The sequence below is a fragment of the Chiloscyllium plagiosum genome, unplaced genomic scaffold (assembly GCF_037043375.1).
Source record: "Chiloscyllium plagiosum isolate Xiang-an unplaced genomic scaffold, Cpla_swu_hap1 HiC_scaffold_15, whole genome shotgun sequence".
Lineage (NCBI taxonomy): Eukaryota > Metazoa > Chordata > Chondrichthyes > Orectolobiformes > Hemiscylliidae > Chiloscyllium > Chiloscyllium plagiosum.
The window spans coordinates 43,790,152-43,906,319 of record NW_028270153.1 but is presented as its reverse complement, the minus strand read 5'-3'; the positions used below and the strand labels follow the sequence as shown (position 1 = coordinate 43,906,319).

Genomic DNA, 116,168 nt, shown 5'->3' with positions numbered 1-116,168 from the left:
ATCAGTTAATAAAAAGTAAACTACAAGTGGAATTACTAAATATTACATCATTATCTAGTAAACAGGATATTTAGGCCTATATAAAGCACTAAAAGCAAAGATCTACGGTTGCTGAAAATCTGAAACAAACTCAAAAATTGCTGGAGAAACTCAGCAGGTCTGGCAGCATCAGTAGTGATAAAGCAGGATCAATGTTTTGGGTCCAGTAGATGTTGCCAGGGTTTGAGGATTTGAGCTATAGGGAGAGGCTGAACAAGCTGCGGCTTTTTTCCATAGAGCGTCGGAGGCTGAGGGGTGACCTTAGAGAGGTTTACAAAATTATGAGGGACATGGATAGGATAAGTAGACAAAGTCTTTTCCCTGGGGTTGGGGAGTCCAGAACTAGAGGGCATAGGTATAGGGTGAGAGGGGAAAAATATAAGAGACCTAAGGGGCAACTTTTTCACACAGAGGGTGGTACGTGTATGGAATGAGCTGCCAAACGAAGTGGTGGAGGCTGGTACAATTGCACCATTTAAAAGGCATTTGGATGGGTATATGAATAGGAAGGATTTGGAGGGATATGGGCTGGGTGCTGGCAAGTGGGACTAGATTGGGTGGGATATCTGGTCGGCATGGACGGGTTAGACCGAAGGGTCTGTTTCCATGCTGTACATCTCTATGATGCTGGCTCTATAAGTGTGACTGGATCCGAAAGTTTGAATCTGCTTTCTCTCTCTCCATGCTGCCAGACCTGCTGAGCTTCTCCAGCAATTTCTGTTTTTGTTCAGCCCACATATTCAGTTCAACAGTTTATATTACCTTGGCAATCTGCTGCAAAGGCAAACATTAATTAATATTTTGAGAAGCTGAGAGAGCATTAAGATTCACTGCATCTGTGAAAAGAAAACTTTTCACGTACTTTTCTATGGATTAGGCATACAAGATTGAGTTGTTATTGTCAACAGGTTGTCCAGCTGCCTTTATGAACCCATTTTTGTTTTTATCACTATGATTATGAGAAAACAAAGCTGCAAAGTTGTCAGGAAGCAGGGAGTAGCAAGCTGATTGGTGTACAAGTCAAACACATCCACACTGAAAATTCTGGCAAAATGCAAGTTCATAATTTCAGAAGGTTCAACTTGAACCTAACATCGGACTTCGTGCAGAGCTTGTCGTACATCCTTTCCAACATTGTTCTGTGCTCATAAGGCTACAGCTTTACCCGTACCATCTCTTTATTAAAGTACTTGTAAGATGGCTCCTATAGAGAGAGAGAGTGTGTGTGTGCGTGCATGTGCGCACATGCGCACGCTTTATGAGATAGGTCACATAACTTTGCAGAACATGAAGGACATTTACGTGATTGAATTACAATTAAAAATCTCCCTTTTCACATCAAACAAAAGAAAGCAACTTTACACGCATTATTTATAACTGTGAGTTCACCAAATTACATACGAAACAAACAATGGTTTGTAGTGTCCATCTTTAAACATAATATATTCAAACCAGTTCATGCATAACCTGTCGCCAGTTTTAAAAGTTATCACATGTATTATTAACTTGTTACTATTGAGCAATATGTACAATCTTCTGTTTCGAAGATATCAAGGGTTAGAGTGTAGTGTAAGGCTCAAAAATTTCTATCTTTAAACCACACCATTAAGGGTTAATCATGAAGATGTAATTGGACATGACAATGAACAATTGAAGTAAAGTGGAAACGTACATGTGAAACAGGCCTAATTAAAAAAAAAAAAAATCGGGAGAACTACCTGACCGTGAGGGCTGGTGGGAACTGTCCACTTGTGTGGTTTACATGGGACCATGGACATTCCCCATTTGGCCAGGTTCATGAGATCAGTGCCGTGGAACCTGAGGTAGAACTATGAGTGCCAGCTGTTACCCAGGACTCCAGGATGGGCAGAAGGCAGTGACATTTGCTTGTTGAACATGTCTGAAGTAGTTTAAACTAATAGATTCACTCATTAGTTTGTATATATCTAAATTGATTGAGCTGATGCACACATGTCTCCATGAATTCATTTTGTTCAGACATTAAAGAACCCATTAGGCACTTTCAACTGAACAATACACGGTTCTCATGCACTAACTGTCTGTACTACCTAGACCCACTTTGGTCTGCTTTTTACACACATGATCTTGAAAGTGTTTGGGGCTTGTGATGGTACGGGTGGGAGTTGTCAGCTTTTTCTCCAGTGAATGAAATGCATTTTAGTTCATATCTTCTCAGCTGACACAGCTAATTTATGCCTTTGCCCGAGATACCGCTTTCCTTCAGTTGCCCTCACTGTGTGCAACAAGACAATCTTTTCACTCTTTTGATTTCAGTGTTAAATATCTTTTGGATTTCTACATTTTGACGCATTTCATCCTTGTGCTGTTTGTGCCGACATGACCTGCTGAACAGTCTTCATGGCTATTAGTTCAAGTTTTTGACTTACTTCTCCTGAGACAAGTGGCTTCAGCAATATGATTTAGGCTTGGAATTCCAGATCTTCGGTCTTGCCATTGAATTGGGTTCTCAGACTAACTTACCCTCTCAGACTGGGCATTGTTCCATCACAGGGCCTCAATTTTGCCTTTGAGAATTCAACCTTTGGATCTAGTGTAACTTTATGCATGTCTGTAAAGCTCATAATATTGGAAGAAATCTACCTTGCATTTCATATTCATTGATCATTTTCTGCTCTTTTCATCACAATGGTTAGAAATCATTTCTCTCCTTTAGCCTTAACATTGCCAATGTATTCTAATGTGTAAATTGCATTGTCCAAATTATTGTCCAATGTTTTTCTGGCACCAATGCTTGAGATTTTAGAATAGATATCCAACACCTCTTTAACATTCATCTCGAGAGGCCTTGTTGGCTTACTTATCTGCTTCTTGGCTAAAAACTTGAATGCAAAGCAGTTTAGCTTCTTGCAGTTAAGACTTTTTTTCTCTCAGACTGGATGTGCTTTCTTTTACATGATGACTTTAGCAATAATTGCAACATGTTCTACAGCCTTGATTGTCTAGCTGTACTTCTGTGGATACCCTTTGCTTTTCTCAATGTGCTGCACTTGAAAGATCTAGTCCACATTACAACACAGTGGACACAGCTATTTATCAAATCAATGTACAGGTATGGGCTGCTTCTCTCCATTGTGGATAAACTCCTCTGTTCTCCTGTGTGTGATTGCTTGTTAATATGCAAGCTCTGAGATTCTGCTCATGCTTATAACTTCTTTGAGAGTCAAATTCTCTTCCCTTAGTAGTTGCACTAACATGTAGAATATCTTATGCATAAGTTAATTCTATCTTCAATGGTCTTACTGATGCCTGAAATCACAGGCTCATTTTTACTTTCAGCTTTAACAATGAACATCTACTATTCATAGGTTACATTCACTTAGGTTTCCAAAACTGCCTCAAAGCTTTCAAAGTCTTTGAAGTTAGTCTTGTTTTCATTCTTCAGAAAGATTTAGGGTGGAATATACTTTGGAACAGTCTCTCTCCAACAGTGATAAGATCATAGCTACTCTGGTCTCTTAATTAACACTGACACACAATCTTGCAGTTATGCTTGGCTTGCTTCTATGTTCCTTTCTTGTTTATTTCAGTGATTTTTAGCAGCTTTCACAATTCTGAACTTTCATTCCTGTCTCAGAAGCTGTGTTTCTATGCAGCTCTTCAATAGTCAATCGCACCTTCCACTCCTAACACCATGCCATGTTCTCATGGAATTCCAGCCTTGTGACTATGATGTCCTTGCTAAAAAGATCAACAGACCAGGAAAGACATTTTCATTGATTGCATTTTAATCCAAATGCATACAGACATTTCAATCAGCATACCTGTAGAATCCACTATGTTATAGCATTTGATGACCATTGTCTCAGCTTCCATTATAGGACAAGGATCTGTCTGTGACACTGGAATTGCAGACTGCTGCCTTGTAAGTTCTGCTGATATCACCATGGCTCCAGATAGCAATGTTCAAAGGGAATTTTAGGGTGTCGAAACAATCCATCTATCTGTTCTCTAGCAAATGAGTAGAATGCTGAAGCCTAGGCGAATGGCTCCTTGAACTAGAAGTCTGCACTGTGGTTCAGTCTTTAACACTGCTGCCCCACAATGCCAGGGACCTGGTTCAATTCTGTCCATGTGGAGTTTGCACATTCTCCCTGTGTCTAGTTTGGCTTTTCTTCGCATGTTCTGATTCCCTCCCACAGTCCAACGATGTGCAGGTTAGATGGATTAGCCATGCTAAGCTGCCTGTAGTGTTCAGGGATGTGCAGGCTAAGTGGATTAGCCATGGTAAATGCAGCATTACAGGGATGGGTCGATCTGGGCTCTTCAGAAAATTGGGGTGGACTTGATGGGCCGAAAGGCCTATTTTCACACTGTAGGGATTGTATAATTTTGCCTGATGATTACAGCATTTCTGGTCCTACACTGCCAGTATTTGGGTTCTGAAGAAGAGTCATATTGAACTCAAAATATTAACTCTGTTTCTCTCTGCACAGATGCTTACAAACCTATTAAGTTTCTCAAGCACTTTGTGCTTTTATTTCGGATGTCTATCATCTGCCCTACTTTGCATTCATTTGAAAGGTTACTTCACTGCAACTTCTCTTTTAGATATGCCTTTGAAGAAGTTCTGCTGTTCCATTGAGATCTACAATTGAATATTTCAGCTCGTTCATCCTCATTGGTTTTGATTTCCCTCTTAAAGCTTGCTAAAGCATTGATCAAAACTGTTCACAATCACATTTCCTTATTTAGTGACTGTCTTTTGCTGCAACTTAACTCTACATGGATTTCAACTGAAATTCCATTCTCCATATTCTGAATCCATTCAGAATATAAGAATCTATGAGACATCTGTTCTCACTTCACCCTGAGATCAACGCATGGTGCCATTGTCCACCACATGCACACTCTTGACCTCTCTTTCTCTGTCTCACTCTCTCTCCATCAGTACCATGCCATACTATCTCTAAGCTATCCTGGTACTCAGTTTCATGTCATTCTTTGTTTACTTCAGAAGAAACTTTTTCTCTTCCTTTCAGATGTTAAGGAACTCAAGTTCCTTTAACTCAGATATTGGCACCCTTCCGACCCCATCCCTTCTAATCACACCTCTCATTGTGCAGTCATTATATTCTTTGATGTTCTGCTGCAATGCTAAATCATTTGTGCTTAACAAAGGACTCAGATACATCTCTTTGCATACACACCTCAATGAATTACAAGCAAAATATAAAGTTGAATTATTTTTCTATTGCCTTCACTCTGTGAACCACTTCACCTGTCTTCAATACTCTCCCTTCATCAAGACCCTTCCTTCTGGTGTCTCATCTGTCCTTTATCTTGTAGTCCTAAACTGCTGATGTGATGCTGGGATCCATAATTTCGCTGCTCCCTTTTCCTCCTTTAACTTATCAACTTCTGAATTTGCTGCACTCAATCTCTTCTGTTTAACCTATCTTTGTTATGAAATGAATTCAGAAGAAGAGTCTTTGTGAATTTGAAACATTAGCGTCTCTGCATAAATGCAGTCAGAACCCCTGAGTTTCTCCTGCGTTTCTTGTGTTTGCTTCACTTTGCCAATGTTCTAGCTGCTGCTGGTCAGCGCAGATAACTGAAACTGAGCCCTCCCAGCTCAGAAGCTACTTACATGGCTCTCCAAGGCCTTCTGCAATCTCCTCACTGGAAAACAATCAGCTACCCATCTCCTCGATTGTTACACCCAGTGGGAAACACTCACAGCAGCATGACATTCCAAAAAAATGTGGATGAAGAAGCAACTCAAAATTGCACAATGATGACCATTTTCAACATTTGCCATTATTTAATAAGTACTGTTATAAATTTGATTTGGTTTGATTTGATTTACTATTGTCAAATTTACCAAGATACCATGAAAAATATTGTTTGTGTGCTAACTAGACAGATCATATCTTTCAGAAATACATCAGGGTAATAGAAAAGAATGCAGAATATAATGGTACAGCTATATAGACAAGGTGCAGAGAAAGATCCACTCCAATATATAAGAGATCTGTTCATAAGTCTGATAACAGTGGACAAGAAACAGTTCTTCACTGTATTGGTAAATGTTTTCAAACTTTTGTATCTTCTGCTGAATGATTCTGAAAGAGTTAGGGCAGCATTTCCCATTTTCCCTTCAAGTATTTTCTTTTGTGAGATTCATAGCACCCATCTGTCATGGCTCAGAGTGATATTTTTAACATAGCCTTTTGTTTTTCACCTCATTAATGATGAATCTGGTCTCTTCAATGGATTCTCACGGATTTATGCAGTAGGAGAAGTGAAAGTGCTTACAACTGCTGGCACTTCGAGATTTTTATAGCGCTTAAGCATATTTAAAGATCAATTGCACACCACATTAGACATTGCAAGCCAAAAACTACCTGTCACATTGTGGTGTTCTTACCAGAGACATGACTCAAAAAGGGAAGTTTCATGGACAGGCACCTGGGGTGCTGGTCTATGAGGTGGTGGAAAAGTCCTTTATCCAGCTAACCACTGCAGGAGATCATATTACTGGAAAACCCAGACTGGACAGTACTATGTCTCTGGTTAAAAATAACACCCTGCAGGCAGGAAGAAGGTCAATGATTTCTTTTACTCTGCAGGGCAACTGCCACTATCTGCTCTCACAGCACAATTACCCTTAACTGCATAGGCCTCTCATCAAGTAATATGATCTCCTGCAGTGGTTAGCTGGATAAAGGACTTTTCCACCACTTCTTAGACCAGCACCCCAGGTGCCTAGCCTGAAACCTCCCTTTTTGAGTCATGCCTCTGGTAAGAACACCACAATGTGTGAGGTAGTTGTTGGCTAGCAATGTCTAATGTGGTGTTCAGTTGATCTTTAAATATGGCCTCCAGCACTATAAAAATCTCAAAGTGCTAGCAGTGGTAAGCTCTTCCACTTCTCCTACTGCATGAATCATGGACTACAACTCTCACTAGTTTGAATGCATCATGGCTACTTAACTCACCCATCTCATCCTGCTACACCACTGACTTTTACAAACTTCTGCTTTTCCACTCAACGGGGCCACATAACCACCTCACTTGGTCCAGCATTACCTTTAGCCACTCTCCCATTGACTTGCATCATATTCAAACCCTTCCTTACTTTCCCTTCAAAGCAGAAAACATGGACTTACAACTGCTCTGAGGAGGCCAAGATCATGAGTGGAATTGGTGGTGGATGTTAGGATCCTTACCCGTTTTAAGGAGAAAATTTTAAAATTGGCTGGAGATGAGCACAGCTCCTATGTGGGGATAGGAAGACTGTAATGTGCAACTAACCTCATTAACTTCATTGTGTGTACTGCTCTTCTTTGCCATTACTGTCAGTGCAAGCTTGTTCTTAACCCACATAAGCTTTCATCCTTCCTGCACGGGATCCCTCTCTTCCCTTATGCAGGCATGAGCAGCATCTAACAAACCTTCTCCTGGAGATGGCCTGAGTCAGAGATCCTCAGCTCCACCTCCACCTCTGGGGAGCACACAACTGACTGTCAGGGGCTGAACCAGCAAGGTTTCTGCCTGTAGCCTCTATCGGCTCAGTGATTGTCAACTCACTGATTTCTCTGCCTAGATTAGTTTTGGGAGCACAGTCTGGTGAGTACATCACTGACATATCACTGCACTTGATCAAAGAAGAAATATCTCGAGTGTCTGAATTTCAAATGACTGTCAGAGAACAGGCCCCTCCTTAGCCATAGGCAGAGTGGCTGTGATATCAGCCACTAATGATTTTGTCAAAATACACTGACAGACTTTAAGAACATCTGGTGCATCCTGTGTATTGTGTGTGTGTCCTAGTGCGCAAAGCTATCTGCCAAAAGCATACAATCTGAGGTGTTGCTGAACTCCAAAGTAAAATTCTGAAGGGCTGATGTGGTGCAAACATTGATCTGATGTGGTGCAAGCATTCTGCCAGTAGCAGCCGCCACATACAAGCTTTGACTTACCTGTCTGAAATTTGCTCCACCCACTTTCTCAGTGAAGGAGAGGAGAATTGAAAGTGGTGCATAAATAAGGTGAGCTGTGGTGTGATTAAGATGAAGTGCATGAAAATAAGGCAGTTGCAGTTCAATAGCAAGATTCCAAAATTGTAGTTTAATGCTCAAGGGCAAAATTGAACATTTTGTTTGACATTGAGACAAGATTATTAAACATTAGATTCAGTACAAAATTGAGACTGTAGACTAACAACATGCCTTTAAAGTCAATGAGTAGAATGGGAAATAAATAGATGCACAGAAATTCTGCCATCAGTAGCAGTCAGCAGTGAATGCTTTGGTTGTAATTTTCTAAAACTCATTGGATTTTGAAGAAGTAACAGAGGATTGGAAAACTGTTAATTTGACAACCCTATACTGAAAGGGAGAAAAGCAAAAACAGGTTATAGGCCAATTAGCCTAACATCTAGTGTTGGAAAAGTATCAGATTCAATTATGAAGGACATAATGAAAGAAAAATCAAAATCTAACTAAGCAGAGTCAGCATGGCATTAGGAAAGGGAAATCAAGCCTGATTAATTTATGAGAGCTTTTTTGAAGAAGTCTGAATGAAAGTGGATAGAGGGAAGCCAGATGTGATTTTGAGATTCCAGAAGGCACTCAACAAGACAGCTCGCAAAGGATTACATCAAAAAGAGAAGCACCCATGATATTGGAAATTGTATATGGATTTAGATAGAGAATTGGCTCATGGCAAGAAACAGTGAATTGGGATAAGGAATTCTCTTTCAGATTGACGACACATAACCAGTAGGGGTCCACATGGATCAGTGCTGAGACACCACTGTTTTCAATAATGGCAATTTCAATGATGACTTTGAAATGAATTTACTGAAGACAAATTTGCAAACGATACAAAGACAGGTGTAAAGGCAGGTTGTGAGAGGGATACAGTTTACAGAGAGGTATTGTAATGTTAAATAAGTGAGCAAAAAAGTTGGCAAATAGAGTATAATATGGGAAAATGCAAAGTTGTTCATGTTGGAAGGGAGAGAAAAAGAACAGAGAATTATTTAAATAAAGAAAATCTGCAGAAAGCTGACACACAAAGGGACTTGTATACTTGTGCATAAAATCCAGAAAGATAGCTCACAAGTGCAGCAGGTAATCAGGAAGGCTAATGGAACGTTGGTCTTTATTTCAAGGAGGTTAGAGTCTAAGAGTAAGATAGTTTTACTGCAACTCTACAAAATGCTGGTGAGATTACATCTGGAGTACTGGCAGAAATTTTTGCCCCCTTATTTAAGGAAAGATAGCATTTCATTGAAGGCAATTCAAAGATGGTTCACTTGGATGATCCCTGGTATGGAGGGATTGTCTAATGGCCAAAGACTAAACAGGTTGGGACTCTACTCACTGAAGTTTAGAAGAATGAGAGGCGATCTCATTGAAGCATAGAGGATTCATCAGGGGCTTGACAGGGTAAATGCTGAGAGGATGTTTTACTTCATGGGAAAATCTAAGAGTGGAGGGCATGGTCTCAGCACAAAGGGGTGCCAATTTAAGAGTGAGGTGAGGAGAAATTTCTTCTCGGAGATGGTTGAGAGTTCTTGGAATTCCTTGTCATTAGAAAAATGTGGGGCAGAGTCCTTGTGTGTATTTAAGGCTGAGGTAGTTGGATTCTTGATCAGTGAGGGAGTCAAGGTCTTGATCAGTAGGGGCAAGGGCAGGAAAGTGGACGTAAAAGTGAGGAATGTTGTATCAACCACAATTTTATTGAATGGCAGAAGAGGCTTGGGGGTCAGTTTAATCCTGTTCCTATTTCTCGTGGTTTTATATGGAAAGAAACACAGAAAACAGTAGTCTGCCGTTTTTATAATCTTACAGGACAGAAAGACCGGGATTAATTCCTCTTTGTACATTTAGCATTTACTCTCAACAATTATTGGTGCTCAGATGTAACAGAATCACATGGCAAATCGTGTGGCATTCGAATCTTGAGCCACAGATGTTCACAATCAATGATTTGGAGTTGAGGATCAAATATGATATTTCCAAATTTGCAGATAATATAAAGTTAAGTGGGAATATGTGTTGTGAGTATAGTGTGGAAAAATATGAGTCATAATTATAGTCACACAGCACAGAAACAGGCTGTTAGGTCCAACCAGTCCATGCTGACCATAACCCCAAACTAAACTAGTCCCACTTGCCTGCACGTTACCCATATCCCTCCAAATCTTTCTTATTCATACACTTATCCACATGTCTTTTAAATATTGTAACTGTACCACATCCATCACTCCACACACAAGCGTCTCTCTGTAAAGAAAAATTGCCTCTCATCATTTTAAAATCTTTTTCCTGTCACTTTAAAAATATGCCTCCTAATTTTGAAATCCCACACTCTAGGGAGGTGACACCTGCCATTCACCTTATCTGTACCCCTCATGATTTTATAAACCTCGAGAAGGTCATCCCTCAACCTTTATGCTCCAGTGAAAAAAGTCCCAGCCTATCCAGCCTCTCCTTATAATTGATAAGGTTATCTACTTTGGTAGGAGGAACAGGTATGCACAATATTCCTTAAATGATAAGAGCTTGGAAATTGTTGATATATCAAGGGACCTAGTTGTTCTTGACGATACGTCACCGAGGACGAACATGAAGTGCAGCAAGCTACAACAAAGGTTTGTGTAATGTTAGCCTTTATCACAAGGGGACCTGAATACAACAGTGGTGAAGTCTTCCTTCAATTGTGTAGGAGTTTGGTTAGATCATACCAGAGTACTGTGAGTAGTTTTGGTCTCCTTACCCTGGTAAAGATATTATTGCTCCTGAGCTGGTGTTTCAAAATGGCGAGATGAAGTGAGATTGGGTGGGTGAACTGGTCTTGTATTCTCCAGAATTTCCGAGAATGAGAGGTGATCTCACTGAAACTTAGACAGTGTAGATGCAGGTTAGATATTTCCCTTGGTTGGAGCCTCGGGAACCTGGGCACAAATGAAAAATAAGGTGAATACGTCTTAGTTCCAGATTGTTTTTAATCATTCTGTTCAGATATGTTATGACACATCTTTGACGTTGATGGAACTTGAACCTCCATTTCGTGGCTTAGAGGTAGGGACACTACCACTAGAAGTGCTACTTAGATCCAAGTTTAGGAGAAATTATTACTCTGAGGATTGTGAACCATTGAATTCTATACCCTAGAGAACTGTGAAGGCTCAGCCTTTGAGTAAGATAAAGATTAATAGAATTTTGATACCAGTGGAGTACAGGGTAATCAAGATGGCATGATGTGTTCAATCAGCCATGATTGGAAAGAATGCAGGGCAGACTCAGCAGGCTGAATGGCCCACTCCTGTTCCTATGCTCTTACCATAGGTTTCAGTTTTTGTTGTCTTGCTATTCAAAACACATATCAACAACTTCAATGATAGAATTAAATGTCATATTTCCAGGTTTGCTGATAACAAAACTCAGAGGAATTGTAAGTGGTGAAAATGAATTAAAGAGGCTTTAAGCAATTTAGATAAGTAGAGTGCTTAGAAAAATGCATGGAAGCTGTCGTGTAAAATGGAAAGGTATGATGTTATCCAATTGGTAGGAAAAAAAAGACCATCATTTAAATGGTCATAAAAATGGGAAATGATGTTGTACAGAGGGAGTTATCTCAGTGTCCTTGAACACCAGTCATTGAGAATAAGTATGCTTGTGCAGTTAAGAAGGAAATTGTAAGTTAGCCTTTATTGTGAATGGATTTGAGTACAAGATCAAGGATGTCTTGTTGCAAGAGAACAGGGTTTTCGTGAGATCACACTTGGAATGTAGTATGCAGTTTTTGTCTCCTTACCCAAGAAAAGATATCCTTACTACAGAGTTTCACCCAGCTGATTCCTGATTCCTGGGATTGCAGTTTGTTGTCTGAGTAGAGATTGCATTAACTAGACCTATATTCACATAGGAACTTCATTGAAATGCTTAAAATTCTGATGGGTTGGACAGACTGGATGCAGGGTTTATGCTCCCTTTGGCTGTGAGTGATCTAGAACATTTTGGAGTAGGCCATTTTTGATTTGAGATGAAGTCAAATTTCTTCACAAAGCAGGTGTGTAAGATTGAGCAAAAATCCCCAATATTTAAAACAAGGGACAAAACCCTGGACTTTTTGAAACTTTTAAAAGGCAAAGGGGACAACTGGACTGAATTATGTGTAAAATAAATAAATACAACTCACAGAACGGAGATGCATGTCTGGAAGCATTGTTCAACCTGGAATTCCAATTTACACCTCCTCTGTAAAAGGACAATCAACCAAAGCCACACACTCTAGCCAAGATAACCTTTACACCTCAGGCTACCCAACGCAGACAGTATGGGGTCTACAGAGATATAGAACAGAAACGAGTTGAAAATGTGTTGCTGGAAAAGCACAGCAGGTCAGGCAGCATCCAAGGAACAGGAGAATCGACGTTTCGGGCATAAGCCCTTCTTCAGGAATGAGAAAAGTGTGTCCAGCAGGCTAAGATAAAAGGTAGGGAGGAGGGACTTGGGGGAGGGGCGTTGGAAATGCGATAGGTGGAAGGAGGTCAAGGTGAGGGTGATAGGCCGGAGTGGGGTGGGGGCGGAGAGGTCAGGAAGAAGATTGCAGGTTAGGAAGGCGGTGCTGAGTTCGAGAGTTTTGACTGAGACAAGGTGGGGGGAGGGGAAATGAGGAAACTGGAGAAATCTGAGTTCATCCCTTGTGGTTGGAGGGTTCCTAGGCGGAAGATGAGGCGCTCTTCCTCCAACCGTCGTGTTGCTATGGTGTGGCGATGGAGGAGTCCAAGGACCTGCATGTCCTTGGTGGAGTGGGAGGGGGAGTTGAAGTGTTGAGCCACAGGGTGGTTGGGTTGGTTGGTCCGGGTGTCCCAGAGATGTTCTCTGAAACGTTCCGCAAGTAGGCGACCTGTCTCCCCAATATAGAGGAGGCCACATCGGGTGCAGCGGATGCAATAGATGATGTGTGTGGAGGTGCAGGTGAATTTGTGGCGGATATGGAAGGATCCCTTGGGGCCTTGGAGGGAAGTGATGGGGGAGGTGTGGCCACAAGTTTTGCGTTTCTTGTGGTTGCAGGGAAGGTGCCGGGAGTGGAGATTGGGTTGGTGGGGGGGTGTGGACCTGACGAGGGAGTCACGGAGGGAGTGGTCTTTTTGGAACGCTGATAGGGGAGGGGAGGGAAATATATCCCTGGTGGTGGGGTCCGTTTGGAGGTGGCGGAAATGACGGCGGATGATACGCTGTACATGGAGGTTGGTGGGGTGGTAGGTGAGGACCAGTGGGGTCTGTCCTGGTGGCGGTTGGAGGGGCGGGGCTCAAGGCCGGAGGAGCGGGAAGTGGAAGAGATGCGGTGGAGGGCATCATCGACCACGTCTGGGGGGATATTGCGGTCCTTGAAGAAGGAGGCCATCTGGGTTGTACGGATTTGGAACTGGTTCTCCTGGGAGCAGATGCGGCAGAGATGAAGGAATTGGGAATATGGGATGGCGTTTTTACAGGGGGCAGGGTGGGAGGAGGTGTAGTCTAGGTAGCTGTGGGAGTCGGTCGGTTTATAGTAAATGTCCGTGTTGATTCGGTCACCCGAGATAGAAATGGAAAGGTCTAGGAAGGGGAGGGAGGAGTCTGAGACGGTCCAGGTGAACTTGAGGTCGGGGTGGAAGGTGTTGGTAAAGTGGATGAACTGTTCAACCTCCTCGTGGGAGCACGAGGTAGCGCCGATACAGTCATCGATGTAGCGGAGGAAAAGGTGGGGGCTGGGGCCAGTGTAGTTGAAGAAGATGGACTGTTCCACATATCCTAAGAAGAGGCAGGCATAGCTAAGGCCCATGCGGGTGCCCATGGCTACTCCTTTGGTTTGGAGGAAGTGAGAGGATTGGAAAGAGAAGTTGTTCAGGGTGAGGACCAGTTCAGTCAGTCGAAGGAGGATGTCAGTGGAAGGGGTACTGGTTGGTACGGCGGGAAAGGAAGAAGTGGAGGGCTTTGAGTCCTTCGTGATGGGGGATGGAGGTGTACAGGGATTGGATGTCCATGGTGAAGATAAGGCGTTGGGGACCGGGGAAGCGAAAATCATGGAGGAGGTGGAGGCCGTGGGTAGTGTCCCGAATGTAGGTGGGGAGTTCTTGGACTAAGGGGGACAGGACCGTGTCGAGGTATGCAGAGATGAGTTCGGTGGGGCAGGAGCAGGCTGAGACAATGGGTCGGCCGGGGCAGTCAGGTTTGTGGATTTTGGGCCGGAGGTAGAAACGGGCGGTGCGGGGTTGTGGGACTATGAGGTTGGAGGCGGTGGATGGGAGATCCCCTGAGGTGATGAGGTTATGGATGGTCTGCGAGATGATGGTTTGGTGGTGGGAGGTGGGGTCATGGTCAAGGGGGCAGTAGGAGGAAGTGTCCGTGAGCTAAGAGATATAGAACATTCAAGCTCAATCAAAATCCATTCACACATACTCTAACAATCGGAAAATCAATTAAGTCAAGAAGGAAACTCCAGATATGCACAGAAAATCACAAATTTGACATGGAGATAAGGGGCCCGATCTCACCTGGAAGACCAATCCCAAAACTTCCCAAATGAGAGCTACCAGACGTCGGCCTGTTCTGAAGCAAGGGAGCCAACTGCAACCGATAATGACCAAAGACCAACAACTCTGCAAACCAACTAACTTGACTGACACCACAGATCCCTAGACACATCCTGAGGTAAACACTGAGCCTGCAAAACCAGCAGAAAGTAAAGAAAACCAGGCCCTTACCCGATAGATCCAATATGCACCTTATTCCATCAGCGGACTCACCCCAAATTGAAAAACTTGCGCAGTCTAAAATCTTGATCCAGGCTCAAGATACAGCAAACCCAAACATCCAGCAACACTTCAAAACCATATTTTCTCAGTGATAAGCTTATGAGACTGTGGGAAAAGATTTGCTAACCCACGATAGGCCCACAAAAGCAAAATTGGCCAAACTGTACCAGAACACTCGTCCTATCTATCCCAGAACCCAAGAGGCCAGGAAAGTGGCACTTTATCCAAGATCTCAGAGCCATAAATGCAATTGTGATTCCCTGCTTCCCAGTGGTCCCGGAGACTAACGCCATCCTCACCAGTATCCCTGTTTCCGCCACCTGTTTCTGTGTAATCGACTTCTACTCAATCTTTTTCTCCATCAAATTGTCCCCTGAGAGCCAGTACCTTTTTGCTTTTACGTACTGCAGCTGCCAGTACACATGGACCAGGCTTCCCCAGGATTACACGGACAGCCCCACAGTCTATGCCGTTGCAGTACACCGTACCCTCTCTACTTTACATCTGCCATGCAACAGCACTCTCCTGCAACATGCGGATGAATTGTTACTGGCCTCCACCTCCGCGGAATCATGCATGGAGGACACTGTCACATTGCTCTGCTGTCTGGTAGTGGACAGACACAGTGTCTCCATAGAAATGAGGTAACTCTGCCAGCACACAGTACAGTACATGGGGTACGAACTCTCACATGGCCTCAGGGCACTATCCAAAGAAAGAGTCGCAGCTATCACTCAGTTCCCCTCCTCCAGCCACAAGAACTCGGCTACAGGCTTTCCTGGAGATGGTGAATTATTGCTGGCACTGGATCCCAGACCACCGTGCCAATGACCAGCCCCTATGGGAGGCAGCCTCACCAAAGAAGCCCGCAAAAGTAACCTGGACACAACAGATGCAACGGGCATTCACTGAATTAAAACAGCGACTCTTGTCTGTTCCTGCCCTGGGGGTCCCAGACTACACTCAGCCCTTCTACCTATATGTTAATGAATCTGAGGGGTTTGCACCCGGCATCCTAACACAGCTCCATGGGGATCTCCGGCGCCCTGTTGCCTTTTACTCTGTACACTTACCGCCTGCTGTAAGGGGAACACTGGTGTGTTTGAGAGCTGTGGCAGCAGCCGCAGTAACAGTAGAAAAGGCCACCCCCACTGTGCTGGATCATCCATGCACTGTTTTGGTTCCCCATTTGGTCTCCTTGCTGCTAAATTCAGCAGCAACTCAACATTTCACTGCCATCTGGAGAACTGGCTATGAGGTAGCTTTACTGTCCAAAGCCATCCTGTCTCTACAACATGCCCCTGCACCAAACCCCGCCACTCTGCTTCCACTCACTCAGAACGCCATTGCGGACGACCATGACTGTTTAGACCTTGTTCAGCAGGTTGTCACCCCATGCCCTGACCTCTCTGAAACACCTCTAGACAACTCTGACCTCATACTCCATACAGATGACTCATCCTTCAGGCTCTCAGACCACTGCACACTGGCAAGGTATGCCATCTGCTCCCTTTTCACAGTGCTGCACTGCCAGTTGGCACATCTGCACAGGCTGAGGAGCTGTTTGCGCTCACTAGGGCTTGTATCATTGCTAAAGGACTCACAACAAACATTTATACAGACTCCAGATATGTCTTTGGAGTCGTCCATGATTTCGGCACATTCTGGGAACAGAGAGGCTTCATCACGTCAGCAAGGAGGCCACTACAACACGCTGTGCTGATTTCTAATCTCCTGGAAGCAGTCCTGTTACTCTCGGTCCTAGCAGTTATCAAATGTGCAGCCCACATCTCTGCCACTGACCCGGTCACCCTCAGGAATGTCTCAGCTGACACAGCAGCCTGGGAAGCCGCAATGCACCCCACCACCTAGGTCCTGTAAGCCCATAGAATAGCGAAGGCCCCAGTATTCCCTGACCCCATGCAGACAGTGCAAACTGCCCAAGAAACTGCTCCACAGCAGGAAAAAGACAGTTGGGCCCACATCGTGGCCACACAATCTCCTTCCCTCAACCTGCTGGTGCACCCTGATGGCCGCATCATTTGCCCAAGAGCCCAGCTAAACACACTGGCCCTAGCAGCCCATGGCATTGGCCACACTAGCAAGAGAGGCTTGATGCAAGCTGTGAATCAGTCCTGGTATGTACCGGGATTCGCTGCTACTGTCACAGTGCCTCATCTGCCTGCAGAACAAAGCAGGAAAGCCTGTTGCCAAATATGACCACCTGCCAGTTCCTGAGGGGCCTTTTAGCCACTTACAGATTGACTTCACACACATGCCCCAAAAACAGGGTTACAAGTACATCCTGGTCATCATAGACATGTTCTCCAAATGGGTAGAGGCATTTCCCATGAGGAAGGATGACGCACATATGGTGGCTAAATGTCTCCTAAAGGATGTCATCCCCAGATTTGGGGTCTCCGGTGGCATTGACATGGACAGGGGGACTCATTTCATGGCTAGGCTTATGACTGGCATTTGCGAGGCTCTAGGGATATCATGGTGACACTACATACCTACCAACCCCAGTCGTCAGGCATGGTAGAGCAGATGAAAGTCACCCTGAATACCACACTGACCAAGATCACCTAGGAAACAGGACTGACCTGGCCAGACACCTTGCCACTTGCTCTCTATACTATGCATGCACAGGCACACCACACGACTGGGGTCAACCATTTTGAAATACTTATGGGGCGACCTATGCCCACTGCGACCAGACCCCCGAAACTCACCACAGACACCGCCCTTCTTGTGACACAAGAGGCCCTACTAGAGTATATACAGGCCCTTAGCAGGAGCATTAGTGCTACACACAACCAGGCCAGGGCCGCTATGCCCACACCCCAAGCAGTGCCCATTCATCCGTTCCGACCCAGGGACTGTGTCATGATCAAATCACTAGAAAAAGATTCTCTCTCCCCTAGGTGGAAAGGCCCGTATCTGATCCTAATGACGACCTAGACTGCTGTGAAACTGGAAGGACGGCCCGAATGGACACATGTCACTCGCTGCAAGAGGGCGCCACAACCTATGAACAAGGACCACACAGAGGAAGACACCACTTCAACCATCGAGGATGGATCCAACTGCTCGCGACAGCCATCACCATTAGCACCCTCAGCCTGATCTGTCTGACCAACACACTGTGGCTTGCTGGTAAACAGGGACAAGGGGCAGCACATTTCATTACCCGCCGTGACTTACCGACCAACACCTTCCTCAAAATGGCCCATAGGTATGCCCAGCGATTTAATCAGACCCACTGCTGGGTCTGCACTGGGTCCCTATCCATTCTCATGGGGCATTCCCTTAGTCTCAATCCCCTTAAACACCTCTGACATGGCGGAGTGGTGGCTAGACCCAGACAAGTCCCCTGAAGTTACCACACCGGCCACGCCCAACTACAGGGACAACAGCCCAGGCCACTGGAGATCGGTGGGTTACCGCCTGGGCAAATTCAAAGGGTGGTTTTACCCGGCCTACAACCTTTCGCGTGAGCCCCCAGCCCTGACCATTGCGGACACTGACACACACGGGCCACCTGAGGGATCCATCTGTTTAAAAAGCACACAGCCATCTGGATGGGAGGCTGGCTGGAGCTGGTGCACTGCCTCCCTGCTCCTAACACCTGCAGCACGTTGATCCGCTGCAGAAGGCAGCATTTAAACCTACAGGTCCTCAACAGGACCAGCAAAAACAACACCTTCCTCACCATCTGGACAGGGACCCAGACCCGTCATCTCCGGACCTACAACAACACCTATTTTATCTGTGGCTGCAAAGCCTACCCCTGGTTGCCAGTATTCTGGGCTCGGAGCTGTTATGTCGGGTACACCGTACCATTCATGTATCACTCCCAGTCCCCTCCCTTCCCAAAGCCCATGAACCGCAGCAGACGAGTCCTCGCTACCATTGAAGCAGCTCTCTACCTGATGTCACCCCACTCTGCAACCCTACGGTTACAGGCTGCCCACAAACTCGCAGCCACACTAGAGGAGGTGGCAAACTCCACAGCAGACGTGCTCGCCCAGCTAAATGCCATCTGAACTGTGGCTCTGCAGAACAGGATGGCCCTGGACTACCTGCTCGCTGTGAAAGGGGGCATATGCACCCTCATTGCTGCTGACTGCTGCACTTACATTCCTGACCCCAGTGAAAACATCATAGACCTGGCCCAACATATCCGGCAGGCAGCTTCTGTCCTGCATGATCATATCACTGGTTGGGACTTATGGGACTGGGCAGCGTCCTGGCTGGGGTCATGGGGCACAGCCCTATTGCAGGGACTGATAGCCCTCATTGCTATCATTGCCGGCCTTATAGTGCTAGCCTTGGCCATCTGACTGTGCTGCTCACGCCTATGTGCAATCCTGTTACCCTCTGCCCCCCTCACCACTCAGCTAGCACAGATCCACTAGGAGAACATCCCTGCTCCTGGGATAGCCTCTGTTGGGCCTGACTTGGACACTGGGAGCTACCTGTCCGATACGGAGCCCCCCCCCCACCTGAAAATCCCACTGGCTCTGGCTATATTGCCCCCTTCTCGTCCCTCCCCTAAGCAAAACAAAAAAAAGGGGGAATTAAGGGAAAAGATTTGCTAAGCCATGATAGGCCCACAAAAGCAAAATTGGCCAAACTGTACCAGAATATCCAGAATTCCAGAGCTGGATCAGACAGCATGCAGACAAGGGAATACACTGTCAGCTCCCATAGACATGACAGAGTTCCACAGATATGTCAAAGCCCTAAGGGCAGTTTCACAACCCAGCAATACCAAGTTAAAAATCACACAATACCAGGTTATAGTCCAACAGGTTTAATTGGAAGCACACTAGCTTTCGGAGCGACGCTCCTTCACCAGGTAATCACCTGATGAAGGAGCATCGCTCTGAAAGCTAGTGTGCTTCCAATTAAACCTGTTGGACTATAACCTGGTGTTGTGTGATTTTTAACTTTGTACACCCCAGTCCAACACCGGCATCTTCGAGTCAGCAATACCAAAGCCACATAAAGAGCAAGACAGACAGACAGGCACCAGCAAAGGACATGCTCCAGGAACAGGACAATGGAAGCACCTCACCACTTTAGAAGAGACTTTAACACCAACCTGTGGAGATGAATGGAACCGTGATACTGTCAGGATGTTGCATTGTGTGAAAGAACAGGACATTCATCCGATTAAACTGGTTTCCAATTAGCATCCTTGTAACCAAATTACTCCATTTCCACAAACATTGCAGTTTCCCATTTCTTAATCAGTGTAACTATAAAACTGGTCTCATCCTCAGCTCTGGAAGGAGAAATATGATCTACCTGTGCAGACTGTCAGTTCTGTGTCAGCCTAGTCAATTTCTCATCCAGCGATATCGCTTGCAATAAACTGTTTGTCAATTTTACTTCGAGCTGTGTTTTGTGATCTCTAACCTATTGGGCAAATTTCTCCAACAGAGACCCCAAAGTTAGCAGAGAGGGGAAGACGGGTAGTGACAATGCATTGGGACCCAGGAGTAGCAATTCTGATTAAAGACTCTATAATTAAAACCATTGTTTTCTGTGTTTCAGTAGGATAGGATTCTAATAGTACTAATCTAGTTAATATGCATTTAATAATATTACTGTTCTCTGTGTACTTAATTATGTGAATTTCCCTTTTTATTGCATTTACCTATTTTTCATGTTTTATACTTACCTTTTGTATTTAAATAAACACAGAGATTATTTTGCCCTGAAACAGCTGTCTACTGCCTCTTTGTTTCACATTCCCTAAATAAGTCCAATGTCCAGAATCAGGGATGTGGCAGTGATCTGAACCATTTAAACATCAGGAAATAACTGATTGTGAATCAGAAGCCCACAGGTGATGACCTTGTCTCTAGGACATAAGGCAGTTGAGGCCAAATCTCTGAATATTTTTAAGAAATAAGAAGAAAGATTTATTGACATCAGAATATCAAGGGGTATGGAGAGAATGGAAATGAGGTCATAGAATCATTGAATCATAGAGATGTAAAGCATGGAAGCAGACCCTTCAGTCCATGCGAACCAAACATCCCAAATTAACCTAATCCCATTTGCCAGCACTTGGCCATATCCCTCTAAACCCTTCCTATTCATACACCCATCCAGATGACTTTTAAATGTTGTGATTGTACCAGCCTCCACCACTTTCTCTAACAGCTCATTCCATACACTCACCATCTTCTGCGTGAAGAAGTTGCCCCTTAAGACCCTTTTATATCTTTCCCCTCTCACCTTGAACCTATGCCTTCTAGTTCTGGACTCGCCTAACCCATTGGAAAAAACCTTGTTTATTTACCATATCCATGTCCCTCATGATTTTATAAACCTCTATAAGATCATCCCTCAACTTCCATTGTCCAGGGAAAGCAGCCCCAGCCTATTCAACCTCTCCCTATATTTCAATCCTGGCAACATCTTTGTAAAGCTTTTTTGAACTCTTTCAAGTTTCACAACATCCGTTCTGTAGAGGTAGAGGATCCCATGACTGTATTGAATAGTGGAGCAGGCTTGGAGAGTTAAGCATTGTACTCTTGTTCTTATTCTCTGTTTTTATGTTTATGAAGGAAGAATTTGCCTGGCTTAACTCCAAGATACCATTAAAAAGAGACTACCTCCTACAATTAGTAACAGATTGCCTGATACAGAAATCTAGAATCCTATATGGTAGAAAATATTCATTTCAGCAACGCAACTGTCTTTCATGATGGACATTAAAGGTCCTCCATATAAGATAACGGACCAACAAGAACATCAAATTACTGTTGGAAATCTGAAATAAAAGCAGAAATTGCAGCAAAACACTCAGCATTGACAAAGAATGATGACTACTGTGAAGGACATCTGCAAGATAAAGAATCCTACAGCAGAAAATGACATAATCAAGGTCAAGAGCTCACAAGGCAAAAATTTGCCATTTTCCAAATTCAAAACAAACACATTCTGGGAGAACTGTCCAACATTCAGACAGCTTGCATTTGTGAAGTTAGAGACTTAGAAGTGGATGGTAGAGTGACACATTCACTGTAGTTCTAGAATGATTGTACAATGTGTTGAGTAAGGGAGAACACAGCAAGGTGAAAGTGAGGACTGCAGATGCTGGAGATCAGAGCTGAAAATGTGTTGCTGGAAAAGCGTAGCAGCTCAGACAGCATCCAAGGAACAGGAGAATCGACGTTTCGGGCATAAGGCCTTCTTCAGGACAAATTGCAAAATTGTTAAGATGGAAAAGTAGCCCATTTAGAGCATCATGTCTGCACTTGCTATCTGAGATTTTTGAATTCATGTCAAACCCATGTCTTTTCCTTATAACCAGGCAAATTGTCTCTATTTAAATCATTATCTAATGTTCCTTGAATGCTTCTACTGAACCTTCCACCATCACACTTCCAGGCTGTGCAATCCAGACTTGAACCACTTGATGTATGAAAACGTTTTCTCACCTCATACTTGCTTCTTTTGTGAAATCCATTAAAAGTGTCCCCTCTGGTTCTTGATCCTTTTATGAGGGAGAATAGTTTCTCCCTGTCAATGCTACAGACTCCCAATGATTTTGAAAACTATGAAACTTTCCAAAAGCCTTCTCCGCTCCAAGCGAAACTGTCTCAACTGTCCAAACTATCCTCCTAACTGAAGTTTCTCTCCTCTGGAAACATTTTCATAAACTTCTTCTATATTTTCTTCAGTTCAGTTACGTCTTTCTAAAAGTATGCGATGAAGAACAGTCAACAATATTCCAACTGACATCTAATCAGTGTCCTTTATAAGGCAACATAAACCCCCTGCTCTTGTACTTTATGCACTTATTAGTCATGCCCAGAAAACTGTATACATTATTAACAGTGCTCTCTACCCATCCTGCCACCATTAATGACTTAGGCACATATATTGCTGGGTCTCTCTGTGCACTTGCACAGCTTTTAGAAAAGCACGCTATTGTTTATACTGTTGCTCTATGTTATAGGGTCTGAACAATGTGCATTATGGTAAGATTTCTGACAGAATCACGTGAGAAACTTGATAAGGCCTATTGTGATGTCGAGAGCAACTTACTGCATCTTTCGTGCATTTGCTGAGCAGCGAGGTGAATTTTCCACTGGGCTGCAGCAAGTTGCCAGTTAATGGAGATTGTAGCTTGATAAATGCCATATTAATGCCACAAATTGCCCAATTAGCATCTGCCTTCCCAACTTACCAAGCTTGGCAAGCATGCTAGATGTTGAAAATTTTTAACAGAGAGGTCACAGTGAGTGTTGGGTGACTGCAAACAGTCTCCATGTTGATCAGCACCAAACAACATCCCGGGGTACGATCTATAGGATTCCGTCGCATGCACTCATTGTCCATTGTCATTGGTATCTGACACTTGCTAATACCTTTCAATCCTCATGGCACCTCTTAGGACCACTTTCATAATATCTAGGATACACAGACCTGTATTTCAGCACACACTGGCAAACAGAATTGAATGGTTCCTGCAAGAGGTCTTTGCTTGCGGTGACAGGGGCCCAGCTCAAAATGGACCAGGCTGCATCTCAGTGCTATTTGCTTGTTTTCTTTGCACTTGCTCATTTACAGCTTAACTGCAAACTCTCAGCAACCACGTCTTATCTTGCCATGCTATTCTGTGCAATGCATGCCGGTGCAGACACACACCTAGACAGCTTGTCTGGTCAGCAGTTCTCAGTCAAGGAGATGGGCATCTTGCTGTATGGCACTGTACTATGTCAATCTCACACATGCATCAGTCAGGGGTTCTAGCACAGGATGTCAGGGCAACCTCTCATACCACTTGCTTGGATTGCCCACGGCAGGCATCCTGTTCAGGTATTCTTGTTCAGGAGGGTCATTGCTTCTGCAGTCCAGGAAGTGGCTCACAGTCAGTGTCGGTCCAGTGTTAAGGTCAATGAGTTTGAGGATATGTACTGTCATCAGTCAGAGATCTGGGAACGTCTTGTCCAGGGCTGTCCAGTTACGTCGCTCATGGAGGTGGGCTACAGTCAGTCTATTCACACAAACTAAAGGGTTTTGTTGGTGAGCAGGACCAAGGGGATGTTTCCTGTGGGAAGGGGACTTAGAAATCTATTCAGGAGACTGGAGGCTGCAGGCTCAGGCAAAGTGGATTAACAATTGTGAAGGGGAGGAGCTGTTTTTGTAAGGTGGGGGTGATACAGTAAACATGGATGATAATTATACACATGGATGAGGGTTAGGAACACCAGGCTTCAAGGGACATGCATGATCACATCTCAAGCCCATTGATCCATGTTACATCCTATATGGATATAGATTTAGGTATCACGCTGGCACAGTTACAGCTGGAGCTACACTGGGAGCTGAACAAACATCGTCCAAAACAATCAAATTTATACAAACGTAATACTTCATACACTGTGGATGTTACCTACACCACCGAAGTACCGGCAGTAGGTATTTTTCTTTCTCTACCTTCCACAGTGTCTCACAGCAGTTCCTGGTTTCATTGTTGGGCTGCAGAGAGCCTGCTCAGCAGTGGAGCCGGTAGGACCTGGCAAATTTTTTTGGCTGATCTTTGTCAGCAAGTTGACCCTCCATGGCCTGAACTTCTGAGGTTTGGAGGGTGCAGGCAGGGTAGAGGTGGAGGGCCTGTCTACCTCTGGAGTGTCCTGAGAAGAGACTTCTGAGGGGCCAGACTGTAGTTCACCATGCCTGTGGCCCATTGGCTGGGGAGATAAAGTGCCGGTGTGTATGGTTCTCGAGCAGACCCTGAGGATGCTGAGCCTGGCTCTCCATGCCAGCTTGTCTCTGGAGGTAGCTGGACAGTTTGTATACTTGAGCAGAGGGGTCTGTATAGTGTAGCTGCACTCCCGCAATCTCGGAACAAAGCCTGTTGTCTCTCCCATTGCTATCTGCCTCTCCTGTTCCTTTGTGGATGAAGTTTGTGATTGCTGACAACACTGGGTTCTCTCCTGTCTGGGGCTGATAAAATGCTCGGTCTCCTGCAGTCCTCTGAGTGCCAGTTGCTTGGAGCATTCCATCTTTGGCCAGCACATGGCAATGAGGTGCTCACCACCTACTCCCAGCTGACATTCCTGTGGGGAGTCAGTATCTGAGCTGGTGTTGGGAGCAGGAAACAAAGTTATCAATGTTTCCCCTGAGGCCTCTATACTCATGTCCTCAGAGTTTCAGGAGGTGGCTTCTCATGGAGCAGGTTGTTTCACTGCAGAGATAATGGGCATCCCACTTAAACCTGCAAGATTGAGTTTAAGGCATCATGACATGAGTTTAGAAGTGGTGTAGAATGAATGAGAATGACAGTAGGGTGACTGTGAGAGTAGTACTGGAATGAACAGTGATACCTATTTCTTTGACAGGTTATGGATATCTCAATATCCTTATAGGTGTGGCCCTGGATTTCTTCAGTGACAGCCAAGATTCTGTCCTTGAAGGGGGTTGGGGAGTTTGAGGTTGGGCTCCTCTGATCCCCTTTTGCCAGATTGTCATCTGATATCTCTTGGAAAGCTGATTTGTAGTCAGACAGCCGTTCAAAATGATGGATTTACAAAGAATGGACAATAAATGAGGCATGCTGGGAAACTGAGACAAACTTTGACCAAGTGACTATGACCAAAATGGCCAATAAACATGCTGCAGAATCCAGACAGCTGCAGCTATAGACAGACAGTATGTACTTGACCCAGCAGCTGCAGTCAATACTATACACACCCGAATTTGGGATTGAATAGAATCAACCGGAAAGCCATCCCCAGGACAATCAGAAACTGGAGTTGTTTACCAGACACTCTTGTTTGGAGGAGGCTACATGGGCCAAACACCTTCAGGAATGGAGGCCTAAGGACAACCCTGCCATCAACATGCCCACGCTTGGTTGGGGCTGATCAATCCGGGTGATTGAGCCTGATGGATCCATTGGTGAATGGTGAAGACCCTCCCAGAAGGGTGCCGACTTTCAGGTATACAAATTGCCACAACAGCACACTCAGGGTGGTAACCTGAGACCAACGATTGTGAAGTGAAGACACCCATGAGATCATCGGGAGAAGAAGAAAGTGAGGACTGCAGATGCTGGAGATCAGAGTCAAAAAATGTGGTGCTGGAAAAGCACAGCAAGTCAGGCAGCATCCAAGGAGCAGGAGATTCAACATTTTGGGCACAATGTCTTCTTCCTAATAGGTAATTCAACAGGTTCTAGCATCTTCAGTGTTATAGAGTCACACAGCACTGAACAGACTCTTTGAATCCACTGGTGCACGCTACCATGCTATGCTTTTCCAGACCACACTTTTTAACTCTGATCTATTCATCAGGATGAAGGGCTTATGCCTGAAATGTTGACTCTCCTACTCCTTGGATGCTACCTGACTTACTGTGTTTTTCCAGCACCACACCTTTTGAGCCCCACCGTCGGGAGAAGACCAGATGACCATCACCACGTGGATGAAGGCCAAGACCTAGTGCAGTAATGTATGATCATCCAGAGTTAGGTTAAAGCACAACCTGGACCTGTAGTGTAAATTGCTAGTTGATAGTGTATTTTGTTGTTATAGTATTAATTATGTCAAACAAATAAATATTATTGTTTATTATTGAGTCAACTCATGGTCCTTTTGCTGGATACAAGAATTAAAACACACTGTGTGGCAGGCACAATGGACTAAGTGATCTGAAGTGGGGGAGCATGGCTATTAATGCTGATGCAGCTACTAATGATATTACAGCTTTTCTGGTGATTGTCAGGAGAGTGAGGCAGAGGATTTGGAAGTATGGACAGGCCAATTCCCTACCCTAGGTGTCTCAGCTTTGCACAAATTTGTACATATCAAGGAAACCCCATCACCAGCTGACAGCCTGCTTGCATTAGTTACCAATCAGATATTTTCTAATGGGCCTGTTCAGAGAGGGAGCTGGTGGGGTTTGAACTCAGGTCTCCTGACAGAGAGATAGGGGTACTCCTACTGAAAGCCCAGACTAGTGATGGTTCAGGGATGCTGGGTTTTTTCTTGTTTCACCTGCAGCTGACAGAATTACAGCCCACATGGGATGATATCTTTGAAAGGTTGGTAATTGACCACTGAAAGGCCTTAACTTGTGACCATGGGACTTCACGATTAGAATTTAATTTGGTAATTCAATGATTCGAGCATATTCAGAGTTATAGAGTCACACAGCACTCAACAGACTCTTTGGATCAGGTGGTGCATGCCTACAATGTTCCCAAAATAAACTAGTCCCACCTGTCTTTGCCTGCCCCATATCCCTACACACCTTTCCTTTTCATGTACTGATCCAAATGTCTTTTAAATGTTGTAACTGTAACTGTACCCACACTTTCTCTGGTAGTTCATTCTTTTATAAAAAGGTTGCCCCTCTTGTCCTTTTTAAATCTTTCTCCTCTCACCTTAAAAGCCCCCTAGTTTTGAAACCCCCTCTTACAGATCCTTGTCATTCACCTTATCTATACCTGTCATGATTTTATAAACCTCAATCAGATCACCCCTCAACCTTCAAGCTCCAGTGAAAAAAGTTCCAATCTTTCCAATATATTTTTATAACTCATACCTGTGGAGATCAATTGCTTAAAGACTTCAGGTAAGCAGGCATTGATATTGACCTGTTGCCAAACAGATAACACCACTCCCTTTTCTTCTGATTTGCATATAAGCATGGATTATGTGTGAAAGAACTGTGTTGTAACCTGCTATAATTATTATAACCTGCAATATTAGCTTCAATTGAAAGATTATGTTGTTTACATACTCCTCTTTCACGTAATTTTATTTTTATGCCAATCCCAGCATGCAACTGCTAGAAGGCCATCAAGCTGTGCAAGCTACATTAAAGGATTTTCACAGATTTCCCCAAACAGGATTGCAGAAAAAAAGCAGCGGACAGAGCAAATCAAAGGTTGAGCCAGACGTAGAAATTAAAATCTTCTGAAATAACTTTGAAAAAAAATTGAGATGTTTCATTAAAATTAATTAAAACAAATGGAATAGCACAGATAAAATTTATTTTTCAGGATGAGTTGTGTTGTTCAGCAAATCATATTTTATTTATTTATTCATTTGCAGGATGTGGGTGTCATTGGCTGGTCAGCATTTATTCCTGTCCCCAGTTGCCCTTGAGAAGGTGGTGGAGCTGCCTTCTTGAACTGCGCTGTAATGTTCTGTTCTATGTTCTGAATTTCCCAGAGGGCAGATAAGAGTGAACCACATTGCTATGGCCCTGGAATCACATGTAGGCCAGACCAGGTAATGATGACAGTTTCCTTCCTTAAATGACATTAGTGAGCCAGAAGGTGTTTTCTGACAATCAACAGTGGATTCATTGTCAGCTTTAGACTATTACTTGCAGATTATTTTAACTGAATTCAAATTCCACCATCTGTCATAGCAGGATTTTAACTCAGGTCCCTAGAACATTACCTGAGTCTCTGGATTAACAGTCCAGCAATAATACTACTAGGCCGTTGCTTCAAACCTTTCTGATTTCAGGGTAATGGATAGGGGGATATAGAAATCTGAATTGAAAGGAGACGGTGGCTCCGTCCTGAGCCTGGTTCCATCCTTGGGTTTTGTACAAATAATGATAAGGAAACCTGTCTCTGCATTCCAAGTAATCCTCCTCCCTCTAAACTGGCTGGCTGCCTGCACTAGTTAACCAGTTGAGTAAACAGACTCTTTCTTGCCCTGCCTAGAGACGATGTAATTGTAGCCTGGACAGAATGAAACATTTAAGTGATGATTAATTAGCCATATCAGGGCCTCACCTGGCAGCAGGGCAGAATGGTTCTGGCCCCTTAATCTATAGTTAGAAATCAAATATAGTCAGAGATGTACAGCACAGAAACAGGCCCTTCGGTCCAACTCGTCCATGCCGACCAGATATCCCAACCCAATCTAGTCCCACCTGCCAGCACCTGACTCATATCCCTCCAACTCCTTCCTATTCATATACCCATTCAGATGCCTTTTAAATGTTGCATTTGTACCAGCCTCCACCACTTCCTCTGGCAGCTCATTCTATGCACGTACCACCCTCTGTGAGAAAAAGTTGCCCCTTAGGTCACTTTTATATCTTTCCCCTCACCCTAAACCTATGCCGTCCAGTTCTGGACTCTCCCACCCCAGGGAAAAGACTTTGTCCATTTACCTTATCCATGCCCCTCATGATTTTATAAACCTCTATGAGGTGACCCCTCAGCCTCCGACGCTCCAGGGAAAACAGCCCTGGCCATACAAATACATTTATTTGTATGTTAAATTACATTTACTAAATCAGAATTCTTGATCAATGTGTACTTTGGAATTCAAATTCTAGGTAACTTGATAAAAGCTTTAGCTTTAATTATCTTTGGGGATAAGTATAAAATGTAAATAATGTCATGCTGTTAAGCGCAATGTGCCTGGAGCATGTTTTTCCATTTGCACCATCCATTTCTTCTTATTATAAAGTTTAAAAAAACAGATCAAATTGATCATAAGTAATCCCTTATTGACAACAAGAATTTCAAGCCTCACCATCCTACTTTCTTTATGTATAGACAGATTGGAACATACGTCACTTGTTTGTGATTTGAAAAACAAAATCCAGTCTTTCACTTTTGTTGCAGTGCTTCATGAAACATGGAGCTGGCAATATATGCCTTAGTGCTTTCCTTCTCAGCAGTAAGTACTAATTTAATTTACTCATCATTCATTTTTAGTGATGTTTGATGCATCTTTACAGATGTATTGTTAAAATTGATTTGAAGCACTGTTTGTATGTAAATACTTTGTGCTATTAACATATGATTTGATATATCGTATTTGTAGAAACATGTTGCGTCATGTAGGCTTCACATTGTAGTATCACTAAAACTCAAAATATTCTTTAAAAAGTTAGTACCACAATGTAAAGGTGAAATACGCTTGACACAAGAAAAATGTATTCAGTTTTATAATACCCCAACATTACCTTTTGCTTGTGTTCCTTGTGATGCGTGGTAGGAAAGTACAAACACAGGACCAAGGCAGCACGTATAACACATGTTTATCAAATTAAATCCCATGTCTTTTATTACAATTTTTGGAATTAGATCTCACCTAGTTAAGAACGATTAACATTTCCATATAAGTTCTCTCATTTGCTTCACTGATACCTTCTAATAACTGTAGATTTTTAAAACAGAACAATGTTTCAAAATGCTGAAAATGAAGGAAACAAAGAGCATTTTAAATGAGACCAATTTTCTTACTTTGCACTTTTGAATTTGGTTTGTGGGGAGCACATATGCTCAATGCTTCAATTTTCAGACGTTTGATTGTAAAGTTCCAAATTTTGTACATAGCATACAGCCATCAGACACAGCTTCCTACAAGCAAAGCACTGTCTGAAAATTATCCTTCTTCTTTACACAGACAATTTTATTTTTAGGACCTGAAAAATTCATTTTGTTTATTTATTGCTGCACTGGGAATTACACAATGAATATAAACTATTGCGCCCAAAGACCATAGAAAACATTGGAGCAAATTCTCACTTTGAAACCCTGTTGAGTTTTTATTTTACGATACTTTGTTTCTCTATTGTACTGACGTGAAGATATTGTGAATTTTATATATCCTTTACCTGAACTTGAAGAGTTAAGAAACACTGAAACAATGTCTCATTAAACCTTGTAAAATCAACACAATTAGAAAATGATTAGAAAATGACCATTGTACCTTTCCTTTATTTATCTTTTTCTATGCTTAGTAATGACCACTTTTTTTTTGTTCTGTGGACTAAAGAAAGTGGAAAAGAAAGCCAAAGAAACTGGGAAAAGATTTTGCTGTTTTTAAAAACAAGTTACTGAAACTCATTGTGACTTGTACCTACAGTGCTGTGTGTGTGTATGTGTGTGTGTGAGTTTTGCATATTGAGTATCTGTTCATTAGTTTCTCAATTGACCAATGTTGTGGGCTCAGTATTACAGGAACTGCTTATTTGGTTCCTGGGCAAATGCCTACTGAAAGATACACAGCGAAAATCCCTACCTTTCTCTCTTGATCTCATGTGGAGAAGTAAGAGAAAATCTCTTGGTGGCAGTTCTTACTCATCATTTTTCTATGAAGTGCTTTCTCCATAAATTCCCTTGTTGAAAGAAAAAGGAGGCAAACCATCTTCAGTGACACTGAAATGATAAGTTTTCAAACAGTGAAAGAAAGATTGCGAATTGGCATACTCACAATCTTGTGTACTCATCAAAGAATTAAAAGGAATTGAAAGGAACTTAAAGAAAATAACTCATCGATATTTTAGGTCTGATTTGCTGGAATTGTGCATTTTTGTCTTTTATTCCCTTGTCTCTTTGTGTTTGGTTATATGTGCATAAGAATTTTAAAAGTTTAGAGTTATTAGTTTTTTCCTTGCCATTGGTTAAAACACCTTGATTGCAATATTTGTTGATGAAAAACAAAAAAAGCTTAGCCTTTTAACCTAACTTAAACAGGTAAAATCAGATAATTTAAATAATTTTTCACTTTTTTGAGAAGAATCCAGGAACAGGTGAGTCTTGATTTCCAATGCACTATCCAATGTGTTGTGACAGCTTCAAAATATTGCATCTTTTCATATTAGACTTAGTTTATTAGTTGTTAATCCCTGACAGCCTAATAGCGGGGGAGGCAATGGTCTTGTACTATTATCACTGGGCCCTTGACCCAGGTAATGTCCTGGGTTTGAATCCTGCCCTGGCAGATAGTGGAATTTGAATTCAATAAATATCTAGAATTAAGAGTCAAGGATGATAAGGAATTGATTTTTGGAAGATCCATCTGATTCACTAATCCCCTTTAGGGTAGGAAACTGCTGTCCTTATCTGGTCTGGCCTACATATAACTCAAGACTCACGGCAATGTGGTTGACTCTTACCTGCCCTAGGGGCAATAAAAGCCAGTGACTCCCTCATCCTGTGAATGAATAAAAAAAAATCTGCTATCATCCACAGTTCAAAGGTGTGCAGGTTAGGTGAATTGGCCATGTTAAATTGCCCATAGTGTTCAGGAGTGTGTAGATTAGGTGCATTAGTCACGGGAAATGTAGATTAATAAGGCAGGGGAATGGGCCTGGGTGGGTTACTCTTCAGAGAGTCGGTGTGGACTTGTTGCGCCAAATGGCCTGTTTCCACACTGTAGGGATTCTATGAGCATGTATCTACACTGGAATAATGACCATTATTTTTATATCTGGACCATTATTTTTATTTCAATTCTTCTTGTTGCTATCTTAAAATTTCCAGTTTGAGGTGTGGTTTCCTGGACATGATGGCAAGAGAAGCAAATATTTCATCCTTTTTGGTTAATTTTATTTGTTTCAGTTGTTGTTCAGGGGTGGTAACAGTCACAAAATAGGGTCAGCTTCCATCCTGTCCAATCAGCAGTGATAATGTGGACATTTTGAAAGAATCTTTCTGCCAGCTGAATAATGCACCTCTCTGTAATGCAGTATCCTCTGCCAACTCCCTGGACCTCAATTGCTATTTCTATTTGGAACTGAGTGGACTGTGCACTGAAGAGGGGCAGATCAGTCCGATGGGTGATAAAGCTAAAGAGACTCAACAAAGTTAAATTTGGAATTGCAGACCTGCCAACTTTCATATATAAGAATATGGGAATAGGAGAAGGCCATTCAACCTCTTGAACCTGTAACACCATTCAATAAGATCATGGCTGATCTGCGCCTAACTTCATATACCTACTTTTGGTCTATATCCATGAATACCTTTGCTTAACAAAAATGATCTACCTCAGGTTTAATACTAGCAATTGATCTAGAGGCAATGGCCATTTGTTGAAGAGAGTTCCAAACCTCTAACTCCCTTTGTGTATTAAACAATTAAGTTATGCCGTGTTGAGAGTGTGTTGCTGGAAAAGCACAGCAGGTCAGGCAGCATCTGAGGAGCACGAACTTTGATGTTTCAGGCCGGAGTCCTTCATCGAGCTCCAACCCGAAACATCAATTTTCCTGCTCCTTGGATGCTGCCTGACCTGCTGTGCTTTTCCAGCAACACATACTCAACTCAGATCTCCAGCATCTGCAGACCTCACTATCTTCTAATTAATTTATACCCCCTAGTTTTCGACTCTCCAACCAGTGGATATAGTTTCTTTATCTATCCTATCTTTTCATGTTATTACATTGAAGACTTTGGTCACATCCCTCCTTAATCTTTGAAATTCTAGATTAAAATGGGTCTTTTTTTTTGTTTAATCACTACACGTAACATAAATCCTGAAGTCCAGGTATCATTCTTGTAAACCATGTTGTACTCCTCCAATATATCCTTCCTAAGATGTGGTGCCTAGATCTGCTCACAGTTAGGTCTAATCAAGCTTTTGTATACCTGCCGTACAAAATTGGCATCCTTGTATTCAAGTACTCTAGGTATTAGGATAGTTTTTCATTAGCTTTCTTGATTATTATTTTTTGCACCAGTCCATGGCATTTTAAAGACTCATATGCCTGAACCTCCAAGTCTCTTTGGATATGCACTGCATTTAACTTCATACCATCTTCATACTGGTGCAGCATGGTAGCTCTGGGGTGGCATGGTGGCTCAGTGGTTGGCACTGCTGCCTCACAGTGCCAGGGACCTGAATTCGATTCCAGCCTTGGGTGACTGTGTGGAATTTGCACATTCTCACTGTGTCTGTGTGGGTTTCCTCCGAGTGCTCCCATTTTCTTCCACAATCCAAAGCTGTACAGGTCAGGTGAATTGGCCATGCTAAATTGCCCATAGTGTTAGGTGCATTAGTCCGAGGGAAATGGGTCTGGGTGGGTTACTCTTTGGAGGGTCGGTGTGGACTTGTTGGGCTGAAGGGCCTGTTTCCATACTGTAGGGAATCTAATCTAGAAAATACCCTTATCTATGCTTTTTCAGTCCAAAAAGGATAACCTCACACTTGCTTGCATTTAAATTAATCTGCTATAGTTTTGTCCATTCACTTATCAATATCCATTTGTAATTGTCTGATATCATCTACACTGTCTATGATGCCATCCACAATTATATCATAAAAGATGCCCTTTTTCAGTAGCATCATGGAATCATAGTTCTTACAACACAGAAGGAAGCCCTTTGGCCTATTTTGTATGTGTCGTCCATTAAGCATCTGTCTATTCTAATCCCATTTTCCAGCACTTGGTCTGCAGCATTGTATGCTATGGCAAGTGCTCATCTAAATGTTTTGAGAGTTTCTGCCTCTACAAACAACCCTTTTAGGTAGTGAATTCCAGACACCGTTTTATTCCCCCTAAAATCTCTTTAAACCTCCTGCTGCTAACTTAAAACTTTGATCCTTGGTTATTGAACTCTCTAATAAGGAGACAGCTTTTTCCCCATCAATGGCCCTTATAACTTTGTATTCCTCAATAAGGTGACCCTCAGCCTTTTGTGCTCGAAAGAAAACAACTCCAGTCTATTTAGTCTCTCTTCATCGCTGAATCACTCCAGCCTAGGCAACATGTTGGTGAATCTTCTTTGCACCGTCTCTAGTACAATCATATCTTTCATACAGAGCAGTGACCAGAACTGCTCATAGCATGCCAGCTGTGGCCTTACTAACATTATATACATCTCCATCATAATCTGCTTGCTCATGTGCTCAATGTTTTAACTAATAAAGGGTAAGTATCCCAAATGCCTATTTAATCAACTTATCCATTAGTCTTGTCTTCAAGGTTCTGTAGACATGTACACAGGTGTTCCTTTCATCCTCTGCACTTCCAAGGGTTTTACCAATCAACATGTACTCACTTGCCTTGTTAGTGCATCCAAATGCACTACCTCACATTTTTCAGGATTGAATTGTATTTCAGTCCATCTGACCGGTCCATCTATATCATCCTATAGTCTGAGGCTTTTCTTCTTGCTTTTATCATACCATAAAACTGGTAGGACTGGAGAGAGGCAAATGTAATTCCTCTCTTCAAGAAAGGAAATAGGGAAATCCCCGGCAATTACAGACCAGTAAGTTTCACGTCTGTCATCTGCAAGGTGTTAGAAAGGATTCTGAGGGATAGGATTTATGACTATCTGGAAGAGCATGGCTTGATGAAATGCGGTCAACACGGCTTTGTGAGGGGCAGGTCATGCTTCAAAAACCTTATCGAGTTCTTTAAGGATGTGACTAGAAAAGTTGATGAGGGTCGAGCTGTGGATGTGGTGTATATGGACTTCAGCAAGGCATTTGATAAGGTTCCCCATGGTAGGCTCATTCAGAAGGTCAGGAGGAATGGGATTCAGGGGAACATAGCTGTCTGGATACAGAATTGGCTAGCCAACAGAAGACAGCAAGTGGTAGTAGAAGGAAAATATTCTGCCTGGAAGTCTGTGGTGAGTGGTATTCCACAGGGCTCTGTCCTTGGGCCTCTATTGTTTGTAATTTTTATTGATGACTTGATGAGGGAATTGAAGGATGGGTCAGCAAGTTTGCTGATGACACAAAAGTTGGAGGTGTCGTTGACAGTATAAAGGGCTGTTGTAGGCTGCAGCGGGACATTGACAGGATGCAGAGATGGGCTAAGAGGTGGCAGATGGAGTTCAACCTGGATAAATGTGAGGTGATGCATTTTGGAAGGTCGAATTTGAAAGCTGAGTACAGGATTAAGGATAGGATTCTTGGCAGTGTGGAGGAACAGAGGGATCTTGGTGTGCAGGTACATAGATCCCTTAAAATGGCCACCCAAATGGATAGGGTTGTTAAGTGTGAGAAACAAAGCTCACTCACTTCAATAATTTCAGTCCGAGACAAAAATCTGAAACAGTAGTGTCATTTATTTTACACGTGCAAGTGGGTGTGATGTCACAAGGCAGGGACAAAACACACACCGAATTCGACAAACGCTCGATATTTATATAATTTGAGTCCCTACATATTTTTTCTTATTTCATTGTTTGCCCCCCCCACCCCGCTTACATCACTTATTTCCCTAAGACTGATCCCACAACTTCTGTTTATCCGGCCTTGTCCGTGACAAATGCCTATCTCTGGCCCCATAAGGTCGTTTGACGTCATCCCATCCTTTGCTTACCATTATCTACTCCCTCCATCTGTGCTGCCCGTCACAGCATCTTATCACTAAGCCCTTTTAATTGGGGTTTGTTCCTGTGTGTCTGTACAAGTGGGAAACCTACTTGTCTCCTCACAGCATTTTATCTAGTGCCTGTATTCCTACCATTGTTTTGTAATCACGTCTCATGTTAACATACCATTTTTTTTAAACGGATTATATACTTCCTCTATGTAGTTCCCATTCTTGGTTAACTCAGCTCTTAGCCGAGAAACAATCCTCTGTCTCAGAACTTATAATTGCAGAAATAACATTAATTCACCTATATCCCACATTAAGAAAGCATATGGTGTTTTGGCTTTCATTAACAGGGGTATTGAGTTTAAGCGTCGTGAGATCTTATTGCAGTTCTATAAAACTTTGGTTCGACCACACTTGAAATACTGAGTCCAGTTCTGGTCGCCCAATTATAAGAAAGATGTGGATGCTTTGGAGCGGGTTCAGAGGAGGTTTACCAGGATGCTGCCTGGACTGGAGGGCTTATCGTATGAGGAGAGGTTGACTGAGCTCAGACTTTTTTCATTGGAGAAAAGGAGGAGAAGAGGGGACCTAATTGAGGTATGCAAGATAATGAGAGACATAGATAGTCGATAGCCAGAGACTATTTCCCAGGGCAGAAATGACTAACACGAGGGGTCATAGTTTTAAGCTGGTTGGAGGAAAGTATAGAAGGGATGTCAGAGGCGGGCTCTTTACACAGAGTTGAGAGAGCATGGAATGCGTTGCCAGCAGCAGTTGTGGAGGCAGGGTCATTGGGGACATTTAAGAGACTCCTGGACATGCATATGGTCACAGAAATTTGAGGGTGCATACATGAGGATCAGTGGTCGGCACAACATTGTGGGCTGAAGGGCCTGTTCTGTGCTGTACTGTTCTATGTTCTATAACTTTCATGTCAACTGTAGACTTAATGAACATACCTCCTACAATCAAATCTAGATTTTTAACATACAAAACAAACAGCAAGGGACCCAGAATCAAGCCCAATGGTTTGCCACTGTACATATCTTCCAGTTGCAAAAACATCCTTTGAGTATCATACTTTGCCTCCAGCCTCTTAGCTAATTTTGATTCCAATTTACCAAATTGTCCTGGATCTCATGGGCTCTTAACTGTGTGCCATGAAACTGGCTCAAGAAACTGTATGCTGAAACCTTCAGTACATGGTTTATCCACAATGCCTTATCCCCCACTTGCCCTGTAAATCTAGTAATTTTACAATATAACATTATTGATGAAGTTACTAATTTAACTTATGCATGCAGATGTTTTCAAGGGTGTCTTTCAGTTACAAAGAAATTGTAAGATTGAATATTAATCGTGCAGAACATGAGTGGCAAAAATTTACCATTAAAAAATTACCCTGAGTACAATTTACCATTCAAGTATATTGATTTTTTTTACTGTAAGGAGGGTTTCTAACTAGTTAGGTCTGAAGTAAAATTAACTCTTCAAAATGGAACCTACCAAATCTATTGAGCTATTTGACATGGTGATCAGTGTTAGGTATTAAAATGCAAAATTGAAATTGAATTTTAGGATCTGAGCAGAGTAGGAGCAGAACGGCCAGTAGTGTTGCATCGTGAAAAGAGAAGATGGATTTCTGCAACTTTCAAACTTGTAGAAGAAGATATGGGACCTTTCCCTAAAAAGGCAATGAAGGCAAGTATGAATATGTGAGGAAAATCAAAATCCTTGTCTTTACAGCTGCAATATAGATAATGAAAAGAACTGTCAGTTGGAATACTTTCAACATTACTATCACTCTAAATTATGTACTTTGTCTCTGTGTTCACAGTTTTATGAGTGGGATCGATGTCTGAATTTTTTTAGCCTTATATCTAAGTATTGATTCAATCAATGTCTGACAAATTAATTAGCATGATATAGGTTATTTAACTTTATTTAATCCTGGTTACTTTCTTGAAGGTAATGAATAAGCTTACTATCATAACTGATGCCTGACTTCATTTCGTATTGCATCCAAATTGCTCAACTTATATCTGGCACTACTCTGGTGTCTGGTTGTGTTGCATTAGTTCTGGAACATTTAAAGATCATCGGTGTCCTTAGCTGGTTCGACTCTAGCTCTGCGCAGAGCATAAACAATGATGCAGATCAATAAGGCAGACTTGTCTGTTTCTGTCTTTTATAAAAACATGGATAAATTCCATTGATCCCAAAATCACATACAGGTGAAATACAGATCATAATTCCCCACACCTGCTAGAGAATTCCAAGTCAATATAACTGTGTCTATTAATTGCAAGTCTGGGCTGGATTTTACCACCTGCTGGTGAGTTTGATAACTGAGAGGCTTAAAAAATCTAGCGTGTGGTCTTCCCATTGGCTACTCACCAATCCTTAGGCCTGTTAATGTTGTTAAATGGGCAATTAATAATCAATGCAGAACTTGGAATATTTCACTATTCTGAAATTCTGGTGTATCTTTTATGTGGTTGGAAGTGCCTAAGAGAAGCCAAATCATGAAAATGACGTTTTAAAACTTGGCTAACGATGGCAGATTTTCTTTGGAAGCATTTCAATAACTATATGCAATGTCGTCTGTCTGACTGTGAGAATGATGCCAGAAACCCCCCAGCTAATATGACTTAAATAAAACCTGAAAATGCTACAGACACTCAGTAGATCCAGCAGCATCTGCAGCAACAAGAACAGAGTTAACATTTCATGTAGAGTAACTGTCAGAAATTCATGAAAAATATTTTTATACTTTATTAAGAAATTTCACAGACAATCATATACTGAAATAGCTATTTAAACTTAATTGCATGTAGCAACCAAAATAAGACCCCTCAAGTAAGCAAGTTAAGTCTCATAACCCAACTTAGCTTACCTGATTAATGGTGGAGTTGAGTTACGATTCAAACTGATAGTGACTGTCTCTGGAAACGTCCAAGGTTCAATCCTTGTGCACTGTGGTTCTCCAGACTTCTGCTGCTGAAGAATCCTGAGATTGAATTCTTATAGGATTTTCTGGCTTAGTGAGTTTGTGGTGTGGCATTATTTCAGACACTTCTGAAGTCACCAAGTCTGTAGCTTGCTTTCTTATCGGAAGTAAAAGCCGCTGTTCGCAGCCAAGCTTCTCTGTTCCTTGTTACAATCGGTATTAGCTGTCTGTTTAAAACAAACTCTGGCCTGCAATTAAACTCTTAAATTCTTCTGCAGGCAATCATAATTGCCCATTTGTCACAAGGCAGCTAATTATCAAGTAATGTTAAAACAGTTTGTTTATGTTGCTTCAATTCCTTTTTCCCAGGGATCGTTAATGGCTTTCAATTCCTTTATAATAGCTTTTCCTTGTCCTTTTCATCTGAAGAAACAATTTATTCCAGAAAGAGTTATTACTGATTATTACAATCCATAAGGTTATTAAATGTCTGAAGTTTACAGTATTTCATCAGTAAAGACAAAAAGCTTTGACATTATGTAGCAATGCTCAAGTTCAGTATAGAAAGTGATAATTAGTAACAATTGTGGCTTATTTCCTGTTGCAGGTTTCCAATGACCGGTCACAAAACCATACAGTGTTGTTTACAATGAAGGGCCAGGGAGTGGACCTTGAACCTGAGAGAGGCTTGTTCTCAATTGATAGTGAAAGTGGACAAATATACATCAATCACAAAGTTGATCGTGAAAAAACAAAGGAATTGATGGTACAAACTATTGCCATTTGACTTTCTTTAGCAACAGTATTACTGAGTGGCTCGATGTGTGCATATTAGGTGCTTTATCTTACTTGTGTTTATTTCTGAATTGGCCAACATAAAATGTGCAGGAGTAAGAAATCTGTAAGGGTTACGTAAGAAATGTAACCATTTATGGATTTCTCAGTAAGAAGAATTGACATTGTACACACTTACACAGTGCTTTTGCAATTTTGCAATTTTAGGATGTCCCAGAATGCTTCCCAGCCAAATAATTACTTTACAGTTGTAGTCGCTGCTATAATGCAGGAAATACAGCAGCCAATTTGATTTTTGCACATCCATATCTGTCAAACAGCAATGTAATAAACAGCTAGATAATGAGATTGAGCTTGTGTTTGTTCTGGGATAAATCATTCTACAGTGAGAGATTTTTGTTTTTCTCTTGTTCCCTGCCTGAAGGCAGGTCAAACCACAGCACCAGGACCTCTACCACAGGTAGGTCAAGGTTGACCCTGAATCCACCTGGATTAGGAAACCTCATAGTGTTAGCACCAATCTACTCCACACCAGGTGTCTAGCCAACTGAAACAGCTAGCTTTCCCAAGGTGTCCAAGTTGATGTGACAATGAGACTTTCAGTTGTAGAGCAGAAATATGAATAGTGATGCTCGAGGCTCTATTTTTATTTTCCATTATATAGCTGGCCAGGAATCTCTCCCACTCTTGTGAACTGCCATTGGCATACATCAGAAGAAGTTACAATCAGATACTTAATCTGTTTGGCCACATTAAGAATGCAACTTTTTTTGCCATCAAGTCCTGGAATGGAAAACATGAAATCAGAGTTCTGGCTCAACGTCTCTGTCCATTGGACTACAGACCTCCTAGTATGAGATTCTTTAAACTCATTTGAGAATTCAGCTAGTCTTATTAAACACCTCATCCAAAAGGCAACACTTTGTAACAATACAGTATATTCCAATAGTCCTTTATTACTGGCCTAGATGATGTGCTCTTGGCTTGAAGTGGAATTTGAATCCACAACATATCTGATTCAATGATAAGGATGTCAATACAGAACTAAGGCTGGCATTTTGTGAATAAAATGCCTGAGCATAAAAGCAGGAGAATAGATGTACTGCCTGCATTAACGGTGTATTTTAAAATAATTTCATGACAACAAAATCAAACATTAAATATATGGTCGAGAAATTTGCTGGTTTCTGACTTTGGCATCAATTTTTAGTTTTTTTAAAACCTAAGCCATAGATATGATCAATACCTTTTTGTTTTAAATTGTACAGTGCTAACTTTTGAATAATAATTAATTCTATCAATTACTTTCCATATTCAGTTTCAAGTCGAGGCTCTGGAGAAAGACACTCTGCAATACCTAGATGAACACATGCTATATAAAATTTTAGTGATTGATATTAATGACAATCCTCCTGAATTCACAGGAGTAAAACCTGTTAATGTTTTGGAAAATACAGCTCCAGGTATGATTTTATTCTAAAGTAGATAATTGTTTTTATGTTCTTCCCCATTTATTCAGAAAATAAATGGGTTGGCAAACATGTCTTTATTTATAATTAGCTTGCAATAAATTGAGCAAGGATGGGGTTCAGGTGCATAATTATTTGAAATTTGCATCACAGATAGCAGGGTGTTAAAAAGGGCATTTAGCATGCTTATCTTTATTGCCCAGACCTTTTGAGTACAACAGTTGGGATGTCATGTTGAGTTTGTACAGACATTGATGAGGCTGCTTCTGGAGCACTGCGTCCATTTCTGGCCACCCAGTTATAGGAATGATATTATTTAGCTCGAGAGGTTCAGGAGAGATTTAACCAGGAGGTTGGTGGGTATGGAAGGTTTGAGTTATAAAGAAAGGCTGGATAGGCTGGGACATTTTTCACTAGAGCATAGGAAGTTGACCTAAAGGAGGTTATTAAAATTATCAGGGGTACAGATAGGGTTAATGGTAGGGTGCCTTTTCCCTAGGATGGGGGATTTCAAGACTACTGGGCATATTTTTAAGGTGAGGGGAGAGAAATTTAAAAAAGACATGAGAGGCAATTGTTTTACACAGAGGGTGATTTGCATGTGGAATACTTTCCTGAGGAAGTGGTGGATGTGGGCGCAGTTACAATGTTTAAAAGACATTTAGATAAGTACATGAATAGGAAATGTTTGGAGGGATATAGGGCAGGAGTAGGCAGATGGGACTAGTTTAGTTTAGGATTATGTTCAGCATGGACTGGTTGGACCGAAAGGTCTGTGTCCATGCTGTATGACTCTATGATAGAGATATCCTTTACTAAAGGACATTAAGCTTCTTTACCCCGTCTGGCCTACATGTGACCCCAGATCCACACCAATGTGTTTGACACATAACTATCCTCTGAAGTGGCCTATCAAGCCATTCAGTTCAAGGGCAATAGCGAATGGGCAACAAATCAAAGAAAGAGAAAAGGCTGAGGGATGACCTAATAGAGATGTTTATCATTATGAAAGGTTTTGATTGAGAGGGTGCAGATTGAGAATGGGTTGGATTTAATGAGGTGCTGGAGTACTTGGTCTTTCTGAAAAAATCAAAGACAAGCTCATCCCTGCTCTGGGACCTAAGCCTGAAGCCATTTTATGTTTAGAGGAGCTTTAATCAATTTAATGCAAATTTTCTGCCTCCATCTGGCAGATAGTCCCACCACTGAGAGTTAATCAAATAGCTAGGAGCTCTCCAGCCCGAGCTGCATGGGAGTGGTGACCTCTGTTGGTACTACAGCAATCTCAAGTGCTAAGGAGTCAGAGATTTCATTTAAAACAAACATTTATATTATACATCATTGCACCTTTTAGAATAATCATGAGTAATTCAGATCCAGAAAATTGTTTTGTGAGCTTTTGTCTTTTCATGCAAATATTGTAGCCAATTAGCACATTAACTTTGAAATATCGATTCTCCAGTTCCTCGGTTGCTGCCTGACCGGCTGTGCTTTTCCAGCACCACACTCTTCGACATTAACTTACATGACAGACCAGTGCAATTTCCTAATTTCTTTGAACAGGCAGATAGGGCGTAAGCACCAATGCAGCACTGCTTCAAAACTTCCCTGCAGATTTAATTTTGGGTTGGGCACTCAGGTCTCAATATGTAACTTGAAACAATAACTCATTCAACTTAACAAATTGAATTAAAGTGACACCTTTATATGGGTTTGCTTCTGCCTACTCCTGCCCTATATCCCTCCAAACATTTCCTATTCATGTAATTATCTAAATGTCTTTTAAACATTGTAACCTGCCCACAACCACCCCCTTCTCAGGAAGGTCATTCCACATGCAAACCACCTGCTGTGTAAAACATTTGCCCCTCATGTCTTTTTTAAATTTCTCTCCCCTCACCTTAAAAATATGCCCAGTAGTCTTGAAATCCCCCATCTTAGAGAAAAGGCACCCTACCAGTAACCCTATCTGTACCCTGATGATTTTATAAACCTCTTTTAGGTCAATCTCCTATGCTCGAGTGAAAAAAGTCCCAGCCTATCCAGCCTTTCTTTTATAACTCAAACCTTCCATACCCACCAACGTCCTGAGCATACAACGATCACAACAATTAATTACACGCTAAAAGCATGAAAAGTAACACGTGTGCAAGAAATCTGAGACAAAAGCAAAAATTGCCAAATATGCAACAATATTCAACATCTGAAAGACAAGAGTTGAATTTTTCAGGAGCAACCCAGCAGGAGGAGACAGTCAACCTTGCATCTTCGTGGCCAAATGTTGGTTAAGCTTTTCCAACATCTTCCATTTTAACTAGTATATCTCTTCTTGCCATGTGATTAGGGCAGTAATTATTTCTAGGTTAAATCTTAATTTACTCATATTCCATATTCTATGCTTTAGGAGAAGAAATCTTGAAAGTTGAAGCAAAAGATCCTGATGATCCAAGGCTTGGGAATGGACAGGTTTCATATTCAATTGTTTCTCAAAGTCCTGCAATCCCATCAAATGTATTTAATATTAATTCAAAAACTGGATCCATCTTTCTTGAAAAATGCCTGGACTACGAGGTATATATTATGTATGAATCAAAGAACATTATGTAGGAAATTGTTACCTTTCTGAATCACTAAAACATTCAAATTGTAAAAAAAAATGGGCTGCACAGTGGCTCAGTGGTTAGCACTGCTGCTTCATGCTACCAAGGACCTGGGTTCAATTCCAGCCTCGGTTGGCTGTCTGTGTGGAGTTTGCACATTCTCCCTATGTCTGTGTGGGTCTCTGAATGTTCTGGTTTCCTCCCATAATCCAAAGATGGGCTGGTCAGGTGAATTAGCTATGCTAAATTGTTCATCGTATTAGGTGCATTAATCAAAGGGAAGTGGCTTAGTCTCCAGAGGGTCGATTTGGGCTGAAGGGCCTGTTTCCATATTATAGAGAATCTAATCTAACTTTAATGTAAGAAATTGCATGTAATTAGAAGTAATGCTTTTACAGTAATCACAATCTCAACAGGTCAGCCATGATTTCAATTGAGTAATGTAACAGGCTCAAATGGCAAAATGCTTATGTTGTTTATATTTGATAAAAGAGTTTATAAATGCCAATGTTAATGATCTAAATATTTGGTAGGATTTAATGTCCTCTCCTGGAGCACGTTGGCAGGTGAGGCACTGACATAAAATGTGATGCCACGATGAAGTGCCATTTGACCTGCAGAAGGACAGGTGTCAGGTGACCTAGCTCCTAAGGAACAATTAAGGGGCTTCTCCAACAGTCACCCATGCCAAATAGCAAGGTACCCATATTGCGACTTAGTTGAGGAGGTGAGAAGGGAATATTCCTGTTTGTCCCGAATGTACTTAGATAAGGCCATTCTCAAACTATTTCCTTTCTCTGCATCCTTCATTAATTTCATCCCTGTTCCTCCATCATTCACTTCACTCCTTTTATGCTGAACAGAGCTCCTTCCACCTCTCACTGAGGCCTCCCATCTAGATTCCCTCCGAACTGTCATTTCACAATTACCATATTTATTGTGCTGATACTGGAGACAGAAGGTATTCATGTCCTGGATACCTAAATTGCTTGGAATCTTCAAATCCTCAGACTCTGAAAGATAATAAATAAATCAACACTTATATACCAAGGTCTCTTTGTCTGATTACCAAAGTCCATTCATCAGGTTGGCCCAAAAGAGAAAAGCTGAAAACTGGGACATCTGAACAATTTTTAGAAAATTGTCAGTATACTGGGGCTTTTAACAACATTTTGGAGTTCAGGTTGTAAGTTTGCTTGCTGAGCTGGAAAGTTTGTTTTCAGACGTTTCGTCGTCATGCTAGATTACATCATCAGTGAGCCTCCGGTGAAGTGCTGGTGTTATGTGTCTTGGTCTCTTAAGGTGGGTGATATCATTTCCAGTTCTTTTTCTCAGAGGTTGGTAAATGGGGTCCAAATTGATGGGTTTCTGGATGGAATTCCAGTTTGAATTCCTGTGTGTGTCTCTGTTTAGCCTGTCATAGGATGGATGTGTTGTCCCAGTCGAAGTGGTGTCCTTCTTCATTTGTGTGTAAGGATACTAGTGATAGTGGTTCATGTATTTTGGTGGCTAGTTTTCTGCCTGTCCATCCGATGTAGTGTTTGTTACAGTCCTTGCACAGTATTTTGTAAATGACATTCATTTTGCTGGTTGTTTGTATTGGATCCTTTAGGTTAATCAGCTGCTGTTTAAATGTGTTGGTAGGTTTGTGGGCTATCATGATGCCAAGGGGTCAGAGCTGTCTGGTAGTAATTTCAAAGATGTTTTTGACGTATAGTAATGTGGCTAGAGTTTCTGGGGGGGTTGTGTATGCTTGTTGGGTTTGTCATTTAGGAATCGGCGGACTGTGTTTATCGGGTACCTATTCTTCTTTAATATGCTGTATAAGTATTTTTCTTCTGCTGCTTGTAGTTCCTGGGTACTGCAGTGTGTTGTGGCCCACTTAAATAATGTCCTGATGCAGCTCCATTTGTGGGTGTCGGCATGATTGCTCCTGTAGTTAAGTATTTGGTCTGTGTGGGTTGCTTTCTGAAGTTCTCCATTAACTGTTTCTTCCACTGTGACATTGAGGAAGGGGAGTCTGTTGTTGTTCTCCTCCTCTTTTGTGAAATTTATGCCAGTAAGGATTTGTTGATGATGTTATAAGTTTCTTCTAATTTGTTTAGTTTTGTGATGACAAAGGTGTTATCTGCATAGTGGACCCAAAGTTTTGGTTGGATCATGGGGAGGCTGTTTGAGTCTCTGCATTGCTGCTTCTGCTAAAAAGCCCGATATTGGTGATCCCATGGGTGTTTCATTGATTTGTTTGAAGGTCTTGTCATTGAAGGTGAAGTGGGTAGTGAGGCACACGTCTATAGCTTGAGGATGCTGTCATTGCTGATGGAGTTGGTGCTATCTGGTGTTTGTGTCCTTTGTTCGTCCAGGAGTGCTTCTTTGGCTGTGCTAATGTTAATTGATGTGAATAGGGCTGTTACATCAAAGGAGATCATTATTTCGTCCTCTTCTATCATGGTGTCCTTGGTGTTCAGGAACTCTTGGGTGGAGTGAATGGAGTGGCATGAGTCTTCTACTAATTATTTCAGTTTTCGGTGGAGTTCCTTAGCTACTCTGTATGTTGGTGTTCCAGGTGGTGAGACTGAGTCTGAGGGGGCCTCTGGTTTGTGTACTTTAGGTAGTCCATGGAAGGATCAATAAACACAGCAATTTTGACCCCAGTTACCAACCTCTGAGAAAAAGAACTAGAAATGATATCACCCACCTTAAGAGACCAAGACACATAAATAGAAAACGGGACATAACACTGGCTTTTCACTGGAGGCTCACTGATGATGTTACCTAGCATGGCGACAAAACATCTGGAGACAAATCTTCCAGCTCAGCCAGCAAATTTACAACCTGAACCTCAGACTGAGCTACAAATCTTCTCAAAAATTGTAATTTGGAGTTGTCCTGGGAAGCAGAGATAATCAATCATCCTGTCTACAGTTTCCTGAGGGTTGAACAAAACATGGATCTTAGAAAGCAGATACTTTTACATTTTCTGAGATATCTTTTAGGCAATCTTTGGGGTTCAGGGCCTTTGGACTGCCATGCACTCACCTAACAACCTCCCCACAATCCAGATCCTGGCACAAGTCCCTGTGGGCTTGTAGTAAATTCTTATGCCCATGTCTTTTAGCATAGTTCAAGATTTTTGGTCCTGATCTCCTGCATGAGATGCTCCAGGCATTAAAATACCTCCCATGAGAAGGTGAATAAAATGAAAACCCAAAGCATGGAAAAGGGAACACCAAGGATGAAATAAATTGAAGCTGAAATAAATTGAAATATCCTCTTCCCTCTTAAAAATTCTAAGAGTGCTACAAATCCTGATGCTCTAGCAGCATCCCAACTTTATTTCACATGGTCACTCTTCACTCTGACAGTGAGAGGGCTGAAGTTGTTGAATGGAAGATGTCTCCAATAGGAAATGGTGACAGAATGAGGAGGAGATGCATTGTGGTGGTAAATTGAGATTGTTTCACCCTCCAGGCTGCTGGGAGCAGCACTCATGAAAGGAACCACTGCTTCTGCAAAAATCCTGATCATTCCAGGAAACCTGGGAACTGTAGGTGGAAAATCAGAAACGTGTAGAATTGATTGGAGGTTAGGGGAGGAGAAGGAACCATTAGCAGAGAAATCCCCTGGTATCCTTGTGAAATCAGCAGACATTCCTTCAGGAACTTCTAAAAGAATTTGGAGGAGAAAGTAGACTCTTCTATTCACGTTCTAGTCCAAAACTGCAATGAGTATCAGTCCCCTCTTTTGGACAACGTGTTAGGAGGCTAAGTCTATGTATTTTCCTGAGCCATCCATCATTTGGCACGAAGAGGGCAGGATCGGAGGGGAGGTCCTATGTGCTGAAGTGGTAATTGAGAGACTGTTTACAACATTGGAATCCCCAAAAAAGACTGCTTGAGGCTATAGCACTGACAAAAACTTGATTTTGTAGGCATTGGCAGAAACTGAGGAAATTTAAATAAATGGGGTCAAATTGGGGGAGAGGGAAGGCCTAAGGATTATGTCCTTTCCACCTACACAATACAGATCCTCATTACAACTATCTAGCTCAATAATCATATCGCACTGGATGGTCCTGGGAAAACACAGGTGTAGTTTAGAGACAAATGTGGGGGGTGCGACACAGTGGCTTAGTGGTTAGTACTACGGCCTCGCAGCGCCAGGGACCCAGGTTCGATTCCAGCTTCGGGTGACATTTGCACATTCTCCCTGTGTCTGTGTGAGTTTCGTCTGGGTGCTCTGGTTTCCTCCAAAGATGTGTGGGTCAGGTGAATTGGCCATGCTAAATTGCCCATAGTGATAGATGCATTAGTAGGGAGCAGGTGAATGGGTCTGAGTGGGTTACTCCTCGGAGGGTCAGTGTGGACTTGTTGGGCCAAAGGGCCTGTTTCTGCACCGTAGGGAATCTAGTCTATCTATAAATGGGTCAAAAGCTAGGCTTGGGCAGTATTTACTTACAGAAACGAGGGAACAGTCAGCATTACTCCTGCCAGGTAAAAGGAGAAAAAAACAAATCTCTAAGCATCAAGGTTGGCCTGTCCGCATTTGAGCTCATTTTTTCCCACTATTTAAGTCAAATTCATTGGGATGGGGTGGGGAAGAGGGGGCCAAAGGGTAATTGTGGAAGAAGTTCAGTCTAGTGTCCTATATTTATTATGTTTGGATGGTGCTTATATGGTAAATCAATGATAGGGATGAACTCCGAGCATCAAACCTTATACAGCCTTGGAGTTTAAAAAGACTAAGGAGGTTTATGCAAAAGCAAACAAATGCATTCCAACTCATGCAACAGCTGGGCTTGTTACTACTACTTCCTTTATTGATAAAAGGTTGATGGCTTTTATTTCTACAAATTACATCATGTTTTCTGACTGATTTTTATTTTTGTTTTAGGCCATCAAATCTTACTCTTTAACCATTAAAGCAAGAGATAGCGGATTGGAAGTATTGTCCTCCAGTACAGTAGTAGAGATAAATGTGTTCGATGCCAACAATAATCTTCCAGTTTTAACTCAGAAAAGCGTAAGTACTTCTTAACATTGTATCCCTAGTGGGAGCAAAGTGCAAAGGGATTTTCAATCTTGAAGGAGAGGTATATCTTCAGCAGACATGGACTTAAATGTATTGATCTTTCAATTGCAATTGCAACACCGCTGTAATGCAACTTCAAAACAAAAACAAAACTGAATGAACTTCAGATGTTGGGAATCAGAAACAAAAACAGAAATTTCTTGAAAAGCTCAGCAGGTCAGATAGCATCTGTGGAGAGAGAAAGCAGAATTAACATGCCATGTCCAATGACCCTTCTTCAGAACTGATGGTAACTATTTATGCAGAAGATGGGTGAAGGTAGGGGGAGGAGTAAACGATAGGTTGAGATAGAACTCAGAGAGAAAAACACAGTTGGACGGGCCAAGGACTGGATAAAGGTCAGCCTGGGAGAATGAACAGCTGTTAATAGGGACTACTAGTAGCTAACAATGGGTTGTGTATCGTGGCAGCCCATGTGATGACAAGGCCTGCTATGCCTTGGGGTAAGGATATGGGAGAAGATGCTCAACCCTAAAATTATAGAACTCAACATTGAGTCCAGAAGGCTGAAGAGTTCACAAGTGGAAAATGCAATGCTGTTCTTCCATCTTCTGCATTAATATCAGCCTTTTCCTAGCTCCCATCAGCTCTGAAGAAGGGTCAATGGACCCGGAACTTTAATTCTGCTTTCTCTCCACAGATGCTGCCAGACCAGGCAGGATGGTCTTCATCTGAACCAGAAGGGTACCAATATCCTGGGGGGGGGAAATTCGCTAAGGCTATTGGGATGGGTTTAAACTAATCCAGCAGGGGGATGGGAACCAAAATTGTAGTTCAAGTATAGAAAAGGTTGAGAGTAGGGAGGTCCAAAATCAAGTTTCAGGGACGCAAGATGGCACCGGCAAGCAAGAAGTTGGTTTGAAGTGTTTCTACTTCAATGCCAGGAGCATCCAGAATAAGGTGGGTGAACTTACAGCATGGATTGGTACCTGGAACTTCGATGTTGTGGCCATTTCGGAGACATGGTTAGAGCAGGGACAGGAATGGTTGTTGCAAGTTCCAGGATTTAGATGTTTCAGTAAGAACAGAGAAGATGGTAAAAGAGGGGGAGGTGTGGCATTGTTGGTCAAGGACAGTATTACAGTTGCAGAAAGGATGTTTGGGGACTCGTCAACTGAGGTAGTATATGTTGAAGTTAGAAAGAGGAAAGGAGAGGTCACCCTGTTGGGAGTTTTCTATAGGCCTCCGAATAGTTCCAGAGATGTAGAGGAAAGGATAGCAAAGATGATTCTCGATAGGAGTGAGAGAGACAGGGTAATTGTCATGGGGGACTTCAACTTTCCAAATATTGACTGGGAACACTATAGTACGAGTACTATAGATGGGTCAGTTTTTGTCCAGTGTGTGCAGGAGGGCTTCCTGACACAGTATGTAGACAGGCCAACAAGGGGTGAAGCCACATTAGATTTGGTACTGGGTAATGAGCCCGGTCAGGTGTTAGACTTGGTAGTAGGTGAGCACTTTGGTGATAGCGATCACAATTCTGTTATGTTTACTTTAGTGATAGAAAGGGATAGGTGTATATCACTGGGCAAGAGTTACAGCTGGGGGGAAGGCAATTACGGTATAATTAGGCAAGATTTAGGAAGCATAGGATGGAGAAGGAAACTGCAGGGGATAGGCACATTAGAAATGTGGAGCTTATTCAAGGAAAAGCTACTGTGTGTCCTAGATAAGTATGTACCTGTCAGGCAGGGAGGAAGCTGTAGAGCGCGGGATCCGTGGTTTACGAAGAAAGTGGAATCTCTGGCCAAGAGGAAGAAGAAGACTTATGTTAGGATGAAATGTGAAGGCTCAGTTAGGGCACTTGAGGGTTACAAGGTAGCGAGGAAAGACCTAAAGAGAGAGCTCAGAAGAGCCAGGAGGAGACATGAGAAGCGGATAGGATCAGGGTAAACCCTAAAGCTTTCTATAGGTATTTAATGAATAAAAGAATGACAAGAGTAAGATTAGGGCCAATCAAGGATAGTAGTGGGAAGTTATGTGTGGAGTCAGAGGAGATAGGGGAAGCACTAAATGAATATTTTTCAACAGTATTCACTCTAGAAAATGACAATGTTGTTGAGGGGATTACTGAGATACAGGCTACTAGACCAAGTGTGATTGAGGTTCACACGGAGGAGGTATTAGAAATCCTGCAGAGTGTGAAAATAGATAAGTCCCCTGGGCCGGATGGGATTTACCCTAGGATCCTCTGGGAAGCCAGGGAGGAGATTGCCGAGCCTTTGGCATTGATTTTTAATCGTCATTGTCTACAGGAATAGTGCCAGAAGACTGGAGGATAGCAAATGTGGTTCCCTGTTCAAGAAGGGGAGTAGATACAATCCTGGTAATTATAGACCAGTGAGCCTTACTTCAGTTGTTGGTAAAGTGTTGGAAAAGGTTATAAGAGATAGGATTTATAATCATCGAGAAAAGCATAATTTGATTAGGGATAGTCAGCACGGTTTTGTGAAGGGTAGGCCGTGCCTCACAAACCTTATTGAGTTCTTTGAGAAGATGACCAAACAGGTAGATGAGAGTAAACTGTTTGATATGGTGTATATGGATTTCAGCAAGGCGTTCTAGAAGGCTGTTATACAAAATGCAGAGGAATGGGATTGTGGGAGATATAGCAGTTTGGATCAGTAATAGGCTTGCTGAAAGAAGACAGAGGGTGGTGGTTGTTGGGAAATGTTCATCCTGGAGTCCAGTTACCAGTGGTGTACCGCAAGGGTCGGTGTTGGGTCCACTGATGTTCGTCATTTTTATAAACGACCTGGATGAGGGCGTAGAAGGGTGGGTTAGTAAGTTTGCAGATGACACTAAGGTCGGTGGAGTTGTTGATAGTGACGAAGGATGTTGTAGGTTACAGAGAGACATAGATAAGCTGCAGAGCTGGGCTGAGAGGTGGCAAATGGAGTTTAATGCGGACAAGTGTGAGGTGATTCACTTTGGTCGGAGTAAGCGGAATGCAAAGTACTGGGCTAATGGTAAGATTCTTGGTAGTGTAGATGAGCAGAGAGATGTCGGTGTCCATGTACACAGATCCTTGAAAGTTGCCACCCAGGTTGACAGAGTTGTTAAGAAGGCATACAGTGTTTTAGCTTTTATTAGTAGAGGGATCGAGTTCCGGAACCATGAGGTTATGCTACAGCTGTACAAACTCTAGTGCAGCTGCACTTGGCGTATTGTGTACAGTTTTGGTCACCGCATTATAAGAAAGATGTGGAAGCTTTGGAAAGGGTGCAGAGGAGATTTACTAGGATGTTGCCTGGTATGGAGAGAACATCTTAGGATGAAAGGCTGAGGGACTTGAAGCTGTTTTCGTTAGAGAAAAGAAGGTTGAGAGGTGACTTAATAGAAACATATAAGATAATAAGAGGGTTAGATAGGGTGGACAGGGAGAGCCTTTTTCCAAGTATGGTGATGACTAGCATGAAGGGGCATAGCTTTAAATTGAGGGGTGATAGATATAGGACAGATGTCAGAGGTAGTTTCTTCACTCCGAGAGTAGTAAAGGGTATGGAATGCTTTGCCTGCAATGGTAGTAGATTTGCCAACTTTAAGTACATTTAAGTCGTCATTGGACAAGCATATGGACATACATGGAATAGTGTAGGTTAGATTAGATTAGATTACATTACAGATTAGATTAGATTACATTACAGTGTGGAAACAGGCCCTTCGGCCCAACAAGTCCACACCGACCCGCCGAAGCGTAACCCACCATTCCCCTACATTTACCCCTTACCTAACACTACGGGCAATTTAGCATGGCCAATTCACCTGAGGTTAGATGGGCTTCAGATTGGTATGATAGGCGCTACATCGAGGGCCGAAGGACCTGTACTGCGCTGTAATGTTCTATGTTCTATAGATCTGCTGGGTTTGTCTAGCAATTTCTATTTTTGTTTCTGATGCAACTACTTTTGAGTTTATGGAATACACATGTCTTCAGGTCACACTGATTGTAGTTGGCATTGAATAATTGCAGGTGGGCAAGGATATAATGTTGCAATTATAAGTCTTGATGGTTTTACTTTTAATAAGTATAGTCTCCAAATACCTTTTTGGGAGAGCCAAAGGAAGTTCCCAGCCTACATTCAGTGTTGCATCATTAATTTCATCTCTCTTGCTCTGCCAGAAAGTACCTCCTGTGGTCAGCCATGTCCTTTCACATTTTCCAGCTGCCACCCAATTTCAATTCTTGAGTACTTCCTTTCTACCATATGGTTTTTACATCACAGTGATTTTCCAGTCCTCAGATAGAAGCAAAATTTTTACCTGGAAACTCAAAAACTGTCCCTGTCATTTCTCTCTCTCTCTCTCTCTCTCTCTCTCACACACACACACACACACACACACACACACACACATACTCTCACACACACACACACACACACACACACACTCTCTCACACTCTCTGTCTGTCTGTCTGTCTGTCTGTCTCTCTCACTGCTGCGCCACACACTGCAGCAGTTGTATTTCTCTGTGTGGCTGTGCATATCTTCAAATCTGATACAAATGCCATGACAATATCATAAATCATTCCATTTTTATTTATGGGTTGAAATAATTCCAAATCAATCTCAATCACTCCATTTGACCTACCACTTGCCTCAAATATATCAGATGGATTCAGAAATGCCATCAATGCTTCTAGTGTGCATACAGACACCATTCAAAACATCTTCTTCAATAGCTCATGCACTAGTCTCTATCATAAGCATACTGCACATACACCTTGGTGTCATGAAACACAGTCTTTAAACTTAACCATTTGTGTGGTCAGGTAATATCTGTGATCACTTTGAATCACTTTTTTGTTCCTTTTAGAAACCATTTCATTCCATGCAAGTCCCAGATCTCAGATAATAAGCATCAAAAATCAATAGTCCATATTTCATAATGCAGCAGCTAAAAGTGTTTGGGGTTGGATCTGAAGAGGAAGACTTCAACATCCACAGCATCATTGACATACTGCTGTGAGATCGGCACAAAAACAGGAGAGAGTTGAAGAAGACAAGGACACAGTCGAGAAAAGTTGCATTAGACAAGGGCCAATGTTATAATAGGCATCACCCACTTCAGGAATTTAGAGACAGAAACTTTCTTGAAGGACAATACTTTCAGTACTGGGTTTGTCCTGTCAGCTAATGGCTGATATTTGCAGCCTCTGGAAGTCTTTCTCTTGACCTGGCAGACACATGTTAGAATAACTGTGACAATCAATGCTGTCCTTAATTTATTATTTCAGGTTCCTTTCTTGTACTAAAGGAAACATGTCACAATCCATTGTACAAAAGGACACATGACATGTAATGAGTGAATGATGATAGCAGACATCATTGTGACAACAGCCAGAAGATGTAGGAACTTGGATTATGTGGAAAATATTTTTTTAAAAAACTTAACATATGGATACCATTGGTGAATTGCAATTTTTTGATCTTACATTTCCAATTGCTTCCACTTGCCATATCTTAGTGCCTTCACTTGGGGGAGATAGATGTATGGGGTGCTGTAGTGCTGTATTTGCTTTAATTGTTTTTTTTAGCTGCATGGATCACCAAGGTCAACACACAGCAACAGCCTCTGGAAGCGGAGGCCAGCGCATTGGAATGCCGACTGACATGGATCCTCCAACCCATTGTCTGTTCGTGTGGTCACACAACGTAGAGGAACACTGGCAAAGGGGCACAGTTTGGTGATAGTGACCATGAAACTACTGGATTTTCATAAAAATCCATTTGGTTCATTGACATCTTTAAATGGTCTGAGTACATGCGATTGACAATATAATCAATAGCTAGGCATTCATAAGCCACTGAAGGTCATGTGCAGCAGATGATATTATATTATGTAAGCTGCTAGTTCAGTATACCCCTAACTTAACAAGCTAGGAGATCAATCCTGTTTTAATAAAGAGTGCAGAAACAGCACCGGGCATACCTAAATGGTAAAGCTTTAATACAGGACTACATCATTCTGCTCCCACTTTTCCTATGTGATAGAAAGAGCTAAGATATTCAAAAGAGAATCAGATCAAAACTCTGCATTTCCTGCCACATCTCATTGATAATGTTGATGGATTGAGCATTGAACCAAAGACAGAGGCTCAACCATCAATGATAGGCATCAATGCAAAATATGTAGCTGAAGCATTTGCCACCCAGAAGTGCTAAGTGGATGATTCATTTTGGCCTTCTCTTGAGGGCTCAGCATAACTTTCTGACAATAGAAGTGAAGACTTGTGTTGCACATATAACTATGTCTTGAAATGATCTGTTACAGTACAGCTACAACACTGGCATTTACCTATCAAAATTATTCATACATGTGCTGGTCACAAAAAGCTGGACAAGTCTAATCTTGGTAAATGCCACCATCAATCTAACTTTGATCATCAGTAAATCAATGAAAGGGATCATCAACAAATGCAATCAAGCAGCACTTACTTAGTAATGACCTGCGCACAGATGGTCAGTTTTGGTTCAGCCATGGCACTCAGCTCCTCTCCTGAATGAACACTAATTGTACAAAAATCGATAAAAGAACTGAATTCTAGAGGTGAAGTGAGTGAGAGTGCCCTTGACATCAAGGCAACACTTGACTGAATTTGGTATCAAGAATTCTTCGGTGCTGGGTCTGCAATTGTTCATGTTATATATTAATGGTTTGGAAGAGGAGACTGAGTATAATGTTTCCAAGTTTGCTGATGACACTAAATTGAGTGGAAAGGCAAACTGTGCAGAGAATGTGGAAGGTCTGCAGAGAGATTTAGATGGGTTAAGTGAGTGGGCTAGGGTCTGGCAAATGAGTACAATGTTGCTAAATGTGAGGTTATCCACTTTGGAAGTAAAAATAGTAGGTCAGAGTATTATTTAAATGATGAAAGATTGCAGCATGCTATTATGCAGAGGGACTTAGGAGTGTTCATTCATGAATTGCTAAAAGTTGATTTGCAGGTGCAACAGGCAATCAGGGATATTGGGTTTCAATGCTACAGGGATTGAATTTAAGAACTGGGAGATTCTGCTGCAATTGTACAAGGTGTTGGTGAGGCCGCACCTGGAGTATTGTGCGCAGTTGTGGTCTCCTTGCTTGGGGAAGGATATACTGGCTTTGGAAGCGGTGCAAAGGAGGTTCACCAGGTTGATTCTGGAAAAGAGGAAGTTACCCTATGAGGAGAGGTTGAGCTGCCTGGGACTGTACTCACTAGAACTTAGAAAAATGAGAGAGGATCTTATAGAAATATGTAAAATTATTAAAGGAATAGATAAGATAGAGGCAGACAAGTTGTTTCAACTGGTGGGTGAGACTAGAACTCAGGGACATGGCCTCAAGATTAGCGAGAGATGAGAAGGAACTGCTTTTCCCAGAGAGTAATGAATCTATGAAATTCTCTGTCCAAGGAAGCAATACAGGCAGCTTCATTAAAAATATTCAAGACACAGTTGGATGGGCTTTTGCATGGTAGGTCTATTAAGGGTTATGGGAATAATGCAGATAGGCGGAGCTGAGATAATGGATAGATCAGCCACGATCTTAATGAATGGTGTAGCAGACTTGACAGGCCAAATGGCCTACTCCTGCTTCTATTACTTTGAATATATTGCTATTCTTTCATTCTCGCTGGGTCAAAATTCAGAACTCCCTTTCTAAGAGTACAATGGGGGTACCGACACCACTTGACTGCAAAACCTCAAGAAGAAATCTTGTCATCACCTTCTCCCGGATAATCAATAATAGGCAGCAAATGGTGGTTTCCCCAGTGACCCCCTCATCCCATGAAAGGCAAAAAAAGGTTGCTCAAATATTACCCACACTGCGCAGATGTTTTTGTCTGATGCACTTTGAAAGATCCTGTTAAAGTTGTCCCATTGCATGCATTCAGAGCCATAATGAAAACAATGTGACCTGATCATTGTTATATCTGCTTCTTCCTCTCCACGATAACAAGTACTGAAGAGTGCAGCTAGCATATCCAGCTTTGTTTCTGATACATCTTTCAGATTCTATTTCTCAACAATAACTTTTGTTGTTCAGCAACTGTGTGTTAGCTGAGTATAACTTTGAGAAGATTTAGCTCCAAACTCGCTGCATCTCTAGCCTTCAATGAATCCGTCTGCTTACTTGTGTTGTGTGACTCACTAGGTGAATATGCGACTAACTGTTTAGGCACAAGTGATGGTGCATACTGAATACTGTATATGGTCAGTCTGCCCAATCAGCATGTATTTCCTGTGATTCTTGCTGTATATGTGAAAGTCAGACCTGAAAGATAGAGGAAAGGATATTATTTAGTCATGGCAAAGTAACATTCTTGACAGGTGCCCTATTCTGCCATTTTGTTGTGCCATCATTGATAAAACAACGGTAGAGATATTTCAGTGCTTTTGGCATTTATCTGCCAGTGCCCTCTTTTTCTATCTCTGACAGAGGAGACCACCTGATGAAGGAGCAGCGCTCAGAAATCTAGTGCTTCCAATTAAACCTGTTGGACTATAACCTGGTGTTGTGTGATTTTTTTTAACTTTGTACACCCCAGTCCAACACCGGCACCTCCAAATCACGAGGAGAAGAATGCAATTATCTCTGTAGTCTCTTCCTTTGGTTTTCTGGTTCTCCCCAGCAATTTCCCTGTCTTAAAAAAATGCAAGTGAGTCAAGACAGGCAATTTATCCACTGGATAAAAGTGCATTTGTTGGGGATACATCACATTTTGTTCGGGAATTCGTGTGTGAGTAGCAACTGTGGATGCGTAAATGATGAGGCTGTGATGTGTATACAAAGTGGGAGTTAGGTGTTACTAGACTTTGAGGAGAATCAGTGAAGTATTGAAATAAGATAATAAGAGTGAATAGAGGACACAAACTACAAAGATGCCTTTTATTTGCTTTTCTTCATTGGTTAAGCCAAACTGTTTTCTACATTGAACTCCACACTGTATGCAACAGTACTGCTACTGACTGCCTCAACAACCTTAATTCAGTTGTGATTATAGATTCTGACCCAATGATTTGACTTTCAGATTGCAGCCCCTGTAAAAGTACAAGACCTCACTGTGTAGATCACAGCAGCTTGACCAAACTTTAGAAGTGACCACCTTTTATTTAATAGCATGTTTGAGATTGACTGATATTTCAAAGAAAAATAAACCTGCTGAATGTTGTAAGCTGTTTTTCAAAGTTAAGAATAAACTGTTAACATCTCCTGACATGTCAGGCCTTGTCGTCTATCAGGACATGATGAAACAGTCAACCATATTACAAAGCTAAAAATCACACAACACCCGATTATAGTCCAACAGGTTTAATTGGAAGCACTAGCTTTCGGTGTGCTGCTCCTTCATCAGGTAAAGGAGTGGCACTCTGAAAGCTCGTGCTTCCAATTAAACCTGTTGGACTATAAGCTGGTGTTGTGTGATTTTTAACTTTGTACACCCCAGTCCAACATCAGCATCTCCAAATCAATATTACAAAGCTGTACAGCTCTTTCAATTCACTTTGACTAATTAAAACACCTGCTGGGATGCATACGTTAATTGAGTGTGAGTTTTAATGAATTATTTTCTGTTTCAATCATTTGATAAGATAAAAGCACAGTTGGACTTAAAAAGCATTGTGAACAATTCTAATCATTAGCAACTGAAAATAGGCCAATATGAGCAATGAAAATCCTGAAGGCTAGTTTTAAGTCTAGCGATGGGATATCTCAATGGAGTTGTACAACTGATTGTGAGGGTATTGGATCAGATAAGGGATTATATTGTAAAGTCCTGGTTGATCAAAGACAGAAGCAGATGCTCTAGAAGCTCATGAAAGGTGGATGGCAGTTTTTAACTGGTTCATTTAAAAAAAAAGACCCTTTATTGGGTATTTTCGGTTCAGGGAATCTTTAAAGGACAATAAAGTTCTGACAATAAAGCACGACGTCCACTCCTGAAATAGGGTCCAAAAGTTTTGATAACATTTTTCAGGCTACTATTGACGCCAATGAGTAGATTGCCATTAACGAGCTATGTTGAGTCACTGTTAACTGACTACTCACTTGCATTAATGCATACAATTGCTTGAGTCTAAATTAAAGGTATGTATATGAATATTTATAATCTGGGGTTGACATGTGACAGTGCAATTGGATACTCATTTGTTATCTCATGCCGGTTTTTAAGGAATAGGAAACTATTCCAAAGAGATTTGCCTCAAATTTCCCAAGCATAGTAAACTATTGGACAAGGGAACATCTTACTTACATTGGTAATTTCCACCACCACAACCCATCATTCAAAAATCACCTTCAGATTAATAGCAACTCCAAAGTGAAGATTAATGTTTACTGTGAAAATTGCTGTGGATTTGGACAATAATACATAGTGGACAACAGTATTACCAGTATGTAACAGCCAGTAACTCCTCAGCACAATGGAAGCCTTGTGTGTTGGATTGTACTATTGATTCTGAATTGATATTTGATCAGGCATAGTTCTGTACAGAAGACCATTCATCAGTGTCCAAGTCATGCTTACAAATTTAATTGTATTAATGAGATTTTATGACAGTTTAACTTGTCACCAACAATATAAAGTTTGAGAGCAGAAGTTAAAAAAATTATTAAGGACTGAATGCACCACTACAGGTAAAATGCTAGAGCAATTTAAGAATGTTTCCACTAACAGTCTGGAAACTTTGACATATAATAGAATCTTATAGCATTCTGTCCAATATGCCGTGTATTCATGGCCATATATTTAGCTCCCCTTGAAGTATTTATTCAGTTCCTGCTTGGAAATTATAAGTTCATTATCATTATCACTTGAGGCAGTAAATTCCAGATCATAACTCACTGCATAAATAAGTTCTCCTCATTACATCACTGCATCTTTTACTAATTATTTAAATCGTGAATCCAACCTCATGCCACTGGAACCAGTTTCTTCTTATTTACAACATAAAAGCACTCCATGATTTTGGAAACCTCTAATTAATATCCTCCTAACTTTCTGCACTCTAAACAAAATAATTTCAGCTTTACTAGTTTTGCCATATAATCGAAATCCCTCACCTCAGATACCATTTTACTTAAGCTCCGCTTTAGCAGGACTGTTTTGCTAGTATGCTGTGCCTCCACTTATAAGACAAGTATTCACTGTGCTTAATTAACAGCCCTATCAATGTATCCTGCCATCTTCAAAGATTTCTGAATGCAAACCCTTAGATCACCCTGTTTTTGCAGTTCCCTTTAAAATTGATATGTTTATTTTATATATTACAAATTTATATGAAAACAAAGTTGATATTAATTCAGGTCAATGTGCCATGTTTGATATAACTGAGAAGAGTGTTGCAAATTTCCTCTTCTTAAATAAAAACAGCAATGTTATCATCTGTTTTCCATAGGCTTCAGCTGATATCAATGAGACTGACAATAATGTGGTAATACTACGAATAAGTGTTACGGATAAAGATACTCCTCATACACCAGCCTGGAGAGCAAAATACACGATAGTACAAGGGAATGAAGATGAAAATTACAAGATTGAAACAGATCCAGAAACAAATGATGGAATGTTATTTCTAATAAAGGTATGGCATTTTAATTTGAGAGTATTGATTTAATCTTTACTGGAGTATATGGGCTTTTGAAAAGAAAATGGAGGTAAACAAGCCACCGTTTATCTGTATCTTTACAGACATAAATATTTTATTTGTATTTTCTATATTACTGTTGTATGTTTTACTGTTTTTCCTGCAGTTTCAGATTTATTATTTTCAGTATGCCAATTTCATAATGAGCGAATTAAATCTCGGTTTGCGCCTCTTACAATTTAGTGGAAATCCAGATCTGAACTTTGCAGTCAGATTTGTAACTTTTTTCCTCAAATCCATGTCCAGAGGCACCATAGCTCTTTCAAATCCTATACCCATCCTGTTGATTGATTTGCAATCAGGGCCAAGAGTTCTCCCACTAAGTTTTACTTTATTAATCCAGAAACGCTAATATCAGTAGCAGTTCCTCAATTTTTTCTTACATTATTTAACTATTTAACTGGCAACTAACTCAGAAAATTATTGATCCCAATTGACCAATAACTGATTCTAGTAAATTTACAGGCTGAAATATTTTGTGGATCGATGAATCTGAACTTTAGACTTGAATTTCCAGTAAGTTCGGGCTTGAGTCCCCTTCGAGGGCACCTTTCAAATTCATAATCATCTGCCACCCAAAAGAGCAGGATGCATAGGGAACACCACCACCTTCAAACCACTCAGCATCTTGACTTAGAAATATATTGCTTCAGTGTTGATGGGTCAAAATCCTGGAATTCCCTTCCTAACAGCACTGTTGGAGTACCTGCACTAAATGGTTTTCACAAATCCAAAAGACAACTTGCCACCACAATAGACAATAGACAAAAGACAATAGGTGCAGGAGTAGGCCATTCAGCCCTTTGAGCCTTCAATATTGATCATGGCTGATCATTCCTAATCAGTATCCTCTTCCTGCCTTATCTCCATAACCCTTGATTCCACTATCTTTGAGAGCTCTATCCAACACTTCTTAAATGAATCCAGAGACTGGGCCTCCACTGCCCTCTGGGGCAGAGCATTCCACACAGCCACCACTCTCTATGTGAAGAAGTTTCTCCTCATCTCTGTCCTAAATGGTCTACCCCGTATTTTTAAGCTGTGTCCTCTGGTTCGGCACTCACCCATCAGCGGAAACATGTTTCCTGCTGCCAGAGTGTCCAATCCTTTCATAATCTTATATGTCTCAATCAGATCCCCTCTCAGTCTTCTAAACTCAAGGGTATACAAGCCCAGTCGCTTCAGTCTTTCAGTGTAAGGTAATCCCGCCATTCCAGGAATTGACCTCGTGAACCTACGCTGCACTCCCTCAATAGCCAGAATGTCTTTCCTCAAATTTGGAGACCAGAACTGCACACAGTACTCCAGGTGTGGTCTCACCAGGGCCCTGTACAGCTGCAGAAGCACCTCTTTGCTTCTATACTCAATTCCTCTTGTTATGAAGGCCAGCATGCTGTTAGCCTTCTTCACTACCTGCTGTACCTGCATGCTTACCACCTTAGTAAGGGCAACTAGAATGGGCAATAAATACTGGCCCAGCCAGTGACACCCACATCCCACATGTGAATTTAGAAAGTTGCCTGCTTTAGAAGGAATGACGTCCTTGTGAAGGACTTTCAAAAGATGAAAGGTCCTAGAGTTCAAACGAATGTAAAGACTGCGCATAATCAAGAACGGAATCAAGGTGAACAGTCCTCATGGAACAGATATACTTGTCTTCCAAAGCTGAAGAGAATGCATTCTGGATGAATAGTGAACCCCCCAGAGCAATTTCTGAAAGCAGATATTGTGAACAAATAGACTAAAGGCAAATGTAATTATATAAATGAATGCATAGCTGTTAATAACAGGGAGAAAGCTTGCAGGGAGATGTTTTATATGGTGTTTCATTCTTAAACGGCTCATGCTGAGGAATGTATTGGAATCCACCCACTATGATAATATCATGAATCAGGAAATCAACCCTGGATCTCAAAGGTGACAGGCATATCAGAGTCTCCTCATACTGGTTTTTCTTTACCACACCAAACAAAGCAGTCCCTTCGTATCTCAATCTAAAAGAAAGGAAGAAGGCAGCAAGTACACCTCGGGGTGACCATGAATCCAACTAGTCCATACAATAGGATGAGAATAGTGAGGAATCCCTACACAATATGGTGGAAGCAGTGGGCATTGCTTTCTCTTACAATACACACAGCTATGTGAAAATAGCAAATTGATCAGTAGATTAATCAAAATACCGGCACCACTCCAAGGTTTGTGACAAATATTGTGGTTGGTATGGTGGCACAGTGGCTCAGTGGTTAGCACTGCTGCCTCGCAGTGGCAGGGACTTGGATTTGGTCCCAGCCTTGGATAATTATCTGTGTGGAGTTTGCATGTTTTCCCCATATTTGTGTGGGTTTCTGCTGGGTGCTCTGGTTCCCTCCCAGGTTCTAGGATATGCAAGTTAGGTGGATTGGCCATGCTAAATTACCCATAATGTTTTAGTATGTGTAGTCAAGTGTGTTAGCCATGGGAAATGCAGGGTCTGTGTGGGATGCTCTTTGGAGGATTGGCATGAATGTGTTGGGCTGAATGGCCTGTTTCCACACTGTGGGGATTCTATACAACAATCTATATACAACTCATAAACGTGTTGAATTTTCAGTTAATATACTAAAAGCAGAAAATAATTAACCCAACCTAACAGGTTTAGAATAATTGAAACATTTCTAAGCTATTTAAAGTAGTATTCAAATTGATTATATTACTTTTACTTTTGCAGTCTTTGGATTATGAGGCTAATCCTCAGAGGAATATTAAGATAACAGTTGAAAATGAAGAACCTTTTGCTACATGCCCACCACTGAGTGGGAGAGGTTCCAACAAATTGTCAGAAATCTCTGCAGTTATAACAGTGAAGGACAAGAATGACCCTCCTGTGTTCACCCCTCCAGTATTATTTGTTCGGGAGACTGAAGGTCAGAAGCCTGGAAAGATAGTGGGAAGATTTAATGCGACTGATACTGATAAATTCTTTAAGCATTCGATCAGGTAAAGGAAAGTCTTGAACATAAGAGAACATATACCACGATTTCTCACATTTATATGCTAATTATTTATTTTTGGCAAAACTTTATTAAATTACATTTTTATTGGATACAATCTAAGTCCATTGCTTCATCTGCTACTGCATGACATTTGGAGGTTTATCTCCAACCATGGGATAGAATGAACTATGGGTATAGTCCCTGTCCGATAATGTTTCCATATGATTTGACTACAAAGAAACAAAATGGATAAATTGAATGCAGAATCTGGTCTGACCTTTTGATCAATTAATGATAAATAACAAACTAACAGAAAGCTTTGAAATAATGTTATACTAAATCCATTAACTCTTTTCACAAGCGCTCTTGGGAATAGTTCAAAATTGCTGTTAATGTAATGGTAAGGAACGTCAGGCTGCATGTAAGGTAGACTATTGATTCACTACTGCCCCTTTTGTATTATGTGCCAGGTCCAAATTTTACTTCAATACAAACAATGAATAAATTCCCTCGGTACTAAGTCCTATTTTACCAAGGTTTATCATATGACATATTTATACATTTTCCTTCAAACAACTACAGCTTTATTGAAATGCAGATTATGTGAAATAAGTGCAGAAAATTCTGCAAGTATATAAGCTGCTAACTTCAGTTAAAGAGAGAAGACAGATTATGATGTTTTATATGTATGATATTGATCTAAGTTGTTTATTTATGCTGTTGTTGATAATTCCTTCCGGGAGTTTGCTGATGAATGGAAAGTGTCCTTTTTAAATTACATTAACAAGTTTTCTAAATCTAAGTAACTCATAAAACAGGATAGAGATGACCGAACCACACAATAATTGGCTGAATTAGATTTATTCTGTATTTTAGGCATCCTGAGCAAGATTCTACATTGTTAAGCAGAGGCCTGTGCCATGCAAACACATGTATGGTTTGACTCTGAGCGATATTATAACTGGAGCAGCATGGTGGCTCAGTGGTTAGCACTGCTGCCTCACAGCACCAGGGGCCGAGGTTTGATTCCAGCCTTGGATGACTGTCTGTGTGGAGTTTGCACATTCTCCCTGTGTCTGCGTGGGTTTCCTCCGGGTGCTCTGGTTTCCTCCCACAGTCCAAAGATGCGCAGGTCAGGTGAATTGGCCATTTTAAATTGCCCATCGTGTTAGGTGCTGTAGTCAGAGGGAAATGGGTCTGGGTGGGTTACTCTTCAGAGGGTCGGTGTGAACTTGTTAGGCCGAAGGGCCTGTTTCCACACTGTAGAGAATCTAATCTAATAACTCTGGGGGAGATTTTCTCAGTTGTCTGCTCTTCTTACTGTCATAACCAGAAATGTGCAACATTTCAGCTATCTCTCTTTTTTTGCTGTTTCCTGTGTAATTAATATTTTAAATGTACTGTGGTTCAGTGGCATGGATAGCTTTTCACTGATGTGCCACTGGCAGATATTGCTTTAGGCACAGGGAGGCTGTAAAGGAGTCTCCATGTACAATAGAAACAGTCTGCACCATGGCCAAATGTTTCCTGTCTAATTTCATTGCCATTAATACTCGACCTACAAACACAACAGTAGCGTGGGTGATTCTCAGAATTAAATTTCACTTGTAAATATTTCACATTGCATTAGTTTCACTTTATTCCTGTATGCTTCATGATTATTCAAATTAGCTTTACCCGAGATTTAAAAATATTGGCATCGCCCATGGTTGGCACACATTGTTGGTTATCATGATTTGGAGACGCCGGTGTTGGACTGCGGTGTACAAAGTTAAAAATCACACAACACCAGGTTATAGTCCAACAGGTTTAATTGGAAGCACACTAGCTTTTGGAGCGACGCTCCTTCATCAGGTGGTTGTCAATGCCTGGTCCATGCCAACCAGATATCCCAACCCTATCTAGTCCCACCTGCCAGCACCCGGCCCATATCCCTCCAGACCCCTCCTATTCATATACCCATCCAAATGCCTCTTAAACGTTGCAATTGTACCAGTCTCCACCACATCCTCTGGCAGTTCATTCCATAACCGTACCACCCTCTGTGTGAAAAAGTTGCCCCTTAGGTCTCTTTAAATCTTTGCCCTCTCACCCTAAACCTATGCCCTCTAGTTCTGGACTCCCTGACCCCAGGGAAAAGACTTTGCCTATTTACCCTATCCATGCCCCTCATAATTTTGTAAACCTCTGTAAGGTCACCCCTCAGCCTCTGACGCTCCAGGGAAAACAGCCCTGGCCTGTTCAGCCTCTCCCTTTAGCTCTCTTCTCCAACCCTGGCCACATCCTTGTAAATCTTTTCTGAACCCTTTCAAGTTTCACAACATCTTTCTGATAGGAAGGAGACCAGAATTGTGCGTAATATTCCAACAGTGGCCTAACCAATGACTTTTATTTTATTGTGGAAGAAATAATCTTGTATCTTTTCTCTTTTTTTAACTGAATGTTCATATTAGTCTCCATTTCTTGCTCAGATATGGCTGATCATGTAAGCTCAGCTGGCCCTCTCCTTTATGCAATGTTAAGACATGGTCCCATACCACTCTTGGCAGGGATAATTGAAACATTGGCGATGAAGTAAAAGCTCTGTTTGGAATCGAACAGCCAGCACCAAACTGGACACAGATTTGAACAAATGCTGATGCTTTAAGGCTTCTCATTTTCATAAATGACAAAATGGAAATATAACACAGGAACAGGCACTTTGGCCCTCCAAGCCTGTGCTGATCATCATGCCCTAACTGAACTAAAAACAAAAGCCTTCTGTCTTTATTTGGTCTGTATCGCTCTATTCCCTCCCTATTCATGTTACTGTCCAAATGCCTCTTAAATGTCGCCAATGTGCCTGCTCCCACCACCTCTTCTGGAAGTGTGTTCTAGGCTTGTACCAGTCTGTGTGGAAATCTTCCCTCACACCTCTCTCTTAAACTTTCCCCCTCTCACCTTGAACCTGTGCCCCCTTGTGATTGAAACTTCAGCCCTGGGAAAAAAGCCTCTGACTATTCACCCTATCTATGCTTCTCATAATTTTGTAGACCTCTCACAAGTCTCCTCCCAGTTGCTACCTTTCCTGTGAAAACAATCCTAGTCTTTTTAACCTTTCCTCATAGTTAATGCCCTTGAGACCAGGCAACTTAGTGAACCTTCTCTGCACTCTCTCCAAAGCTTTCACATCCTTCTGATAGTGTGGCAACCAAAACTGCACACAATACTCTAAATGCGGCCTAACAAGGTTTTTATATAGCTACAACATGGTCTGTCAACTCTTGTACTCTATGGCCCGGCCGATGAAGGCAAGCATGCCATATGCTTTCTTAATCACCTTGGCCACGTTTAGGTAACTGTGGACCCACATTCCCAGGTCCATCTGTATGTTAATGTTCCTAAGGGTTCTGCCATTTACTGCATAATTTACCCTAAAATTTGACTCCTAAAATGCACCATCTCACATCTGTCTGGATTAAACTCCATCTGTCATTTCTATGCCCAATCTTACGTAAGGTGGAGGAAGCAAGGATCCAGCACAGCTTTAGAGGATTACAGGCTTGCTAGAAAGGAGCTCAGAAATGGACTGAGGAGAGCCAGGAGGGGGGCACGATAAAGGCTTGGCAGGAATGATAAGGGAGAACCTAAAGGCATTTTACTCCTATGTGAGGAATAAGGGAATGGTCAGGGAGAAGGTAGGGCCGATCAGGGATAGCGGAGGGAACTTGTGCGTGGAGTCTGAGCAGATAGGGGAAGCCCTAAATGAGCTTTTGCTTCGGTTTTCACCAAGGAAAGGGAACTTGTTGTAAATGAAAACTTTGAGGAGCTGGAATACAGTCTTGACCAGATCAAGATTGATGAAATTGATGTGCTAGAAATTTTGGAAAGCATTAAAATTGATAAGTCCCCAGGGCCAGACCAGATTTATCCTATGCTGTTCGGGGAAGTGAGAAAGGAGGTTGCTAAGTCGCTGGCGAGGATATTTGCCTCCTCACTCCACAGGAGGTGTAGCGGAGGATTGGAAGGGGGCGAATGTTGTTCCTCTTTTCAAGAAGGGTAATAGGGAAATCCCTGGCAATTAAATACCAGTCAGTCTTATGTCTGTGGTCAGCAAAGTTTTAGAAAGAATTCTGAGGGATAGGATTTATGACTATTTGGCAAAGCATAGTGTGATTAAAGGCAGTCAGTATTGCTTTGTGAGGGGCAGGTCATGCCTCACAGATCTTATTGAGTTCTTTGAGGAGGTGTCAAGACAGGTCGATGACAGTAGAGCAGTGGATGGGGTGTATATGGACTTCAGCAAGGCATTTGATAGGGTTCCCCATGGTAGGCTCATTCATAAAGTCAGGAAGTATGGGATACAGGGAGATTTGGCTATCTGGATTCAGAATTGGCTGGCTGACAGAAGGCAGAGAGTGGTTGTAGATGGAAAGTATTCTGCCTGGAGGGCAGTGTTGAGTGGGGTCCCACAGGGCTCTGTTCTTGGGCCTCTGCTCTTTGTCGTTTTTATAAATGACTTGGATGAGGTGGTTGAGGGGTGGGTTAGTAAATTTGCAGATGACACAAAGGTTGGAGGTGTCATCGATAGCATAGAGGGCTACTGCAGGCTACAGCGCGGCATAGACAGGATGCAGAACTGGGCTGAGAAATGGCAGATGGAGTTCAACCTGGATAAATACAAAGTGATGCATTTTGGAAGGTCGAACTCGAATGCTGAATATTGGATTAAAGACAGGATTCTTGGCAGTGTGGAGAAACAGAGGGATCTTGGTATTCAAGTACATAGATCCCTCAAAGTTGCCACCCAAGTGGATAGGGTTGTTAAGAAAGCATATGGTGTTTTGGCTTTCATTAACAGGGGGATTGAGTTTAAGAGCCGCAAGGTTTTGCTGCAGCTCTGCAAGTTCCTGGTGAGACCACACTTGGAATATTGTGTCCAGTCTGGTCGCCCTACTATAGGAAAGATGCAGAGGCTTTGGAGAGGGTGCAAAGAAGATTTACCTGGGTGCTGCCTGGATTGGAGGGCTGCCTTATGAAGAAAGGTTGAGTAAGCTCGGACTCTTCTCTCTGGAAAGAAGGAGGTGTACAAAATAATGAGTGGAATAGATAGAGTCAATAGCCAGAGACTTTTCCCCAGGGCAGGATTGACTTGTTCGAGGAGTCATAGTTTGAAGATATTAGGAGGAAGGTATAAAGGAGGCGTCAGAGGTATGCTCTTTACGCAGAAAGTTGTGAATGCATGGAATGCGTTGCCAGCTGTGGTGGTGGAAGCAGAGTTATTGGGGACATATTTAAGCAACTGCTGGACATGCACATGGATAGCAGTGAGTTGAGGGGTGCATAGGTTAAATTACTATATTTTACATTAGGATTAAACCTCGGCACGACATCGTGGGCCAAAGGGACTGTTCTGTGCTGTACTTTTCTATGTTCCATGTTCTTTAGTTATATCTTGTTATATCCTTTTGCAAGCATCAGCACTAGCAACAACTCTACCAATCATCTGCAAACTTCTGAATCAGAAGTTACTAATTAATGAGTTGACTGAGTTTTCCCACTGTCCTTCACCACACCCAAAATGTCAGGCCATTGCCACTTCTTTTTTCTATACCACAAACCCCATGCTCTGTGCTCCCCTGTATCCCTCTTTTGTTCCTCCATGCTTCACCCTACTTCACACCTCCTCTCTTTACCACTGACCCATTCTAGTCAGTCCTGAGCCTCAATGCAAACTGCCACTCATCTACTTCCCTCCTTTGTAAGATGGAGTTAAACACGAAATCTGTTGACCAGACACACAAGCATACAAAGTTGACTGATAAATGCCATCTTCAAACTAACAGGGACTACAATTCATTGTCCAAAAATGATTTTCGAAGCCATGGCCTCAAGCCTAAAGGAACATCATAGGGTAGTTTGATAATGGCTCACTGAGAGAACTCTAATCAGTCTTGAGAAGGTTCACTAGGCTGTGACTGAGTCTGGAGAGACTGTCTCATGAGGACAGGTTGAGTAGGTTGGCTCCATATTTAACCTTGTTGGAACATACAGGACTCTTAGCACACTTTATTGGGTGGATGTGGGAAGACTGTTTTCCCTTGTGGGAGAGTCTAGGACCAGAGGACATTATCTCAGAATGAGCTGTTGCCCATTTAAAACAGAGATGAATAGGAATTTCTTCTTTCAGAGGGTTGTGAACTTGTTGAATTCTTTACTGCAGAGGTTTGGTGATGCTGGACCATTACGCATATTCAGGTTTTAGACAGATTTTTAATCAGTAAGGGAATCAAAGATTTTGAGGAAAAAGGAGGAAAATGGAATTGAAGGTTAGCAGATATACCATGGTCTCTTTGAATGACAGAGCAAACTTGTTGGGCTGAGTGGCCAATGAGTGGCTTCCCAATGTGGTATTAAAACATTGATTCTGCAATTGATTGGACAATTTCACACTCTCCAAGCTCCTTATAGAGGCATGACATTGACCTGCTTGATTGCACATTGTGTGAAGACATAATATGAGACTTCATTGTGATGGATGTGAGAGCTGAGGAGTTCCTTCAATGGAATTGAATTATCTTTCTCAGTTTCCTCACAGTTCAACAGATTATCTGGTTACGGGTCAAACGTGGAGCCAGCCATGACTAGAGTCCTGAATGTCACAGTTCAAGATCCCCAATGGTTCAGACTTTCTGTAGTTAAGGAGTCAGCAGCTTGTAAACAGTAACAAACACGTGGTAATTGAAAGTTCTTTCATCCTTGGGATATCTGAAGAGGCTGCTTTTCCCTCATGACAATGTTACTGAATCAGACCCAACATCAAAAATTATATGATGGTACACATTTTAACAGCGTAGTGAACATATATTTACAAAGGGGAAAGATCATCTACAAGGTTATGTCACCCATGATATATATGTGCCCTCTTTAAGTTTACTATTTTCTCTGTCTCCGACAGTCCTGACTTCTGCAGCAGCGGTGGAGGGAGCCTACTGTGCGGTTAGTCCTATTTGCCTGGAAGGCTTTAGTGGTTATTTTTGGTGTCTTTCGATCTAGAGAGCCTAGTCCTGCACAAGCATAGCCACACCCCCTCCTTGCGTGGGACTTCAAGCACACTTCAGAATCAAAAGCAGAGGTGTGCTGGAGAGACTGAGTTACTCTGCAGTGTCCTGAGAAGAAGCTTCAGGTGTTCTGCATTTAGTTGCTTCTTCTACTGGTTCCTGCTGACACCACTGTAGCCCCCAGACAGGAAAGGGCACTCAGAGTGAGGTTGACATTTCTCATCTTGTCTCACTTTGCCATTGATGTTGTGCATGTGTAGCTAGAAATTAGAGTACAGGCATGGAATGTGTTGGATTTAGATCTCCAAAGTGGTCATCAGCATGTCCACAGAGTAGGCCAGATGTACACATTCTACAGAAATCATAATATTAGTAATGCTGGTGAACTCCACCATCCTTCAATCCAAATTACTGAGTGTCTCTGACAAACCGGCCTACTGCTCCTGTGCTTCTCAGTGCACTTTCATGAAGTCATTAATGGAAGAGCAATACAATGTAGCTTACTGATTCACCTTTGCCAGTTTTGGATCTCTTGGCCTAATTATGGACAAATCTTTCCTGCATTGAGACAAAGAGAGGGTTGGCATATGATGGAAGACCAGTTAGTGGGGATGCATGAGCAAGAGAGATAGTAATGTGTCTCCAGTGAGTGAACTGGAAGGAACGGATAAGTAGTTTGAGAACTTGAGGTAGGTGAAAGCCGTTGAGTGGAGATGCAATAGTGAATTGCAGTCTATGAGTTTTGGCAAGCTGAGTGTGCAGTGGCAGAGTTAGAGTGGGTTCTGGCCCTGTGAGTGTGAGGTAGGGAGGATTATCCTTGCAGAGCCCAAGTGATCGTTAACTTTCTTGCTACACTGGTGGTCATCCTGCTTCACCTGTATCACAATGCTGAACTGGGTTGCTGTCTGTGACCAGGCTGGCTGGTCCAACTCATAGGAAGTTTATTTGACAAAGCACGTTAACAAAAAATGGAAAATTCCTGCCAGTCTTGACAAAGGAAGATTGGTAGTAGTGAACAACTTCAAATAACCCTTAACTTGTGTCACATACTTGTAGAGTTGGCAGCTATCATAATATATCAGGAGTGGCAAATAGGCCAACTACCACACCAATGCAATTTATTTCCTAATTCATTTCCACCAAATATTATCTATCATGTTCCTAAACAGTAATAACACTTTTTACCTTGAAACAATTGATGAAAAAGGAGTTAGCTCAAAAATAAGCAACTTTGCATTTTGTTCATGGGATGAGAGTGTTGCTGTCTAATCCAGCATTTATTGCTCATTTTAAATTGCCCTGGAGAAGTCGGTGGTAAACTGCCTGCTTGAACTACTGTAGTCTTCGTGGTGTTGAGATGTGCTGCTAAGAAAGGAGTTCCAGTTTAGTGCTATGTTTATGCTGCTGGGCTAACAACCCAGAGCTTGCAAATTCAAATCCTAGTAAATCGAGAAACTAAATGCAATAAATATGATAATGTAAGGAACTAGCTTCAGGAAAAATAATCATAAGATATCATGGATTGGCGTATATTTCTTTCTCACATTGAGATGCTGCTAGCACAGACTTGTGATAGATCTACCCAGTCAAAGCTGAATTGACCATTAACAAGAGTAGGATTGTATATTACTACAATTTTTTTCATTATGTCTAAATATGCTTTGCCTATTGAATAATAGATCAATTCTGGTTCTATACAGGGAGTAGAAGGACTTGTCACGAACCAACACACCGATGTTGAAAAAGAGGGAAACATATATGTTGAACACTGATATCTCAGACAGTGTTTTTGAGATTGTAACCAGTGTAAAGCAGTTTATTTCTCATGATATAATTGATTTTTTTCTCAATCCCCTTAAACCTGAGTCCGATGGAAGTAGTTCCTCTTCATTTACGAATTTGAATAATTGACCGCCTAGCCAATTTAATTCACCTCTGGTGACGTCAAGAAGTGGTTGATTGTATAGAGCACTATGACTTTGACAACATTACTGCTGTAGTGTTGTAGATCTATTCCTCACCTAGTCAAACTACAGATATGTTTCAGGGCATTAGCATCTACCTGACCATATCCAAAATGGCCCAAGGTATTCTGTTTGCCAAAATGAAAGGATTAATCTGTTCCAGCCAAGTGCTATCTAGTTGTGTTTTATTCAGTAACAGATATAGGCATTACCTACTAGGCCAGCATTTATTACCCATCCCTGATAGTCCAGAGGATAATTAAGAATCAACCACATTACTGTGGGTCAGGAGTTACAGAGAGGTCAGACCAGATAACGATGACAGATTACCTTCCCTAAAGAACACAAATGAACCTGATGGGTTTTAGATCATCTTGTCTTTAGAGTTACCTTGATTTTGAAAATATGGTAATGTAATTAAAAAGGAGATTTTCCATTCTTCCACAAAGTCGTTGAAGGAATTTATCAATAACTCACCAATCAACTGTAATCCCTGACCATGGGACAACTATAATCATCATCATTATCCTGTGGGAGATGAAATAAAATAAAGTAAAATAAATATTAGATAAATTTTAAAAAATACTCCAGATAGTTTGATTCTGATCCCTTGGGCTAGTTTGTGAGGTCAAATAGTTTCAATTTCTCTAACTGTAACACATAAAAAAATGAAATTTGTTAGCAATTAATGTTTCATGTTCTTGATTAAACCCTTATGTGTCTTTTTCTGTGAAAGATATGTTCGAGGATCTGACCCAGCTGAATGGTTTACAGTAGATGCTGACACTGGTGTTGTCTCAACAGTAAAAACATTGGATCGTGAATCACCTTATGTGAATAACAGTTTCTATACATTACTTGTTTATGCAGTTGAGGATGGTAAGTTGTCTTCTGAAAATATCAGTTTACAGATTGCATACTTAAATGGGTAAGTTAAGTGCCACATGCTTCATTCTGCTGCCTCATACTCAGGAGAAAGTGAGGACTGCAGATGCTGGAGATCAGAGTCGAGATTGTGGTGCTAGAAAAGCACAGCCGGTCAGGCAGCATCCAAGGAGCAAGAGAATCAACTTTTCGAGCATAAGCTTCCTGATAAGAGCTTGAAACATCGAATCACATGCTCCTTGGATGCTTCCTCACCAGCTGTGCTTTTCCAGCACCACACTCTCAACTCTGCCTCACACTCATTCTAACCCTACTACTGCATCCACCTACCACAAAAGGCCATGCTCTACCACTCTATATACCACATCTTCCCTTACTCGCTCTTTCACCCCCCACCTCCCATCGTAAACCTTGAATGGACTTAGTGCTGCCCACTCACTTGTCTGGGAACTTTGGGGGGCACAAGCTGGTGAGCACCTCACTGATCCACATCTGGTTGAGGAAGAAGCACACAGGTTGTTGACATTTGGAGGGCTGAAGGAGACCAGGCATCTCTCAGTGCCAGGTAGGAGATGACCCTGTGATGTCAGCAATTAGGGACTTTGTCCAACTGGGCAGGGAGCAACAAGAGGTATTGTAGGACAGAACATCTTTCATAGCCGAGACACTGCAGGAGTGCCGGTTTTTCATGAGGACCCAGCTACCTCAAGCATGTGATTGCCGTCTTCCTCCATGGACAAGTTGGCAAATGCCATGGAAAGCCATGTCCAGCACCCTGAAGATTTGTTGGGATGTGCATGAACCTGCACCACTCCTGAAGAAGGGCTTATGCCCGAAACGTTGATTCTCCTGTTCCTTGGATGCTGCCTGACCTGCTGCGCTTTTCCAGCAACACATTTTCAGCCCTGCACTCCATTACCCCAGGCATCAGACCTCATGACCAGAGGCTGGTGACAGGGAACGCTAACCTCATAACAGGGAGCCTGGAACCTGGTGCTTACTTCAGGTGTCTCTTTCTCATAAGGAGATAGGATGGTGCCCAGTCACTCAAGAAACCACACACAGGCCTCTCAAAGGTTTCTTCTCAGGACATTACAGAGCTGGTTGTCCTTCAACCTTGATATCGCCTGCTCCCCTCCCAAAGTTTAAGCTGAGAATGGTCCACTTGCCACTCATTAGTAACTCTCAGTATGCCTGGGCTGTCCAGGCACAAAAGCTCCTGGCATTCCTCAGTGAAACTTTTAAGGCCAATAGGCTACCCCACTCCAGCAGTGGAATGTGGGAGAACGGTGAAACTTTGTGGAAGGGAGAGAAGAAAATCCTTTTTTGAGAGCATAGTATCGGTACGGAAGATAGTGTACTGGATATAAAGTCGAACTCTTGGATAAAAGTTAAAGGTTTTGCAATAGATCCATTTGATTGTGTTTCTGAATGTAACTGCCAGCATGATCTCTAACCTCATATCAATACAGGGTGCACCATGAATCAACTCTGTTGCAACATGTTAAAGGAAGATGAAAATGATATATATGGGGCAAAGGATGCCATCATCACTCTTGGTTGAACATTTCTATTTTTTTCCCAGGACTCTGTATGCAAAAGTATTGGTGCTGAATGAAATGGTCAGCAATATGTTGCTAAGGGGGTATACAGCACACGAGGAGGTACTAAATTCAAATTACCAGAGATTAGGGATCCGACTGGTCTGTGTGTAATTTTACTGCTCTTGAAAGGCTCCTTATCTCTCTCTCCCTATCTATCTCTCCCTATCTCTCTCACTACCTCCCTCTCCCTCTCCCTCTCCCTCTCTCTCTCTCTCTCTCTCCCCGGATAAACCTGATGCACTGAGTGAGCTAACTGAACAAGCCTGGATGAGAAGTGCCCAGACTATTGACCGGTGACTGTACAGCTCCCTGACTGCATTAGCCCTAGCCTCAGACTTGCCACTTGTGGAGCCACCAGACTGAGCTTGAAAACCTTCTGGATTATTGATGTATAGACCCTCTGATTGGGAATACCCTGACCAGATGCCTGACTGTGGCCAATTCCTTTGACTGGTATCAGAAGCTATGCTTGACTTCATGAGCCAGGGCTCATGACTGATGGATGTCTCCATGGATTTCTTGTTTTTGACTTTGTTTGTTGGATGTTAGCGTTAATGAATAGGCAGAAATTTATTCCCCATCTTTAATTGACCAGAGGGTAGTTAAGTGTCAACCATATTGGCTGTTGAATTGTTGTGTTAATAATAACAACATGGCTGAGTCAACCATAACTTATAGAAGACTTTTATAAGGTTCCAAGTAAGAGATTAGCATTAAAGATTAAAGCACACAGGATTGAAAGTGCACATAAGATTGGAGTTAATATACTGATATAGATAAAGAACTGGTGAGCAGATAGGAAACAAAGAGATAGAATTAACAAGTATTTTTCTGAATGACAGGCAGTGAGGGGTATCACAGGATGAGTCCTTGGACCCCAGCTCCTCGTAGTCTATATATTAATGATTTAGAGGAGGAAACTAAATTTAATATCTCAAAGTTTAAAGATGACACAAAGCTGGGTATATGGGTGAGCTGTGAGAAGGGCACAAAGACACTTTGTAATTGACAAGTTGAGTGTGTGGAAAAATGCACAGCAAACTAAATATAGTGTGGATAAATGTGACGTTGTCCCCCACTTTGGTAGCAAAAACAGGAAGGGCAGATTATTATGTGAATGATGGTAGATTAGGAAAAGGGGGAGGTGCAGTGAGATCTGGGTGTCCTTGTAATCAGTCATTGAAAGTAAGTATGCAGGTGAAGAAGGCAAATGTATGTTGGCCTTAATAACGAATGGATTTGAGTACAAGTGCTGAAATATGTTGCTGAAATTGTACAAGGCTGTGGTGAAAAAGGACCTGGAGTATTGTGTACAGTTTTCATACAATCCCTACAGTGTGGAAACAGGCCATTTTGCCCATCGCATCCACACCAACTCTCTGAAGAGCATCTCACCTAGAGTCACACTCATTTCTAATGGCTAACCCACTTAGTCTGCACATCCCTGGACACGTATGGACAATTTAGCATGGCCAATCCATCTGACCTGCACATCTTTGGACTGTGGGAGGGAACAAGAGCACCTGGAGGAAATCTGCCCGAATACATGGAGGATGTACAATCTCTATACAGCAGTCACCCGAGGGTGGAGTTAAACCCAGGTCCCTGGTGCTGTGAGGCAGGAGTACTAACCACTGAGCCACTATATTGCCTGTTTTGGTATCCTTATCTGTTCTAGGTATGGAGGGAGAGAAACAAAGGTTAACCAAACTGATTCCTGAAATGGCAGGATTGATGTATGAAGAGCGACTGTCGAGAATGTGAGCCTGGAAAACACAGCAGGTCAGGCAATATCCGAGGAGCAGGAGACTCAACATTTTGGGAATCAGCCCTTCATCAGGAATTGAAGAGCGACTGGATGGTTATGACCTTTTACACTGAACTTCATCAGAATGAGGATGATCTCATAGAAACCTACAAAACTCTAACATGACTCGACAGGGCAAACACTGAAAAGATATTCCTGATGACTGTGGAGTCCAGAACCAGGGGTCACAGTATAAGACCCCGGGTTGTCCATTAAAGACTGGGATGAGGAGACATTTCTTCACCCACAGTGTGTTGTGCCTGTGGAATTTTATGCCGCAGAAAATGATTGAAGGAAAATCATTGAAGGTTTTCAGGAAGATGTTAGATATAATTCTGAGTATGTAAGGGTAAGTGGAAAATGTTGGAACAGGGTACTCGGTTGGATGATCAGCCTCGTTAGGCTAAATGGTCTATTTCAGTCTTATTTTTGATACTTCTATTACTATTATTCTAGTACTTCTACAGTCACATATAAGCGAGGCCTGGTAAGGATGGCAGATTTCCTTCCCAAGGGACATTAATGAACTCAATGAGTTTTTACAATGATCTTAGAATGGTGACAATTAAGCTAGCTGTTTATTCTAAAATTTTATTGAAATAAAATTTCACCATCTGCCATGTGGTGTTTGAACCCATGTTCCCAAGACATTAGGGGATTCTGGATTACCAGTATGCCACCACCTACCAAAAACTGCATTTTGTTGAGGATGACTCCCCAGAGACTCTGAGAAATGGATGTTTGCCTGTGGCACATACAGAGTGTTTAATATCTATGCTGTTGGCTTAAGGTGCAGATGTGAGAGGGAAGCAGCAGATTGCTTAGCAGCTAGATGTTCACGTCCTTGACTGAGGACTGCTGACCAACAAGGCCGGTGTGTGACTGCACTGATAGGCAAGGCAAGGTAGGAAGGTTGTGAACATTCAGGTCGGCTGTAAGTGAGCGAGGAACCCTGAGCTGTCGCCTGATCCAACCCAAAAGCTGAGTCCTTATCCTATATCCTTGTGCAAAAAGTGCCCTAACAGCAGCCTTTCAATGTTACTTGCCTTGTAATGCAGATCTGTACTTCCTAAGTGTCCTGCAAGTGGTTAGGAGGGGTGCCATGAGGAAACTGATACAGTTTCAGATGCCAGTGGATGAGGGCTGTATGTGGCTATTGCCCAAGGATCATGTCCACAGATGCTGTTGCATGGTAACATCAGTGGTGTACTGAAGTTGTCTGATACCCGTTCTGATTTCCATGTCGAAGATTTCTGGGTTTAGATTGCTCACAGCAGTGGTAGGTTAAGGATCTGTATACTGATAAAGGAAGATATGCAGTCAATAAGGTTGTTAATAAGCAATAAACAAGCAACACGCTATTACGTAATGAGAATCTGTCCTCAATGTCTGGAACTTGTTCAAAAGATGCAGTGGGTTGAACCTGACATCAAGCTAAACCATGCTGGATTTCTCACATGACTCTGCCACAATTCCTGCCATAATTCCTGCCATCCAATTTCATACAAGGACAAAATGGATTTGTGAAGGTGAGCTGTCAAACAGTGGGCTCTAGCAACTTACCCGAAAGTTGTGGGTGATTCATCATAGATTCATAGAAATATATTGAGAGTTCATCAAAATGAAAAATGAGATACTGGAGGGAAGTATAGGGTCCATGCAAGATCACAAGTATGTCCATAGGGAGGAGACAGTAGTGCAGTGGGGATCCTGACATAGAAGCTTCTAATGAAAGGAAATGATAGCACTCATGCATAGACAGAAAGTAGCTTTGGCTTGAGTAGAACTAACTGAGAGTTTGCTGTGTGGATATATTAGTGGAGCAAAACAGGGGCTGTCAGGACAGCCATTATGATGCGGTGAGTGGCAAGTGAGACCATCCTTGAAGAGGCAGTTCACCATCTCAGAGTCAGTAACAGCAGCAATGAAGAGCTGTCATTCCAACAATCAACGCAGTCCTTTTATCCTGAGGATTTGAAGGGGTTTACTGAGGGGCAAGGAGGATACAAAGGGGATGCACTCATCATTGGATTTATCAGAAAAATACAACATCTTGAACAGGTCAGAGAATCAGTGTCATCCGAACCTGTATCAATGAATGCAATGAGTTGCTAATTTGTGCACATTTATGGAGGAGAACCCCAGGCCCTGCCACTTGAGAAGGCACAATCTACCAGTAGCTGGGAGATTGTCAAAAAGCTATTTTGTAACTGGGTCATTTCAAGCGGTGGTAGTGGACTTGAGTGGCACACTACAAGCAGTCTCTTCTCATTGCATCAGGTAGGTGATGGATGCTTGAATGAGTTAACATTAGAACACATTGAGCTCCAGACTTAAAGAAGTGGCACAGGGAAAATGAGGATATGGGATTTAAGCCAGGTGAGTCTGACTTCCCTCTTACTATGTCCACTACCTGTATTTGGATGCTACTTTCATCACTGGACTACTAATTTGGCGCACCTTTGAAAACTATGTTGGACATCAGGCAGCAATGTGGTGTGAGTTTGGGATTCAAAATGGCTCTGGTCCTGAAATGAAACCCAGCCCACGCATCAATGGAAAAATATATGTAATAGAAGCATATATTTTAATGGAATTGGCTAATATTGTATTTTGAGGATTAGAGATGTATTCTGTAAATAGTATTAGAAACTTGTTATTCCTAATCAAAAATGTGTCATTTGGTGGGGAGAAGTAACCTTAAAGGGGGTCATGAAGAGACTAGCAGTGAAAAGTTTTATGTCATCTTGCCATCTCTTTAAATGCTGGTTTCCAAACTGCATGTTCTGTTTCATGTCTGAAATTGTTGAAAGCATTTTGTCTCTTTGGGGAATGAGGTACTGGTTGCATCCATTATGTTCTGCTCCAAAAGCTTGCATACCTTTTTTTGGCAATAGGTTTTTAATATATATTTGTTGTTTTGTTAACTTGCTGATAAATGGGCTGGTGGTGAGATGAAAATAGTTCTGTGCAGTTGCCCATTTTTTTTGCCTGTAATCATATTTTGAATTCTGAAAGGTGTCTTAAGTAAACTGGTGATTTGCTACCAGCTGTTTTGCAGTAATTTGTTCCCCAGCTACCAATTCCATGTCACTTCCTGGCTATTATTTGAGATCAAACTAGACTGTTCACTATATTGCTGTCATATTCACACCAAGGTGACCTCCAACAAAATATTTGCAACATTACTATGATATGCCATCACATCTCAATGACATCACTCAACGTCATCACAGCCTAGGCTGAAATCTCCCAATATCATCATTCATTCCTTTGTTACTGGTAAATTTGACTATTCTATTGTTAGCTGGTTTCCCACATTCTATTCTCCAAAACCTTGAGACTACCGAAAACTCTGATGCCGTTGCCCTTACTTACATTTTGCGTAGTATTCATTTATCACTGCCGTACTCAGTGACCTACTTTGTCAAAGTGAAGCAATGCATTGATTTTAAAATTCTCATATTTATTGTCAAATGATTCACCTGTCTCTGTCATCTCTTTCAGCCCCACAACCTGCCTCTGCATCTAATGTTGGTTTCTTGAACATGCTTAGTTTTAGTTGCTCCAACATTAGTAGCTGTGCTTTCAGTTAATTTGACGTTTTGTGTGGAAATTCTTTGTTAAACATCTCTAACTATTTACTCCCTTTCCTCTTTAAGATACTTCCGAAAAGCTACAAGCTTGTGATCAGCTGACCTAGCATTTCCTTATTTGGCTCAATGTTATTATTTTTAATGCTTCTGCAGAATGCTTTGAAACTTTTATTAGATTAAAGATGCTATATAAATATAAACCTTTTTCTTTGTTGTTCTAATTATTATTGTTATGAGTAATTGTCTTTGAGGAACTTGGTTTTAGGATTTGCCAAGTGGATTAAAATTTCTTGGCCCACTCTTGCTAACAGAGTGACCACTCTCCAAAGAAATCTTTGAGTGATATCAGTTATTTTTTTGTACTGACTCATGTCTTTTGTTCACTGCAGGTGAGAGACCTACCACAGGAACTGGCACAATGTCTCTTTTTCTGATTGATATCAATGACAACCTGCCATATCTTGTCAATATACACCAAGAGATGTGTGATGATGGTGAAGTCCCATTTGTAACTGTTGCAGCACGGGATGATGACCTCGATCCCTACAGTGGTCCCTTCACATTTATGCTGTTGGACAACGAACAGCATATAAAGAACAATTGGAAATTGCGTAGAGCAACAGGTACATATTGTAAGAAAGTAGATGTAATATTGAAAGAAAACTGAAAATGCTGGTAGCATTCTGCGTGTCAGGCAGCATCTAATGGAGTGCTAGGCCTGATTGGGCAGAGAACCTAACATAGGAAGAAAATGTGTGTTGTCAGCTGTTGAGGGTGGGCAGCAGGACATCCTCACACCTCATGGGTTTTACAGAAATTTATAAATTACGTGGCCGCTGGAAGGGTTGCTGGACACTATAAAATTCCCTGAACATGGAAATGATTTGACCTAGCTCCTTCTTACTTTTCTGGATCTTCTGCCATTCTAGCCCATCCCCTGGTGTTCAATACAATTCAGCCCATGGAGTCAAATGACGCAAAATAAGGTCACTCCGCTCATTGAGTACATGTTTGCATTCTGTAGAACAATTCAGTCATGACTTGTTCTTGCATCTGTGAGGAAAACCAACAAAATAATATTTCAAATTACCAGTATCTGAAATATTTTCATTTTTAGATGAGATCATTTTGATTTAATATCCAAGGAAATGTAGAACAGGTCCTGTGCAATAAGGCATTGTTACATCTTCTTCCAGTACTGATAATCTTTAAAGATAACCTGTCCAGCCAATGTGAGTTCAATAAATAAATACCAATAATGAGCCAGAAAGCAAGGCATAAGAGGACATGTATAATCAGTATAGAACATTTTTATCACTTTTCGATACATTTTCAATAAAGTTATCTCAGTGGTTAGCACTGCTGGCTCACAGCACCAGGGTCCCAGGTTTGATTCCAGCCTCAGGTGACTATCTGTGTGGAGTTTGCACATTCTCCCTGTGTCTGCATGTGTTTCCTCCGGACGGTCTGGTTTCCTCCCACAATCCAAAGATGTGCAGGTCAGGTGAATTGGCCATAGTGTTAGGTGCATTAGTCAGGGGTAAGTGTAGGGGAATTTGGCTGGGTGGGTTACTCTTCGGATGGTCGGTGTGGACTTGTTGGTCCGCAGGACCTGTTTCCACACTGTAAGGAATCTATCTAATCTTTTCCTTGCGACTTGGAGATATGAGTAATAACTGATGTGGAAAGTTATCACCTTGCCGGTGCGCTAATATTATTTTCATTTGATATTTTATTGTGTCAGATCACAGTGCTCAGCTTGTGATGGAAAAGAAAATGCCTGTTGGAAACTACACTGTGCCTTTCAAAATCCAAGATAGACAGGGAATTGCCCAGAACTGTTTTTTGAATCTGCGCATATGCCATTGTCTAGATGGGAAAACATGCCCTGATCTAAAGCCTGCAACAGCTAATTTATATGGAGCTGCAATTGGAATGTTTTTTGTTGGATTATTATGTTTGCTCTGTAAGTATACATTGCCACACAAAGTTAGAATCTCACGTGGTAATAATGTACATGCAGTAGAAAAAGGTTTGTGCTATTTTAAGGTTTTCAACCATTTGCAAATATCTGGATGTTTAATATCTTCAAATCTAACGTAATGGAGTCAATTTACAAATATTTGCATATATGTTTTTACTGTGAAGCTATTACCTTTCTTTCATAACAAAATATTAGTGATATTTTCATGCCTATGATATTAGAATATTTCAATCACCATATGTTAAAAACCTTGTTTTTGAATCCCTATACAGCTTTGCCCTCCTTAGCTTTGTAAGCTTTTCCAGCCTCAGAGCTCTCTGAGATATCTGTGTTTATTTAATTCTGGCCACTTGAGCATTCCTGGTTTTAATTGCCATGCTGGTGGCTGTGTTGAGCTGCTGAAGCTCTACCTACTTGAATTTACTTTCTAATCTCTCTGTCACTCCACTATGTCTTCCTCCTATTAAAAAAATACCTTTGACTGGGCATCATATTTGATTTGTAATGCTCCTGTGAAGAGAATTATGATATTACAATTAAGCTGCTGTATGAATATAATGTGTCATCATACTATGTTATTCTATTGTTTAAAATAAATATGAAAGGATGTCTAATAATTTAACAATCAAATGAGATTGAGCCCTTTTTTAAATGGGGAATGATGAACTCATTTCATTCACTTCTTTTGAACTTTGCAGTGGGATTGTGTTTGCTAGTATTTTGTGAGTTTTCAAACAAGAAGGCTCAACATTCCTTACCTTCTAATGAGCCTATGTGGACTTTGATCAACTACAATGAAGAAGGAGGTAATGCAGAGATGGTAAGTAACTGAACTGAGCTCCAAAATTCCATAGTAACACAAATTTCCCCAATTACCCTTATTCTGCCAAATAGAAATGATAAGTCATTAAAAATGATAATTAATAATTGTCACTTACTGGAACGTAATGATTAACTTTAAGATAATGAATAGTCCGCACAGATTGTTTGGTTTTATATAATATTTTGTTTCAAAGATTAAAAATTAACACATTGTTATTACGTATGCTAATAAGGTCTGAAAGGGTATATAATTTTCTCTTTTCTTCTCCTGAGGTTGGCTATAATGGAGTATTGTATTTTTAAAAGATGTGTATTTTTAATTCCATATGTTCTTGACAGTATGTAAAGCTAAATTAAGAAATCTGCCAATCAGTTCTCTTAAATTAACAAAAATAAGGACTTAGTTTTATTATTAAAAACTTACATACATGTTATGGGAGGGGAGATGGAGTTGGGAAAATGTTTAAGTCCATAAGAGAAAAATAATTCTATGCTTTGTCAATGAACTTGACATCCCAATTATGCTGTGGCTCATGCAAACTGGTTGTTTTTCCAGAGACAGTAATTTTTAACTGCAATCCATCCTTTTTCCAGAGTGATTATTATAATACTTGAGGTTTCTTTTACTTCTAACAGAGTGTATGTTCCCAAAGCAGGAACGAGGTTACTACCATTAAAAATGACCACTGTGACTGAACAGTGAGTGCACAGTTACATCTTTGATCTCAGGTTGACAACACCACTGCAAAAACTATTGATGAACCTTCAAAAAGGTTCAAGCCAGAATTAGTTGTGAATGTACATTAACATCATTATGTCTGAAAAGGTGGTGGAACTAAATGTCAATAATTCTTGATAAATTATGATAATCAATGCAACTTAAAAAAATCTTCTGTGAGAAAATGATGGATACTGAAGTGCTAGGATAGTTGGAGCAATCTTCCAAGGAGGAAGATGAGAACAATGAATGGGAGAAGTATAGCTGATAGAGTAGTTTAGCATCAGACTCAATTAGCCAGGCAGGATTGAATTGACAGTTGTTTCCAATAGAGCTGAGTGGTGGGAAGTCAACACTCAATGAGTGTAAATCTGTAGCTGCTAGAAAGGCAGGTAGTTCTCGTTTATTCCAAAGATACAAATGCAGTTTTTTAGGCTTTTTTGTCCCCTTATGTTTTCCTGTGGTGTAATAAAGATTAATGCTAACAAATAACAACATCTGATGCTGCCACTCTCAACAATTACAATGGATGTCAGTGAAAGAACATCACTCCGTCAGACAGAGTTCTTCTGTTATGTGGCATTCAGGATGGGTCACCTCTGTACCCTGGTTCTTGAAGCTGCAACTAAACTAGCAGGCAATCAGACAGGTGATGATTTAAAATTAAAAATGTATGTACAAATATAATATTCGATTTATAGCAAAGTGTCACTTATGCTATCTCTATGCTTTTGTTTTCTTTGCCCGCCTGTTATGTCTAGGTGTAGTCCTGGGGTTTGCAACTGTGACTGTTGGAGCCTGTTAGTCCTGAAGCTTTGAGTAGATTACCTGGGTGCATTTGAAGCTTGAGGTCCCAAACATGCAGCCTCACCCTCTTCAGTTGGATCTTCCATAAGCCATAGGAGTGATGATCATAGGCAGAGTGAAGTAGTGGGGCCCAAAACCTCTTGAGTATCCTGAGACAGAGTTTCTTGGGGGCATGTATATGATTTCTCCTCTGTCTCTGTGCTTACTGGCATAGCACTCTCTCCTTAAGAGAAAAGAGCACTTGGAATGAGATTAAGGTCCCTCGTCTCTCTCTGTCACTTTGCCATTGAACTGAACACCAATGTCCTAGAGAAATGGAGTCAGGTCTGAATGCTTCTCCAGCAGCCAATGGGCAGTCTGCTGAACGTGGGTCACCATGGTAAGCACCAACCTGTCCATGGAGCAGCCAGACGCATACATTGCTAAAACTAGCATGGTGCTGATACTGATGATATCATCCTCCAAACTTTGATCTCTGCCAGTCTTTGTAGCTGTGTCTGTCTGAACATCATGACAAAGCGGTTAATGGCTGAAACCATGGAGTTCTCTCATGCCTGGTCTCTGCAGTCCTCTGAGTACTGACCAACTTGGCATTCCTTTCTCAGCCAGTTGTGGAGATGTGTCAGTGAGGTGGTGGTGAGAATGTGCACTCCTGTGCCTAATAAAGAGAAAGTACCCACAGATTGAGGATAGGCGACAGCCTTGTCAGTGCTTCACCTGAAAGATCTTTTGCTTGTTCATCAGCGCAGGAGCTGATGGTCTGAGGACCAGTGTTTTGCTGGAGAAGTCTATTTGGATGCTTCTGGTGCCTATAGAAAACAAGAGAGGGAGTGAGTTGGACATTAGGGGTAGATGCTTGAACACGCCAAATGTGTGTTCATGGTAATGATGATAGCAGAGCAGCATATCACTGTGATGGGTACTTGGTTGTTAGAAAGTTGAAGTCTCAGTATCTCTGTATGTATGGTCTCCACCCTATCTCATCAGCTAAAGGTTTCCCTTCTTAGGAGCTAAGGAGAGAAATATCAGTCACCCTGTAATGTGACTCATAGACTGTTTTGCCATTTTTGCCTACAATGAAATAATTTGGAGGGATTTCTTTCTTTATTTGTTCATAGCTTATGCTGGCCTGGACAGTGTAAGCTTTCTTGTCCACCCATAATTGCCCTGAGGGCTATTAAAAGACAATCACATCACTGTAGAGCAAAGGTGGGCCAGCCCATGAATGGCTGGCAGATTTCTATTCCATAAGCTCATTAGTGAACAAGAAGGGTTTCTATGACAATTGACAATGGTTACATGGTCAACATTAGACTAGCTTTTAATTTTAGAGATTATTGACTTCCCATTCAGCATTTGCCCCTGTAGAATTTGAATCCATGTTTCCAGAGCATTAGCCTGGGGTTCTGGATTACTTTTCCAGAGACATTACCCCAACACTGGCACAACTATTAGTATTAGTGCAGTTGGAGAAGATGTGGTGAGATGCCCTGAGAGAGTGAGTAGGTTTGTAGTGGGCAAGAGATCTTAGCATTCTGGAAAAGGGGTAGGTGAAACTCATCAAAGGGAGATGCTGCTTGCAACAGTGGGAGTGACAGACCATGAGACGTGGGGGAAGGTGGTTGCAAAGTTAGATTGAGTGTGATTTAGCGGTGAGAGAAGTTGGTAACACACAAGTGTTATCTTTCTTATATCTTTATTATGGCAATGTTATGATTCCCTCCAGATATGGGCCCTGCAGTGTTCCAGGTGGCTATTTATGGCCAGGCTGGCAGTGCCTGGTATTGTGGCATCCTCTGGAAGCCCTGAGGAAAGGGGACAGCTGTCATGCCTGTCACCCTAACCACCAGCACCTCCAGATTCTTGACAATGAAATGAAGTCCAACTTGACTCTGTCGACTATGCCAGTTGCACAGTTGCACAGCAAGACGCTAAAGACACTTCTGGGCTTGCAGCATTTGAAATGGTTCTCAGTTCAAGTTGAAATATAGCTCCTTTTGGTATGACTGCTGTAAGATCTATACAGTAGTGAGCACTTCTGCCTCCACTGAACACAAGTTTGTACAAGAACAGCATTGTGGAAGTGTGATGCTTAATTAATTAGGTGCACAGTGGAGAAATCTGTGAAAAAACCTGGGTTTCTGGAGGGAAATTGTCCATGAAATTCCAAAAAACATTGACTCAGTGAAAAATATTGGAAAATTCAGACTAATTTTCTTAAAGCCAATTGGGTTTCCTTGTCTTGTTGAGTTTGGCTACCTTGCTAGTCATATGCATTCAGCAGTCATTTTAGGGGCATTATCCAGGCTTGGTTAAAGCTCTTTTTTTCAACAAACATCAAAGGTATTAAACCAGTCAATGGAACTGATTAATAATTCATATTCATCTTTGTGATTCAAGTCAATGGCAGTTCACTGAGTTCCATTATGTAATAATTTATGCAGGCTGTGCACTTACAGCTTACTTGAAATACATGTGCTTGTTATTTTCTATTACAGAAAAGTCCAATTGATAATTCAAATCAATTAGTTTCCATCGATGCTGGTTTGGGGGCCAGAAGGATAATACCAGTCAAATCTAATATGCAAAATAGTGCTCAGGTTGGATATCGAGAAAATGTAAGTACTTCCATTACAACTTAAATTAAATATAGATTAATCCCTCATTTCGATACATTGTGTCCTTAGAATTTTATTTTTATAATTTTATAAAATCAGGAAGAACAAGATATATCCTTTCTATATCAAATTTAGGCAAGAGTTGTTTTGATTGTGATAGGGAACTTACAAATATATTTATAAATATTTCCTCTGACGTCCTGAAATAATGACAAACATTATCCAAATATTTGAAATATTTCAGAGTTGCAAAAAAAGTCTGCTTTTCTGTAAAGAAGACATTCAAAATATATTTACTTGCAACTTGGTGATAGTGGTGAAAAGTGGGTTAGGGGTGACAAAATGGTTAGGTTCAGAAGAGGCAACCTTATAAATATTGGGATCTAGAGAGTATTTGGCTGAACCATAACAGATTAAATTCAATACAAATGATGTAATTATACATTAGAAGGAACAATGTGGCACAGATTTAATAAACTGAATTTAAGAAAAATGTGATGGAAGATATTTGATTTATTTATGTTAATTTTCTTCAGAGTTTGGGTTTCAAATTAGTGACATATAGATGTCTGTCTATTTTTGTCATGTGGTTTAAAAATTAGTTAGTTCAAAAGGCTTTGGGTTTAGTTTGGAGGTGACCTGATTGAGGTCAGATGTTATTATAATCTCTTCTACTAAAAAAAGGAAATTGTTCAGACCATTAATGTTTGCCTGGAAACAATAATTGATTATTCAAAACTGAGAATCTCTAAGATTTCCACTCTGAGTATTGAAAGGAAAGACTTTGAAACTTATGGGACAGGAACTGAGAAGAAGCAGTTAAGTCAAAGTACAGGGAAAGAAATTTTTGGGGGGTTGAATTAATCATAAAATGATGATGTTGGGAAGGAGATGGGATTATGTTTTGCAGTGTTTTGAAATCATTCAAACAGTTATGTTTAGATAGGTTATTTTGTTTTGTTTATTTCTTTTGTGTAGTAAACTTCTGTTTTGTTGTTAAAACCAAACATGCGGCCTTATGTGCCCATGTTTCAGTAAAAGTCTGCCAGCTAAATTAAAAATAAATGTGATCTATCAAGTCAGATTTCATTCTGAGCTATGTCTTGTCCTGCAGTAGTAGCTGGAATCATAATAAAAGGTTATAGATTGAGTAGGGGGAATTTGTGTACACAAGTTTGTCCTGTGCTGCAGTATAAACTTGCAGTCAAAGAATGAAAATCCCAAGTTGCAGTTTCAAAATTAGTAAAGTATGTCTCCGATGTTATCAAGACAAAGCTGTATATAGTACTCTGGTAAGGAGAAGCCTAATTTATGTTAAGTTATTGAGGCACATGGGAGATATTCAAGACTTGGACATATCATTAATGAGGACTAATTTCTGAGGAAATTTTAACTGGATGACAGTCCTTATAGAAAGGTATCAGCCTTTCCCTGACAGCATCAGTTTGAGGTCTGGGTTATTTTAGCACCCAGTCCAATTGTAGTCACTGACCACTTGCCTGATACAAGCAGATAAAGGCAACCTGTCAGCTGAAAGGCAAGTATAAAGGAAGGGGGATTGCTGGAATATTTTCAGTTAATGGTGAAGGTGAATCAGAGACACTAGGGGCAGAAGCTTTTCCAAATCAGTCCCTTTCGGAGCCTGAAGGAGCACTCCTGGTTTCCTGACACTAGAAAGAACATTAGAAACTCATCTTTTTAGTCTCAATTCCTCAATTTTTTTTCACTGATTAAGGTGGTCGTGATGGACATTCCACTCTGATCGCATTTAAAAGGACACATTTAAAACCATTTAAAGGTTTTTGATTTACACATATACAATGTTCCTGCCCCCACAAACAGTAATGTTCTGAAATGATAACTCTGTTTTCTCTCTGCAGATGCTGCCCAACCTGCTGAGTTGCTCAAGCAATTTCTGTTTTTGCTTATTTTAGTAACAATAAAATCCATGCAATATTCAATAATTGAATTGGTTCCTTTCAACTGACACTTTGCTTATAAATTCTCTTGGGGATAGGTAGAGTTGAAACTTCTCCCCAGCATCAGAGCACTATGTTATGCAAAAAGGTAGAACTACTTGGATTCATTAATTTTGAAGGAGAGTGAATGACAGATGCTTATTCTAATTATCTGTTACAAAGTAGAATAGAAAAGGTTAAACACTTATATGTCAAGTAATGAATGTATAATAACTTGATATTTTCACAGTTGAGGATGATATGAAAATGCACTTCTTCATAGAAAGAGACTTGATTTACATATATGATTTTCTGGTTAAGGCACCTTCAGGCAAAAACACTGGACACATGAAAGAAAATTAAAAACTGTGGTAAAAGCATAGCAATTGCAATATTACAGAAAGTCCAAAAGGCCTACTTAGTTTAACTTTTTTATAATTGTGTTAGATAATGACCAGGATAGTGAGAGTTGTTAACTAATCATAGAAATCAATATGTATCAAATATGAGGCAATGAAAACTCCCAAATGTGAAAAACTTTGTGAACCACAGATCCACAGCTATGATTTCTCCCAAAGTCTGCTACACTTACCTAATGCTGCGTCTCAAATTACTTTTTAAAGTTTATTTATGAAATGAGCATGTTTCTGTTTAGGCCAGCATTTATTGCCCATCCCTAATTGCCCAGGAGGTAGTTAAGAGGCAACCACATTGCCGTGGGTCTGGAGTCACATGTAGGCCAGACCAGGTAAGGATGGCAGATTCCTTTTCTAATGAACGAGATGAGTTTTTGCAACAGTTATCATTCGACTCTTAATTCCAGATTTTTATTGTGTTCAATTTCCACCATCTGCCATGGCAGGATTCGAACTCGCTCCTTGGAACATTAATTAGATCAGTCCAGCCACATTGCCACCAGGTCTATCTCATTTATTGCATCCCAAAATATTATGTAGAAGAAGGAAGAGCTAAGCCTCCTGTATTTATATTCTCCTTAGATACATTTGTAGTTATACTGTAATGGTCTACAGTCTACTCTTCCTCCATATAGTTAGGTATATTGTAGTGGCAGATTGCAATAATAACCTGTGTTAACATGTTGCATTCAACCATGTGAACCCAGGTTAACAGAGACAGATAATGAAAACTTCTACTATTACTTCCAAGCCTGCAAACCTATAGCAGTTTTAAAGATAGCTTCTATTTATTGTATCTAGTTAGTCCAAACCTTGCCAGCGTTTGACCATTTAATTATCTCTGCTCTATTCTTACAAATATATATTTAAATGCACAATGTGCGGAGGTGTTTTGATACATTTGTTTTATGTTGATAAGTTTGTGGGATGTAGTAACTTCTGTGTCACATTTACCACCGTGAATGCGTATTATAAGTTACAACCTAAAGTTAGTTTTTTTCTGTAACATTGCTGAAATCAGCGATATACTGTACTCACTGCTGTATGCTGTATAATCAGGATTAATTGAAAACGTACTTTTGACAAACAAATACAGTACCTCAAGCATCAGACCCTTGTAACTGACAGACACCTGAGGTTTAATCAAATGCATGTAATACAAGCATCTAACACAGACTGTGTGCAAGACTTAGGAAAACCAGACATTTCAGGCAATTTAAAGGGCTGCCTATCAATGTGATTGGTCAAGTGATCAGCTCTCCAATCACGGAAAGAACATTTTCAAAGGTAGCTTCAAAGGAGGCCCATGTAAAGAATTTAAAATATGGCATTCACACTATTGCTCTTGGCTCAGATTTTCCTTGCCTTCTAACAGCCAGTTCTTGTAAAAGGCCGTCAGCCATCTTTCGAAAAGTGTTTCTCTCTAATAGTACCATCTACAACTTCCAGGCTATGCCCAGCATATCATGCTTTGAATGAAATAACAATATTAAATGAGTTGATCGTATTTTATCAGATGAGGTCAGACAAATGTGGTGCAGATGTATATAGTACCTGAGATCTAGCCATTTTATCACAGTGCCTGTTCAAATCCAGCCAGCTCCATTTGGCCAGACATCTCTAACAGGATACAATAATGTCTGGTAGAACTTTATGAAGACAATATTTGATATTTCACAAGCTAATAGTTCTACACAGTGACCAGAGTGATGGTTCCACTCATAATAGCAAAAGCTCTGACGATTTGAGAAATGACCTTTATGTACAAAGAGATTTCTACTGCATGAAAATGTATTTTCAGATGTAGATATATTTACTTCACAATTCTGCACTTTTAACAATTTAGAACAAATACTTAAAGATGATTTTTTTACCACAGGGTCACAAGGTCAAGCCAACATAAATTTGATCTTATTGTTTTGTACATTTTGACCTCCACAGAATCAACATAGTTTAGTTCAATTTTTACTTCAAATTCAGTTCAGAACATTTTAAGATTTCATGTTATTCTAGTGAGTGATGTCATATTTGAAGGGATACCACAAGCACAGTCAATACATCAGGGATTTGACCAGTGGTATTGCTAGGGGTCTGCATTGATCCACTTGGGAGGATATTGAGTAAAGGAGTTCTACTTGAATTTTTGGTACTACATTTTTTGATCACATGTATTAATATATTAATAAATAGTCATATAGGGTGCAAATTTGCATCATACTGAAAAGACATCTCATCTTGCTGTTGAATTTATTTAGAATTATTCATTTCTCTTTTTGCTACAGAATGGTTTGCTATATGGAGTTGGGACATGGGGCCCACTTAATGCACATCAAGGACATGACATGAATGCTTCGGGTAGCCAGCATTATTTGGTAAGAATAGATTGTATCTGCCTCTTGGCAGAGAGGGAGCGGGGTTGAGAAGCAAGAAACGAGAAGCTTCTCTGCCGAGGACATGCAGGTTCTGGGCTACCTCCACCACCACTCCTTCACCACCCGACACCTGGAGGAAGAACGCTTATCTTCCACTTCGGAACCCTTCAAACCTAGGGCATCAATGTTGACATCACCAGTTACTTCATTTCCCCTCCCTCCACCTTACCCCAGTTCCAAACTTCCAGCTCAGTACCATCCTCATAAACTGTCCCACCTGTCAATCTTCCTTCCCACCTATCCACTCCACTCTCCTCTCTGACCTATCACTTTTACCCCTTTCTCCATCCACCTTTTGCACTCTCAACTACCTTCTCCCCAGCCCCACCCCCTCTCATTTATCTCTCCACCCCGAGTCTTCCAGCCTCATTCCTGATGAAGGTCTTCTGCCCGAAACATTGATTTTCCTGCTCCTCAGATGCTGCCTATCCTGCTGTGCTTTTCCAGCACCATTTTAATCTTGACCCTGGTAATTATAGACCAGTGAGCCTTACTTTGGTTTTGGGTAAAGTATTGGAAAGGGTTATAATACATAGGATTTATAATCACCTAGAGAAGAATAAGTTGATTAGGGATAGTCAACACGGTTTTGTGAAGGGTAGGTTATGCCTTACAAACCTTACTGAATTCTTTGAGAAGGTGACCAAATAGGTGGATGAGGGTAAAGTGGTTGATGCGGTATATTTGGATTTCAGTAAGCATTTGATAAGGTTCCCCACAGTAGGCTATTGCACAAAATACGTGGATATGGGATTGAGGGTGGTTTACTGTTTGGATAAGAAATTGACTAGCTGAAAGATGACAGAGAGTGGTCATTGATGGGAAATGTTCAAACTGGAGTAAAGTTACTAGTGGTGTACTGCAAGGATCTATTTAGGGGCCACTGCTGTTCTTCATCTATATAAATGACTGGATGAGGCTATAGAAGGATGGGATAGTAAATTTGCAGATGACACTAAGGTTGGTAGAGTTGTGCAAAGTGCCAAAGGATGCTATAGGTTACAGAGGGACATAGATAAGCTGCAGAGCTGGGCTGAGAGGTGGCAAATGCAGTTTAATGTGGAAAAGTATGAGGTGACACACTTTGGAAGGAGTAACAGGAATGTAGAGTACTGGGTTAGTGGTAAGATCCTTGGTAGTGTAGATGAACAGAGAAATCTCCAGATACATAGATCCCTGAAAGTTGCCACCCACTTTGATAGGGCTGTTAAGAAGGCATACAGTGTGTTAGCTTTTATTGGTAGAGGGATTGAGTTTCAGAACCATGAGGTCATGCTGCAGCTGTACAAAAGTCTGGTGCAGCCACTCTTGGAGTATTGCGTACAGTTCTAGTCACCACATTATAGGAAGGATGTGGAAGTTTTGGAAAGGGTTCAGAGGAGATTTACTAGGATGTTGCCTGATGTGGAAGGAAGGTCTTATGAGAAAAGGCTGTTTTCATTAGAGAGAAGAAGGTTGAGAGGTGACTTAATTGAGACATATAAGATAGGGTGGATAGGGTGGACAGTGAGACCCTTTCGGATGGTGATAACCAACACGAGGGGACATAGTGTTAAATTGAGGGGTGATGGATATAGGACAGATGTCAGAGGTAGTTTCTTTACTCAGACAGTAGTAGGAGCATGAAACAGCCTGCCTGCAACAGTAGCAGACTCGACAACTTTAAGGGCATTTAAATGGTCATTGGATAGACATATGCATGAAAATGGAATAGTGTAGGTTAGATGGGCTTCAGATTGGTTTCACAGGTCGATGCAACATTGAGTGCCGAAGGGCCTGTAATGCGCTGTAATTTTTCATGTTCTATGTTCTATATCAGTTCAAAAGATTTACGACTATTCAGAGCTTTCAAGCAAATGATGAAATGACAAACCACACCCTGTGATAATGAAAGGTTGTGAAATCAGGCATGTAACTCTAATTATGAAATAATAGCCTTAAGGTTTACGTCAACAGATAGATTTAAGTAGCAAGCATTCGCTTTGTTAACATGGCAGACAGTCTTTTTTCAAATATTTGAAAATTTCAAATTCACCACCTTTCATTTTCTCCAGCTTTAAAGCTTGATAGCTCTGTTTTTATAGATTCTTTTGACAGTTTCAATGAGCTTGATCGTTCCAATATGTTAAACACATTTTCATGCACATTCACTTTTAACTACCCCAAAGGAAACCGCTTCTCTTGATAATTTAACATAGAGGATTTGATAGCCTTCAGGCAAGAGAGCATCAGCTGGTGGGAAAAGTCAAATGTGTGAGGCTGTGGTGGTAAAAACAATGACTGCAGATGCTGGAAACCAGATTTTGGATTAGTGGTGCTGGAAGAGCACAGCAGTTCAGGCAGCATCTGAGGAGCAGTAAAATCGACGTTTCGGGCAAAAGCCCTTCATCAGGAGGCTGTGGTGGTGACATATCAGACACATGGAAAGGAAGAGTTTGCATTTGTAGTTAAAAGTGGAAGTAGAGATGACAGTTGATAAACATACCTGTCAATATGAAAAAGAGAATTTATATTGAGGGACAGGCTGAGAGGGGATAAGCTGACTGAAATTAAGGGACAGTTGACTTGAGAAGGAGATTGAAATCACTGCAGATGATAAGTTGCTTAATGCAGAAGCTGTCAAGAGATTGGTGGGATGATGTTATGTAAAGGAGTTCTACTTGGGTTTTGGGAGTATAGCAGAGAATGAAAGTTGAATAACAGCTGATGGAACAAGGTAGAGGGCTTCCAGGAGGAGATGATGCCAGAGGCAGTGAGGGGAAAGACAAATGTAGTCTTTGGTGCAATGTTATGAAGAATTGGGAGAGTTTTGCTAGTTGGAAATGTTTTTGTAAGACACAGCATATTGTTTCCTGCAAATTAGGTTCAATCAAACACAGATCAGTGTATTCATACATTATAAAGGTACTGATCACAGAATTCCCACAGTGCAGAAAGAGGCCATTTGATCCACCGAGTCTGCATCAATAATCCGAGGAGCATCACACCCAGACCCAGCCTTCCACCCTGTCCTCATAACCCTGCATTTACCATGGCTAATCAACATTACCTGCACATCCTGCACATCCTGGATACCGTGCAGCAATTTAGCCTGGCTAATCCACTTAATATGCGCATGTTTGGAATGTGGGAGGAAACTAGCGCACACAGAAACCCATGTGGATACTGGGAGAACATACAAACTCCACACAGACAGAAGCCCAAGGATGAAATCAAACCTGGATCCCTCGTGCTGTGAGGCAGCAGTGCTAAACCACTGAGCCTCTGTCATGCCCAAGTATCAAGGATTTTTTTTTAGATAAGAGAATAGACATTTTAAAAGCAATGAACTAATAATTGCAGAGGAGCCTGTGAATCAAAAGATGTAACAGAAATTTGTAGTGAGGAATCCAACCACATGTTCATGGAGTAAATTTGTTATTATTCTTCAGAAAAAGTATGAGTTGCTGAACCAGAATGCTTTTAGTTTTAATTACATGAGGCAATTAAGTTCATTTAGTATTCATTATTTATTTTCATTTCAAGGAGACTTCATTGCACGCAGGTGGTCTATCCAAATCAAGCTACACTTCACACAGTTATGGATCAAAATCTTGGGAGTCAGGGAATCACTTGGTAAGAACAAATCTCTGTTTTTCATTAATGTAGTCAAAATTCATGACTTATTACTGTTATCAATGTTTGGAAACTCGGTTTCAAAGTGGAGAAAAAATATATAGCTTTAAGTTTTATTTGCATTTCTTTATTGTGTATGTTAAGAAGGAAAGGAAATTGGTTTAGTTTTATTTTTGATTTCTGAGAGTGTTGATGGGTTGTCTGTTTGTTTACATGCATTAGAATGAAGATCTTAAAACCCTGGAACTGAATATTTCACTGCATTAGCAACAACGAAAATATCGCCTATAGCTTAGCAACAGGATGCCATATGACAGAGGGAGATAGAGACAGAACCAATTGAAATGGAAAATTTTAGCAAGGCAGTGCATTGTTTTCTTTCAAAATGAAGCAGATCATTCAAAGGGAAAACAATTGGAGGAGCAGCAATGTTTTTTGGTATAAACCAGGGCAGAGCAAAAGACGTTCTGAGTGGCTTAGAAATGAGTAAGAAGCAAGTTCCAGAAACCAATGACAGTTTTGCTGACTGATCAAGGGATTTTAAAATGGAGAAAGGGTGACACTTCACTCATATTTGAGTTTCTGTAAGGTTCTTTTTGAGAGTAAATAAGTTGAAATTTTATAGTGTGAAATAATTCATATTTGTTTCCTTTTTTGTGTAATAAACGTTGATGTTCTTGGGTTGATGTACATTGGAATTATCTTGTGAATATATTCATTCACTGATCACCGTGATTAACAATCAGTAGAACCAAAACTTATCATCTATCAAGCCAGGTTTAACTCTCTTAGCTGACTAGTCCAGTATTAGAATCAGCTGGGATCATAACACTTGACACACATCTTTCTAAACTAAGAATCTTGAAAGTTATACAAAAAGTCCTAAAATATGAGTTAATAATTTGTAAAATGTTCAATGTAACACTTCCCGCATTCTTAGTATTTTATAACCTGGAGTTTGGTGAATTGTTCATTAAGTTTCCCTTGATATGCATTCCTTGGAATGAATATTGAATGATTGGGATTAATTTTTTCAAATTACATGAATCTCTGATAGCAAACTCTACCTAAATTATTATTGGTGTATCAGTCCACCTAAACAAATGGAACATTAAATAATAAGATACTAATTGTTAAAGGAATATGTGTAATTTCCAACTTACATGCAGTGAGAAGAGTGATGGGTAGGGATTGCCCAAAAGAAGCAATCAGTTTGGGTTTATCAGCTATTTCATAAGGTAACTCGCCAAACGCCAGCAGTTATTGTGCTATATTGAGTTGGTTTGCTCGCCTGGAAACATGGAATCTTTTGGTGTGGTTGCTTGTGAGGGTTTACATTATTGTTGCATCTACATTTATTTAACATCAGGAATACAACAAGACACAACTGGCAGAGCAGATTCTTCAACAGCAGCCACATTGTATTGGCAAGTCCAACGGTAATTGCTAAAGCTCCATCCAGCTTTTCCTAACACTAACTGAGGAAACTTTTCAATTATCATTGGAAATGGCTATTTCCAGAATTCTACTGGTTGGTCTGGCACGAAAAAAAGTCATCATAGTCTTGCCAGACCACAGGGATGTTAGAAAGGGAGAGAGCGCGGGGAACTGGTGGTGGTTTAACCTGCCACACACGTCAGGCTAGGGGAGAAGTTGAGAAGGCAAACCTTTCATGGTAACCTCAGACGGTGTGGAAATTGAATCCATACTGTTGGCCTCACTCTATGTTGCAAAGCAGCCTTCCAGCCAACTCAGCGAAAACAACATCTGACACAATAGCACAGCCAACAAACCATGTTAGCAAAGACAGTAATGGCAGGGTACCTCAACTACTTCACTTGATCCTTAATTAAGTATACTTTAGGACGGACTTGTTTCCATTGAGAGCACCAAGATAATGGCCAACTTCAATTCATCAGTAACTTAGTACTTCCACATAGTGCTTAATGCTCATCAACTATGAACCCATTTTAATCAAAATGAGCTGCATTTCTGAACATTACAACAGTGACTACACTTAAAAATAAACACTTTAATTATCCCTGAGAGGAAAAAAAATGAGATACTTATGTTATAACACGGGGTAAACCCTCTTGCTTAATTTAAAACCAGCAACACAGAAAAGATTCATCCTGTGCACTAATCTGTAAAAATTCAAGTGGCCAAGAGCTATTTAAAGTAAAAATTAACAACTTTATTTCTTAAAGTATAACAGAGAATAACTAACTAACAACTATGTATGAGTCCTTACTCTTTTACCTTCCCTTCTATAATACTAGTCCAATAAAACTCCCAATTAAGATTTACAAAACAACACTTCTTGTCTCAAAACCAGGCAGCTTTCAGTTTTTCTCTTTAGATCTTCCTGTGTCTTCTTTTCTTCTTCTTAGGAATTTCTGCATCACAGCTTACTGATCGAAAAGGTACCTTTTAGGAGAGCTGTTTATTTCAGGCAGTCAGCTTACATGCTGGGCTTGGCAACTGTCCTCCAACTGTTCAATATTTCCCTGGTCTTAAACCTCAGACCATCGGATTATGTCAATATAATCAGTTCAAACGTGATTGGAAATTAGTATTTTCCAGGGTATAATTTAAACTGATTGGCCTAATTTGAATCTGTTTTTTGTCATTTCCAGGCAACCAGCTACCCAGTAGCTAGACCACATGTTACATTGTGTCTTATTGAGAACACTTGGTGCTGCCACTTCTAGCTTTTAACCCTCTTAAAAGGTATAGGTCACCCACATCTTCATAACACCTCCCCCCTTAAGAAAAAATGAACCATCATCATGAAAAGATAGCTTCATTTTTTTTCTCTACTTTTTAAACACATTACCCTAACATACAGATAGTTTTAACATAGGTTCACATTAACGTCTTCCCATACACCTATGTATATAACATTAAACAAAGACAAACCTCATCTAAACTTATCAGTTAAATCAAGGGATAATGCATCTGCGATTACATTCTTCCAACTTGCAGCATGTATGATTTTTAAATTAAAAGTCTGTAACATAAGACTCCAACGAAATAGTCTCATATTCTTATCTTCAAAACATTCTAAGTATGTAAGCGGATTATGGTCAGTGTACACAACCATCTCTGACACATTGTTCATGACATACACATTAAAATGCTGTAAGGCCAGTACCAACCTCAATCGTTCCTTTTTCGATTGTGGAGCATTTCCTCTGGTGGATGTTGATCTTCTTCAAAAAGTGACCATCTGGCGGTTCAATCCCATCCGTTTCTCCCTGTAGCAGTACAGTTCCAACTCCAATGTCACTAGCATTGATGGCGGCTTTAAAAGGTTTTGGAAGGTTTGGTGTAGGTAAAACTGGTTTGGTGGTTAACATCGATTTCAAATGGCTGAATGCCTCCTGGCATGGTTCTGTCCACTGAAACTTTGTGTTATGCTTCAGCAAATTGGTTAACGGTGCCACTACACTGCGAACAAACTTCCGATAGAATCCCACGAGTCCTAAGAATCGAAGCACCTCTTTCTTCAAGGTTGGTCATGGAAATTCCTCGATGGCCTTTGCCTTTGCGTTCAGTGGGGTCAATCTTCCATGACTGATGTTATGTCCCAAGCACGTCACCTCTGCTTTTGTGAATTCCATTTTATTTAAGTTTATCACCAGTTTATTTCTCGTAGTCATTCAAAGAGCTCTGCCAATTGTACCATGTGATCTTTCCAGGACTTATTAAAGATCACTACATCGTCCAAATAGACTGCGCAGTTTGTTAACCCAACCACAACTCTGTTCATGAATCTTTGGAAAATGGTGGGTGCGTTCTTCATTCCAAGGGGCAGCACTTTGAATTGCTATAGTCCATTTGGGGTTACAAGCGCAGAAATTTCTTTTGCTAACTCTGATAAAGATACCTGTCAGTAACCACGCATTAAGTCCAACTTGGTGATGTAACTGGTTTGTCCAACTTTCTCGATACAGTCCTCCAATCTAGGAATTGGATATGAGTCCGATTTTGTAACAGATTTTACCTTCCAATAATCCATGCAGCATTGTTGAATCCCGTCTGGTTTGGGAGCTAAGATAATCGGCAAACTCCACTCGCTCTAGCTTGGTTTGATGATATCCTCATCGAGCATGGCCTCCACCTCCTTCTGAACCTGTCTAGCTTTGAAAGAATTAAGCCAATAGGGGAGTGCTTTATTGGAGCAGTTATCCCTACGTCTACTTCATGTACAATAGCATTAGTCCTCCCCATCTGATTCTTGCATATGTCCGTATACTGCAGTAACAAATCTTTCAACTGCATTCTATGCCCCTGAGAAAGATAGCTTGCTAACCTATACTACTCCTCAAGGACTACTTCATTTTTAAATCTATTTTGAGGCACATCAAACTCCATTTGATTCCTCACTCTGCGGGGCAGTAACTAACACCTGTTTCTCCAGTTCTTTCTTTCCAGTGTAATACTTTTTCAAAATGTTCACATGACACACTCGATACCTTTTTCTTTCTATCTGGTATCTTTACTAAGTAGTTCACCTGAACTCAACTTTTTCTCAATTTGATAGGGACTACTAAACCTGGCTTTGAAAGGATCTCCTATCACTGATTACAGTACTAACACATCATCCCCTCAGGAAAACATCTGAGTCTCAGAGCTTTTATCTGCCACCTGCTTCATTCTACACTGTGCTTTCTTTAGGTACTATTTAGCTAACTCAACTACTTGATTTAGTCTCTCCCTCACCTCTGCTACATAATCAATGTGTGAGATCTCTGACTTTGGTCCTGTCAATTTCTCTTTAATTAATTTCAAAGGGCCTTGCACTTTATCACCAAATATAAACTCGAAGGGAGTAAACTGAGTAGATTCATTTGGGGTATCTCTAATGGCAAACAATACGAATGGGATACCATTATCCCAATCATTTGGGTAATCCTGACAGTATACTCTCAACATGGTCTTCAAGGACTGATGCCACCTTTCTAAAACTCCCTGGGATTCAGGATGATATACACTGGATTTAAAGTGCTGTATACCGCAGCTATCCATACCCTCCTTAAACAGCCTAGCAGTAAAATTTGACCCTTAGACTGACTGAATCTCTCTGGAAAGACAACTACTAACTCCTCTACTACCGTTTTGCTTTGATACTCCATAATGGAATTGCCTCCAGAAATCAGGTAGACACATCCATTATGGTTAACTTGTACTAGTTACCACTTTTAGTTCTCAGGAAGGGACCTATACAATCAATTATAACCCACGTGAAAGATTCTTCAAATGTGTGAATCAGCAACAAAGGTGCTGGTTTAATTACTGCCTGTGTTTTACCTACCATTTGGCATGTATGACACGTACGGCAAATGTTAACCACATCCTTGTGCATTCCAGGCCAATAAAAATGTTTTTGTACATTAGCCTGAGTCTTTCGTACCCCAAGGTGACCTCCTACTGGTTGTTCATGTGCTATCTGTAACACTACCTGTTTGTATGCTCCCAGCAACACAATCTGGTGCATTTAGGCCCATTTCTTCTCTGCACTAACCTACCATGGATTCCATTTTGGTCTTCGGATTCTATCTTTCAGATAATAACCCTCTGGAATATTATCTGCCTCCTTTTCAGAATACACACCCACATATATATCTTTTATTGTCTTGTCTTACTGTTGCAAGTCTCCTAGCCTTTCTGGAACAAACACATCTGTCTGATCCTCTGCCTGTTCAGGTTTTTCCTGCACCATTACATCAAATAAGGTATCCGCTAACAGAATCTCAACTCCTTTATCTTTCTCTTTACTTTTGGCTTTGTGCAGTGATTTATGATAGTGGGATCTGTTTACCACAAAGTTTGGGAGAATACCAGGATATTTCTGTTTTAACTCCTCAGTTTCTAGGTCTTCCTTGGGCTTCTCCACAACAAGGGGTGTCACTCCCACCTTGGATCCTGCCATATCATTCATAGAGTCATAGAGATGTACAGCATGGAAACAGACCCTTTGGTCCAACTCGTCCATGCTGACCAGATATCTCAACCCAATCTAGTCCCACCTGCAAGCACCCGGACCATATCCCTTCAAACTCTTCCTATTCATATACCCATCCAAATGCCTCTTAAATGTTGCAATTGTACCAGCCTCCACCACATCCTCTGGCAGCTCATTCCATACAAGTTCCACCCTCTGCGTGACAGAGTTGCCCCTTAGGTCCCTTTTATAACTTTCCCCTCTCACACTAAAACTATGCCCTCTAGTTCTGGACTCCTCCACCCCAAGGAAAAGACTTTGTCTATTTATCCTATCCATGCCCCTCATGATTTTGCAAACCTCTATAAGGTCACTCCTCAGTCACTGACACTCCAGGGAAAAAGGCCCGAGCCTATTCAACCTCTCCCTATAGCTCAAATCCTCCAACCCTGGCAACAACCTTGTAAATCATTTCTGAAACCTTTCAAGTTTCACAACATTTTTCAGATAGGAAGGAGACCAGAATTGGATGCAATATTCCAACAGTGGCTCAACCAATGTCCTATACAGCCACAACATGACCTCCCAACACATACTCAATACTCTGATCAATAAAAGAAAGCATAACAAATGCCTTCTTCACTATCCTATCGACCTGCGACTCCACTTTCACGGAGCTATGATGCTGCACTCCAAGGTCTCTTTGTTCAGCAACACTCCCTAGGACCTTACCATTAAGTGTATAAGTCCTGCTAAGGTTTGCTTTCCCAAAATGCAGCACCTCGAATTTATCTAAATTAAACGCCATCCACCACTTCTCAGCCCATTGGCCCATCTGATCAAAATCTGAGGTAACCTTCTTTGTTCTCCATTACACCTCCAATTTTGGTGTCATCTGCAAACTTACTAACTATACTTCTTGTGCTCGCATCCAAATCATTTGGATACATGATAAAACATAATGGACCCAGCACTGATCCTTGTGGCACTCCACTGGTCACAGGCCTCTAGTCTGAAAAACAACCCTCCACCACCACCCTCTATCTTCTACCTTTGCGTCAGTTTTGTATCCAAATGGCTAGTTCTCCCTGTATTCCATGAGATCTAACCTTGCTAACCAGTCTCCCATAGGCAACCTTGTCATACGCCTTACTGAAGTCCATATAGATCACATCAACCACTCTGCCCTCATCAATCCTCTTTGTTGCTTCTTGAACCGACTCAATCAAGTTTGTGAGACATGATTTCCCATGCACAAAGCCATGCTGACTATCCCTAATCAGTCCTTGCCTTTCCAAATACATGTACATCCTGTCCCTCAGGATGCCCTCCGACAACCTGCCCATCACCGACGTCAGGCTCACCGATCTATAGTTCCCTGGCTTGTCCTTACCACCTTTCTTAAACAATGCCACCACATTAGCCAACCTTCAGTCTTCCGGCACCTCACCTGTGACTATCGATGATACAAATATCGAAGTAATGGGCCCAGCAATCAGTTCCCTAGCTTTCCACAGAGTTCTAGGGTACATCTGATCAGTTCCTGGGGATTTATCCACTTTTATGCGTTTCAAGACATCCCAAGAACAAACTGTATTCCTGAAACTGACATTCTGTCAATCACTCCCACTGTAAGTTCCCCTGTCTTAAGTTGGCACTCCAACTTGATCTTACACAGGGGAATGCTAAATTTCTGTCCATCTATCCAACAAATTACCACACTCTCAGGTGACAGATCAGAAAGTGTGCATAATGCCTCATTCCTTACTATCAACAACTAGTTAGATCCTGTATCTCTCAAAATTATAACTTCTTGTCCTTCTCCCCCGTTCTTTTTGAGTAAATTTTACCCACAGAGGCAAATTCTTTGTAGAGATCAGGTACTAACTCCACACCCAGACCCTGCCTAGGCTGTGTACTCTCCTGCAGCTCCTCATCTCTTCTTGGGGTCTCCTTTACTACCTTCACTAATGCCACTGGCTTAGCTTCTTTTGCTATATTATTTCTCACAGTGCCTTTCTTTAATGGCCAGTATCGTGTCTTTATATGTCCCATCTTCTAGCAGTGAAAATAACTTTTCCCAGTGCCCTTCTGAAACTACCAGAACTACAATTTTCTGTGCCCCACTCCATTACAGTGAAACACCTGAGGCCCTTCACCTCCTTTCCACTCTCTTGGGCTTCTTTTTCATCCTGTGGTAAATTCTTACCAGTGCTCTCTACTTTTGGTTTTATAGTGTAGGATATCATCTTCTCCCAACTTCTATCCCTGACAGGATGAAATTCTGGCCAGAAGCTTATCTTATGCACCAACAAGTGCATAGATTAGCAGAATCTACTAATTCTGCTGCCCTTCTCACTTCCTGAAATTTCCATTCCTCCACATGAATTCTGACCATCTTTGGAAGTGAGTTTTTAAACTCCTCCAGCAGAATAATCTCTCTTAGAGCCTCAAATGTCCTATTTATTTTCAAAACAAGCACCCATCAATCAAAATGACTATGTTTAATTCTTTTGAACTCAACATAAGTCTGACCTAGTTCCTTCTTTGTGTTTCTGAACCACTGTTTATATGCTTCTGGTTCTAATTCATAAGCACTTAAAATAGCCTGTTTAACCTCTTCATAATCTCTTGACCTCACATCCAACAGTGCAGCAAACACCTCACTAGCTCTGTCTACCAGGTTAGACTGAACTAGCATTACCCATAAATCCTCAGACCACTCCATCTGCCTACTAATTTTTCAAATTAATTAAAGAAGGGTTCAACAACTTTCTCATCAAAATGTGACAGAGTTTTGACATATTTTTATATGTATATCGCTACCTTCTTTTTAATTCTCCATCCTGATAACTTGACTTTGCTGACTAAGTCACAACTTCTCAAGTTCAAATTCTCTCTCTTTCTCTCTCTTTCTCTCCCTTTCTTCTCTCTCTCTCTTTGCTCAGCTAAGAATCTTCTCTCTTTCTCTTTTTCCTCTCTCTCACGCTCTCTTTGTTTATCTTCTAACTCAACTTTCCTCAATAAGTTTCTCTACTGCACTTCTCTGTTTCTCTGGCACACCTAAGTGTTTGAGTAACCTCTTTACAATTTCAGCTTTGCTTTTGTCCTTGGTTAAAGCCAAATCTAACTTATTTGCTAATTCTAAAAGTATGGCCTTTTTTTTCCTTCTAAACTTTCTTGACAAATTTGAGAATCATCTTCAAATCCCAAAAACTCTTTAGCAATTTTAAGAGCCATTTCTCTCACTTTTAATTCACTCAACCACAAACCACCGAGATTAAACATATTGCTTCATCTATGTTTTATTAAAAGATCTAGAAAAATAACCTGCAAGTGTTTAAATCTGCTGAGATGTTTTTGTACCCCAAATCTATTCAAATCTGTTTAAACCAGTTCAGATTTTGGACATGAGCCCCCATACTGTTATGATATGGGGCAAACCCTCCAGCTTAATTTAAAGCCAGCAACACAGAAAAAATTTGACCCATGCAGTAATCTGTAAAAATTCGAGTGGCTATGAACTATTTAAAGTAAAAATTAACAACTTTATTTCTTAAAGTATAGAAGAGAATAATTAACTAACAGCTTTGTGCAAGTCCTTACTCTAACATATCTTTTACCTTACCTTCTGTAATAATCTGATAAAACTCCCAATTAAGATTTACAAAACAACACATTGTTTTGGAACTTGGGAGAGAAAAAAAAAGTCAAAACAACAGCACTTTTAAAAGGGAGAAGAAGAGAGAAAGAAAACAGATGGTGAGGTCAGTGCAGGGGTTGGGTTGGGGGTGGGGGGGGGGGGGGGGAAGGGAGAGAGAGAGAATGAGAGAGAAATAAACCCACACTGCTAACTGACAGAATTGGTAGTTATTGCTTTTGCTGTTGAATTCATGTATCGCTGGACATTGGAGCACGTCCGAGAAAATTAACAAACAGTGAAATTCACAACTGATCTTGGAGGAACCTGTTTGGGTCACAGCACAGAAACAGATCAGCGAATTTTAAGCGTGGCCTTACAATAAGTCTGCAGTCATGAGTAGAGTGTGTTGTTTTTTGATTATATGGTTTATTGAGCTATTAAAATATAAGCCATAAATATTAATTTAACCTGGAGCAGTGTTTTGTAGAGGAATAAGACAGTGCTATTTTCTGGGTCTGTAGATTGAAAGAAGCAAAAATGGCCTCCAGTAGAGTGATATGCTCTTCTTGTTGGATGTGGGAGTTTAGGGAGAGTTTACAGGTTACTGAGGATTATATCTGCAATAAATACCATTGCTTGAGAATCCTATCAGATTGAATGGATTGGTTGGACAGAGAGTTAGAGGTAATGAGGAGTTTACAAGAGCAAGGGGATGTGATGGATGGTAGTTATAGGAAGGGGGGAAAGTCTCAGATACAGTCACATAGATGGATTAACTCCAGGAAAGGTAAGAGAGGGAGGCAGGTAGTGCAGGAGTCTTCTGTGGCTATTCCTATTTCAAACAAGGATGCTGTTTTGGAAAATGAAGAGGGTGATGGATTCTCAGGGGAATGTATCACGAACAGCCAAGTTTCAGGTATTGAGACTGGCTCTAATGTAATGGAGATACATCGGGTTCCACGTGATCAATTGTGTTAGGGGACTCTCTAGTCTTATGTACAGACACGTTTCTGTGGCCAGCAGCGAAAAATCAGAATGATATGTTGCATCCCGGATGGCAAGATCAAGCATGTCTCAGAGAGGGTGCAGAATGTTCTCAAGGGGGAGAGGGGCCAGCAACGCGTCATTTTACACATTGGAACCAATGACACAGGAATGGAAAAGGTTAAGGTTCTGAAGGGAGATTATAGAAAGTTAGGCAGGAATTTAAAAAGGAGGCCTTCGAGAGTAGTAATATCTGGATTACTCCCGGTGCTACGAGCTAGTGAGGACGGGAATAGGAGGATCGAGCAGATGAATGCATGGCTGAGGAGCTGGTACATGGGAGAAAGATTCACATTTTTGGATCATTGGAAGTTCTTTTAGGATAGAAGTGATCTGTACGAGAAGGATGGATTGCACCTTAATTGGAAGGAGACTAATATACTGGCAGGGAGATTTGCTGGAGCTGCTCAGGAGGATCTAAAATAGAAAGGTGGGGGGCGGAGGTGGTGGTGGGCCCCAGGGAGATAGTAAAGAAAGAGATCAATCTGCGACTGGTACAGTTGAGAACAAAGGTGAGTCAAACAATCAGGGCAGGCAGGGACAAAGCAGAGAACAAGGTAGGACTGATAAATTAAACTGCATTTATTTCAATGCAAGAGGCCATAACAGGGAAGGCAGATTGAACTCAGGGCATGGTTAGGAACATGGGACTGGTATATCATAGCAATTACAGAAACATGGCTCAGGGATGGACAGGACTGGCAGCTTAATGTTTCAGGATACAAATGCTACAGGAAGGATAGAAAGAGAGGCAAGAGAGGAGGGGGAGTGGCGTTTTTGATAGGGGATAGCATTACAGCTGTGCTGAGGGAGGATATTCCCAGAAATACATCCAGGGAAGTTATTTGGGTGGAACTGAGAAATCAGAAAGGGATGATCGCCTTATTGGGTTTGTATTATAGACCCCCCCAGTAGTCAGAGGGAAATTGAGAAACAAATTTGTAAGGAGATCTCAGTTATCTGTAAGAATAATAGGGTGGTTATGGTAAGAGATTTTAACTTTCTAAACAAACACTGGGCCTGCCATAGTGTTAAGGTTTAGATGGAGAGGAATTTGTTAAGTGTGTACGAGAAAATTTTCTGATTCAGCATGTGGATGTACCTATTAGAGAAGGTGCAAAACTTGACCTACTCTTGGGAAATAAGGCAGGACAGGTGACTGAGGTATCAGTGGGGGAGCACTTTATGGCCAGCGACCATAATTCTATTAGTTTTAAAATAGTGATGGAAAAAGATAGACCAGATTTAAAAGTTGAATTTCTAAATGGGAGAAAGGCCAATTTTGACGTTATTAGGCAAGAACTTTCAAAAGCTGAATGGGCTCAGATGTTTGCATGTAAAGGGATGGCTGGAAAATGGGAAGCCTTCAGAAATGCGATAACAAGAGTCCAGAGAAAGTATATTCCTGTTAGAGTGAAAGGAAAGGCTGATAGGTATAGGGAATGCTGGATGACTAAAGAAATTGAGGGTTTGGTTAAGAAAAAGAAGGAAGCACATGTCAGGTATAGACAGGATAGATTGAGTGAATCCTTTGAAGATTATAAAGGCAGTAGGAGTATACTTAAAACAGAAATCATGAGGGCAAAAAAGGGACATGGGATAGCTTTGGCAAATAGAGTTAAGAAGAATCCAGAGGGTTTTTACAAATACAATAAGGACGAAAGAGTAACTAGTGAGAGAATAGGGCCCCTTAAAGATCAGCAAGGTGCCCCTAGTGTGGGGCCGCAGGAGATGGGGGAGATACTAAACGAGTATTTTGCATCAGTATTTACTGTGGAAAAGGACATGGAAGATGTAGAATGTGGGAAAATAGATTGTGACATGGTGAAAATTGTCCGTATTACAGAGGAGGAAGTGCTGGATGTCTTGAAACGCATTAAAGTGGATAAAACCCCAGGACCTGATCAGGTGTACCCTACAACTCTGTGGGAAGCTAGGGAACTGATTTCTGGGCCCCTTACTTCGATATTTGTATCATCAATAGTCACAGGTTTGGTGCCGGAAGACTGGAGGTTGGCAAACGTGTTGCCATGGTTTAAGAAAGGTGGTAGAAATAAGCCAGGGAACTATAGACCAGTGAGCATGACGTCAGTGGTGAGCAAGTTGTTGGAGGGAATCCTGAGGGACAGGATGTACATGTATTTGGAAAGGCAAGGACTAATTAGGGATAGTCAACATGGCTTTGTGCATGGGAAATCATGTCTCGCAAACTTGATTGAGTCTTTTCAAGAAGCAACAAAGAGGATTGATGAGGGCAGAGCAGTGGACGTGATCTATATGGACTTCAGTAAGGCGTTCAACAAGGTTCCCCATAGGAGACTGATTAGCAAGGTTATGGAATACAGGGAGAACTAGCCATTTGAATACAGAACTGACTCAAAGGTAGAAGAAGTGGTGGTAGAGGGTTGTTTTTCAAACTGGAGGCCTGTGACCAGTGGAGTGCCACAGGGATCGATGCTAGGTCCACTACTTTTCATCATTTATATAAATGGTTTGGAGCATAAGAGGTACAGTTAGTAAGTTTGTTGATGACACCAAAATTGGAGGTGTAGTGGCAATGAAGAAGATTCCCTAGTTTACAATGGGATCTTGATCAGATGGGCCAATGGGCTGAGAAGTGGTAAATAGAGTTTAATTTAGATAAACATGAGGTGTTGCATTTTGGGAAAGCAAATCTTAGCAGGACTTATACACTTAATGGTAAGCTCTGAGGGAGTGTTGCTGAACAAAGAGACCTTGGAGTGCAGGTTCCTAGCTCCTTGAAAGTGGAGTCGCAGGTAGATAGGATAGTGAAGAAGGTGTTTGGTATGCTTTCCTTTATTGGTCAGAGTATTGAGTACAGGAGTTGGGAGGTCATGTTGCGGCTGTACAGGACATTGGTTAGGCCACTGTTGGAATATTGTGTGCAGTTCAGGTCTCCTTTCTATTGGAAAGATATTGCAAAACATGAAAGGGTTCAGAAACAATTTATAAGGATGTTGCCAGGGTTGGAGAATTTGAGGTATAGGGAGCGGTTGAGTAGGCTAGGGCTGTTTTCCGTGGAATGTCAGAGGTTGAGGAGTGACCTTATAGAGGTTTACAAAATCATGAGGGGCATGGATAGGATAAATAGACAAAATCTTTTCCTTGGGATGGTGGAGTCCAGAACTAGAGGGCATAGGTTTCAGGTAAGAGGGGAAAGATATAAAAGAGACCTAAGGAACATTTTCACACAGAGGGTGGTACGTGTATGGAATGAGCTGCCAGAGGAAGTGGTGGAGTCTAGTACAACTGCAGCATTTGAAACACATCTGGATGGGTATATGAATAGGAAAGGTTTGGAGGGATATGGTTTAGGTGCTGGCAGCTGGGACTAGATTGGGGTGAGATGTCTCGTCGGCATGGACAGGTTGGACCAAAGGGTCTGTTTCCATGCTGTACATCTCTATGATTCTTTGACTTTATGACTTCTTATTTTAAAACCAGGCAGCTTTCAGCTCTTCTATTTGGATCTTCCTGTGTCTTCTTTTCTTCTTCTTAGGAATTTCTGCAGCACCTGTTACTGATCGAAAAGGTACCTTTTAAGAGAGCTATTTTTCCAGGCAGTCTGCTTACATGCTAGGCTTTGCAGTTCTCCTCCCGACTGTTCAATTTTTCCCTAATCTTATACCCCAGAGCATCAGATTGTGTCATTGGCTTTTAAGATTGTCAATATATTCAATTCAAACTTGATTGGAAATTGCTATTTTTTTGGGATATAATTTAAACTGACTGGCCTAGTTCGCATCTGTTTTTTGTCGTTTCCAGGCAACCGGCTACTCCAGTAGCTGGAGCACATTGTGTCTTATTGAGAACACTTGGTGCTGTCACTGCTAGCTTTTAACTCTCTTAAAAGGTATAGGTCACCCACATCTTCAAAACACTTAAACGCTTTAATAAATTCAAATCCTATCTTTTTCTCCCTGTTCATTCATGACGTTGCCAGTTGAAACTGGTATAACCACATCAAAAATGATGATGATAACCTTGCATTTATGGCAAGTCTTTCACAACTACAAGAAGCTGCAAAGCGACAATTAACCACTTTCCTAGTTAAATCATTGCTGTCATGAGCGAGATCAGGAATCAAAAATGATAGCAGAGCATTTTACTGAGCTACCCTTTTGGCTGTATTATAAAGTGTAAATCCAAAGAAATGCAATCTTTTATTTAGCCCTGTTGCTTTCAGTTTTTCTTTGCAATTGAATTTATTTGATATTATTAATTTCTGTTTTCACTACAGGGATCTTTCCCATTTCGAAGTAGCATGTTTAGGCCAATTAACAAATCACAAGAACATGACTCAAATGGTTGGGCTAACAGGCACTATTTGGTAAGAAAGAATTACGATGAAATATATTAAAATTAATTGTCAGTTTCCAAAGTGATTTTTTTTTAAGACAACTAGTGCGAAGAAGTTCTGATTATACATATCCTTACTATTTAAGAGTGACATCAGGAATTAAGCTCTTGAACTGTTTTTAACTAGCACAAATATTATTACTCCTCAAAGAATGCAGACAATATAACAAAAGTTGCCAATGACAGTGCAAGCAGATAATTACAGTTAGAAATGTATATGACTCACAGCAAGGTAGGCATTTCCTCAGAACTGCTGACTGTCGCAACTCTAATCAACAGTATAGCTAAACAATGCTTAGAAGCATATCAGAGCATGTGTCATGCTTTTGATGATGCTCTGGCAGCAGAACTTCAAAGCAGTTCTTTATCTAAATTAGTCTGCATCCTTTCTGTATCGGAGAGATAAACTGGACTGCCACTTCCTAAACTGTTTTTTTTGTAAATAATCTCCAAATGCATGCAAAACATTGTCCAAACAGAACTGAGCTCTCTGGCAGATATAAAATAAGTTGTGTGACCTTCCGTAAACAAATCTAACAATTAGCTGAAACAATGTGTTTTCTGAGAAATGTCTTGTTAACAAAAAAAACTCTAATGCCCAAAGTGACCTTTTTGAAAGCCAATTCAGAGATCCAAGGATTGTGTAATAAATCAATTTTTCATAATTGTTTAAAACTCCAGCTATCAGTGAAAACCATCAAATATGAAACCTTCATAACAAAGGATTTGTGCTGTTTTTGACATTTACATTGCAGTACCAGCAGCATTTAGTGTTCATTGAGCTTAAAGAAAAGAAAAACCTTATTGTCAGCTCAGGTCATCCTATCAATGATTACTGTATACTAACATTTTCCTTTCATTCTTGTTATTAAAATATTGATGTTAAGATATTTATGATGGAATTAATTTGCAAAAACTGAAACAAATGACTTATTTTGATTTTAATTTTCAAAAATAAAATAATGTAAACTGATGTATGGCCACTCTTTTAATAGAAAATCAGATAACCATATTACTTACAGCATATGTATGTTGTTTATTATTGTTTTAACTTTTTTTTAGGAGCCAGATCCTACTTTTAAACCTCATGTGTATAATTCTGAAGGAGATGACCTATGTGAGCCATCTCTTGATGCCATCAGCATAGTTGAAGGTAGCATTGGGTCTGACTACTTGGACAACTTAGATCCAAAGTTTACAGCTCTAGCAAGAATCTGTCAGGAAAAATATCCACTGTAAGTTCAATGGCAACAGAAATAAACTATGAGCACTAAGGAAAGCTCTTTATAAATTGTTCATATTACCTGTTAACAAATTAATGACGTGGGCTAGAGAGCATTGTGTTACCAAGAATTCCAGACAGCTATGTTTCATGTGAAAATGATGCAAAACAATCCTAATTTTTATTCCCTTCTGATTTCCGTATAATTCAAAACAAACCACCTGACCACACAAAACCTGAACGCTGCTGAAACGAGACACGTTGATGAACAACAATCTGTATCTCTTTTCAGCAATAAACAGAAAACTTGTATTACATACTATGATTAAGTTGAATAGCGAAAGACACAAGTGTTCAATATCTGGCTTTTATTTCTCCCCAGTTATGGAGGGAAATCCAAGGAAACTCCTGACAAACTACTTATAAAGTATACTTAAGGGATTTTCTGTTGAAACAATGGTAATGCAATGATGAGAATCATAATGAAAACTGAACTCCAAAACATTACTTTAAATATTTGAACATGGCTTCCTAGTATTGTGCATTTAATTATTTTGTAAATAACAAACTCTTCATAATCTTAAATCTCCCATCCATGTGTGGAATGAACTTCCAGAGGAAGTGATGGATGTGGGGGCAGTTACAATGTTTAAAAGACATTTAGATAAATACATGAATAAGAAATGTTTGGATGGATGTAGGCCAAGCACAAGCAGGTGGAGCTAGTTTATCTTGGGATTATGGTCGGCATGGATTGGTTGGACCGAAAGGTCTGTTTCTGTGTTTTATGAATCTATGATTTTATGACTCCCAACTGAGAAGGAGAATTGCAGTTAGGTTTTAGGGGCTGTCTTGTGGTGCAGTGATAGTGTTTTATTCTTGCACTGGGAGGCCCAGTTTCAGTCTCACCAGCTTGATTAGAGAAATAAGTTAAAAAAATGGAAATATACTATGCTGTTAATGTGATCAGGCTATAAGGTTTCAATTCTTGTTTTATTTGAATACTGTCACCTAATTGCTGTAAATAATTTACTATTACTGGTAAATATTGGGAAAGGTACAAATATGTAGGTATTTCACAAAATGGATAAATGTTTTTTAATCTAAATTAACATTCAATAGCTTTTTTTGTGGTTCAGGGAATCTTCAGCACTGAAACATGGCAGAATTACTTTTTGCCACTACATTTAATGTGGATGGGGGTGGTGGGTGAAAACAAAGCTAATTTAATAGTGAGGATAACCCATCTTTTTATCCTGACCACAAATTCTTGTCTCTATACACAGATTTGATAACCAAAAGTCATCCCTTTCTTGCTCACTGTCTGTAAATTACAATGGAGGAGTTAGTCCTTGTAAGCCAATTCATTTCCCTTACTTCACCACAACTATTGCTAACCCAAAGGACCATGAAGAAACGGGTGCTTCTACTACCTGCATTGGCAGAAGGCCTGAACATGTCTTTTTGAAGAGATAGGATACAATACTAAGCATCTCTCCTTTGCTTATGTCTTCGCCATTATCTTTCTGAACACCAGCACATTTAAAACCCTTAGATATCTTAAATTATTCCTAGTTCCTCAGACCTCCTTTGCTACCTTTAATGTTTCACTAGATTTATCACTGGCTTTTTCATTTTCACTTGCTATGAACTCACCCTAGTGAGAGAGTTCAAACTTCTTGCTTGATTGGATTCAAGTTGGGAAAGTGGATTGGAATGGGAAGAGGGTCAGAATGGAGTATGGAAATTCTGCCTCAACTGTACGGTAGCGACAAGAGAAATCCAGCTCAGAATTTCTCTCATGAGTTTGAATTAAGATAAAAAATGACAGATTCTGTTCTGGGAATTTTAATCTAAGTTAACATTCAATAGTTTGTTCTTTTCTTGAATGATTGTGCATTGGATAAGCTTTAATGAATCTGTGTATATTAGTGCAGTTAGTTGGATGGCTGGCTTGTGATGTGGAGTGATGTTAACAGATTGGGTTCAATTCCTGCATCTGCTGAGGTTACCATGAAAGATTCTCCTTCTCAGCCTTTTCCCTCACCTCAGATGTGGTGACCCTCAGTTAAAATAACTCTTAGTTGTTTCTTTGCAATAGTTGAACTACGGGATTTTTACTTATACATGCTTTCTATAATAATGGTATAAATTAAGTGATTAGAAGTTAACATAATAGATATAATGATACATATTTATCTATTTAATGAACAACTGTTTTGGAAAGTTGTTACATTTGAGAGTGGCTTATATTAGCTTTAATTTTGCAGTTCCTAACTTTGAACATGTTTCCTGACACAATGTATGCTTATAAGTTTTGCATTTAATTTACATAAACATAGTGAAATGTGGAATAAATTATGGGCTGAAAATTACAATATTTTGGCGGTGTATTTTTTTTCGTTTCATGGACAATTCCTCTCTGTGAGGACTTGTGGGTTTTCTTAAGTTATTGTCCTAACCTCACATTTATTGCCAACTCCACCCTTCTGGCACTCCTCTTGTTTGATACTAGCCTGATTCTACCACATGTTGTAGCTGAAAGAAGTCATCATTCACTAGATGTCTCAGAATCCAGCGCTATCTCTGGAATTAGTATGCCATTACATTGCTCTCCTGGACAAATGTCTGCAATAGCTTTGCACAGTTTGTGACAGTTGCTCCAAACTTGGCCCAGAAGGGGAAATTGGCACCTCACTTAGTGGACAGAGATCTTGAGGTCCTGCTGAATAGTGTGGTACAGAAAGGGACCTCTGCACATCCCCCAGGAGAGGCAGTCGAAGCCATGACAGCAGATCCTGCCAGCCTGATTTGTGATTATCACTCCTGTCAGTGGGCTCTCAGAGTCTGGAGAAATGCCCAGCCATATTGTAAGTAGGTCAATGACCTTCTCTGCTCTGCTAAGGTAAGTACCAATAACTTCTGACTATTAACTCTCACTCATACTATCTCTGCTATGCACTCCCACCAAGGCTATGCCCTGCAACATCATCCCTCATTTGCTGTCAACTACCCAATCTCCCTTCACTTCTAATCCTGCAAGACTTCTGTGTCCCTCCTACTCAGTCACAATGTGTCAGTACCATAAATATCCCTGTGCTAGCCATTTTTATTTTACTCAATCCTTCCCCTTTTCTCATGCCAGGAGAAAATAACCCTAGTATGGGTGGTGGGGTGCCCGACATCTCGCTCCTCATGTCACATGAGAAGGGAGATCTGCCCCTAACTGCCCCAAATGGGATAGATCCAGAATGGGTCGAGCATCTCAAAACTTTGAAGCCATGAGGTGTGGGCCATCAGCAGCATTAGTATTATACTCCATCATGATCTGCATCTTAATGGACTAATATGTAGCTCAATGTACCCCTCAATCAATATAAAGAACTAAACTTGGTTTAATGAAGAATGTAGTAGAACATGCATTTCTGAAAATAAGATACCAGCCTGCAAGTTACAATTCAGGATTACTTGTATGCAGAACAGCAGAAGTAGCATGTTATAGGTATATCTCAGTGAAAAAATTAAAAAAAAAGTCAACATTGGCATTACGTTACTGAGAATGAAGAAAGTGTTCTGAGATGCAGCATGTTTAATCATTGAATTAGATGAAGTTTCTGCATGCAATGTTCCTTGCAGCAGCACACTAATAAGAGGTGCCAATGCACTCCAAAGTACAGCATTAAAGTGCAGCAAAGTAAATGGAGCAGGGATATGCCATGACAGTAGAGACAGTCTGGCTGCCAGTGTCTATGGGGTTAAAAATCACACAACACCAGGTTATAGTCCATCAGGTTTAATTGGAAGCACACTAGCTTTCGGAGCGATGCTCCTTCATCAGGTGATAGACTATCACCTGATGAAGGAGCGTCGCTCCGAAAGCTAGTGAGCTTCCAATTAAACCTGTTGGACTATAACCTGGTGTTGTGTGATTTTTAACTTTGTACACTCCAGTCCAACACCAGCATCTCCAAATCTCTATGGGCGTAGGGTGTATGTAGCTGCTGCCCTGGAGTTCATTCCAAGATTTTTTTGTCAAGTATCCATAAGATCATAAGATATAGAAGGACATTGATGCCTGTTCTTTTCAGTCCATTGTGTCTGCTCCACCATTCAATCATGGCTGATGTGTTTCTCCACCCCGCTATCCTACCTTCTCCTTATAACCATTGATCCCAATATCAGTCAAGAACCTATTTATCTCTGTCTTAAATACACGCAATGACTTGGCCTCTACAGCTCTCTGC

At 41.0% G+C, this 116,168-nt stretch overlaps 1 protein-coding gene across 3 annotated transcripts; it reads left to right on the top strand.

Moving 5' to 3' along the window:
• The first annotated feature begins 29,440 nt into the window (after positions 1 to 29,440).
• On the top strand, positions 29,441 to 114,302 carry LOC122560072 (cadherin-like protein 26). Of its 3 annotated transcripts, XM_087994922.1 has the most exons (18): positions 29,441 to 29,523; positions 37,490 to 37,612; positions 39,469 to 39,627; positions 40,975 to 41,119; positions 43,530 to 43,696; positions 48,619 to 48,747; positions 60,202 to 60,387; positions 63,158 to 63,426; positions 73,163 to 73,305; positions 80,708 to 80,941; positions 82,063 to 82,284; positions 83,001 to 83,122; positions 87,148 to 87,267; positions 89,881 to 89,973; positions 91,924 to 92,013; positions 95,599 to 95,688; positions 110,584 to 110,673; positions 111,765 to 114,302. In XM_087994922.1, exons 1-18 carry the CDS (start codon positions 29,482 to 29,484, stop codon positions 111,939 to 111,941), a joined length of 2,601 nt encoding a protein of 866 aa, XP_087851048.1. In that variant the 5' UTR covers positions 29,441 to 29,481; the 3' UTR covers positions 111,942 to 114,302. The 3 variants fall into 3 exon arrangements, with proteins under 3 accessions (XP_087851048.1, XP_043566217.2, XP_087851049.1); XM_043710282.2 differs by lacking the exon at positions 89,881 to 89,973; XM_087994923.1 differs by lacking the exons at positions 110,584 to 110,673; positions 111,765 to 114,302 and adding an exon at positions 95,911 to 96,240.
• The last annotated feature ends 1,866 nt before the right edge of the window (positions 114,303 to 116,168 follow it).

Coding starts and splice junctions, on each gene's coding strand:
- LOC122560072 (XM_087994922.1), top strand. CDS start 29,482: ATGGAGCTGGCAATATATGCCTTAGTGCTTTCCTTCTCAGCA. Junction 37,613..39,468: donor TCCCTAAAAAGGCAATGAAG/GCAAGTATGAAT, acceptor TTCCTGTTGCAG/GTTTCCAATGACCGGTCACA. Junction 92,014..95,598: donor CGGGTAGCCAGCATTATTTG/GTAAGAATAGAT, acceptor TTTCATTTCAAG/GAGACTTCATTGCACGCAGG.